Source organism: Diabrotica virgifera, chromosome 3 (assembly GCF_917563875.1).
Source record: "Diabrotica virgifera virgifera chromosome 3, PGI_DIABVI_V3a".
Taxonomy (NCBI): domain Eukaryota; kingdom Metazoa; phylum Arthropoda; class Insecta; order Coleoptera; family Chrysomelidae; genus Diabrotica; species Diabrotica virgifera.
The window spans coordinates 214,481,424-214,625,602 of record NC_065445.1 but is presented as its reverse complement, the minus strand read 5'-3'; the positions used below and the strand labels follow the sequence as shown (position 1 = coordinate 214,625,602).

The window sequence follows — 144,179 nt, the reverse complement described above, 5'->3', positions numbered from 1 at the left end:
CATTAAGTATTTCACATCGATATGAAGGAAAAATTTAAGGTTGCTATCTAAAAAAATATCAAGAAAATTTACAGAATCAACGATACTAATCTGGCTGTTATTAAAAGGTAAGGGCTGAAGAGCTCCTTTATAGGACAATGTTACTGTTTTGTCTACGTTAAAAGAGAGTAAATTAGAATCGGACCAGGTTTTTATTATGAGTAGATCAGAAGTTATATTATAGTCAAGACAGAGCTAGTGAATCCTCAGAGTACCGTTCTTCCTATGAGGCTAGAAATTTGTTTAGTGATAATTCATATCACACCAAGTCTAAAAACCGTGACCTGGCAGGCATCAGCCCTGCACGTGTATCTACCAGGTGAATCGAAAAGTGCATAATTAGGGTCTCAAATTAACTTTCTCCTGTAAAGTTTAAATGTATGTATGTATGTGTTTGAGTAAGTTATTTAGAAGAAATGTATACAATGACAGGCGATTCTGTCTGAACAGCATAAGACCTTGCCAGGCGAGAGGAAAGATTAGGGTTTTTTCTTAAAATTATTTGATTTGCTTCGAACAAAGGTTTTTTAGGTTTTCTGAATCATTCCAAACAGAAAAGGTCTTTGTTAACATTTTTCTTAGGTTAATAGTTTTTGACATATAAGCGATTAAAATTTTAAAAATTGCGAAATCGGTCATTTTTACCCTGAATCTGACATTTAACTGAAAATTTCAATATTGCCAAGGTAGGTCGATATAAATATCGAAAACCCCTTTGTTTGTTAATTGCTAATCAAGCGGGCGTTAATCAAGTGAGGACGATTGAGTTTGCATAAACTCATTATTTCGAGAATGGACAAATTTGAAGAGAAATCCTCAGACAGGTCGATTTTTGTTTTTAAATAAGACCTTTTGGCATATTATATTGTTATATATAATTCTAGTGACGTCATCCATCTGGGCGTAATGACGTAATCGGTGATTTTTTAATAGGAGTAGAAGTGGTGTGATAGCTCATTTAAAACGTTAATTAATTTTCTATTTAGTAATCTAAACGTTAACATAATTATTTATACAGGGTGAGCAAAAAATTTTTCGTCTTTTTGTGTAAATTAATTTAATAAAGAAAAAAGTTTTATACACCCCGTATAAATATTCCGGTAGGTGTGATTTGACGGAATTAATTAAAAAATACTAAATATAAGTTAACGACGAACAGTAAAATATTTATTTATTTTGGTAACAAAAAGGTGTTTTGCTTAGGTCTCGGAAGAGGGTCGATTGTTAGCGAGAGTCGGGTGTCCACGTGGTTCGCATGCTGTGAAGAGACTGTTAAGAAAGCCACAGATGCTAATCTGCTTGTGTTTCTACCCTCTGACCAGATGGCCAATAAATTATTTAGATCTGGCGTATAAAAACAGAAACACTTCTGCAGTTTTAAAACGATTGCATGTCCAAAGTGAGTTGTTGATATAATGGTCTGATATGATAACTAATTTATGGGGAATTCAGTTTGTTACACTGAACACACCAAAAACATATGGTTAGGGATGCATTTCGTTTCGTAAAACCATGTCTTTCTTAGCATCTGGTTTGTATATTAACTGTGACTTTTATATGGCCCATTAGTCCAGAAAGCCACTGCGCATCCGCTAGGAAAAATATTCTAATTCGGATTTTTTGCAAAATATTACTCAAAAGGGACTGCTTTTAACAAATTTGCATGTTGCCAGGACCAAAAGGTGGTCAAAAATGTTTTAAACGTTTTTTTTGTTTTTTTCCTAAAATTATTTTTTTTGCATGGAAAAAAGTTTTTTAGGTTTTTTGGATCATTCCAAATAGAAAAGGTCTTTAGTGACTTTTCTCTAAAAATGATAGTTTTGACAAATAAGCGATTAAAAATTGAAAAATTGCGAAATCAGCCATTTTTACCCTCAAAAACTATGTAAAAAACTGAAAATTTGAATGTTGCCAAGGTAGGTGGATATTCTTTTAACATTGATTGATGAAATCCCGAAGGGTTCTTTGCAATATAATATTCAAAACTCCTTTGTTTTTTAATTGCTAATCAAGAGTGCGCGACACTATTTTCCACCGACATGCGACAGTATGGTGCAAATGAAAGGAATAAATTCGTTATTTCGTAAACCGGCAACTTTAAGGAAAAATCCCGAAACAGGTCGATTTTTATTTTTAAGTTATGATATTGTGGCATATATGGTATACTAGTGACGTCATCCATCTGGACGCGATGACGTAATCTATGATTTTTTTAAATAAGAATAGGGGTCGTGTGCCAGCTCATTTGAAAGGTTCTTTAATTATCTATTCAGTAATATAAACATTTACATAATTATTTATACAGGGTGTCCAAAAATTTTTTATTAAATTAAATTATTTGACAAAAAAAGAAGTAGAAGGACACCCTGTATAAATAATTATGTAAATGTTTACATTACTGAATAGAGAATTGAAGAACCTTTCAAATGAGCTACCACACGACCCCTATTCTCATTTAAAAAAATCATCGATTACGTCATCACCCCTTGACGGATGACGTCACTATTATACCATATATGCCACAATATCATAACTTAAAAATAAAAATCGACCTGTTTCGAGATTTATCCTTAAAGTCGCCGGTTTATGAAATAACGAATTTATTCCTTTCATTTGCACCATACTGTCGCGTGGAAAATAGTGTCGCGCACGCTTGATTAGCAATTAAAAAACAAAGGAGTTTTGAATGTTGTATTGCAAAAAACTCTTCGGGATTTCATCAATCAATGTTTAAAGAATATCAACCTGCCTTGGTAACATTCAAATTTTCAGTGTTTCACATAGTTTTTGAGGGTTAAATATGGCTGATTTCGCAATTTTTCAATTTTTAATCGCTTATTTGTCAAAAACTATCATTTTTAGAGAAAAGTCACTAAAGACCTTTTCTATTTGGAATGATCCAAAAAACCTAAAAAAACTTTTTTCCGTGCAAAAAAAATAATTTTAGGAAAAAAACAAAAAAAAACGTTTAAAAAATTTTTGACCACCTTTTGGTTCTGGCAACATGCAAATTTGTTAAAAGGAGTCCTTTTTGAGTAAGATTGTGCAAAAAATCCGAATTAAAATATTTTTCCTAGCGGATGCGCAGTGGCTTTCTGGACTACATATTATTTCGTTTTGAGAAAAATTATTTAAATTAAAATTAGCAAAAATAGTAATTAAAGCGTATCGCTATATAAATAATTATTTTAATGTTTATATTACTGAATAGAGAATTAAATAAACTTTCAAATGAGCTATCACACAACCCCTACTCTCATTTTAAAAAATCATCGATTACGTCATCACGCCCAGATGGATGACGTCACTAGTAATATATATGCCAAAAAGTCCTAGTTTAAAAATAAAGATCGACCTGTCTGAGGATTTTTCTTCAAATTTGCGCATTCTCGAGATAATGAATTTATGCAAACTCAAACGTCGTCACTTATACTACAGTGTCGCGCCCGCTTGATTAGCAATTAAAGAACAAAGCAGTTGTCGATATTGTATTGCAAAAAACTCTTCGGGATTTTATCAATCCCTGTTTAAAGAATATCTACTTACTAATCTTTCTCTTCTCCTGTTAAGGCCTTATGCTGTTCAAAATCGCCTGTCATTGTACACATTCCTTCTAAAAGACTTACTCAAACACATAACGTAAGAGCACCGAATTCCGACCGGTTATAAGTGGTATATATAAAATTGTTTGAAAGATCAATTCCGAATCATTGAAATTTAAAGTAATTCTGTCTATAAGCTATTATGCATTATTAATTCTTACTAGAGCCAAATTTATAATAATAACAGTAGTCATTTCAACAAAATTGCTTATTTAAGAAACCAAATGCAAAAATTTCGCAAATAGCCGTTTTCCGTCCACATTAATGATTTTTTCCCAATTCCGTCCACAAGAGTACCGTTATCCGTCCTATTTATGTAGTTATGACAAAAAAAACCCATTATGAATAATTTTTAAATAAATTTGCAAAAAAATGGCCAAAAAACAAAACAAATAATTTAAAAATAAGTTTTATTTAAGTACAAAGTTTTGAAACGAACTTAATGACTGCAAATGAATTAAATAATAAAAAAAAAAGACTTCATTTTTTTAGGTTTTCAATTTCTGGAACTTCATAGGCGCCGCGTTTATTTATGAGTGAAGGTCTCGCAATCTTACAAACTACATCATCAAAGTCATAATTTAAAATGTCATCTCTATCTGGCCATTTCCAGTACTTTCCATTCATAGTCATACTTTTAACTCTCAAAGTATCATTGCTTCGTTCCAGAACTACACCAGGGAAATATTCACTGTCGTACTGAACCAACACAAAATCGTCCTTTGAATATATTTCTATATTCTTTTTATTTATGTTTTCCGTATTATTATTACCAGTATCTATGCCTGGTGTGTGTTTTGGAGGACACTTTTTCTTTTTTGCTTGTTGAATCTCTGTTTTTGCTTTCCTCTTTCGGATTCGTTCACATTTCTCATTTTCTTTTTCCTCTTTTTCTTTTTTGAGTCTTCGTTGATGTTCCATAAATTCATCACTTATAGCTACTGTAGGATAAATCTTTGGTTTTTTCCTTTCCTTGGTGTCTTCTGTGCTATTATTTTTTTTCTTTGCAGAACTTTCCGGCCAAAATAGTGCTTTTTTGAAAGGTGTTGGATATTTACTATTATTCTCTGATGTTGTTGTAATTTGCTTAAGTGGGGTTTTTTCTTGATTTTGTACTTGTCTTTTTTGATCAGAATAAACTATACCTATTGAATCATCTTTTAATGGGCTATTACAAGGAGTTGTGTTTACTATTTTGTTCTTAGGTGGTGTTTTTTCTTGGGGTGAACTTACTGCTAAATAATAGTCTATATTCTCACAATCATTGTTCTTGGATGCTGATGGACCAGGTTTTGGCGAACTAGAATTGCTATTCTGTGAAGGAATTAAGACCAATGCTCCATCTGCTTTGACTGTAGCTTCAATTGTATCATTATTGCAAAACCAAAAGTTTTCATCGAAGTGTATGTCAACAATGGTCTCGTTAGCAGCATTAATTGGCAAATTGTTTTCCAAAGTTTTATCATGATCGACATTTTGTGGATGAAGACTCTTCCAGAAATCATACAATGCTACATATTTTTCTTCTAGTTGGGCCGCTGATTCAGCAATCCTAAAACGGTTAACAACCTCTGGCTTTAAACGTATCTCTACCTCTCGAAGTAGTTTAGAATCATAAACATTAACAGTTGTAGTGGATGTTGATTCAGTTATTTTATCATCAGAATCTTTTTGTTCTATTGGTTTTATTAATTTTGAATAATCAATGCGATTTTCGTTAAACGGAAAGAGTCCACATGATTCAAATGCACTTTTTATTATCGATGTACAGACTGTAGCCTTCAAAGTTTTGTCTAAGAGTTTTGCAAACTCAGCCCGTTGAAGTTTTCTTCCGTTATTCTCCATACGCCAAGATCGAACATCTTTTCGCCAGTTATTTTTAATGGGATAAAAAACACCAACATCTAACGGCTGTAATCGGTGAGTTGCGTTGGGGTAAAATGCTGTTAAAATAATACCTTTTTCTTTGCAGAATTCAGTAATAGGCAGATTGATGTGGGAAGAGTGTCCATCCAGAAACAATATCACTGGGAGTGGAACACTGTTCTTTTCCAACCAGGGAAAAAATACATTTGTAACGTATTCATAAAATGTCTCACTTGTCATCCAACCAGATTCAGAGTGCCCAACTCCCCACTGGTTTGGCATGTTCGTTATTATTGCAGCTGACACATACCGTTTGTAGGGATACAAAACTAATGGCGGAGGTACAGAACCATCAGCTCCAACAGTTAGCAAAACTGTAAGACATTCTTTTTCGTCATTAGCTATGCGACTGTATACCTTTTTTGCACCTTTTCTAACCAACACTTGTTTTTCTTGAGGGGATAAATAGAAACCACTTTCATCACAATTGAATATTCTCTTGGGGTTTTCAAGAATGTGTAAAAAATTCATTTTTGTCATATAATCCCGAACTTGGGTAAACCAATTTCTTATATTTTGTTCCGTAACTGCGGCTCTACAAGAAGATAGTGATTGTGGAACACGTTTTGAAATTTCTGGATGACGAGCGAGAAAACCATTGTACCATTTTTTACCAGGTATGTAATTTTTAAATGGGGTTTTTCGTTTCAAATTTTGAATTAGTTTTGAAACAGAATCAACAAGTTGAGATCTTGTTACCGGGAATCCCACGTTACCCATTTCGATTATCCATTTTATAATCAAGTCTTCTTCGGAACTGGACAAAACTGTTGGCCCTCCAATATTGCCCGGAGTTTTGTACTTTTCTTTCATAGTATCTAACAAAGTACTTTTAGGCACATTGTATATTTTGGAGGCTTGTCGAATACTTAAACGTTTCAAATTAATATCTTCTATAGCTTTTTGGATATTCTCTCGGGGATACTTCATCCGCTTTTTGTATACCATAGTTGCAGATAATAAAAAACTGAAAAAAAAATATTTTATTAGTTTTTATTTTATGGGGTCGGTAACAGGAGTTTGAGGTAGCTCTGTCCGTCCACCATGGACGGATATAGGACAGAAGGTTCCTGTGTCCGTCCAATTCCTTTAAATGAGTTTTACTAATTAGATAGTCATTTTTATCATACTTGATAATACAAACTGAGAGGAAGAACTACCATAAACATTTTTTACAAATAAAAACTAAACCAAACTTACACATTAAATCTAGAATAGGTAATAAATGCATCATTCTTGGGTTAAATTTTAAATTGAATTTTCGAATTCACTTAATAGTTGACACTAATTTTCTTAAAATGAGTTGTACCTATAATAGGTCGTATTTAGGTTTTTAAACGGAGCAAAATATATATTATGGTTAAAATATGTCGGATTATATTATTTAACTAAGACTTATATTTACAAAGCGTTTGAAACTGAAGGAGTTAATCCCTAATACCGTCCGCTAGGACGGTATCAAGAACCCCTTGATATTCTGCATTACCCTATTCCGTCCACTTTAATTTCGGTAATAAAATCTATTGTTCGAAAAAAATTACAAAAATATATGTATATTTACAATAAATAAATATGAAAGATTCTAATAAATAAGTAAAAACATAACTGTTAAACGTAGTATCTATAAAATATGGAAAATAAGTATTCCTTACCTTTATGTTTTTTTGGAATCAGTATAGCTTAAAACAAGACATGCACTTGCAATGAACTGAATCGCACTGACAACAGTAAACGTAAAATGTCTGCGTGCTAAAAGTAGAATGAGTGGGGATATAACCTATCAAAAATTCTACTCGGCCGTCTGATTGCGACGAAACTCTGAGGTATAGAGCGCAATTTCTTTGTCGGACGGAATTGGGAGACCGGACGGTATACGGTGCTTTTACGTTAGTTGAATTTAAACTTTACAGGAGAAAGTTTATTTTACCCCCTATCTATGCACCTTTCGATTCACCTGGTAGATACACGTGCAGGGCTGACACCTGTCCGGTCATGGTGTTTGGCCTTGGTATGCTATGAGTTATCACTGTACAAATTTCTAGTCTTAAAGGTAGAACGTTACTCGGAGGGTACACTAGGATGGAGAGTTGCGATATTTGAGTTGCTCCAAGTGATACTGATATTATCAGCAAAAATAAAAATTTTTCCATCGATTTTTAAACTAATGCTGTCATTAATAAAGATAACGAAAAGTAGAGGACCAATACTGAACCTTGTGGTAGTCCACATGCAATATTTTTGAGACTAGAGTCTGTATCATTCGCTATAACCAGCTGTTTCCGATTATCCTGGTAAGATTGAAACCGATTCAAAGAAATACCTTGAGTTCCGTATAAATTTAGTTTTTTTATCATAATGTCCTGATTTACGCAATCAAAAGCTTTGGCAGGATTCGAAACTGGTTTTTTAACGAGTAAACTATGTTTCAATCAGCTCGTAGTTTTTATCAAAATTTATTTGTTTCTACTTGAAAATTATCAAATTTGGTGTAATAGTGAATTACATAGTGTTCAATCTAATTTTGGAATCAAACTGGAAACTAGACCTTTTATTAATACCTAACTAACAAAATACCAAAGAGCGGCCATTAATACCAGTACAAAGTTAATTAATTTGTCATCAAAAATGAATAACCATTTTCAATTTCGTTGCAAAACGAAAATACAGCCGCATCATATTCAAGTCCAATCAGAGAGTTCAGCAAGCACCTCCACCGGTTTCGAAACTTATTAGTCTCTCATCAGGAGGCACATGCTGCTGTATCTGATTGCAACGAACGAAATGGCATAGATGCCCTAGCGGCAACTGCTAGCAAAAGACTAAGTTTTCACTCTAATGGCATATAAAACAACGTAATGTTACTATATATCCCACCAGACTGAAAACAATGGGAACCTTCTCTGGTTACAGCTCCGAGGATTCTACAATTTGCAAGCCATACGGATGCTGAGACTAAGGAAGATGAGGGAATTTTACAATTTATAATTCACGTCCCATCTGCTCAGCTCGGTAAAGTTCCAACGAGAGTTTACTCTGATTGGAGTACTAAGGGAACCATTCTCGTTGGAACTTTACCGCGCTGAGCAGATGGGACGTGAATTATAAATTGTAAAATTCAGTTATCTTCCTTAGCCTCATCCGTATGGCTTGCAAACTGTAGAAGCCTCGGAGGTGTAACCAGAGAAGGTTCCCATTGTTTTCAGTCTGGTGGGATATAGAGTAACATTGTATGTTGTTTTATATGCCATTAGAGTGAAAACTTAGTCTTTTAATTAATTTGCTTAATTATACTAATGAGTCTTTTTAAGTATCAGTGCCGTAATCAGGTAACATAGACCCAATATGCAGCAAAATCCATATTCCGTCGTTATACTTACATTGCCCGAATATTCCGGTTTACCTGCTTATTGAAATACCGGTTATAGGAATATCCCGGTTTAAAGAATAGAAATTTGAGGTTCCGAAACGTTTCTAATAGCCACAGATAATTGGTTATTAGAATATTCTGATTATAGGAATACTTTTGCTTGGCACGAAGGCTATTCCAATACGCGGGTTCGACTGTATTATATTAAAAAAAAAATTATCAGACTTGAACTATCATACACCAAAATCATCATCGCATCGTACAAAACATAAATTGGCTGCCTGTCATAGCATAAGGCATCTTCCAATTTTTTAGATAACAGGAATTCCCATTTCAATAAATACCTTCGAGATATAATTAAACAAATAGTTGTAAATAATAAATAAAACGAACAAATATTAAACAAAATTTTAAACCAAAAACTACATAAGAAAGCCCTGAAATTGGTTCAATGCTTTTGAAATGCGTTAATTTTTTCAAATCCTGAAAAACAAATAAATATTTTTGAAAAATTTAAAAGCAGTATAAAAGATTGCATTCTTACCGAGGGAAGAAAGTCCCTTAGAATAAACAAAAAGTTTCTTTTGAATAATATATTTGAACTTAAAAAGCGCACTTAAATTTCTCTTCTTTCTCGCTCCCCTAACTTATTAAAATACTTTAAAATACATTATTAAAATAACTTATACTACATTGAGGGGGTAAAAAACTTTACATACTTGGGATCCCTAGTCACTTCTGATAATAACGTAGCAGAGGAAGTGAGGAGGCGAATATTTATTGCGAATATAAAAGTTACCATGGCTCAATTCGGTAACTAAGATCAGATAACGTCGCAAGGAAAACAAAATGCCAAATATACAAAACTTTAGTAACACCGTAGACCAGGGCGCATCTCTAAAAATATTAGTACATTTGGACGTTGAGAGGTGACTCAAATTTTTTTGCAGAAATTGCTTGAAAATAACTAAAATAATAATATTTGAGTTATCTTCCCTCTCAAAAAGGTCCGGAACATTGTTTAAATAATCAAAATGTCAAAAAATGAAGGAAAAATTCGATTTTTTTCTTCGTTTTTTGATTATAACTTAAAAATTATTCATTTCCGAAGAAAAGTTGTACTGACATAAAAGTTGCATAATTAAATTTCCAACAATATAGAATTGGCTAAAAATTTATAAAATAGTCACCTTTGTTGCAAAATAGCAATAATTGCGAAAAGACCATAAAAAACAATTATTCGCATTTTACGTTTTTAAACCATTTGTGCTACACTTAGGACGTTCATATTTCAAGTTCAAGTTTGTTTTCCTATAGAAGTTTACTGTATCTTTCATTTGCAATTTTCAAAATTAAAATGGATTAACTACCACGGCGTCAGAAATTTTTTTAAATAAACATTAATTATTGGTGCTACGCGCAGGACAGCAGATAGTTTGCTCTGATTGGGCATTCGAATGACCTTTAATAAAGATTGATACATTTTAATTTTTATTACTTTCGATATAAATAAATAAATTTGTTTATTGCAAAATAAAAACACATACTCTATCTTTTGAAATAACACTTTTTTTAGCAAAAACTTTCTTTGTTCATATATTTTAACTTAGAGAATAAAAGTTTATTATTTTTAAACATATGCAATTGTTTAAACAATATTTCACAAACAATAATAAAATTAGTTTGATTTTTGTGGAATTAAAATATTAAAATACAACAAAATATAGAGTAAGAAAATAATACATTAGATAAACATTGGAAAAAATTTTGGTGGAAATCAACTTGTGTGAATCGAACACCGCTGTCCTACTCGTAGCACCAAAAATTAACGTTTATTTAAAAAATTTCCTGACGCCGCGTGGTAATTATTCGATTTTAGTTTTGCAAATTGCAAATGAAAGGTGCAGTACACTTCTATAAGCAAAAAAAATTCAACTTGCTATCTACTTTATTTTCAGTCCTGCAACATTAAAAAAAAATGATTTTTTTTTTGGGGAAAGCTGGATTGCAAAATTTATTTTGCAAAATCTATTAAACCGATCTTAACTAAATTTACAGTGTTATTTTACTATATCATCCAGTTTTCCTGTGCAAAATATGAAGGTCCTAAGTGTAGCATAAATGGTTGAAAAATGTAAAATGCGAATACTTGTTTTCGTATGTTTTTTTCGCAATTATTGCTATTTTGCAACAAGGGTGACTATTTTTTAAATTTTTAACCAATTTTGTATTGTAGTAAATTAATTACGCAACTATTATGTCAGTACAATTTTTCTCGGAAATTGAATAGTTTTAAAGTTATAATCAAAAAACCAATAAAAAAATCGAATTTTTCCTTTATATTTTGACATTTTGATTATTTAAACAATGTTCCGGACAATTTTGGGTGGGAGGATAACTCAAATATTATTATTTGAGTTATTTTCAAGCAATTTCTGCAAAAAAATTTGACTCACCTCTCAACGTCCATCTCAAAACAGATGCGCCCTGGACTACCGGTACTCACATACGGCTCAGAAATCTGGACACTCACTAAAAGAGAGGAAACATTGCTAGCCACCTTTGATAAAAAATCTTGCGACACATTAAGAGCACAAAAGAAAACGGAATTTGGCGAAGAAGGTACAACTTTGAACTATACGAAATATACCAGGATCCGGATATCATAACATTCATTAAAATAGGACGGCTGCGTTGGATGGGACATGTAGAAAGAATGGACGAAGGCGAAATACCAAACAAAATATTCAAACAGATGCCAGTAGGAAAAAGAACAAGAGGAAGACCGAAGCTGAGATATTTAGAACAAATAGAAAATGATATAATAACCTTAAAAATAAAAAACTGGAGAAAAAAAGCACGAAACAGATCAGAGTGGAGAAGAATCCTGGAACAGGCCAAGACTCAGAAAGGGCTGTCGAGACAGTGATGATGATGATGATGAACTTATTAAAATAAACATTATAAAATTATTCAGAGACTTTCTACTATCGGTAATGATGTAGTCTTTCATTCTGCTTTTAACTTTTTCAAAAATACTATCGGATTCTAAGGATTCGAAAAACGTTAAAGTATTTACAAAGCTTTACAACGAAATTTTGCGCATAGGCTCTTCTAATTATTCAGAATTTTTGCTCAAACTACTTGTTTTGTTGTTATTTTTTAAACGTTTTTAAATAGAACAGTTTTATTAATATAAACTATTGCTATTTATAGATGCAATTTAATTCGGATGGTGTTTTAGGTAATGCTTTTTGTACTATAAAAAATCGATTGCAAAACACGTTGTTAATTCATGATATCAGTTTAAAATTCAGTAATCGATGGAACTATTAATTATAATACACCCATGTTAAAAATTTATATTAGAGCGTAGGCGCAAAAATATCTAAGGGTCTTCGGCACTCGGTAATAATAGAGTCTTGCATTCTGCGTTTAATTTTTTTATTAATATTTATTAGTTTTTGTTTTCCTCGAAAAAAATGAATGCATTTAAAAAGCATTGGCGCGAAATTTCGCGCCTACTCTCTTAAATACCGAGCGGAGCGAAAATCTACCCCAGCAGTTTTGGATTATTTTTTTATTATAATAAAGGAAATCAAAAAGAAAACGTTCCGTTTTAACATTTTTGATTTTTCTTCGCATTGCTTCCATGCTTTTGTTCTCTTCAATTGTTTTTAGAGTTTTCTCGTTCTTCTATTTTGATATATGGCAGAATAGTGTAGGAAACAAAGGTTGAACCTTGCAAAATGGACACAAGTCCGGTTTTATTTTTTTCTGAAATCTCAAGGGGTGCTTATTATAAGAGAAACTTTTTCTGAAAAAATTTCGCCCCGGAACCCCCCTTTTCACCCCTTTAAAGGGGGTAATTTGTGGTTTTTGCGGAACGTAGCCCTTCCTGTACCTTTTACAAAAAATTTCTTTTATAGGAATTTGAAGAGGACTGTATTTTCTACGATTTATTTTCCGACAGCATATGTCTATCATCCACCGTTTAGCGGGGGTGGCGCTCCAAAGTTGACAAGTTTTTAAAAAAGATGTTTTTAAAAAAAATATATTTTTCCACCTTCCTCAAATAACAAGTCATTTTTTTCATTTTTAAATAATCTATTTATGTACCTAACTAACAAAATTAATTAGAAAACTAAAACTAACAAGTGGAGACAGTAGAACTGTTAACTATCAAATATACGTCAAATTAATAATGTAAACATTGTTAAACCAAAATAGTAATTTACTGTTTTTACCATTCTGCAAAATACAGGGTGTTCTACAAATAAACGTTAAAATGTATAGATACTTACGTATAGGGCGTAATAGGACGTAATAGATATTAGAATATTGTATAGGGCGTCAATAAGTTATTTCATCACTGACATACCATGACGTCACGTTTACTTTTCCTCCCTAGGTACGACTTTGCTCCCTACAATCAGGTCAGGACATGTACACTTTCGATAGAAGTACATAGGTGAAAATAGTATATTGTACAACAAGTGAGAAAAAAGACATATTTCTCACGAGCGCAGAAGTTTGTTGGCATGAGCCGAGGCACGAGGCGAGATCCGCAAATCAAGCGAGGGAGAAATAGGTCATTTTCTCATGTGTTGTACACTATACTTTTTCTATGGATGCGGATTTGTCAAGAGTTCAAACTTCAAAATTAAATAATTTAGGTGCTTTTAGGTATATTATATGAATACATTGAAATAAAATACATAATACACATACATGTAGGTATTTAATATTTCTAAAAATTAATACACTTTATTTATTTAAAATTATTTACTAAATTTACATTCAAGATGCAGTAGAAATAAACAAAACAAAACACGTTAAATGCTACTAGGAGCACTCCCCAATCATAATTTACAATGTATAAATTTTGGAAATCATTATTTGGGATTTACAATGTATATGCATTGTAAATTATGATTCGGGAGTGCTCCTAGTAGCATAACGTGTCTTGGTTTTTTTATTTCTACTGCATCTTGATTGTAAATTTAGTTTAATTAACAGTTATTTTTGAACAGTTTTGAAAGGTAATTCCTGGTAAGTTTTGCTTCAACACATTTTGTTTGGCAACATCAATTGTGTTTGTATTGTGCATATTACCATGGAAACGGCGATCATTGTATGGAAAATCATTTATTTATTTATTTATTTATTTATTTATTTATTGTTAATAAACGGGGCAAGCCCATTGACAAAAAATATACAATTAACCAACATTTATAATAAATTTAAACAAATACTAAATAAAATGCAAAATCATAAAATAAATATGTATATAGAATTACAATTAAATTTAACGATTCAGAGATTGTTTAAAGGCACTTAAGGACATGTTAAAAAAATCTGTCTCATGAGGCAACCGATTAGCATGAGCAAGAAATCTGACCAGACCTATATTCACAGAATAATTAGTCCGACGAAAAGGAATGTGAAATAGTGTATTCTCACGAAGGACACGGGAAGGAATGTGGAAACAAACCAATTGAAGCAGTTCAGGTGAATGTATAATTCCGTTAACCAATTTAAAAATGAAGATGGGATCGAAATTAACTCGTCTAGTAGACAGAGGATCAAGTTCTAAGTATCTCATCATAGCAGAATATGAAGAAGGTCTGTGTAATTTAAAGGCACAGTGCATAAAGAACCGTCTTTGCCCTCTCTCCAACTTTTGAACAGAGGATTGGACAAAGGGAGACCAGATTATAGTGGAATTTTCAAGTTGAGATCGGACCAGCGAACAGTATAAAATTCTCAGCGAAAAATGTTGAAAATCTCTTGTATGCCTCTTAATAAACCCTAGCTGCCTAGGACCCTTATTACAAATAAAATCAATATTCAAATTAAAGGATAAGTCTCTCTGAAAAGTGACACCAAGATCCTTGACGCTAGTGACTCTTTCAATCAAAAAACCATCCAAATTGTAATCAAAATCTACCATTTCCACTGATCGATGAAACTGGATAACCTGACACTTGTCACGATTAATGACTAATCTGTTATTATCACACCAATTCGCAAATAAGTCGAGAGATTTCTGTAGCCTAGCACAATCAGAGTAATCCCGAACAGAACAAAACAACTTTATGTCATCGGCATATTCCAACACTTCGCAGTCAGTCAATGATTTAATAACATCGTCAGTAAAAACTGCAAACAATAAAGGTCCCAAGTGGGACCCCTGAGGCACTCCTGAGAGTGGAAAATGCTTATTAGAAGTAAAACCATTCAGTTTGACATATAAAGACCTGTCCCGCAAGTAAGTTTTCAACCAGCAAAGAAGTTTACCACTCACACCAAAACATTCCAATTTATGCAATAAAAGGCAATGATCTACCTTATCGAATGCTTTGGACAGATCAGTATAAATGGAATCAACCTGTAAACCGTCCACGAAAGCATTTATAATATAATCCGTGTAAAGAAGAAGGTTGGTCGAAATAGAACGGCCAGGCAGAAAACCATGTTAAGCAGTATGTAGTTGATTTTTCAAATTATCCGTCAAGACATCAGTTACCAGGGCTTCAAAAATTTTAGGAATGGCAGAAAGAATTGTTATTGAACGATAATTACAAACAAATGACTTATCGCCAGATTTGTGAATGGGTTTCACATAGGCTTTCTTAAACTGTCATGGAAAATGGCCCTCTGCCAGGGATCTGTTAGAAATAAGCCATAATGGACTACACAAAGAAAATGAACAATTCCTTAAAAACAAGTTCGATATCATATCAGGGCCAGGGCCTTTACTAGTAACAGGATTACCCAAGCAGTCCAAAACTTTAGTTATTTTAACAGTAAAAGAGTGAATAAGGCAGCGATTGCTATCAGATGGATCAACCCAGTCATCAGTGTAGGATGTGAAAGTATTATTTGCAGTGCTGAAGAAGGTGGCAAAAGCATCAGCAATTGACTGAGGCTCACCATAGACAGAATCATTCAACTTCATACAACCAGGAATATCAAAATTACTCCGCATAGAATTAACCAACATCCAAAACGGTTTTATATTTTTATTAAGTAATTTGTCAGTACTTTCAACAAACTCCGCATAACAATCTCTACTTCTCTGCTTACAAAATGCTCTCAGAGTACAGAAATCGTCATAACCATCACAACAACCTGTCTTTTTAAATCTGGCGTGATAGGATTTTTTCTTTGAGACAAGACGCTTCAATTTGCCATCAAACCATATAGGGAATGTGCTATCCTTGATAGTGATTAAAGGAACATACTGGTTTATACAACCATACATAACATGATAAAAGGCATCCACACATTCTTCCGCATTCAAGTTCGAAAATAAGTAATCGAAGTTCATTGATAGAAACGCGCTGTAAACTCTCGTACTCCGCATGTAAGAAATCGTATCTCCCCTCACTCCCACTCATGCAATCAGGTGCATCCAGAGACATTTCTATAGTAAGTGCAGGATGATAGCGATCACATGGAACCAGAACATCATCCGCAACTTTAACATTATAAATAGAGCTATTACTGAAATCTAAGTCTAACATCTATATAAATAAAAATGAATGTTTGTATGTATGTATGTATGTATGTTCCGTATAGACTCGCAAACTATGCATTTGATCGTATGATGACCTTAATCAAAGTTGTTGTGCATGAAGCCGGGATGGTTGCTGAAGTGGTACGGTCTACCTAAGTGAAAAGGGGGCTTGCCCCCCCGAATTTTTTTTAAATTTATTTGGCCAAATTTTTTTTTCTTAATTTTATACGATGTAGAACCAAAATGTACATACAATCCTAAATTTTCACTTTTTTATCTTCAACCGTTATTTTTTAATAGCCATTTAAATATTTATACATCTATATATACAAAATTCTCTTTCGCAGTGTTTGTTGTCATACTGCTCCAAAACTACTTTGCCGATTTTTATGAAATTTGGCAATTAGACTCGACTGGACAGGGAGTAGGTTGTTATCTATATTTCATGTCCGTACGTGATAAAGGGGCTTTGGCCCCCCTAACATATTTTTTTTATTTTTCGACAAACCGATTTTTCTTAATTTTATATGATGAAGAAGCTAAAGATACACACAATCCTAAATTTTCACTTTTTTATCTCCAACCGTTAATTTTTAATAGCCGTCTAAATATTAGCTCTTCTATATAAATAAAAATGAATGTTTGTATGTATGTATGTATGTATGTTCCGTATAGACTCGCAAACTATGCATTTGATCGTATGATGACCTTAATCAAAGTTGTTGTGCATGAAGCCGGGATGGTTTCTGAAGTGGTACGGTCTACCTAAGTGAAAAGGGGGCATGCCCCCCGAATTTTTTTTAAATTTATTTGGCCAAATTTTTTTTTCTTAATTTTATACGATGTAGAACCAAAATGTACATACAATCCTAAATTTTCACTTTTTTATCTTCAACCGTTATTTTTTAATAGCCATTTAAAAATTTATACATCTATATATACAAAATTCTCTTTCGCAGTTTTTGTTGTCATACTGCTCCAAAACTACTTTGCCGATTTTTATGAAATTTGGCAATTAGACTCCTTGCTGAATTCGCTATCCAACGGTATATAAATCGTCTCTCTAGCTCAATTAGTTTCCTAGATAACAAAACGAGCCCATAGAACAACACGAGAGCACGAGAGACGACATTAAGCACACGAGAAGAATGAGCGAAAATTGTACTAACACCCGTGAAATTATGAAGTTTTAATTTTTCGATTACTATTTTTAATGTACAAAAAATATTTCAAAATTTTGCCGAAGTACCATGTCTCTGGTATAATAATCAAAATTTTGTCGGAGGCGCATATCTGGTATAATCAAAATTTTGGCGGATGCTTTTGGTGGAGGCGTATCTCTGGTATAGTAATCAAAATTCATTCGCAAAAAACTGGCGCAAGAACACTTCTCTCTCTGTCTCAATAGGTCCGTCCGTCAGTTTACTCTTCTTAATGCTTTTAAAATTTTACCAAAATACAGAAGCATAAAATCAAAGGCTATTTATTGTTGATCAAAAAATTTTTCTATAAAATATTTTGTAGAACACCTACGTTTTTTAGAGTTTATACAATTATTAAAGAGAAAAGCAACTGCCGAAAGGCCACATTTACTCGAAGTCAATTGCTCGAATAAAAAAGAATATCTAAAATATTTATTCACAATAGTAGAAAATATAGACATAAGAAAGATAGTATAATAGAACAAATTATATGATATTCCACGTGTATAATCGTATATTAATTTATGCTGAAAACATCTTTATTATAAATCTTAAATATGTTTGAGCTTTGGAAATATAAGAAAAATAAGGGCAGAAATTTATTTCCGCTCTAGAACAAGAACAAAAATTAAATGAACTAAAAATTGAACAGTGTGGTCCTTCTCAGAGGCATTTTTCAGTATGTCACAAGTGACCGCAAAAAAGGTCCGTGATAATACACATTTATAACATTTATTATAATCTGACATTTAAGTTAATTGTGACAGTTGTCAGAATCGTAATCAGCCAAATATGAAAAAGGTATTGCAGTTTAACCCTTTAATTTGCAATTTGGTATAAAAACAAATCAATTGTGTTTATTGCATTTATAAAATGGAATTTTCTTTTTCTATTCGTAAATCATTTTTTGTTCGATTATAGCGCCATCTATCAACAATTAGAATAATTGTTATAACAAACTGTGATCACGAACGTACCCTTTTTTCTGTCACTTCCAACTTAATGCGTTAGAAAGAAATCGAAAAACTGTGATGCATTGAAAGATGCCTCTGAGAACGAGTATCCATAAAGTGGCAAACAACCTCAAAATGGTCATAGAAGATATAGAGATAGTGTTGATAGGTTATTGCGTTTAATAAACAATTACATATTATGAACCACAAATTAATATCTGCGATTATATACGTGGAATATCACATAATTTGTCCTATTAAATGTACCTCTCTTATATACCTACAAATTTTGCATTATTGTGAATATTTGAACATATAATTTTCTTTTTTATTCGAGCAATTCATTTTCGAGCAGTGGATTTTGAGTTATTGATCTCTAGCAATTGCGTTCGACCAATTGATCTAGAATTAAAATTATGACACATTATCTAATTATGACACATTATCTAAGGTGCAACGAAGTTCACCGGGTCAGCTAGTTTCATTATAAAAATTCGGTATTGTAATGTTGAATGGGTTGCATGTGAGAGTTCATTTTAAATGAAGTAAAAGACAGACGTACTCTCAATCATTTATTGTAACTTCCGACGACCGGCTTCGCTCTCTAAACTAAGCAGAGCATCTTCAGGTCAACGGTTACAAGTCACTAAATGCTACAAATAAAAACCAGAGTTAGAACAGTGTCTGGTTGTAAAAGATGCTAAAGATCCATAAGATCAAGCCAATGTTGAACAACATACATAATAGTAGTGAAAATGGAAGACAAATACATATGCATGTAAAAGCGGGGGCGGCAACAAACGTCCCCAAGCTTACAAACACATGCAGATGTATATTGTCTATAATCATGCAATCTTAACGTGTCGTACTTACATTCTGATACAAAGAGCTACTACATCAGTATTTCATCATGTTAATCACTATCATGTTAATAAATACTGAGGTAGTAGCTCCTTGTATCCGAATGTAAGTACGACATGTTATGATTGCATGATTATAGACGATATACATCTGCATGTATTTGTAAGCTTGGGGACGTTTGTTACCGCCCCCGTTTTTACATGCATATATGTATTTGTCTGCTATTTTCACTACTATTATGTATGTTGTTCAACATTGGCTTGATCTTATGGATCTTTAGCATCTTTTGCAACCAGACATTGTTCTAACTCTGGTTTTTATTTGTAGCATTTAGTGACTTGTAACCGTTGACCTGAAGATGCTCTGTATAGTTTAGAGAGCGAAACCGGTCGTCGGAAGTTACAATAAATTATTGAGAGTACGTCTGTCTTTTACTTCATTCGGTATTGTGTTTAATTGGTAAAAATTAAATAGTCAAAAATACTCAACAATAACATTGACTGATGAACCATCACCAACAATGGTCACTCCATTAATCTCATTAGTCCAGGAAATGCCAGGCAAGTTGTAGTCACACACACAGTATATAATATTATCAGGAAACGTGTCACATACATATTCCAGTGACAAACAATGAGCTTCATATACCTCCGTCTCAGAGCCAGGAGGAATGTAAACGCTGCCAATGCAAAATTGATTGTGTACAGTCACCCATAGTTGTTCACAGTTATCAGCGGTATCAGGAATGTCAATCAGTGATGAGTGAAAGCAGCTCATCACCGCAATTACAATGCCCCCACCACGTGTTTTGCCAGTAGCAGCAAAGTCTCTATCCTTTCTAAATAAGGAAAAACCATTAAGGCCAAGTTCAGCGTCAACAATTTTCTGGCACAGCCACGTTTCTACCAAAATTATAATATCGTTTGCGTTAGAAGCAGCATTATTACACAATAGATTTAGTTTAGTCCTAAGCCCTCGCACATTCTGGTAATATACAGAGAGTTGTTTCTTGGATTTTATAAAAAATTGTCTCCACTTTTATTTTCTAGGTGGTTCTTAGTGTTTCTGGATCGACGTGGGGGATTGCTGGTAAATTCCCTAACCCTGACCATGCTAGGCCAAGATGACGAATTCAACATAGCATCAAACACGAACATCTTTCACGAACACCAACTCTAAAGGAGCTATAGTAATCACTGGCAGTTAGCTGCGTTACCAATACATCCAGCTCTTTGAGACTATTTTTCTTAAGTATATAGGCTTTAACATCTTTGGGAGTTACACCGGGAGAAACGTTATTAACATGCAAAAATCTCATCCTTTCTACTCCACTAAATTCAGCATTGGCATCAGAACCAACCATGTCAGTCTTTCCCTTAGTAAATCTGGGCGATTTCCTAGTGTGACGAGTATCAGCGTTATTGGTGCTCACATGTGTTCCATTGGGCAGTATAAAAGAAGCAGGAGCGGTTGTCGTGATGTTGCCCCCCGCAGTAGCTGCAGAAGTTGCTGTAAGATTAGAAATAGGCAGCCTATCCTTATGAATGTTCACAGTTGGTAAAATCCTGTTAGCAGTTTTGGCCCTACTATCACAATTGGTTGGCAAACTACCAAAGACATCAGAAGTCCCGCTCACATTATGAGGAAAATTAGCAAGCATATGAACCAGTTGAATATCGCTTTCTCTCAACAAAATCAACTCATCACCCAGCGAGTTACACTTACTCTCTAGATTATCCAGATTCTTTGCATGATCAGCAAGAAATGAAGTATTCAGAGAGGATATTTCAGCTTTAAGAGAAGAATCAATCTTATCTTCTAGTTTTCCAAAATATTTTTAGACAAATTATCAATAACATGTTTAACATTAACACCTCAATCTGCACCAGAGAGACAGCCATGACATTTATAGGTAACTAAGGGGCTCCTCTTCATTAAAGCTACAGCGCGAGCCTCGGTTGAAGTCAACTCAGCACACTCTTTACATAATTTGTGCGAGCAATAATCACACAAAACCAACGGATCATCCTTATTATCAGTTTTACCATATTTAAGGAAACTCATTTTAAATTGATCTTGATACAATTAAAAATGTTTCTGTACCTATATTGACTGGACTATTTATTTTCAGGAGTCACAAAAAAGGCACAATTAGCGACTAGATGTCAGTGGTTTTTTGCTCAATTTTTTGTTGTCAAACTTTTAAACGCACAAAAGTGGATTATTGATGAAACAAGAGTCCACTTTAGATTAAACAGCTAATTAATAAAAGTCTAAGTTTTTCAACCTAATAAAAATATTTTTAGAATAAAATATTTTAAAAGATTTTTAATTGAAAAACTTATTGGACCATTTTCCTGGTGACACCTCCAAGGCTTCTACAATATGCAAGCCAAATGGATACTGCAGTAAAGACAAAAGGGAAGGAATTCTACACATTCTACAGTACGCATTCTCTGAAGAGCCTCTAACAAGAGGTGAAATCGTCGATAAGAGTGCTGGCCGCGCTCCCTAACCTAAGTAAAAATTAAGACAGTTTTGTTTTCTCATTGCAACTGAATAAAAATGGTATACATTTTTATTTTATATTAGTATTACTCCTATAGAGTAACTAGGTCTATTTTCCGTTGGAACTTTACCAAGCTGCAGACGGGGGTTGTGAATTGCATAGTGTAGAATTCCTTCCCTTTTGTCTTCACTGCAGCATCCATTTGGCTTGCATATTGTAGAAGCCTTGGAGGTGTCACTAGGAAAATTGTCCAATAAGTTTTTCAATTAAATATCTTTTAAAAATATTGTATTTTAAAAATATTTTTATTACGTTGAAAAACTTAGACTTTCATTTAGCAGATGCCGCTGCGCACCTACTACCTTCACGTCAGTTGAAATGTTGAAATTTTTTTACCTGGAGTGGAGATAGCAGCCTATGCATTCTCTGAAGAGCCTCTAACAAGAGGTGAAATCGTCGATAAGAGTGCTGGCCGCGCTCTCTAACCTAAGTAAAAATTAAGACAGTTTTATTTTCGCATTGCAACTAAATAAAAATGGTATACATTTTTATTTTAGCTAATTAATACATTCAACAGATGGTAAATTTAGTAGGCTACACGCTGACATCAAACACAATTTTTAATTATATCGTTGGAGAACCAGTAAGGCAATAAATCGTAGGAGAACCAGTAAGAAAAAATATTTCTCACTGCAGTGGCCAAATTTTCTCACTGCGTGAGGAATTGTTCGTTTTGAATGTATGTAAATAGTGAGAGAAGTTGCACATTGTATAGCATCCACAGAAAAATAATATTTTATTGCTAGTTTCTGTAATTTTGAGAAAAAGTTATAAATACCCCAACCCATATTTACGAATGAAGACAATTCATTTGAAACTTGTTTTGTATTTTAGTTTAAATATGAAACTACAGTCCGTAGTAGCTTCCCTTGTAAAAAAAGTGGTGGACTGGTGGTAGACTAGCGCGAAGCTTCATATGTTTTCTGTATTTTTAACCGGTTTCAGAGCAGTAAATAAATCGTCTGTTTGTAAGAAAGGCTTCAACACTTCATATCTAGGAAAACGAAGCATTTGCGGATATACGTTTACAAACAAACAAATTTTTATTATTTTTTTATGCAGAGTTCTTTGTTTGTTATTGAGATTTTAGCTTGAAAAGTGAACACGTGGATTATGTGGTAATATTCATTATGTGGTAATAATTTCATAAACTAATTGTATTTAGCCATATAAAAATTAAAATAATAAAACGCTTATTACGTTAGCAATTAAGTTAGAAATCAATTATTTTTTGAAGAAAATTTTATAAAGACGATGTTTTGAAGTATACTAAATAATGTACACGGTGGCACAAATTTATTGGTAACCCATTTTAGCCTAAAATAACTTTTTAGTTTTGTTCAGATTTTGATGATATTTGATGCCTATATTAATAGCGCATTATTTAAACTAACATTTTCAAGATTAATGGAAAAACTTAAGGGAAGTCTAAGTAAGGGTCATTTTTATAAAGGCTTACTTTCAAGGTCGTTGCAAAAGTCGCCCTGTTATTATTTAAATTCCATAATAAGTAAAAACTAAATAAGTATCCGAAAAGACGGCCCTTAAATTTTATTAAAAATGTTTAAGCGTTTGGTTAAAAGATAATTTCCGTTTTCCACATTATCGATGTTGCTGGTGAAACCATCGTAGGCCTGGATCCCGCGTACCAAAAAAAGTTGATTAATAGCAAGCTGAAAATTTGTAAATAACTTAATGGTGTCTATTCGGATAAATTTTGATGTATGGGAACACTGGAACGGGGAAAGTTGTAATTGTGGAACATGATTTTAATTGTGGAACGTGTCATCCTGACAAGTTTGTGATTGTGAAAACTAGCAGGTTGTTTTTAACTTATTCAATAGCAAACTTTATATAATATTATATGAAACAAATTTTGTCCGACAGATATATTCGGTGTTTTAATAAGTCCGACAAGTAGAATAGTTCAAATGACAGGAATTATGTTGGTGATAAATAGCAGTCTCATTTTTGCATGAGAGTTTAATGAAAGTGTAACAAATCAATTGGAAGTTCTGTCCGACAAAATACATGGGACCTTTTCGTAGTCTGACGTTCGAAACCTGTAACCTATTCCACAATTAAAACTTCCCCTGTTCCAATGTTCCCCAAAGTTTTTCCGACTAGACACCGTTAAATTATTATCAATTTTTCAGCTGGCTATTAATCAACTTTTTTGGTACGCGGGATACAGGCCTATCACTGAAGCGGAAAAATGACTTACTTTTTTGAATTGTAACTTCTTCTTCTTCTTAAGGTGCCGAGACCGCTTGTCGATCGTTGGCTCTCAGTTTGCCCAGCATATTAACAATCATTGTTTTATTTACAGCCGCACGAAGTTCAGCGCTAGTTTTACCAAACCATTGGCGTAGGTTTTTAGGCCAAGGGGTTGTACGGCGGCCCACTTTTCTTTTTCCCATTTTCCCACTTCTTTTTCCCAATTGTAACTTATTCAAGCCCAAAAACTCCCAAAACAAAAGGGTTTAGTCTGATTCTCGAAAGAAACCTTACATACAATAGATTTATCTACTTTTAGTTCAAAGGTGTATTTTTCCGCGTTAATGATGGTTTCGCTAGTAGTATCAATTATGGGGAAAGCAGAAAAGGACCCAGCAACACTAATTATAGAAAAGTGTCCCTGGTCAAATTTAATGAAAATTCGATCAATGATAGCTCTTAGTGCGTCGATTAAAAAATTCCATGGGACCTGCGTCTGAAAACTATTATTCTAAAGCTACAGCCTTCTGAAGTTACTGGTTTGAGATGCTCGATTTACGTTAAGTGTACTAATTCACGGTCAAGTAAACGAAACTATTTATTTTTGAAAGAAGATAAACTCATTTTCTCATGCAATTTGCTTATTGCATATGAATTCGTGGTCAAGAATTGATGCACTGTATTATAGTCTTCAGAAAACCATCGAAGAGTCCTCAGAAAACTGAAGAAGTACGATATAAAATGTGTTGCTAGAGCGACATAAGAATTATCATGTTTTCATGAATGCTTCACACATATCCAATACCAGCATTGGTGCAGTTTCTCCTTATCTTTCGAAAACTACTGAACTGTGGCAGGGCTACGGGGGAATAGGGGAATTCCCCCCGTTACCGTAGGTAAAGTAAAATTCTGCTTTCAGTACAATAAAGTGTTACTTTACTGCCGCAAATGAGAGTAAATGAGTACAATAATGAATGAATTTAGTGACGGTTGGCGATAAACTTTTTTATCCCATGCCTAGATTTTGTGTCACATTGGATCTACTAAAAATCGATTTTCTATAACAAGAAATCGAACGTGACTAACTCGGCAACATTTAGGCTTATGAGTATAAAAATTATTGTTTTTAATAGTACATTGTCACTGTCAGTGTCGAATTACCTACGCACTGTTGCCTCACTGTTGAAAGTTCGCAGAACTATCAAAAAACAAAAATATTGATAACGCGCTCTTGTTTACTCTTAATATTTTGACTCAAATATTCGTGATGCCATCAAATACAGGTTTTGTAACTACAGAAACAAAAATAATGAATTGTCAAATTTGACGCACTTGCTTATTTTCGGCAGTATCTGAATCTGCTGTAAGGAAATAGTATATTACATACCTAGCGGGAAAGTACTCTATTTCAGCCGAGCGGCAAGGTAGTTTACCGAGGTGCGAAGCACCGAGGTAAACTACAGACGCGAAGCTAGAATGAGTTCCCGCGAGGTTTGTATACTATTTTGCTAACAATCGGTTAGTAGTTTATGGATTTCTAATACTCACAATCTACCAATAATAATTTCGTTTCAAATATCTGTATCCATTTTCATTATGTGATAAGATGAATTATTTTAAGTAACCTGTGAGATCGTTGGTAGGTAACAAAACAAGTTTGTTGAATCTGACATTTAGGCGATACACGACGCCATTAATTGAACATATAATCAAATTTTGTTTATTTTACAAAAATATTAATAGTAATCATAAGTCCGATGTAACTATTAATATTTATAATTCCAAATAGTTTTCTTTTTGTTACTGTTGTTGTTGTTTCTTAATTAAATAAATGTTGAGTGGATTCTATTCTTTTAGTCTAAGAGCTAGTGAACCCTTCGACTAACGGTCGTCCTGTAAGGCTAGAAATTTTTCTAGTGATAATTCATAGCACACCAAGGCTAAAAACCATGACCTGGCAGGCCTCAGTGGTGTACGTGTATCTACCAGGTGAATCGAAAAGTGCAAATTTAGGGGGTAAAATAAACTTTCTCCTGTAAGGTTTAAATTTAAGTATGTCTTTGAGTAAGTCATTTAAAAGAAATGTGTACAATGACAGGCGATTCTGAAGAGCATAAGACCTTGCCAGGCGAGGGGAAAGATTAGGGGTTTTTCCTAAATTTATTTTTTTTGCATCGAACAAATTTTTTTTAAGTTTTTTGAATCATTCCAAACAGAAAAGGCCTTTAGTGATTTTTCTCTTAAGTTAATAGTTTTTGTTATATAAGCGATTGAAAATTATGAAAATTGCGAAATCGACCATTTTTAACCCTAAATCGGATATTTATCTAAAAATTTCAAAGTTGCCAAGGTAGGTGGATATTCGTTAAACATTGATTGACGAAATCCAAAAGAGTTTTTTGCAATACAATATCGGAAACCCCTTTGTTTTTTAATTGCTAATCAAGCGGACGCGACACTGTAGTATAAGTGAGGACGTTTGAGTTGGCATAAATTCATTATCTCGAGAATAGGCAAATTTCAAGAGCAATCCTCAGACAGGTAGATTTTTATTTTTAAATTAGGACTTTTTGGCATATATATAATACTAGTGACGTCATCCATCTGAGCGTGATGACGTAATCGATGATTTTTTTAAATGAGAGTAGGGGTTGTGTGATAGCTTATTTGAAAGGTTATTTAATTCTCTATTCACTAATATAAACATTAGCATAACTATTTATACAGGGTGTACAAAAAAATTTTTTTTATTAAATTAACTTTGACTAAATTTGACAAATAGAAGAAAAAAAATTTTTTGTACACCCTGTATAAATAATTATGTTAATGTTTATATTACTGAATAGAGAATTAAATAACCTTTCAAATGAGCTGTCACACAACCTATACTCTTATTTAAAAAAAGCATCGATTACGTCATCACGCCCAGATGGATGACGTCACTAGTATTATATATATACCAAAAAGTCCTAATTCAAAAATAAAAGTCGACCTGTCTGAGGATTTCTCTTGAAATTTGTCCATTCTCGAGATAATGAATTTATGCAAGCTCAAACGTCCTCACTTATACTACAGTGTAGCGCCCGCTTGATTAGCAATTAAAAAAACAAAGGGGTTTTCGATATTTTATTGCAAAAAACTCTTCGGAATTTTATCAATCAATGTTTAAAGAATATCTACGTACTTTGGCAACATTGAAATTTTTAGATAAAAGTCCGATTTAGGGTTAAAAATGGCCGATTTCGCAATTTTCAAAATTTTCAATCGCTTATATAACAAAAACTATTAACTTAAGAGAAAAATCACTAAAGACCTTTTCTGTTTGGAATGATTGAAAAAACCCAAAAAAAATTTGTTCGATGCAAAAAGAATAATTTTAGGAAAAACCCCTAATCTTTCCCCTCGCCTGGCAAGGTCTTATGCTCTTCAGAATCGCCTGTCATTGTACACATTTCTTCTAAATGACTTACTCAAACACATACTTAAATTTAAACCTTACAGGAGAAAGTTTATTTTACCCCCTAAATTTGCACTTTTCGATTCACCTGGTAGATACACGTGCACCGCTGAGGCCTGCCAGGTCATGGTTTTTAGCCTTGGTGTGCTATGAATTATCACTAGACAAATTTCTAGCCTTACAGGACGACCGTTAGTCGGAGGGTTCACTAGCTCTTAGACTATTTCTAAACCATTTTTTAATCAAAAATGACATTGACATTTGCAGGTAGAAAAGTGACAGATGCTAGCCGGGAAATTGCTTTCCCGGCTAGCTGGGAAAGTAAAGTAAGTAATAAGTCGCTTCCTGATTACTTCAAAAGTTAGAAATCCATAAATTACTAACCGATTGTGAGTAAAAACATTTCCTTACAGTATCTGGGCTGGTTGCAATAATGTACTAACCCACAAAAAGTTGTTTCGGAGATAAATTGACTTAAAACTTAAACTCAAATAAGAAATAGACTATTGATATCTATAATTTTATTTATTTTTTGAATTATAAGATCGACAACGAAAAAATACTACATTCTAAGATTATACAGATAAAGTGTCAAATTTGACAGAAATCAGTGTCAAAAGCGGGTTAGGACATTTTTGAAAAACTACAACTATACCTTAATAAAAACAAGCAAAACTGATCTAAACACTAAACTTTGTTAATAATCATTTAATTTTAATATGTTTTTTGATCTACTCCTCAAGAAAACTTTCGTCAATGTCAAAATCTAACTCGCTTCCTAGCCCTTCTATATCCTGTAGAACTTGGGGTTAATCTTAAAAAGTTGTAAAATGCTCTGGCATCTTAAGGAATTACTTTTAAAATATCTTTTAAGTCTTTTATTTTTTCTGTAGATAAAGGTTTACCGCTTGGCCACAACAATGGTAGGTGTAATTCCCGTTTGCGGCCTTTTCCATGTTTTCAATATTAACTTCAATATACTCTTCCGCTTTAACATTATATTTCATGAACAAGGTCTTTGGTTGATCTTTTCTTAGTAAAACTTCATGGGTTTTTAACCAACTAATATTTTGTTTATTAATATCAACCTTTCTGTTTGTAATTGCGTTTATAAAGTTTACCGCTGATACCATATCCTCTTTTGTCATTCTATTAACAATAAATTTATTTCTGTTTTTACAGCCTTTCATAACGTTGATATAGTCTTGATCTGTGTATATTCTTTCGTTGGTTTTTAATGCACATTCAACGTCTCCGAAATGGGAATCATTGGGTAAAAAGGAATGACCCGACAATAAAAATTTTAATTGAATAACTTCCAATGAGGGATGATTTTGCAAAACGTGCATTAACATTAGTACCAATTGTATACTTCTGTTCTGGCCGCCGCACGAATCTGACCACAAATTTAATGTAGTAATTGGAGGTTTAACATTTTCAATTATATACTTACGGTGACAAGACCCGACTTCCTGGGTTCCTCGGCCAGCTTCATGCTCTAACCATACATTAAACATCCCTTTTCCTGTTTCCTATAGCAATTCCCAAATTATAGAAGTTCAATTGCCTCTTGTAGTAAACGATACCAGTGGGTAGTTTGGGAAGAGGATGGGTTTTTTGCAAGTCAAATAATTCATAATAATTCATTTTCAATAATGATCTCTATCCCTACTGATGGGTTAGAACACTTTTGCTTATTTATACATTCGCCACATATAGCATTTGTGGGTTACTATGTTTCCCCTAGATGTCTATGAGAGCGCCAATCAGCTTAAAACATTTTTGCTTACTGCAGTACACCTCATATGGAACCTGTTTTACTAAAAATCTCAATTTTGTACGAGGTGTGGGTTAGGACATTATTGCATAACACCGTCCCTATCGATTTATTTATATTTGTAAACGTTATCTTCATTTTTCGTTTTTAATGAAACTATTACAATTTTATCATATAATTCTTGAAATTAAATCATTCTATACTTTTTTTTCGATTTTTTGTACTAAATGAGAAAAAAAACATGAAAAACTAAGATTTCAGAAATATAACCTAAAAAGGAGGCTATATATTTTTCTAATGTCCCTTCATGCATCTGCATTGAAAATGCAGGAAATCTCAGCTTTTTAGACCTACATAAGTTTTTATAAAAATTTTTTAGAGTTATATCGTGGTACTAAGTCTGTTCTTAGAGACATTCAAATTGAAATTTTTTGGAGCTTCCGTGTCTCATTATCTACACACAACTAAACTTATATGGAATCACCATGTATTTCAAAGCAATATTTCTTTCTTTTGAAAAAACTTGTTATTCTTGCGAAGAATAAAGTTTTTTTTTAAATAAACGAATTGATAAGACAATCAGATACTACAGCTCGGTATGGTATAGGTTACTTGGTTAAGTTGCAAATTGAACGATAATAAATAAACTAACTTTTGCGTCCAAAAACGAAAATATGCCTCTTGTCGGGTTATAGAGCTTACAACGGGGAAATATTATTGGTCTTGTGGACTAGGACAGGACTAGGAAAGCTCAAAAATAAAGCAAGGGAAAGTGGTCAAAAAGTAATAACGGCTCGCCACGATCGTTTAATTGTCCAATCAGCTGAAAGACACCCAACCATTTCTCACCTGCAGCTCCAAAGGCAGCTTTTGGAACCTACAGGTGTAACTGTTTCAGTTGAAATGATAAGAAGAATAGTTCGTGCCAAGAAGTATACTGCAAGAGACAGTTATGGATTCCCGAGTTATCCAGACAGCACAAGATTGATCTCCTAAATTGGAGTCTTCACCACCAAAACTGGAACATTGGGAATTGACAAAATGTGCTATTTTCAGAAAATGACAGGATGTGTGTAAAATCAGATGACCCATGAAATTGTGCACTTAGAGGTCGATAAAGACAAGCAAGAACGAAAACTGTCAGATAGTAATTGTGGTCCGTAAAAAAAACTCCTTTAATTGTCATCCAATTAACTTTAACTGCTCACAGGTATGTTTGTAACCTGTAGTTAGCCTCTGGAGACATGCAACAGGAGAAAATTTAATTTTCATGCATGATAATGGACCTTCACATAACATTAGAGTGACTAGAGGCATCATTGAAGCAGAAGGTATTCCTTGTTTGGAGTGGCCTACTTGCTCACGCGACCTTAACCCTATAGAGTATTTGTCGGATATGCTTAAAAGAAAAATTAGATCTAGCCGGGATAATCCACAAAACACCGCACGGCTAATAGAAACTGATCTTGAAGAATGAAAATTTTATATTGAAAATTTTTATGCTATTGAATTTAAAACAACTAGTTTCAATATAGGTATCGTTTAAATACTTTTGTACAGGGGCGGCCCGTCGGGGTAGGCAAGGTAGGCGCCGCCTACCCTCTCCAAATGTAGTACAATAATATAAATTACTTATTTCAAAATTGTAATTTATAAATTTTGACACAATACCTACAATAAAATAGTAAAAATTATCCAAATTATTTTTAAAAATATCCAAAAAATTTTCTCCGTAGTTATAATTATTTTACGCTCCTTGTAGTATCAGTAGTACTGTACAAGATTATATATTCTTCCTTGGTCAGGCACTTGAAAACGTAGCCTGAAATAGAACGACGCCAACACCAAATTGACGTGCGATCTCTCTCTGTTTACGCGAGCAGGCCTGCTGCAGGTCTGCTGGTAGCGACCGTATTCTACGATTTTGAACGGGCGGATAGGCACAGAGTCTTATAGCCGGACCTACAAAATTTTATCAGTTGCTTCTCTTGTGTCTTGTGAAACTGTTTTAAATAATTGTTTTTTGATTTTGGCTGTTATTAGTAGGTTAAGTATTGAATAAAACTAGGTAGGACAATTTAAATTTGTTTATGAAAACTGAATAATAAACAGGTCAATTTGAGATCGGTCTATTGAAGGGCATTTTAATTTTATATTAATTTAGTAATAATTCACTAACGACAAATAAATCTGTGAATAGTTATTTGTCAGTCGTCCATTATATTTTTATTGTGTTTGAAACTGATGAATTGTGTTATTAGATTATAAAGATAATTAAAAATTTAAAGCGAGGTTAATTGTTAACTTATCAATTTATTCGAAGAGTAAATTATTATTTGATACATAAATAAAATAAGTAATATTTGACGTTGTTGAAACGTAGGTGTGTTAGTTTTATTGGTGGAAAAACTTTAGTTATCGAATATGAATATTTTAAACGATGTAATATGCAGTTTGATCGAGACGCCTTTTTCAAGGCGCCAAAATCAAGAAAGATCAGAAATTATTTCAATGGGCCGGCCTTTACCAAATTTAACAATTTTATCCACAGATAAGACAAAAGACAATCGACCATTTTCGAGATCGTTTAAAACAATATGGTATGAAAATCATAAATGGCTAAGCGGAAGTTATTTTAAAAATTCACTTTTCTGTTGGCCTTGTCTGTTGCTCTCAAATTTGAAGCAAAATGTTTGGGTGAGTCAGGGATATTCAGATTTGAAAAATTTATCAGCTAGTGTAAAAAAACATGAATCTTCGAAAGAACATTTAAACAACTGCTTAGGTATAAAACGGTTAGAAAAAAATAAACAAACTATTGACAGTGCTTTAGCTGGACAAATTTCTCTATCTAATAAGATATATAATGAAGAAGTTGAAAAAGATTGAAGAAGTTGAAGTAATTGATATTACAATTCTGTTAGTAAAACAAGAACTTGCAGTTCGCGGTCGTGATGAGAGCCATAATTCTTCAAACATGGGTAATTTTAAAGAAATTTTTAATTTAGTAGTTAAACGCGATCAGGAAATCCAGGATCATGTTAAAAAATAGAAGGGGTGTTCACGGGTTTGTCAAAAACAATACAAAATGATTTAATAGATTGCCTTGCCGATTACGTAAAAAATGAAATTTCAACAGAAATTAATGAAAGTCAATTTTTTTCTATACTAGCGGACGATACTACTGATATAACCGAAAAATCACAGTGTACTTTAACAATCCGTTTTGTTAACAAAGTTGGTCAGGTAACAGAAAGATTTTTAGGGTTTTTTGATGTTAGCGAGAATAGGTAGATCTGCAGACGCTCTATATAGTTTAATTTCAAACGTGCTTGAGCCATATGATTACAAAAATAAATTAATTGCTCAATTTTACGATGGTGCAAGTGTAATGGCTGGCTCTTTAAACGGATTACAATCAAAAATTAAAGTAGATGCTCCAAAAGCAATTTTTACACATTGTTGCGCTCATAGATTACATTTAGTATTGCAAGACGGCTCAAAATGTATTACAAATTGTAGGATATTTTTTGTCGCCTACCCGAAGTATATGTGAAGCCTACCCGCATACTGAGGTCACGAGCCGCCACTGCTTTTGTATTTGTTGTTTTATTTAATTGTTATATACTTGTTATTAAATTGCTTTAAAATAAATACTGTTTGACTTCGTGTGTTCGTTTTTTTAATTCGCACGAAATATTAAGAAATGTCAGATGATTCCATAATATAAGTTTGGTTGTATGTATATATTATCCATATAAAAGTTGATCGAGTTCTTTTGCAGCATCATCATTGCATACAAAACCGTATTTTATGTGGCGTCGTACATAAAATTGCCGTGCCTTGATGATGCTGCAAAAGAACTAGATCCGCATTTATATGGATATCGTAATAAAGATAATGAGACTCTGAAGCCCCACAAAGGTTTAATTTTAATGCCTCCAAGAACAATATTAGTACCACCATGTAACTGTAAAAATTGCTCTAAAAACTTATGTAGATATAAAAAAAAGCTGAGATTTCCTGTATATCTCGATGCAGATGTATTAAAGAAAATGTTTGTAAGAATAACAATGATAAATAAGAATAACTTCCTTTTTATTTACGTCTTATTTTTTTCATGCTGTTTTTCTCATTATGTACAAAAAATCGAAGACAAAGTAAATAGAATTAAAAGTGATACGAGGTACTTTATGATGATTTAATGAGAAATATATGATAAAATAATTGTATAAGGATCTTACAAAATAGAATATGAAGATGACGAATAATGTAAATTATAATTTGTATCGAGAGGTCAGAGCGCGAACCTTTTCGCTGTGAACCGATCTTGCGCCTCAAAGAACGCTATTAAAATATCGATATCTTGGCCCAAAATAAAAAAGCAAATGTTTTCCTAAGATCAAAATGTTCCTTTGGAGTTCTTCTATCATTCATGTTAATTAATGTATAAATGTTTATTGCTCAAAGTACCCCGCACAAACCTTATGGAAATTAGTTCATGCTTTGGGAAAATACTCTTTGAAGCACTGTGATGAAAAGCTCTTATGGGCACAACTCGATCGTATGGAGGATTTCCAAGATATAGAGGCACAAACTCGGAATATTATAAGATTTACTGGGTATTCCATTTCCCTGAGTTACTGGTTATCTGGAAACATGTAGAACTTTAAATCAAAGAAAAGTACTAGTAGTAGTATATTTTTTCCTGGCTATCCAGTGGCCACCTTTACTTTGACCTTGACCTTCAACGGACGTCATCTTCTAGAGTTTCGAGGGTTTTCGGCATTAAATTCATATAAACAGATTACTCATGCGTTTTTGGGATCGCTAAACACGAATATGCCAACAGAATTGACCTCAGGAGCACGTGGTGCTGCAAGGGACGTCATCTTCTAGAGTCTCGATGGTTTTCGGCATTTAATTATGTAAATGAATTACTGCCGGAGCACCTGGTTTCCAAGGTCAATGAAAGGGGCTCCTGGAGTTTCGAGGGGCTTCGGTACAATATTAATGCAAACGTATTAGTTATAGGTTTTTGTGGATACTGAACACGAATACGTGATCAGCACATACACAGGAGTACCTGGTGCCTAAGACAGGTTATTTTCTGGAGTTTCGGAGGAATCAAATGGAGGATTCAAATGGATTACTCTTAGGTTTTTGGGGTTGCTGAACATGCATACACTATCAGATGCGACCCACGAATTACATTGTGCCTACGGCACGTCATCTTCTGGAGTTTCAAGGGTTTTCGGCATTAAATTGATAAAAACGGAATACTCATGGCTTTTGGGGTCGCTGAACGATAATACGCCTTCAGATCCGACCCGCGGAGCACCTGGTGCCTAAGGTTATTCATCTTCTTGAGTTTCGAGAGTTTTCGGCATTAAATTGATACGAATATAGCATCAGAACAGACACCGGAGCACCTAAGGCACGTCATATTCTGGAGTTTCGAGAGTTTTCGGTACTAAATTGATGCAAACGGATTGGTACATACCGAGTACTGGTAGGATTTCTGAGTTGCTGTTCAAAGAAAGCGTATAAATTGGTGAAAAGTTTTTTGCTAAAATGTTTTTAAATATTTTTGCTTTTTTTATTAAAATAACTGTTGTGCTATTCATTTGTTTGAATTATTTATAAATATAAACTCGATTTATATCTGGCAATGTTTTTCCTTCATTTATTTTAAGATCGATTTACTATATTCTATTTTGATAGTGTTATTCATCGTGGTCACTAGATACTCCAGAGTCTTTTATTAAGTCATATTCATGTTCAGCAACCAAAAAAACACAAGAGTAATCCACATGCATCAATTTAGTACCGAAAACTCTCGAAATCCCAGAAAATGACGTACCTTAGGCACCAAGTACCCTGGTGTCTGTTCTGATGGGTATTTGTGTTCAGCAGCCCCAAAACTCCATGAGTAATACCCATCTGCATCAATTTAATGCCGAAACCTGTCGAAGCTCCAGAAGAAGACCTGCCTTAGGCACCAGCTGCTCCGTGGGTCGGATCTGATGGCGTTTTCACGTTCAGCAGTCCCAAAAACCTGTGAGTAATCAGTTTACATTAATTTAGTACAGAAAGCTCTCGAATCTCCAAAATATGACGTGCCTTAAGTACCAGGTATTCCGATGTCTGTTCTGATGAGGTATTCGTATTCAGTAACTCCAAAAACCATGAGTAATCCATTTACATCAATGTAATACCGAAGACCCTCGAAACTCCAGGAGCTCCATTCATTTACCTTTTAAACCAGGTGCTCCGATAGTCGGTTCTGGGTTTACCGACCTCAAAAAACCCTCCAGTAATTCATTTGCATCAATTAAATGCCAAAAACCATCGAAACTCTAGAAGAGTTTGCCACTCCCTTGCAGTGGCCCTGGCCACCACGTCCACCGGAGGTCAATTCTGATGGCATATTCGTGTTTAGCGATCGCAAAAACCCATGAGTAATAATCTGTTTACATCAAGTTAATGCTGAAAACCCTAAAAATTCTAGAAGATGACGTCCGTTGAAGATCAAGGTAAAAGTAAAGATCGCTATTGGATAGCCAGGAAAAAATCCTAGACTACTATACTTTTATTTAATCCAAACTTCTACATGTTGCCCGATAACCAGTAACTCACGGAATTTAGTCCTGTCACCAGGGGGGGTACAACGGCCTCCTTTATTCAGATGGACTTACCCAAGTTTTTTTTATGTATTTTTACCCGTAGAACACGAATTTTTTGGGTAACAGTTGATCCGGATGTCGATACGGTTGTTATAAACAAAGAACTTGAGGAATTACATAACAACGATTTCTCGCAAAACAAAACATTTTTTTGTATTTTTTGGGTCATTCTAAGCAAAAAATGTTCCTACAAGTTTTTTCGTAGGATGCATAGTTTTCGAGATAACCGCTGTTAAAATTTAAAAAAATCGAAAAGTTGCAATTTTTAAACCCGAATAACTTTTGATTTAAAAATAAAATAGCAATTCTGCTTACAGTATTTAAAAGTTCAAGTCAAATTATATCAGTTTTGATTATTTGCATTGCTAAAAATTTATTTTTTTATTGGTAAACAAAGCTGTAAACACATAGTGTTTCCCTACCTAATACATGCGTTTTAATACATCCTACGTAGATATTGCCTCGCTTGCACTTGTACCTACTCTACCTACTTGTTCGATTTTAAATGAGAAATCATTGAAAACATCACTCACGCACTAGGTGTTTATTACTGTTTGTAGCTTTGTTTAAGAATAAACAAATTAATTTTTAGCAATGCAAATAATCAAAACCGATATAATTTGACTTGAACTTTTAAATGCTGTAAGCAGAATTGCTATTTTATTTTTTAATCAAAAGTTATTCCGGTTCAAAAATTGCAATTTTTCGATTTTTTGGAAGTTCAACCGCGCTTATCTCGAAAACTATGCATCCTACGAAAAAACTTTCCAGAACATTTTTTGCTTAGAATGACCCAAAAAATACAAAAAAATGTTTTGTTTTGCGAGAAATCGCTGTTATGTAATTCCTCAAGTTCTTTGTCTATAACAATCTTATCGACATCCGGATCAACTGTTACCCAAAAAATTCGTATTCTACGGGTCAAAATACATGAAAAAAACTTGGGTAAGTCCATCTGAATAAAGGAGGCCGTTGTACCCCCCTGGCGACAGGACTAATTGGAATACCCGGAAAATCTTATTATTTTATGAGTTTGTGCCTCTATTTCTTGAAAATCCTCCATACGATCGAGATGTGCCCATGAGAACTTTTTGTCAGGATGATTCAAAGAGTATTTTCTCAAAGTATGAACTATATCCACTGGGACCTAATTTCCATAAGTTTTGTGCGGGATACTTTGCTTAAAATCCTTATAAACAAACTAATGTACCTACAATTTTTTTAGGAAAATTTTAGCTTTAAGCGGATATCACTTTAAATTAAGGCAAAATAATTTAACAAACTTCATTTTAAAGTCTATGAATTAAGCTTTAAAATGAGACTGTAGCTTCGACGAATAATAGCTATTTCTATAACAAGGGAGGAAAGTGCTACTTTTCCTTCCCAGAATGAAGTTTACTGCCCGACGCGTAGCGGAGGGCAGTAATTATACAAGGTAGGAAAAGGCACTTTACTCCCGTGTTATACGTTTGATTTTTTCACCTTCCTCAAATAACAAGTCATTTTTTCATTTTAAATAATTTATTTATGTAACTAACACAATTTATTAGAAAACTAAAACTAACAAGTAGCTACAGCAGAACTGTCACCTGTTAAATATAAGTCAAATTATTAATGTAAACATTGTTAAATCAAAATAACAATTTACTGTTTTTTCCATTCTGCAAAATAGAGGGTGTTCTATAAATAAACTTTAAAATGTATAGATACTTACGTAGTAGATAATAGAATATTGTATAGGGCGTAAATAAGTTATTTCATCAATGGCATACCATGACGTCACTTTTGCTTTTACTCCCTAGGGAGGAAAGTACTTTTACTCCCTAGGGAGGAAAAGTATGACTTTGCTCCCTACAATCAGGTCCGGAAAAGTATACTTTCGGTAGAGGTAGGTGGAAAAATTAACACAGTTTTTTATTAAAAGCATAGGCGAAAAATGTAACCTGTCAGAATGTTCAATGTGTTTTAAATGGAGGTATTCGTTGTTTTCAAATCTTGAGAAAACTAATAAGTATATTTGAAAAATTTAAACGCAGAATGAAAGAATACTTTATTTCCGAGGGTAGAAGCCCCTGAAAACCTCTATAAAGGCGGGTTGACATTACTAGTGAATAACGAACGTGGCTCACGCTTACTTAGTTCACCCTTGCTACACGACTAATGTAAACAGATGTTCGTGCAGCACGATTGTCTCACGAATGTTCTACGCCACGCCACGATAGACATTAAACATGTTAAGTATTTCACGCTCTGAAACTCTGAAGACAGTCGTAGAGAGTTTGTATTTGAATAAGTACGTGCTTTTAACCTCAAAAATGAAGGTCTTATTAAGAATGAATGAACGGGAGACCTACACGACCTACATTCACGAACCGCAGTCCTAGAAAGAATTGTTGCTCAGCTAGAAAAATGGAAAACTGTACAGTAAAACTAATACTAGAGAAATTTAAAAACTTACGTAGTTCGCATTTGCAGGAATTGAAGATTAAGAATAGCACCAAGTCCGGCTGTTCCGCTGACGATGTTTATGTGCCAAAAGTGGTTTGGTTTCCTATAATGCACAGATTTCTAATGCCACATGTAAAATCAAGGAAAACTCATTCTAATTTGGTAACTAGTTTTTATTATAATCATATTGTATTTATCCATTGAGGACGTTTAGGTTAAAATAAATGGATTTTCTCTAGAATGGGCAATTTTAGAGAAACATCCCAAAACAGGTCCATTTTTATTTTTAAATTATGATTTTTTGGCGTATATATTATACTAGTCCCGTCTTCTTCTTCTTCAGGTGCCATCTCCGCTACGGAGGTTGGCAATCATCATAGCTATTTTAATTTTTGAGGCAGTAGCTCTAAATAGTTGTTTTGAGTTGCATCCAAACCATTCTCTGAGGTTCTTCAGCCATGAAATTCGTCTTCTGCCGATGCTTCTTCTGCCATCTATCTTTCCCTGCATTATGAGTCGCAGGATGCCATACTTCTCGCCCCGCGTCACATGTCCGAGATACTGTAGTTTTCTTTCTTTAATTGTAATTGTAAGTTCAACTTCCTTCTCTTTACCTATTCTTCTCAGTACTTTATTGTTCGTAACTCTATCTACCCAGGAAACCCTCATAATTTTTCTATAGGTCCACATTTCAAAGGCGTTAAGTCGTCTCATCGTCTCTACATTTAACGTCCATGATTCCAGTCCATAGTATAGTACACTATATACGTAACATTTTGTTAGGCGTACTCTAAGAACAAATGTTAAATCTTTGCTACATAGGACCTTTTTCATTTTCATAAAATTAGAACGTGCTTTCTCGATTCTGACTTTGATTTCTGCAGAGTAGTCATTATTTTCGGTTATAAGTGTTCCTAGGTAAGTGTACTTTTTTACTCTTTCGATCTGCTGGCCCTCTACTATCAAGATTTCGTTAGTATTATGGTTGTTTTTACTAATTTTCATAAACTTCGTCTTTTTTATATTGAGAGAGAGTCCGTACTCCCTACTACACCTCACTATTTTACTCATGAGTATTTGCAGGTCTTGTAAACTATCGGCTATTATTACTGTATCATCTGCATATCTGGTCTTATTAACTAAGACTCCATTTACTCTTATGCCGACTGTTTCATTTTCCAGTGTTTCTGGCATTACCTCTTCAGAATAGGCATTAAATAATAGAGGTGATTGTATGCAGCCTTGCCTGACTCCTCTCTTTATTTCCATTTCTTCACATGTTTCTTTTTCTATTCTTACTATTGCTCGCTGATTGTGATAGAGATGTGTTATTAGTCTTAAATCTCTTTCATCTAGGTTTTTAGTTTTTAGGATTTCCATGAGTCGGTCATGTTTTACTTTATCAAATGCTTTATTGTAGTCTATAAAACAGACGTAAAGAGAACGGTTAACATCCAAACATCTCTGTGTCAGCACGTTGAAGGAGAATAATGCCTCTCTGGTGCCCATACCATTGCGGAAGCCATATTGAGTGTCACTAATATCCAGCTCCAGTGTATTCTGGCGTGGATAATTTTCAGCAGAATTTTCAAGGTATGTGACATTAAGCTTATGGTTCGGTAGTCACTGCATTCTTTGGCATTCACTTTTTTTGGCAAACACACAAATGCTGATGTCAACATTTCTCTAGGGATGATTCCCGTAGTATAGATAGCGTTGAACAGTTCTACTATTATGTCCAGGTTTTTCTCGTTGACCAACTTTATCAGCTCGCTAGGTAATTCATCTGGACCAGCAGATTTATTAGTTTTCATAGAGTTTATTGCCTGACTAACCTCTGATTTGGTTATCTCTGGGCCTACGTCTCCGGCTTGGCTATCTACGGATGTACTAGCTTCTCTCTGGTCATGAAATAGTTCCTCGATGTACTCTTTCCATCGTCGTAGTTTTCGTTCTGTTTCCATTATAATATTTCCGTTTTTGTCGAGCAATATATTTGAGGTTCTTCTATTTCCTATTCCGGCTAGTTCTTTGACTTTTTTATGTAGGTTGAAGTTGTCATATCTGTTTTGAAGTTCTTCTATTGCTTTACATTTTTCAGAGAAGTAGGTTTCTTTAGTCTCCCTAATTTTTCTTCTTATTTGGTTTTGAAGCTGTTTATAGCGGGTCTTATTTGTTTTGTTTTTCCTTCTTTCATTCATCAACTCTAGAATTTCCTCCGTCATCCATTCTTCTTTCTTACATTTGGTTGTTATAAGTACTTTCTTACTTGGCTCTAATATAGAGGTTTTGAAGAATTGCCACTGCTGTTCTACGTTGCAATTATTTCCTGGGTTTCTATCTAGATTTGTGTTGATTTCATGTTTCAAATTTTCTTTTGTTTCTTCTGACTTAAGTTTCTGTACGTTAAGTTTATTGTTGTTGTGGTTTTTTTGCGTCGTTTTTGGTTGAAGTTGAAACCTAGCAATAAGAAGACTGTGATGAGAAGATACGTCTGCTTCTGGATATGCCTCTACTGCCTGAATTGAGTTTCAATATTTGTGCTTTATTAGGATGTAGTCAATTTGATTTCTGACGATTTTGTTGTCTTTGTCAGCTGGCGATTTCCATGTATAAAGGCGTCGTTTAGGTAACTTAAAGAATGTATTTGCGACTATAACATTATTCTCCTGGCAAAATTCTGTTAGGCGATCCTCTCTGTCATTTCGTTCGCCAAGTCCCTATGGCCCTACATTAGGGTAGCATTTTCCTTCGCCAATTTTTGTATTGAAATCACCCATGATCACTGTTATGTGTCTAGATGCTGTGGACTGTAATGTTTTTTGAAGTTCGCTATAAAAGTTTTCTATATCTTCCTCATTTTTGTCAGCAGTTGGCGCATAAATCTAGTCCCGTCATCGATCTCAAATGAGCTAGCTCATTTGAAAGGTTATTCAATTCCCTATTCAGTAACATAAAGGTTCTTCTTCTTCTTCTTGTAGTGCCTATCCGTTTCGGATGTTGGCGACCAGCATGGCAATCTGTAGTTTGCACACTGCTGCTCTAAAAAGATTTGAGATTGTTGTGTTGAACCAGGTACGTAGAATCTTCAGCCAGGAAATTCTTCGCCTTCCTGGTCCGCGTTTTCCGTCCACTTTTCCTTGTCCGATTAGTTGCAGCAGTCCATATCTTTCGCTGTTTCTCATGATCTGACCAAGGTATTCGATTTTGGCTGCTTTTATTGTGGTTAACAGATTTTTTTCTTTTTGCATTCTTAGCAAGACATCCTGATTAGTAACGTGGTCGGTATAAGATACCTTCAAGGTTCGACGATAAAGCCACATTTCAAAAGCCTCTATTTTCTTGCAGGTTGCGTCTGTGAGAGTCCACGACTCAACTCCGTACAACAGTATAAGAAAGATATAACAGCGTAGTAACCTGACTTTTATGGGTATTGATAAATCATGACATTTGAATAGCCTAGCCATTTTTTGAAATGTAGATCTCGCTTTCTCTATCCTACATTTAGTTTCTATGGAATGGTCCCAATTTTCATTGACGTTCGTACCAAGGTAGGTGTATGTTTTTAATCTTTCTATTTGTTGACCGTTCACACTGATTCGTCCAAATTGCTGCTTGTCCTTAGAGATAATCATACATTTTGTTTTCTTAGTGTTTAGTGAAAGTCCGCATCTCTGCCTGACTTCTGTCATTCTGTTTATTAACTCCTGGAAGACTTCAGAACTGTCAGCGAATACCACTGTGTCGTCTGCATATCTTATGTTGTTGATACATTCTCCGTTATTTCTAATTCCGGCTTCAACATGATCCACTGCCAATGAGAGGCTATGGATACAGCGTGGCAATGACAAGACTAACCTCTTTGTACTTAAGAGGCCGGAGTTTTAAAGTTCACATAGGAAAAGTCCTGTCCGGACTCGGGACTCTGGAAGCTGGAGTACCACAGGGAGCGGTCCTGTCGCCACTACTGTACTCAATATACACCGTCGACGTTCCAAGAACTCCCGGAACACTATTAAGCCTTTATGCCGATGACACAGCAATAGCGGCCAAACATCGAGACATAGATGTAGCAGTGAACAACCTACAAACAGCGCTAGACGATATTGAAGAATGGTGTATTAAATGGAAAATAGCCATAAACTCGGAAAAAACACAAGTGGTGCTATTCAAAAAGAGAAGACAAAGCCCAGAAGAACAACTGACGGTACAAAACAACCCAGAGGCGTAGCTACCGCCGTATCAGCCGTATCAATTATACGGGGCCCCCAACATTCAGGGGCCCAGTGTGGCATGTTAAAACAAAATTCCATTAAAATTTTGAACAAAATATTCTAACAAATTATCTCACTATTAAAACGCTTTGAAATAGTGTATGTTGTTTGGATATCGACATTTTCGTGTAATGGATTCTTTATTCATATATACTATATTTTATGTACAGGTAGATACCTGTCTATTTTCTGCCTCTCGTCATTTTATAGCAACAGAGCTTTTTTGTTTTTAAGCTACTTTTTGTTGTCTATTCACAATTGGCTGTGTCTGAGATATTGTATAATGTATTGCCAAATTGCAATATTTGTAATCGCTTTACCTTTGAATATTTGAAACATTGAAACACTATGTATTGTTTGCGTATCTTTTCGTGTAATATGTTCTTTAACTATAAATTGTATTTATTAGGTATATACCGGTCGCTCGCCGTTAAAGAACAGAGCTCCTTTATTTACGCTCATTTTCAATGTCCATTCACCCTTGGCTTGAAACAACTGAATCTGTTTTAAAACAATGAGTCTCAACAATTTAAATCTATTTTTCGACTTTGATTTATTAGAGTTTATTAGGTTAATTATTATTATTATCTATTTTTGGGTGTTACACGCAGAACTTATTAGTTCTAAGGTTGTATATGCAATTTGCAATTTATTTAAATTTTACAATATACAGGGTGTTTCATTAGTAATTGGAAATAATTTATCTGTAGATTCCTGGGCTTAAAATATTAAAATTTAAGCCAAATAATCTAGTCCGAAAATGCTTCCTAAAGGAGCTATAGCTCTTAGAAGAAGGTGTCTCTTAATTAGTTTTTTAAATTCCTCCAGAACGCTTCAATTTAGGGAAAGGAACACTGATACGCTTATTTATCTTCCAGAGGTAAATCGACTCAATGGCAAACGGTTATTTTATATCATAACTTTTTTCTTTAACTTTTAAGTCTTCTTGATAGTGGACTAGTAAATTTTGAGGTATTCTAGTAACAAAAAGGTACTCTCGCTTTAAGCCGGTAGAATACACCGTTTTCTAGAAACGTCAATTTGAAAATGTTGTGTTTTTTTAATTTGAAAAAAAAACTTAAAAAAAACTTCAAAAACAAAAAACGAAAACTGGTACGTTTATGCCAGAGAGGAATCGTTTTCATCAATTATTGAGAATTTCCAGTACCGGTCATATGCGTCCCTTTTGGGTAGGTCAACGGTTATTTAATCTCATCATTTTTTTATATCTTTAATTTTGAAGCATTTTTGACAGAAGCTATGAAGTATTTTAGTACTTAAAGTCACTCTTACTTTAGGTCGGTAAAATACACCGTTTTTTTTTTGAAAATTTTGTTCAAATTCCAGAAACGAAAAATTTTCAAATCGATTTTTTTAGAAAATAGTGTATCCTACCGACTTAAAGTAAGAGTAACTTTTGGTACTATAATACCTCACAATTTAATAATTCAGTGTCAAAAATGCTTAAAAGTTAAAGAGCAAAAAGTTATGCGATAAAATAACCGTTGCCCTACCCAAAGAGGACGCATATGAGCGGTACTAGAAATTCGCAATTTATAAAATCGATTTATCTATGGAAGATAAATACACGTACCAGTTTTCGTTTTTCTAAATAGAAGTGTTCTAGAGGTATTTAAAAAAACGAATTAAAAGGCACCATCTTCAACGAACTCCAGCTCCCTTAGGAAGCATTTTTGGAGTAGGTGATTTGGGTTAAACCTTAATATTTTTAGCCCAGGAATTTACAGTTAAAATATTTTCAATTATTAATGAAACACCTGTATTGTTTTGTTTTATTTCATTATCTTTTATTTTGTAATAATATTGACGATTTATGTAATTTCAGTAAATTGTATTTGTAATTGTTTTTTTCTACTCTTTGTAAGCTTTGTCCAAAAAATTGTAAAATTTTCAGTGACGATAAAGCATATTTCTATTCTATTCTATACAAGCGTTTTTGCTTCTTTTGTTGAACATTTTTTTAGAACTATGCCATAGCAGTGGTGAAAAAGGGCCCCGCGATAAACTTTGATGTGGGGGCCCTGTAGGGCAAGCTATGCCACTGAAACAACCCCATCGAGTGGAAAGATGACGGGAAATACCTAGGAGTCATAATGTACAAAGGCTTAATATTTCAAAAACACGTAGAAGCCACACTTAGAAAACCAATATGGCCAAAGCATCACCAAGAGGACTCGCAGGTAGAAAAAGTAAATTAAGAACTAAAACGAAGATAAGATTAATAAATAGCATAATAATACCAATTTTGACATATGCATCTCTGGCGTGGGGACACGTATGCAAAACAACAAAAAAGAAGATCCAAGCTGCACACAACAGCAGCCTAAGGGAAGCAGCGGACGTCCCAAGATACGTGGCGGAAAGACACCTATTCAGAGAACTCCAGCAAATCAGAGTGACCGATATAATGACGGAAAGAGCCAGGACAAAATTCCCAGAACTAGAAAATCATCCAAGTCCCATACTGCGAGAGATAATGCGATACGACGCTTTTCACCGATGGAAGCACAAACGTCCAAAACAACAAATAGTGGATTAAAGAAAATAAACATCAGAGATAAAAAAAAGAAATAAAATAGAAGTGGACCATACGTAGCTCTATCAATAATGACAAGTCAATTAGTGTGGGCTCCATACTCGTTAATTTTTAGTAATTAATATTTTATTTTCAGACATCCTACAAAAAAAAATAAAAAAAAAACCAAAAAACTCGGCCTCGGCAAAAAAAATAATAACACCGGCGCGAGCCAAAAAAAATTCTAACAAAACAAAAATACAAAAACTCGGGCAAGTAGGGCCCAATCCTTGAGCACCAGGTCTCTGAACCGAGCTTAGCTCGGTTCAGAGGCCTGGGGCCCAAGCAAGCAATTTTAGTACCGCGGACAAGTCACAAGAAGATAACAGGCATATAGCGCTTCACGCTGGCCTGATTTGCAAATCGATTAGGGCACAACGTTGGAACTCTATTACCCAGGATTCCCACGTGAAGAGCATTTGGCTGATAGTTGTGCCCCTATCGCGCATCAGCGTGATATAGGGGGGAACATGATGGCCTGGAGCATTGGAGCGCGGTGGAATGACTCCTGTCTTAGAGTCGGGTCAATAAACCTCGCTCCAATGAATTGTTACACCCGAACGTACTTCCTTAGGGGTGAACAAGTCTCACGGGTCGGGTTGGATCAAATTGCTTGCTTGCTTGATCCACTGCCTCTCCTCTCGTACCCACTGCATTCCGAAAAGCAAACTGTGTACGGCTGATTTTTTCTTCGCACAGTCTATATCCTTTGATGTATAATTTTTAGAAATAATTTTAAAATATGGCTCATTAAGCTGATGGTTCGGACATAACTTCACGAAACGGATTTTGTTTTCTTTGATAAAGCAATAAAGGTCGACTTCAGCCATGTCCTTGGTATTACAACAAACTTCTGCGCTTGTGAGAAATATATATTTTTTCTCTCTTGTTGTACAATATACTATTCTTCACAATTTTATTAATGTAATAAATTATAATAATAACATAAATTGTAATAAGATCTAGCGAATAACTGTATAATTTGCTACCTAAATTGTAATTTTGAAGCGTCATTCTCAAAATAACATATTTACAGGGCATAACGCGTTTGCTACATAACGTTTTGCTCATTTCTCGAGAATATTGTGTTTTGCACTTGTGGCACTATTGAACTAGGTGTGCGATATGAATTGCCAGGTCCAGGATCGTTGTCATCTTTTAGTTGTGATATTATTTGTTCAACTTCATCTGATGTGATTGGTAGTGTAGATTGGTGGTCATCACATTACATATATAGGACGGAGCTTGTTCGGATCTAGTATCATCAAAAATTCTTAAATGTAGTTAGTCCATATGCAGATTTTTTGGTTTTTGTCTGTGATGATATTACCCTGTTGGTCTTGAATTTTGCTAGCTTTGTTGAATTTATGAAGACCAGCTGCTTGTTTCACCTTTTTATGCATGTTAAACATATCTTGTTTTTGTTCTAACAACTCTATCTCTTCACACTCTGACTTTAACCAATTCTTTTTGACCTTTCGTATTTCAGTTCTTATTTTCCTCTGAATCGTGTTATACATTATTTTGTTGTTCTTTGATTTTCTATTTTGTTCCATGAGTTGTAGTATATTGTCATTCATCCAACTTTTTCTTTTCTCTTTCTTTTCTATTATATGTTCTTCTCTGATGTTGTTTTTAATTGATTCTTAGATGTTATGCTCAACATAAACATTAACATAATATATTTATTTATACAGGGTTTTCAAATATTTTTGAATAAATTAACTGACAGGAACAGAAGAGTTTAAGCAATTTATTTTATTCAAACTACATTTTGTTACTGTTGTAGCGCAAACATTGTATTTCGCTTAAATCCAATGTTCAAACTGTATTAAGGGACAAGTGGGTGAGTTTTAACATTGAATTTAAGCGAAAAACAATATTTATTTGTCAAACAAACATTTATTTCTATTTTCTGGCAGCATTAAAATGTATTTTGAATTAAATACATTCTTCTTTTTTTCTTTCAATTCCACCGTTTTGTTCCACCGTTTTTCAAATTTTCGAAAATAAAGACGTAAACAATTGTATACCATAAGTGCTTCCACCCTATATCTTGCAAAAATTTTATTATATTCATAAACTGGATTTATTGATTTTTAGAAAATTAAAATAATAAAACTTATTTTATTATTAGCTGAAAACAATTAATTTTTTGTATAAAAAGCATAGGTAAACTAAATTCTGTCAAATACAAATTTTATCTGTAGTGTAGTATAGTATAGGAAGTGAATTTCAAAGATGCAATGTTTATTGCTTTTTGTTGTTATATTATATGTTACCGATGTTAACACTCAGCTGTTGCAGTTAAAAAATTTCAAAGTTGGTGAATGTACATATCAGGGAGAACGTAAACAATCTCCAGAACCAAGTCCATGTTCAAGCAGCAAGACGACGAAGCTAAGAAATGCTTCACCAAATGCTGCTCTGTGGGATGATGGACGAGTACCATATATCTTAAAAGGATCTTTTACAGACCGTCAGAAGAGCATTTTGGAAAAGGTTATGGGCCTCTACAAATATTACACATGCATTAAATTTGTACCCAAAACAAGAAATGACAAATCTTATGCGAAAATTATCAATGAGGTTAATACATGTTGCTCTGAAATTGGTAAGGTTCCTGGGGGTGGTTTTACCGTAGTAGATCTAGGTCCACGTTGTTTTGAAGAAGAAGAAGCTGGAACTGTAATACATGAATTAATGCACCTTATTGGATTTTATCATGAACATAACAGATCAGATAGAAATGATTATATTGAGCTTACTCTGGCAAACGTAAATCCAAATTATACAAGTGAATTTGACATAGAGAGTGGCAATACGTTCAATATTCCCTACGACTACGATTCAACCATGCACTATGGTCCTTTTCATGGCGCTAGGTCATATTCCCACAAGATCTTTGTTCCAAAAGATAAGAGTGTGTCGGAGTCCCGTTTGGGACAGATATGTGGATTTAGTAAACGTGACATTACAAAAATAAATATCTTGTATAATTGCCCGCAGAAGACTGCCGAACTAAACCTCAAAGATGATCTTCTTTACGGGGTGGATATATCAACTGCAGAACAAGTAAAGTATGAAAAAAATGTAAATCAATGTACTACATGCTAAATATGTACTAATTTTTAGATACTGGTTAAAGGTAAAATTTACATTAGTATTCATATTACATATAGGTATAGGTATTATACTTTTAAAAATGTAATATTTTAATAATATATTTTATGGTGTAGGAGTCCATTATTGTGTTTTAATTGCTTAATTACCAACTACATAATAGTATAGGTACTTTATAAGCCCGATCAAAGAACTGTTACGCGATTGACTCTACTATTTTATTTATTTATATTTTTAGGCACTAATTTAAATAAAGGAAGACTTACTTATATTATTTTATTTACATCACTTATTTATCTTAATAATTACAAATAACACCAACTAACACATCTAATTTATTTACAACTCAAATTTATGATTTATTTAACTAAACATAATAACTTCGATAACTAATATATACATTTCATTAAATCCGATTTCGAATACAATTATATCACGCGTCGCGGCTCGTTCATTGACTGACTGGCCTGTGCTCGAATTCCTGTTCTTAAATACTCTGACAGCGGTCGCCTCGAATCGCCGTGGAAGGTCTGGCCTTTACTCGTAAGCCCGGGAAGCATCGAGAATAATTAGGCCGGGTCATGAGGCGTCACATTGCCCCCTCCTTAAAAGATGGTTCCTCCTGGAACCTTGTCGGGACTGGAACTGGATGCTGGTATCGGCAACTGGACCCTCTTTTACAACTCCCAGTTGTATAAAAGTGGCAGGGGACGGTCTTCTCTCCGCACCAGTAACTATGCGGATTGCAACAGACTAACACCTGGACCTCGGTGTCTTGGAAAATTTCTTCTACCATATTTCGGATAACTCTCCAGTCTAATTGGCTGTATTCTAACTTTGGCATGGCTAACTTTTGCACGTCGGACTCCAACACGTGCTCTCTCAATTGAATTAATGCATCCCATACATCTTGGTAGGTAGGTTGGTCACGGAAAGTGTCTTTTGTTACCAGATAGAATAGGTAACGTGATGCATCTTGGAGTTTCAATGCTTTGCCAGGAGCTGGCAGTTGGCATTGAAGTTCTGCAACTCGACAAAACTTCCTTCGGAAGGCGGATGCCAACCCTCGTGCGTCTTTGATACTGGCCGGGATGGTATGGGCCAGCGAATAGTCATCGGGAAGTGCGAGAAGATCTAGCTTTTCTTCAGTGGTAACACCATGTCTTGCTTTACCGGTACCTCCGTAGGCACCCATGAACTCTTCAAAGGTAAGGTCAGGTATTCCTCGAATTTGGTTGACTTCCACTTCTTCATCTACGTCGTGGTCTCCCTCGTACGGCGCCAACCGGTTATGGTGGACTATCATCGGCTTTCCCCTAGGAATCTTGCTTATTCGGTAGATAACGTCATTGATTTTCTTGACAATGAGGTACGGACCTTCCCAGAACTGCTGCAACTTGGGAGAACAACCTGTTCGCTTCTTTGGATTATAAAGCCAGATTTTGTCGTTCTCCTTGAAACATCCCCTCTCGGCTTGGGTATCGTATCGTTTCTTCATTCGGTCGCTAGCGATCTGAAGATTAGAACGGACCAACTCATGTATATCGTCCATTCTTCTTCGTAATTCATTCACGTAATCCTCACCAGCAACATCTTCTCCAGGTCGACATCCAAACTCTAGATCACAGGGTAGACGCATCTCACGTCCAAATAGGACTTTTGCTGGTGTTTGGCCAGTTGATTCATTAACAGCAGATCTATAGGCCATTGCGAAGAACGGAAGGTACTGGTCCCAGTCTCGTTGATGATTGGACACCATCTTTGTCAAATACTTGCCGACTGTCCTATTCATATGCTCCACCATTCCATCCGATTGCGGGTGATAGGCCGTGGTTCTTGTCTTCTTCATGCCTAGTTTATCACAGATTCCTTGAAATAGATCGCTCTCAAAGTTCCTTCCTTGGTCACTATGGATCTCCAGAGGTACTCCAAATCGGCTGATGAAGTCTTTGATTAACACATCTGCAATAGTGGCGGCCTTCTGGTCTGGAATTGCGTAGATCTCCACCCACTTCGTGAAGTAATCCATTACCACCAACATGTATTTGCATCCATTGTCACTTTCTGGAAATGGCCCGGCAATATCCAAAGCTATTCTTTCAAACGGACTTCCAACATTGTACTGTCTCATAGGAGCCTTTCTTTTCCGGTAGGGCCCGTTACTTGTAGCACAGGTAGTACATTTCTTACACCAGTCCTTCACATCGTCGGAACTATTCATCCAATAAAATCGTTCCCGAATTCTCTGAAGGGTCTTCTTTACACCAAAATGCCCTCCTGATGGACTGTCGTGTAACTGACGAAGTACTTCGGCTACTCTGCTCTTTGGAATCACCAACTGTGTTCTCCTCACCGAACCATCATTATTTTCTATTACTCGTTTAAGCAAGCTGTCTTCCAAGATAAATGAGTCCCACTGGGCCCAATACGTCTTAACTACTAAGCCTAGGCTTGATATTTCTTGCCAAGATGGTCGACGATTTTCTTCTTTCCATTTTCGAATCTTCTGTAAAACTGGATCTTTTTCTTGTTCTTCCTTGATCTTGGTAGGCGTCCACTCATCGTTGACCACTGTTGTTCTTAGTACTGCTGCTTCCTTTGACTCTGTTTTGTTGCAATGGGAACATTCTGCTGGACACGGTCTTCTAGATAGAGAATCAGCGTTCCTGTGGCTAACTCCGGCCCGATGCTCGATCTTGAAATCATATTCTTGAAGTCGTTCAATCCATCTGGCTATCTGACCCTCTGGATTCTTAAACTGCATTAACCATTTAAGGGCGGCATGGTCGGTTTGGATTAGAAACTTCCTTCCGTAGAGGTATTGATAGAAGTGTTCCACTGATTTTACTACTGCTAGAAGTTCTCTTCTCGTGACGCAATAATTTCGTTCAGGTTTTGAAAGCACTTTACTAAAATATCCAAGGACTCGTTCCTGTCCTCCTTGGATCTGCGACAGCACTCCTCCAATTCCCACATTGCTTGCATCCGTATCTAAGATGAACTCTCCTTCTGGCAGTGGATACCCTAATATTGGCGCTGTAATTAAATGCCTCTTCAAAGTTTCAAAGGCCGTTTGGCAGTCTCCATCCCAGCAATAATCCTTTGCTACCTCTGTAAGTCGCGTTAATGGCTTAGCAATATCTGCAAACTTCTTAATGAATCTCCGGTAGTATGTACATAGTCCCAGAAAACTTCTCACTTGATGTTTATCAGTTGGTTCAGGCCATTCCTTAATGGAATCGATTTTTCCTTTATCCACGGCCACTCCTTCTTTGCTGACTATATGGCCTAAATAATTGACTTTACTTTGAAATAGCTGGCATTTCTTGGGATTTAACATTAACTGGGCAGCTTTAAGTCGTTTAAAAACGTCTTCTAAATTCTTCAGGTGGTCTTCAAACGTCTCCCCCAAAACGATTATGTCGTCTAAATACACCAGGCATGTTTTCCAAGATAACCCTCTCAACACATTTTCCATAAGCCTCTCAAATGTCGCAGGAGCATTACAGAGTCCAAACGGCATAACCTTGAATTCCCATAATCCAGATCCTGTCGTGAAGGCCGTCTTCTCCTTGTCCACTGGATCCATTTCTACCTGCCAATATCCAGACTCCAAGTCCAACGTAGAAAACAATTTACTTCCAGCCAATGTGTCCAACGTGTCGTCGATCCGAGGCAGAGGATAACTATCTTTCTTGGTAACATTATTCAACAAACGGTAGTCCACACAGAACCTCGTAGTTCCATCTTTCTTCTTGACCAGGACCACCGGAGAGACCCATGGGCTCGTAGAACTTTCTATCACCCCGTATTTCTTCATTTCTTGAACAATCCTTTCAGCTTCCTCTCTCTTCGCCTGTGGTAATCGTCGAGCTGATTGACGAATTGGCCTAGCGGTACCAGTGTCAATTTTATGTTTGACAACTGTCGTTCTTCCTGTCTTTCCTCCTTTCGGTACGAATATGTCACGATATTGCCTAAGAAATTCCCTTAATTTTCTTTTTTCCATTTGATTTAGAGATTGGCCTGCAACTGCAACCATTTGGTCGAACTTGTCGTTGGAATTATCTGATGTTGTCGTCTGACGGATTATGGACGTCACGGGTACACAAGTTCCTACTTTTGTCTCCTTCTTGATGGTCACTGGGTAGTCATTGACATTAATCAATCTCACGGGAATTTCTTTAGCAGAAGTAACCAATTCCTTTCCAATTATGATTCCTCGGCCAACCTCCTCGTCGTGGTTCCATGGCTCCATCATAACAGGCGTTCCTTCTTCTACAGTTCCCTGTAGCCGCGCTACGATGATCGTTTCACTCCTCGCGGGCACAACTGTATCTTCTTTAATGGCTGCTAGCACAGTTCTGTCATCATGTGGATGAAGAAATACCTCCTCGTTGCCAACTTTGATTACCCTATTCTTAAAATCCAATTGAAATCCATGCAAATTCATTACGTCCATTCCTAATATAATATCTTCTTCGATGTCTGCAACTATGACAGTATGGACGAACTTTTCTGCTCTAATCCCTAATTGTATCTGGATTTCTCCATGGGTGTTGGCGTTTTCACCTGTGGCAGTCCGCAGTCGCAACCTCGTTGGTAAGAGTTTCTTACGGCTGTTTAAAACTGACGGTCGTATAATGGTCCTGGTCGCTCCGGTATCCACCAACAATGTATACTTTTTACCATTTATTTCTCCATCCACATATACGCTATCTTCACGACACTTCAAAGAAGCTATTAGTATGAGAGGGTCTTTGGAAAAGTTGCGGGTCGAAGCTGCCCCCCTAAGGCCGACCCGTTCTAGTTTTCCTGCTGGTGAGTCTCTTGATTGTTATTGTACCTAGGGTACTTACATGAACTCCGTACGTGTCCCATTTCCCCACAGTTCCAGCACCTTATGGTCTTCGTTTTCTTGGATGCAATGTCTTTCATCATATTAACAAGCTGGTCAAATTTGTCCTCATCCTGTTCCTCTTTCACAGTCCTCACTTTACTGTACCCACCAGAGGCCTGGGTAGCTGATTCGTATTCGAGGGCGGCAGACAAGACATCGACCAGCGTCTTGTGACGAGCTAATCGCAGTGTTCTTTGCATTTCATGATCACGCAGGCCATCAATAAATGTTTGAACAGCCAACTTTTCCATCATGTCTTCGGGAGCTGTTGGATATGCATATCGTACCAACCTGGCAATATCGACCTCGTATTCTTGAAGAGCTTCATCTTTCTTTTGTCTTCGATTTTTAAACTGCGACTGATAGACATGCTCTAAATGTTCGTGCCCGTATCGCATATTCAGTCTCTTCTTCAGCTGCTCGAAGTCATCTGTCTCCTCTACGGCTATGGTCTGGAGGACATCCAAAGCGTCGCCTCGAAGAGCAATAGTGAGGTTTACAGCTTTTTCTTTTTCGGACCATCCGTTCGCTCTGGCCGCAGATTCGAACTGTTTCATGTAGTTGTTCCATGATGACTTTCCGTCGAAATTTGGCACCTTAACACGAGCATGACCTACACTCCCTTCAACTATCGACCGTGGCTCCAATTTGTATTTAGTTTCATCATCTTTAATATCTGTTAAGATGGGTTCCACCACTTTGTCCACTTTTTCAGTTTCCTCCAGTTTCTTTTCTATTTCCTTGATCTTTTCTTCAAAAGTAGATTTTATGGACGATATCTTGTCGTCGAAATCCGAAGTGACCTTAGAGATGTTAGCAGAGATCTCGTTAGTCATTTTGCTTTCAAGGGATGAAATATCACCCGAAACTTTCTTCTCTAACGATGCAATATCTGTCGAAACTTTCAAAACATCCGAGGAAACTTGGGAGATTTCACTAGAAACTTTGTTCTCTAACGATGTAATGTCTGTCGAAACTTGGGAGATTTCACTAGAAACTTTGCTCTCTAACGATGTAATGTCTGTCGAAACTTGGGAGATTTCACTAGAAACTTTGCTCTCTAACGATGTTATTGACGAAATTAAAGCAGCATGCTTGTCTTCAAACACGTAAGTTTCTGGATCATGACCCTCTTCTTTTAGTGCGTTCTTCAGACGTTCAACTAGATCAGCCTTTTTGCCAGTAGAACTCAGGTCCCTTTCTTCCAATTCAAGTCTCAGGTCTGCAATTGTTAGCTTACACAAGGAAGGCATGATCACACACTTTATTTATTACGATTTATATTTTATTTATTTTTAAAGGTTCCACACTCTATTTAAACCGAAAATTTACGCTGAATTGATTTATTTCAAGTATCTTCACTTCTGCACCATTTTGTTACGCGATTGACTCTACTATTTTATTTATTTATATTTTTGGGCACTAATTTAAATAAAGGAAGACTTACTTATATTATTTTATTTACATCACTTATTTATCTTAATAATTACAAATAACACCAACTAACACATCTAATTTATTTACAACTCAAATTTATGATTTATTTAACTAAACATAATAACTTCGATAGCTAATATATACATTTCATTAAATCCGATTTCGAATACAATTATATCACGCGTCGCGGCTCGTTCATTGACTGACTGGCCTGTGCTCGAATTCCTGTTCTTAAATACTCTGACAGCGGTCGCCTCGAATCGCCGTGGAAGGTCTGACCTTTACTCGTAAGCCCGGGAAGCATCGAGAATAATTAGGCCGGGTCGTGAGGCGTCACAGAACACATAACACATAACCATATACAAATATGTAGTGGATTTGAAAATGATTCAAAATATCTCGATAAAAACTGACTTTTCGAAAAAGTACTAGGAGCCAAAAAAGTTTTAAAAATAATGTGTGTAAATAATGGTACTACAATAATAATTTAATTGGAACGTACACAAAAGTTTGGGGGGTTTAAAGGAGTTAAACCCCCATAAAATTTTTATAGGGTGTCCAAATTTCACTCTATTTTTTTTTAAGATTCTACCATCATAAGAATGCCAGATGTCCATTTTCAATAAAAAATCTTTAATAGTTTTCGATATATTGGAAAAAATCGATTTTCATTTTGTAACTTCAAAGGGTTGTAACTTTTTTTGTATGCACATTTGTACCAAGGTAAGTTAGGTTCAATCAAACTATTTTTGGTCCCAGAATATGTGATTAAATTTATGACCTGTATTTTCGTTACAACCTGTATATCTAGCAGCGGATTTTTGAATGTTTGCCTCGTTTAAGTGCACTTTTTACGTTTAAATACCATTAGAATAGAATAGAAATATATATTATTGTCAATAAAAGTTATACAATTTTTAAAGAAGCTTAAAGCATAAAATAGAGTCAGAAAAAAAAATAATAACAATAACAAATGCAATTTTCTGAAATTTGATAAATCATCAATATACATAAAAAAATTACAAGTTAATAAAGTAATGAAAAAAAAACCGATATATTGCAAACTTAATATAAATTGCAAATTAAACATACAACAAAATAAAATGCAGACATAGGAACTATTCAATATTTACTCTGAATGTGTATTTAAGGAAGCTACCCAGGCAACCAAACGACGTTTTTATAACGTAGATAACACGTCATAAAAATGACCAATTGACGTGTTTCTATGACGTAGTAGTGACGTTGAAAATCACGTGTATTTGTCTCATCGATTTGACGTCATAATTGTGACGATTTTAAAACGTAATCGTATCTACGTTTTTTTCACGTCAAGATCGTGACGATTTTCAAACGTCAAAAAGATGACGACTCTTATACGTCGGTAAAATCACGTCTTTAATATTTTCAAAAAGTGACCTCTTTCAGATGTTTCAAAATAGTATAAAAGAATAGGTAACATGAAACCTATAGGCCTACTTCCCATGTGTCGAAGATATACTACCACTTGTTTAAGATCGATTGTGCGCTAGAAGCAGCATTCATTCTGCATGATTGTACCAGCCCTCACGTTATATAATTTTCACTAAAATACCAACTATATATACCTACTTACTGTGTCAAAACTGAAACAACATATATATGAAACTAATAAATAATTTATTAACAAATTATCCAGCATACTTAATATCTTACTTTAACGCTTAATTAAAAACAAATAAACATAACCTCAAATAGTTGTCAAGAAGAATTACTGCATTAAACTAACTCACTGAGCAAAAACGCATAAAAATCTCTTAATTAACACGTTTCTTCAACTAATTATCTAAATGAAAAGTCTTATTTTACCACACAAGACACAAACCGCGTAAACAATAAATGATAAATTTCTTATGAACATTTACCTAAACGAAATTGTTTGGAGTCAATACAAACAAGCAAGCTCCTCCCAATTTTGTGACGTCAGACTTAGGCTGTCTGAAATTAAAACGTTTTTTAAACGTAATTTTAACGTCATTAATCTTACGTATTTAAAATCACCTACAAAAGACGTATATATGACGTAATGTTCAAACACGTGTTATATTCAACCAAAAACTGACGTTTCCTCAACGTTATATGACGTCACTTGGTTGCCTGGGTAGACGGTTGTGCGAAAAGAGTATTAATAAATGGTGAATGGTTGAATAACAATAGATGTGCAGATGACACCATAGTTTTTGCAGATAATCTGAATGATTTACAGATATAAACAAATCGTATAACAGAAGTCAGCAACAGGTACGGACTAGCTCTTAACATAAAAAAAAATTTATGACAATTAGTAAAAACCAACAATTACTAAACGTTCAACTTACAATAAACCAACAGGATATCGAAAGAGTTCAGAATACATACCTGGGCACGAATTTAAATAGCCAATGGGACCACTAAACAGAAATTAAACAGCGAATAATAAAAGCGACAGCAGCATACGCTAGAATGAGACCCATTTTCAACAGTTGAGGTAATATCACTAAAAACAAAATACCGTCTGTTGAAATGCTACATATTCACAGTTCTGCTCTACGGAATGGAAGCGTGGACACTAACTGTTGCATCTATGAATCGGCTCGAAGCTTTCGAAATGTGGTGTTATATGCGCATCTTACGTATATCCTGGGTTAACCGAATTACTAATGTGGAAGTCCTGCGTAGAATGGGGAACGAGTGTGAAATTCTCATAACCACCAAAAGAAAAAAATAGGATATCTAGGACATGTAATGAGCAAACAAGAACGTTACGGCCTTCTCCGACTGATTCTCCAAGGGAAGGTAAATGTTACAAGAGGACCGGGAAGAAGACGCATTTCCTGGCTTCAAAATTTACGAAAGTGGTAGAACACGACTTTGACTGAACTGTTTCACGCTGAGGTAAACAAAGTCAAGATAGCCATGATGATCGCCAACATCCGGAACGAATAGGCACTTTAAAAAGAAGATAGGAACTAATAAGTTTAAGCTGCTGCATGTGACACCCTAATATAGATAAATATACTACTTTAGTTACTTGTACATTACTGTAATTTCTTAGTTAGTCATTAAGAAACTCTTCTAATGAATAATATGGTATTTTAGATAGATGAGCTTTTGTCGTTTTACGGAACTTGGGGAAAGATGTTGCAGATTTTAGTTGTAAAGGGAGATGGTTGTATAGTGTTTTTTTGCGGAATATAATATAGATTTCTTTACTAACTCAGAGGACGGGATCTGTAAATCGACATCAAAAGTTGAATTTCTGGTGGAGTAGTCATGATGAGGCCTTGCTGAAAAGACATGCATGTGTTTACGAATTGAGCAACCAGTTTCTAAAATATACAAAGATGGAAGGGATAAAATTCCGTGATCTTATTTGAAGTAATTTCTGGAACGTGCTGTTCTATAGAGCATTTCACCATTTCACCCGATTTACCATATATGATAAAATTGTATAAGGATCTAAAAAAAGAGAATATAAAGATAACGAATAATGTAAATTATAATTTGTATCGAGAGGTTAGAGCGCGAACCTTTTCGGTGTGAACCGATCTTGCGCCTCAAAGAGCGCTATTAAAATATTGATATCTCGGCAGAAAATAAACATTTTTCTAAGCTCAGAATGTTCCTTTGAAGTTCTCCTATCATTATTATTAATTAAAGTATAAATGTTTATTGCTCAAATTTGCTTAAAATCCTTATAAACAAACTAATGTCCCTATAATTTTTTTTAAGAAAATTCTAACTTTAAGCGGATATAATTTTAAATTAAGACAATTAACAAACTTTATTTTAAAGTCTATGCATTATATTTTAAAGTCTATGCTTTAAAATGAGACTGTAGCTTCGATAAATAAAATACCTATTTTGCAAATTGCAATTTTTTTTTAAATAATTTGACAATAACTTAAGTTCTAATTATTCGGTTTAAGTTTGGCGCCATTTTCTTTGTTTTTTATTAAGGGAATAGGCGATAAATGTCGCCTGCCAAAGTGTTCAATATGTTTTAAATTAAGGTAGGTATTTGTTGTTTTCTAATCTTGAGAAAACTGATAAGTATTTTTGAAAAATTTAAACGCAGAATGAAAGAATGCATTATTGCCGAGGGTAGAAGTCCCTGAAAACTTCTATAAAGGCTGGTTGACATTACTAGTGAATAACGAACGTGGCTCACGCTTACTTAGTTCCCCTTGCTAGACGACTAATGTAAACAGGGGCCTGATTCTAATTCATTTCGACAGTCGCAATTTCATTTCGACACCGCCATAACAGCCGCAGAGTATAGCGATTCTTATTCATTTCGATATTAGTTACAACTGGGGATATTAACCCTATCGTGTTGAGACTGCTCAGAATTTGGGTTGGCGCTCCGGTTTATTGGAATTTGTTGATAGTCTGGGAAAGTTATCGAAAAAATACCATTTTTGGAAAAAAATTTTACCAGCTATTTTATTGCTAAAATCGGATCTTAAGATTGCATATATTAGTTATATGGGGTATGACCAGTCCGCAGAAAGTGTGTTATTTTATTTATAAACAAATTAGCACTCCTAAATATTCTTTTTTTTTTTTTCAATTAGTGGTCTCCTAAAACTCCTAAAATTTTTCCTTTGAGCCAAAAACACTCAAATAGAAATTCACGGTAATTTAGTTCTGCACAAAGCTATTTTTTTTTTCGATTTCCTTCAACAAAAATTTTACTCAGAAAATCCGAGTTTTCCCAAAAAATCTGCAATTTTCAATTGAAATTTTAGGGAAGTACCTAATTATTTATCAATAATTAAATAATTGATGACATGAAAGATTTATTATAGTAGATTATACAGAGGGGCTAAATTATGGAATAAATTCATTTCTTTAAAACGGACGATTTTGGAGCAAAATCCCGAAAGAGGTCGATTTTTATTTTTAAATTACAATTTTTTGGCATATATTTCATACTAGTGACGTCATCCATCTGAGCGTGATGACGTAATCGATAATTTTGTTAATGGGAATAGGGGTCGTGTGGTAGGCAATTTGAAAGGGCGTTCAATTCTCTATTCAGTAATATAAACATTAATATCATTAGGTATTTATAAAATCCTTTATAAAAGGTATATTTGTTAAAATCCCTATACAGGGCTTCATCAAAGCCAGAACTAGTTTTCAATCGGTTGACCGATCATCATCAGTGCAATCCTAAAATGTGTACAACCAGATAAAATGATGCAAAGTATTTGAAATGTTGACTAAGGTTAAAAAAATTTTATAGGTTATACTCACTTAGAATCTACATGCAAGCCACCAAAGTAAAAATAACAGGGTAAAAACCCTTTACAATTGATCCGTCATCGGAACATATGACTAAGATGTGAATTATAACATGGATGATTAAGATATCCAATGTTTTTCGCCCGAGGTACCAATGAGCTCTATCTGACAAGTTCACATCATGACTGTATGGAAACAAGTGATTTTGATAACGGAAATTCTGAATGGTGACGTTATCAAAATCACTTGTTTCCATACAGTCATGATGTGAACTTGTCAGATAGAGCTCATTGGTACCTCGGGCGAAAAACATTGGATATCTTAATCATCCATGTTATAATTCACATCTTAGTCATATGTTCCGATGACGGATCAATTGTAAAGGGTTTTTACCCTGTTATTTTTACTTTGGTGGCTTGCATGTAGATTCTAAGTGAGTATAACCTATAAATTTTTTTTAACCTTGGTCAACATTTCAAATACTTTGCATCATTTTATCTGGTTGTACACATTTTAGGATTGCACTGATGATGATCGGTCAACCGATTGAAAACTAGTTCTGTCTTTGATGTAGCCCTGTATAGGGATTTTAACAAATATACCTTTTATAAAGGATTTTATGTTTTTGTAATGGTATACAGCCAACTACAGGAAATTTTTCCTCGTGGATTTGGATCATTAGGTATTTATACAGGGTTGCCAAAAAATAATTTTGAATTAAATTAATTGGCGCAAAAAGAAGAATGTATGTAATTTATTTAACTCAAAATACATTGTACTGCTGTCAGAAAATAGAAAAAAAGGTTTATTTCACAAATAAACATTTCTTTTCCCTTAAATTAAATCACAAACAGCCTCCCTCCTACCTATTGGAAGTTTGAAAATTTAATTTAAGCTAAAAGCAATGTTTATTTGCAAAATAAACATTTTTTTCTATTTTCTGACAGCATTAGAATGTATTTTGAGTTAAATAAATGACATGCATTCTTCTTCTTGCGTCAATTAATTTAATTCAAAAATTTTTTTGGCCTCCCTGTATAATAATGATATTAATGTTTATAATACTGAATAGAGAATTGAACGCCTTTGTAAATGAGCTACAACACGAACGCCTATTCCTATTTAAAAAAATAATCGATTACGTCATCACGCTAGGATGGATGACGTCACTAGTTTGAAATATATGCCAAAAAATTTAATTGAAAAATAAAAATCGACCTGTTTCGGGATTTTTCTCTAAAATCGTCCATTTTAGAAAAAAAGAAATCATTCCATAATTTAGCCCCTTTCTGTATATCAGGAGACGGGCGACAATCTAACCAATAGTTTAGCAAAAATTAAAATGTTAATTAAAAAATTTCGGTCGAAATAATAACCAGAAAGATTATGATACACCAGAATAACTATAATTTTCGTATAAAAAAGCACTATACCTATTCAACGTACCTTACAGGATTGAAATTGGACCATTTGAGCGGTCTGAGGAATGTTATAAAGAAACAATTTTTTGGCTTATAAACAAACAGAACCCCTCAGAAAATATTAGATTAAATTAAAAAGTTAACGCTGTTGAAAAGGGCACGGCTTCTGTATCCTTTTCGAATAAAAAAAAAAAATTGAATTGCGATGGTGATTCCAGGCATAACCGGTCAAATTTGACCGGCATTTGCGACAGAGTTATAAACAACAGGATTTTAATCTTTGAACCATTAGATACCTTTTAATTCCGGTCCTCTTTGTACATACAAATTTTCATATATTTAAGACACTCATAATAAAAAACATTTATGTCACTGTCACCAAATTATTTAATTATTGATAAATAATTACTTCCCTCAAATTTTAGTTGAAAATTAAAGATTTTGTTTGGAAAACCCGAATTTTCCGAGGAAAATTTCCGTCGAAGGAAATTGGAATAAATTATCAATGTGCAGAATTAAATTACTGTCAATTTTTATGTGAGTGTTTTGGTTTAAAGTTAAAATTTTCGGAGTTATTGAGCAATAATAAAAAAAAAAGATTTCGGGGCGCTAATTTGTTTATAAACAAAATAGCACACTTTCTGTGGATTTTGCACAGCTATATTACTAATATAGGAAATCTTAAGATTTGATTTCAGCATGTCCAGCAATAAAATAGCTGGTAATTAATTTTCCTTGTTTTTTACTAATTTTCCCAGATTATTACCTTACATCTTTCATTGAGTTGATGAATCATGTTGTGGACATTCTCAGTTATTATATTTCTAATTTAATACTATTCTATCTAATTCCTCAAAACAAGCAAATTTTAATTAAACCCAGCTATATTATAATAATACCTTTTGCTTTAGTTTTCCTTGCAAGAAATAAACAAAACACAGATTTAGCCATACGGATTACACTCCCTCAGATACCTACGGTATCAAAAGGATTGAGCTCTGGTGGGACTCTTTCCATGTTATCGAGCCGTAGGTGACTTGGTATGCAGGTGTATCTCCCAAAAATTTTCGTACACTTCTGGTCGTCGCGAGTAGTACAGCTTTCTGCATGGTCTTATAAAAATGTTCATTCAGACCCAGCTTTTTGATGCTTTCGAGGAGGGTCTTCGGAATGACTCTAGTAGTAGACATAATAATCGGTATTGTCTGGGTACTTTGCATTCTCCATTGTCTCCGTATTTGAATTTCCAGATCTCTGTACTTGGCGATCTTTTCAGTAAATTTACTACGTAGATTATTGTTGTTAGGTATCGCCATATCAATTAGTGTTGTTTGTCTTGTTAATTTATTAACTAGTACGAGATCTGGTCTATTATGTGCCACTGTTTGGTCTGTGAGCACAGCGCGGCCCCAGTATAGCTTATAGTTGCCATCCTCAGGCATACTCTCAGGAATGTATTGATAATATGGGAGATGGTCTGTTTGGAGAAATCCCAGTTTGATAGCTATCTCTTGAAGAAGGATCTTTCCAACTGAGTCATGCCGTTCCTTGTATTCAGTTGCAGCAAATGCCTGACAGCCCCCGGTAATATGTTGGATGGTTTCTTGGGCTTGACATCCATATCGGCATCTGTCATTTTGAACCTGAGGGTCTTTGACGATATATTTCAGGTAATTTCTGGTTGGTATAACCTGATCTTGAATGGCCAGTATTGATCCCTCCGTTTCAGGGAACATCCTTCCTGATGTCAACTAATTGTTCGACGCTGTATTGTCGACCTAGTCTTGGCTGACCTCATTGGGATGTCGCCCGTGTAAAGGTTTACCCATCCAGGTGCGCATTTTTTCGTCTTTAGTTAGGTGGTTTATGCACATTTCTGGTTCCCTCAGTTTGATCGGTGTTGTGTCATCTACTGCGCAGATAGCGCGATGTAGAGTAGATGTCTCAGCCTACATCTGAAAATAAGTTCTTAAGTTAGCAATTTGTTTGTCTAATTGCTCACATATATCCATAAGTCCTCTTCCTCCTAAATTCCGTGGTAATGTCGTTCTTTCCACTGCACTTTTGCTAATGCAGCTCTCCTCGGAGCTTTTCATATTTTATTATTTCTTTAATTTCTGGTATTTCTTTAACAAATTTTTGGGGTTCTGGTTCGCTTCAGTATTCACTCCATTTAGATGCCAAGAATTATTCTTACCTACAATGCCTTAAAATCCTTGTAGAATTATTTGTCAGAAATAATCACAAGCTGCGTTATTAAACCGGGTGTCCACTTATATTTTCCCCCATTTTAACTGCATATAACTTCTAAACTGCTCAAGATAGAAATATGCGGTTTTCGCTGAAATGTTTTATTTTAGTTAAAGTTTTGTCTGAATGGATTGAATTTTTTATATCGCTTTCAAATACGAAAAAAAAATGGCGGATTTTTGAAAAAAACGTTGAATTTTTTTAATGGAACACCCAGTATATTTTTTTGTAAATTGAAAGAAAAGTCATTCACGTATCCAGCGATATAAAGTTTTTCAAAACCGGTTGTCAAATCACTGAGTTATTAATTTTTAAAATGAGAGGTGCAACGTGGATATCACATACCTAAATAACATAACTAAGCAAATTGATATTATGTGATGTGATTTCCACATTGTATCTCTCATTTTAAAAATTAATTGCTCAGTCATTTGACAACCGATTTTAATAAATTTTATATCGCTGGATAGGTAAATGGCCGTTTTTGCAAGCTTTTAGGTAAATGACCATTTTTTATATCGCTTTTAAATAAAAAATGGCGGATTTTTGACAAAAAAAGTTGTTGACTTTTTTTATTAAAACACCCAGTATATTTTTTTGTAACTTGAAAAAACGGTCATTTACCTATCCAGCGATATAAAAAATTTTAAAATCGGTTGTCAAATGACTGAGGAATTAACTTTTAAAATGAGAGATGTAATGTGGAAATCACATAACATAAATCATTTTGCATAGTTATGTTATTTAGGTATGTAATATCCACGTTGCACCTCTCATTTCAAAAATTAATTACTCAGTGATTTGACAACCGATTTTGAAAAACTTTATATCGCTGGATAGGTGAATGACCTTTCTTTCAATTTACAAAAAATATACTGGGTGTTCCAATAAAAAAAGTCAACAACGTTTTTTTCAAAAATCCGCCATTTTTTTTTCGTATTTGAAAGCGATACAAAAAATTCAATCCATTCAGACAAAACTTTTACTAAAATAAAACATTTCAGCGAAAACCGCATATTTCTATCTTGAGCCGTTTAGAACTTATAGGCAGTTAAAATGGGGGAAAATATAAGTGGACACCCGGTAGTTATTATTAGTTTATGTGACTTTGAACAAAAAAGTTATACGCATATATATACGCCTAATATTGACAATTATAGACAATCCATTTGAAACTATGAAACATATTAATGTGATCTCAAGAATTTTAGGTTTAAACTTTACAAAAAAAATTATATAAAAATCATTTAAATTTTTTTTTATGATTGATATCACACCTTTCAATTTCGTTATCTCAGGTTTTACTCGTGCTTCAATATCTATACTTTACAGTTGATGGTTTGGGTCCAAAGAACAACGGAATAAAACAACATACTAGGTATGATATGAAAATCATGTAAAAAAGTAAACTGATTAAAATACCTCAAAAGATTATTAGCATACAATGTTTATCAAACAAAATCGTTCTACGTACGTGAACCTTCAATAATGCATGTATAATACAATACAATTACAATCTAAAATCGAGCTTATTATCCTATATAAACAAATCAAGTAACATTCAGTGTTCTTTCTAATGCTATTCTGGTATATCGATTGTACCAAAAACAAATTGTATGAATTATCCACTTCTCTCCACAGCTCCGTCCCCTCTGAAAACAAATTTGATCTCCTTCGACTATCGATAACGTATTCACACGTTACTAATATGATATAATAGTATTTGACCCAAAAATTCTCAAATTTAAATTAATTATGAATGTTTCTCCCGTTGACACGATTCCTCTGCCTTGAGTTGTTCCATTCCTCGTTCTATGCAAAATAAACTATCAGTTCTCAGCCGCCTCCCATGTAATTGGCATTTTCCAATGATGCCAGCCTCCTTTCCTCTCGCCAAAAACTTAATCTCTCATTCCGAAATAAACAGCGATCCGGATAATACAACTAGGAAAAGTTTACTTACAAATTGGTACCAGATCAGCTACCGTCGGACACACTTAGCTCACCAACTCACAACTTTTTCTTTATCATTTACTACCATGGGAGACCACCTCGAAAATCGACCATTCACTTTAAGAAACTCGAACTAACTAACTATCTATCTACTCTATCCATCCATCCAACCTCTGAGGACCCACACCCATCTCATCACTTTTCAAAATCTCGGCCAATCAAAAATTTGCATACCACTCCCCACATAAAATCAGAAATACCTACAAACTTTCCTAATTCCTATTATTTCTACAATGACACTTAATTTCTATCGGGTATCTATAGATTCCGAAAAAACCATTTACTTATTAACTATTTTTATTGTTCGATTAATGGCGCAAACCCGGATTACGGAACACTTTGTGGCTTATAGGAAAAAACCATCGTTAAGTTCTATTCACTGTACCAGCACTATTCACTTGTTATACAAATACAAAAGATTATTTGAGGCGCATAGTGCAAAAGTGGCCTAACTAAAAAAAAAATGATATTTGAGTTAATAACACCGAGCGTTAGTATTTTTATTAATCTATCGTGTGCAATAGTGGCCCACATCGAACCCATATTAAGCTGCACCCCCCACCATCGCGAATAAAGTTCGGACTAGGCAAAAAATTTAGTGCTATTTATGTGCTAATTAGTTGCTCTATTCCGAATTTTGTTGCTTAAACCGTTTACCAGGAAATCGCGTTGAAAGTGGGGGGGTGCAGGTTAATGTAAAGCTGCACCCACCCACACCGAAAAAAGCTCAAACTTCTTGATTTTTTTTGGTGATAAATTTAGTGCTATTTATGTGCTAATTAGTTGCTCTATTCTGAATTTTGTTGCTCAATCCGTTGACTAGGAAATCGCGTCGAAAATGGGGGGTGCAGATTAATGGCAAGCCTGCATCCACCCACACCGAAACAAGCTCAAACTTCTTGATTTTTTTGGTGAAAAATTTAGTGCTATTTTTGTGCTAATTAGTTGCTCTATTCCGAAATTTGTTGCTCAAACCGTTTACCAGGAAATCGCGTTGAAAGTGGGGGGGTGCAGGTTAATGGAAAGCTGCACCCACCCACACCGAAAAAAGCTCAAACTTCTTGATTTTTTTTGGTGATAAATTTAGTGCTATTTATGTGCTAATTAGTTGCTCTATTCCGAATTTTGTTGCTCAAACCGTTTACCAGGAAATCGCGTTGAAAGTGGGGGGGTGCAGGTTAATGGAAAGCTGCACCCACCCACACCGAAAAAAGCTCAAACTTCTTGATTTTTTTTGGTGATAAATTTAGTGCTATTTATGTGCTAATTAGTTGCTCTATTCCGAATTTTGTTGCTCAAACCGTTTACCAGGAAATCGCGTTGAAAGTGGGGGGGTGCAGGTTAATGGCAAGCTGCACCCACCCAAACCGAAAAAAGCTCAAACTGCTTGATTTTTTTGGTGAAGAATTTAGTGCCATTTATGTGCTAATTAGTTGCTCTATTCTGAACTTTGTTGCTCAAACCGTTGACTAGGAAATCGCGTTGAAAGTGGGGGGTGCAGGTTAATGGCAAGACTGCATCCACCCACCCCGAAACAAGCTCAAACTTCTTGATTTTTTTGGTGAAAAATTTAGTGCTATTTATGTGCTAATTAATTGCTCTATTCCTAATTTTGTTGCTCAAACAGTTGACCAGGAAATCGCGTTCAAATTGGGGGGGTCCAACTTAATGGCAAATTGCACCCACCCACACCGAAAAAAGTCCAAACTTATTGATTTTTTTTTGAGATACATTTAGTACTATTTATGTGCTAATTAGTTGCTCTAATCCGAATTTTGTTGCTCAAACCGTTGACCAGGAAATCGCGTTCAAATTGGGGGGTCCAGCTTAATGGCAAGCTGCACCCACCCACACCGAAAAAAGTTCATACTTATTGATTTTTTTTTGTGATAAATTTAGTGCTGTTTATGTGCTAATTAGTTGCTCTAATCCGAATTTTGTTGCTCAAACCGTTGACCAGGAAATCGCGTTGAAATTGGGGGGTGCAGTTTAATGGCAATTCTGACCCACCCACACCGAAACAAACTCAAACTTCTTGATTTTTTTGGTGAAAAATTTAGTACTATTTATGTGCTAATTAGTTGCTCTATTCCGAATTTTGTTGCTCAAACCGTTGACCAGGAAATCGCGTTGAAATTGGGGGTGCAGGTAAATGGCAAGCCTGCACCCACCCACACCGAAAAAAGCTCAAACTTCTTGATTTTTTTATTAAAAAATTTAGTACTATTTATGTGCTAATTAATTGCTCTATTCCGAATTTTGTTGCTCAAACCGTTGACTAGGAAATCGCGTCGAAATTGGGGGGGGGGGGTGCAAGTTAATGGCAAGCCTGCATCCACCCGCACCGAAACAAGCTCAAACTTCTTGATTTTTTTGGTGAAAAATTTAGTGCTATTTATGTGCTAATTAGTTGCTCTAATCTAAATTTTGTTGCTCAAACCGTTGACCAGGAAATCGCGTTCAAAGTGGGGCGGTGCCAGCTTCTCATTAGACGCACAACGAAACACTTGTATGTTCACTAAAACAATGAGAAATAAAATCAGATAGAAGTATAATTTGATGGTACGTGTTCCCTAAATTATTTTAGTACCAAATAATATGTACGAGTAACTTATTTATTTAACATAGAACAGAGACACATATGTATAGCGCGGAGCCAGGTCGGGTGGGATTAACTAATACATTTGCAAGTTCTACGGTTAGCAACAAAATCGGACACCGATATATTTCGATAGTACGTATCATTATCATCATCATACAGCCCTTTTCGTTCACCGCTGAACATAGGCCTCCCTCATTTTTGTCCATTGTGCTCTATTTTGAGCACTTTGCATCCAATTTCTTGACATTTTCTTGAGCTCATCAGTCCAACGAGTAGATGGTCTTCCTCTACTTCTTTTGTCTAATCTCGGCCTGCACTCTTCGTCCACTCCCCATCACTGATTCGGGCGACGTGTCCGGCCAAATTCCATTTCAGGGTGGCAATTCGGGAAATTACATCGGTAACTCCTGTTCTTCGCCTTAAGTCTTCATTTCTAACTCGGTCACAAAGCGACATACTCAGCATTGACCTTTCCATTTTCCTCTGGGCTATTTGCAGCATTTTAGAAGCTGTGGCTTTCAATGTCAAAGTTTCGGCACCATAAGTCATCATAGGCAACACAAATTGGTCAAATGTTTTACGTTTTAGAGAAATTGGTATGTCGCTTTTAAATAGGTCTTTGAGTTTTCCATAGGCTACCTATGGTAGGTTTATTCTTCTTCGTAGTTTGCATATTTGTTTGTCTCTTGTGATCTTTATTTCGTGTCCAAGGTATATGTATTTTTCCACTAGCTCTACTTCGTTTTCTCCAATATTGATATTTCCGCTAGGTACTAGGTTTGTCATGGATTTTGTTCTGGAGATGTTTATTTTGAGACACCTACACTGGCGTACACTAACTAAAGTTCATGTAGCATGGTACATATCTTCTTGAGGTTGTCAGAGAACAAAACTATGTCGTCTGCGAATTTCAAATTTGTTAATCTTCTACCGTCAATATTCAGGCCTCGCTCTTCCCAGTTAAGTTATTTACAAGCATATTCTAGTACTGCGGTAAAGAGTTTAGGCGATAAGTTATCGTCCTGTCGGACTCCTCTGCCGATTGGGATATGGCCCGTGTTTTTATGTAGTTTCACCGACATAGTTGCGTTCTTTTATGTATTGTAAATTAACCTTGTGTATCGGTAGTCAATGCGGCATGCTTGTAGTACTTCCAGAATTTTGTCACATTCTACCGTGTCAAAGGCTTTATGGAAATCTACAAAAGCCAAAACGAGTGGTCGATTGTATTCAATAGTCTTTTCTATTAACGTTTTAATGCTCTGTGGGTGATCATTTGTTCCAAATTGGCTGTTAGAAATCAAGTTTTTTCTCAAGACGATTCGTTACTATTCTTGTAAGGAGTTTGTATAAGTGACTAAGAAGACTTATAGGTCTGTAATTTTCTAATTCATGGGGATCTCCTTTTTTGTACAATAGAATTACTTGAGCATTATGCCATTTGTCGGGTATATTGCTATCTAAAAGGCACATGTTAAAAAGGTCTTTTATTTTCTTAAGAAGACAAGTGCCTCCGATGTTTATTGCATCAGTAATTACACAATCTTCGCCTGGAGATTTTTTATTTTTATCTTTTCTTAGGGCTAGTTTACAATCTAGAAATATATGTTCCAGGGCAAAAAAGGTGGTCTTTTGTATTTGTTTAAAAAAATTGTTTTAAAAATTTCTGCCCAAGAATTCCGCTTCTTCTTCTTCTTAAAGTGCCTATCCGTTTCGGATGTTGGCGATCATCATGGCTATCTTGACTTTGTTTACCGCAACGCGGAACAGTTCAGTGGTAGTGGTGTTATACCACTTTCGTAAATTTTGAAGCCAGGAAATGCGTCTTCTTCCCGGCCCTCTTTTACCATTTACCTTCCCTTGGAGAATCAGTTGGAGAAGGCCGTAACGTTCTTGATTTCTCATTACATGTCCTAGATATTCTAATTTTTTTGTTTTGATGGTTATGAGAATTTCACAGTCTTTCCCCATTCTACGCAGCACTTTTACATTATTAATTCGTTCAACCCAGGATATACGTAAGATGCGCCTATAACACCACATTTCGAAAGCTTCGATCCGATTCATAGATGCAACAGTTAGTGTCCACGCTTCCATTCCGTAGAGCAGAACTGTGAATATGTAGCTTTTCAACAGACGATATTTTGTTTTTAATGATATGTCTCGACTGTTGAAAATTGGTCTCATTCTAACGTATGCTGCTTTCGCTTTTATTATTCGCTGTTTAATTTCTGTCGAGTGGTCCCATTGGCTATTTAAATTCGTACCCAGATATGTATATTGCTCAACTCTTTCGATATTCTGTTGGTTGACTGTAAGTTGAGCGTTTAATATTGGTTTTTTACTAATTGTCATAAATTTGGTCTTCTTCTGTTGCTGACTTCTGTTATACGATTTGTTAATATCTGTAAATCATTCAGATTATCGTCAAAAACTATGGTGTCATCTGCATATCTAATGTTATTCAACCATTCACCATTTATTAATACTTCCTTCGCACAACCGTCTAAAGCTTCTTTAAATATCCATTCAGAGTAAATATTGAATAGTAGTGGAGATAAAATACAGCCCTGTCGTACTCCTCGTTCTATTGCAATTTTATCATTTAACTGGTCTTCTATTTTGATTTCTGCCGTTTGATTGTAATATTTGTTTCTGATAATCGGTACCCTTCAGATTTGTTTAAAGGGGACATTTTTTAATAGGAATCCACAAAGAAACCGAATCAGAAATGTTTTCAGACTCACCATATGGACTATATGGAGCGGTCTCACCATATGGACTATATACATACTTCCACATTTTGTAATAAACATACAAACTTTCACCAAGTAACCATCATGTTGATGTAAGATACGAATGCGAGTGTGAATTATAAATTTCTAAAAAAAATACAAAATCTTTGTGGCTTGTGAATGTTTTAAAAACAAAACAATTGAATATTTGTCTTAAAGGTGGTGTTAAAGCGGCTGAAGTTTCATTCTTCGGTTAGGTATCTTACAGTCCGACCAGATTCACTTTGTATTTGAGATTTGGATGCGCATTATTGTTGACTTTCGGATTTTCCAAATTTTGTGATTTTTATTTTGATAACATCTCGTCAAGTAAAATACCTGCACGGTACCAAAATAAAATTCAGAAAATGTGGAAAACCCGAACGCCAAACATTAGTGCACATCCAAAATCTCAAATACAAACTGAATCTGGTCCGACTGTACACTGGTGAGTGTTTTATAGAAATCACTAATATAGTTTTAAAATTTTTTATTACAAAATCTAATACAATATCTTACATTTATTAATTATTATATTAACAGAAATAAAATACATTTTGATATAGCACAAATTATTTGCGGTAAAACTCAAGCAAATCTATTAAATTTTTTCTACAATCACTTGATAAAGAAGACTTTTTCACTTGTCAGTGGCAACGAAAAGTTAACGTTTACTGAGTACCGTCACTTTATCGCGCTAGCGCGTTAAAGTTTGATTACCGCGCGTCGTCCGTAGCAACCGTACAACCATACAATACTCGTACAATTTGAAAATTCAAATTGAATAGTTATTTATGTATTAAGAACGAAAAGTGATACATTATTGCTTGAGAGTAAGAGTTACCACTCGACCGTAGCGGAGAGCGGTAATTACTCGAAAGAAATAATGTCACTTTGCGCTTGTAATACGTACAACATTTTTTCTACAATCACTTAATAAAATGAAACTATTTTTAAATCACTAACTTTATTGTAACTATTTTATATCTGTCGTTATAATGTCATAACATTAACTTTTATATCTTTCAGTTTGAATGTTCAATGTGATTGTATTGTATGGTTGTACGGTTGCTACGGACGATGAGCGTAAAATCAAACTACGCGCCAGAGCAGCGTTTCCCAAATGGTGGGTCGCGACCCGGTACCGGGCCACGAAAGCAAAATGCCGGGTCGCCTCGCCTCGCCGTTTCACATGAACATCTTCTTTTAGACTGCGAAGTGCGTTGACTATCAAAAGGGAATGTTTAAAGAAAACTTTTTTTGAATTAATTGAATAATTCAAGGAAGAAATTTCAATATTCTTAGAACAACATCCACCAACGGCTAGGGATGCAATATTTCAATTTAAAGACAGTTTTCATGATGCCAATCGGTTAATCAAGGTAGCGTATATTTGTTATATTTTTGACTTCTTCAAGAATTTAAATATGACATTACAAGGTAGCAATGTAGTACAAGAGAAGCTGGAAGCTGCAATAAAGTTTGCAAGTTTGCCATACTTATTTAAAAACACCCTGTATCGATGAAAAATATGGCGAGTTGTTAAATTATTACCTAACCTTTTTACTATCCAACATAAGCGAATGAATCGAAAAACAGAATGTTAAGAACACATGAGGCTATAGTTGGGTTTTAATTTCAGTATTTTATAAATGCAAGAATATTCCACAGGGTGTGGTGACTTTGAGAAAAAATTACTTTTTGATTGGTACACCCGGTATACAATAACAATGGACAGCCGGAGTGATGACGTAGAAGTGTCAATTTTTATTGACATATGTCATGTCAGAGTTTTCCAAACAAACGTTGTTTAGTGTGGCAAATTTGTATTTTTTATTGTTTTTTTTTCAGTTTTTACAGAGAATATTTCCGTTTTTTGCAATATTTAAGTATTATTATAGTTACTACAACAATTTTAGAAGGTTGTGTAAATAATAAAGCATGACGTTTTATATAAATAACAATAAAATGTATGTCTCGGTGAAGTAAGGTTACAATTTATTTGTTTTTTAGAAATTTTAGATTTTATATTTTATTTTATTTTTTTAGATTGAATACTAATTAAAAAGTCTTGAGATTCGGTAAAACTTTACTTTTCAACGTGTTTACAATCTTTGTTTGCAAGTGATCATCATAACACTGAATATAGCCGCAGTTGGCTGTGACGTCACACTCCGGTCTTCTATTTACCTGTCTAGCAAAAATATTATTAAACGATAATGTTCAAAAATATGACTATAACATTTAAAAAATCACTTAAATCGGAAAACAGGTTTAGGAAATATGAGACATAAAAAATGACCAATTTTTAAGGTGATACGTTAATTTCTTGGAAAAATGTAGATATACATAAATACAATAAAGATAAAGAACAGATTATACGAACATACATAATATACCCGAACAATACATACTGTTTCAAATATTCAAAGATAAAGCGATTACAAAAATTGCAATTCGGCATTCTTCAATATACATTATACAATAACTCACACACAGCCAACGGAATTGACAATGAGAGATACCTTGAAAACAATAAAGCTCTGTTGTTATGGGGCAGAGAATAGATAATAGGTAAATATGATTTATATAGGTATATATAAAGAATCCACTTCACCAAAATGTTGATATCCAAACAACATACACTGTTTGAAAGCGTTTTAATAGTGAAATACCTGTAGAATATTTAGTTCAATCTTTGCAAATGCAATTTTGTTTCGACATGCCGCGATGGGGCCCTTGAATGTCGGGGGCCCCTTGAATGTCGGGGGCCCCGTATAATTGATACGGCTGATACGGCGGTAGCTACGCCCCTGGCGTTAAGTAACAATGTATTTTAAATGGGATTTACTTTTTCGCACTGTTTGTAACTTTCGAGTTGTCATGGTGACAATCCTTAATTTTCGCGTTGTCATGGTGATGACAATATGAGCAATGAATTATAACAAGAGTTTTGACAGTTTTGTGGTTTGAAAGTAGTTGTAATTTTTAAATTTCAAAGTTCTAAAAATTGTAGAATAGAAGAGTTACAGCTTTTTTTATTTGTTTATCGTAGATAAAATATTGTATGAAACTGTGCGTGAAGTACTTTTTGCGAACTCGCTCCGTTGTCGCTCGTGCTCTAAAAATCGCGTGCGATCGCAAAAAGCATACTTCACGAACTCTTTCATTAATAACTATTTTAGCACTCCATTGGAGCGTTAAAAATGCTACTTTATAGCACTAGTGCTTTAAAAATTTTAAGGCACTGCAGTTAAAAGTGAATTGTCAAATTGTGAAAAGTCAAAATATTTATATTTCATTTACTAACATTAATATTAATAGCAAAACTTGCACAATTTGAAAACGGTGGTTTAAAAGGTTTTTTAAAATTTAATTTAAACTAGTCCTGTCGCCAGGGGGGGTACAACGGCCTCGTTAATTCAGATGGACTTACCCAAGTTTTTTTTATGTATTTTGACCCGTAGAACACGAATTTTTTGGGTAACAGTTGATCCGGATGTCGATAAGATTGTTATAGACCAAGAACTTGAGGAATCAAATAACAGCGATTTTTGGCAAAACAAAACAATATTTTGTATTTTTTGGGTCATTTTAAGCAAAAAATATTTCTACAAGTTTTTTAGTAGGATGCACAGTTTTCGAGATAAACGCGGTTGAACTTTCAAAAAATCGAAAAACTGCAATTTTTAAACCCGAATAACTTTTGATTAAAAAATAAAATAGCAATTCTGCTTAGCGCCTTTGAAAGTTCAAGTCAAATTATGTCGGTTTTGATTATTTGCATTGCTAAAAATTTATTGTGTTATTGTTAAACAAAGCTACAAACAACTAGTGCGTGAGTGATGTTTCTATGATTTCTCATTTAAAATCGAACGAGTAGGTAGAATAGGTACTAGTGCAATCAAGACTATTTCTACGTTACATGCGTTAAAACGCATGTAAAAGCACGGGAAACCCTACGTGTTTATAGCTTTGTTAAACAATAAAAAAATAAATTTTTACCAATGCAAATAATCAAAACCGATATAATTGGACTTAAACTTTCAAATGCGGTAAGCAGACTTGCTATTTTATTTTTTAATCAAAAGTTATTCGGGTTCAAAAATTGCAATTTTTCGATTTTTTTAAAGTTCAACCGCGTTTATCTCGAAAACTGTGCATCCTACGAAAAAACTTGTAGAAATATTTTTTACTTAAAATGTCCCAAAAAATACAAAATACTGTTTTGTTTTGCCAAAAATCGCTGTTATTTGATTCCTCAAGTTCTTGGTCTATAACAATCTTATCGACATCCGGATCAACTGTTACCCAAAAAATTCGTGTTCTACGGGTCAAAATACATAAAAAAAACTTGAGTAAGTCCATCTGAATTAACGAGGCCGTTGTACCCCCCCTGGCGACAGGACTAAACTCTATTATTGCATTTTTAACACGTTTGTAGAAAAAACAAATTTATATAACGGTATAATATTTTCGCTAAGAATTTTTAGATATTCCCCTCGAGTGTAGACAACCAGTTCTATCTTTTACGGGTGATTGGTTTCATGGTTTCAGCAATTAACAAAAATATTGTATTTTATATATTTATAACGTTTGTAGAAAAAATATTGTTTGATATACGTGTTAAAAAGTACATTTTTAAGGCACTCATGTGAATTTCAGAATTCGCTTCGCTCATTCCGACTAAACATATTCTTTATATGCAAAAAATTTGAATGAATTTTGAATTAATTCGTTTTCAAGTAAGTACATCTACCAGCAATAGTCGTAACGTAATTGTTGTAAACCATAGTTTTATTAATAATTAGCTAATTAGCACATAAATGGCACTAAATTCTTCACCAAAAAAATCAAGCAGTTTGAGCTTTATTCGGTTTGGGTGGGTGCAGCTTACCATTAACCTGCACCCCCCACTTTCAACGCGATTTAGAGCAACTAATTAGCACATAAATAGCTCTAAATTTATCACCAAAAAAATCAAGAAATTTGAGCTTTTTTCGGTGTGGGTGGGTGCAACTTGCCATTAACCTGCACCCCCCAATTTCAACGCGATTTCCTGGTAAACGGTTTGAGCAACCAAATTCGGAATAGAGCAACTAATTAGCACATAAATAGCACTAAATTTTTCACCAAAAAAGTCAAGAAGTTTGAGCTTTTTTCGGTGTGGGTGGGGGCAACTTGCCATTAACTTGAACCCCCCACTTTCAACGCGATTTCTTGGTCAACGGTTTGAGCAACAAAATTCGGATTAGAGCAACTAATTAGCACATAAATAGCACTAAATTTATCACCAAAAAAAATCAATAAGTTTGAACTTTTTTCGGTGTGAGCGGGTGCAGCTTGCTATTAAGCTGGACCCCCCCCACTTTGAACGCGATTTCCTGGTCAACTGTTTGAGCAACAAAATTCGAAATAGAGCAACTAATTAGCACATAAATAGCACTAAATTTATCACCAAAAAAAATCAAGAAGATTGAGCTTTTTTCGGTGTGGGCGGGTGCAGCTTGCCATTAACCTGCACCCCCCACTTTCAACGCGATTTCCTGGTAAAAGGTTTGAGCAACAAATTTTGGAATAGCGCAACTAATTAGCACATAAATAGCACTAAATTTATCACCAAAAAAATCAAGAAGTTTGAGCTTTTTTCGGTGTGAGTGGGTGCAGCTTGCCATTAACTTGCACCCCCCCCCCTCCACTTTCAACGCGATCTCTTGGTCAACGGTTTGAGCAACAAAATTCGAATTAGAGCAACTAATTAGCACATAAATAGCACTAAATTTTTCACCAAAAAAGTCAAGAAGTTTGAGCTTTTTTCGGTGTGGGTGGGGGCAACTTGCCATTAACTTGAACCCCCCACTTTCAACGCGATTTCTTGGTCAACGGTTTGAGCAACAAAATTCGGATTAGAGCAACTAATTAGCACATAAATAGCACTAAATTTATCACCAAAAAAAATCAATAAGTTTGAACTTTTTTCGGTGTGAGCGGGTGCAGCTTGCTATTAAGCTGGACCCCCCCCACTTTGAACGCGATTTCCTGGTCAACTGTTTGAGCAACAAAATTCGAAATAGAGCAACTAATTAGCACATAAATAGCACTAAATTTTTCACCAAAAAAATCAAGAAGTTTGAGCTTTTTTCGGTGTGTGTGGGTGCAACTTACCATTAACTTGAACCCCCACTTTCAACGCGATTTCTTGGTCAACGGTTTGAGCAACAAAATTCGGAATAGAGCAACTAATTAGCACATAAATAGCACTAAATTTATCACCAAAAAAAATCAAGAAGTTTGAGCTTTTTTCGGTGTGGGTGGGTGCAGCTTGCCATTAACCTGCACCGTCCACTTTCAACGCGATTTCCTGGTTAACGGTTTGAGCAACAAAATTCGGAATAGAGCAACTAATTAGCACATAAATAGCACTAAATTTATCACAAAAAAAATCAAGAAGTTTGAGCTTTTTTCGTTGTGGGTGGGTGCAGCTTGCCATTAACCTGCACCCCCCCACTTTCAACGCGATTTCCTGGTAAACGGTTTGAGCAACAAAATTCGGAATAGAGCAACTAATTAGCACATAAATAGCACTAAATTTATCACCAAAAAAAATCAAGAAGTTTGAGCTTTTTTCGGTGTGGGTGGGTGCAGCTTTCCATTAACCTGCACCCCCCCATTTTCAACGCGATTTCCTGGTAAACGGTTTGAGCAACAAATTTCGGAATAGAGCAACTAATTAGCACATAAATAGCACTAAATTTATCACCAAAAAAATCAAGAAGTTTGAGCTTTTTTCGGTGTGGGTGGGTGCAGCTTTACATTAACCTGCACCCCCCCACTTTCAACGCGATTTCCTGGTAAACGGTTTGAGCAACAAAATTCGGAATAGAGCAACTAATTAGCACATAAATAGCACTAAATTTATCACCAAAAAAAATCAAGAAATTTGAGCTTTTTTCGGTGTGGGTGGGTGCAGCTTAACATTAACCTGCACCCCCCCACTTTCAACGCGATTTCCTGGTAAACGGTTTGAGCAACAAAATTCGGAATAGAGCAACTAATTAGCACATAAATAGCACTAAATTTTTTGCCTAGTCCGAACTTTATTCGCGGTGGTGGGGGGTGCAGCTTAATATGGGTCCACATCGATTTGATTAAAATGACGGTAGAGGAATGGTCAAGGTCACTTTGGCGTATTACGATTTGTTGACAAACGGTTGTGCAGTAATAGCCCAACGTTCGTGCTTATCTATGTGTTTCCATTTCTCGTGTGCACTAGTGGCCTATCTTTTAACCTTAAAATTATTATTTGTTTTTTAACAGCTCGTGTATACTTTAATTGTTTAACTTTAGTTATTTGGAAGTTTCATTATGGATATTCCATCCACATCAGGTAAATGTATTATCCAGATCATTTTCTTAAGTAGTAATATTATTAAAAGTAAAAGCAGACATTTTGGAATAAGGCGTTAAAAAGTATATTTTAATACACGGCTGAATTACTGTAACTTATCTCTTTCAGGCAAAAGCAATAATATCTTTGATGACAGTGATATCTCTAGTATTGATGATCCATTTGCAGATTCAGGTTCCAGCTACAATCCTTCTGATATAGAAGAATCGTCAAGTGAAAAAAGTACAGGTATTTTATTATTATTATAATCGTTTGCGAGAAACTAATAAACTTTGTTTTAGCTGAAAATGAAAAGGTGTTGGGGGCTGATGAGAATTTACAAAGCAATTTTCAGTCTAACGATATTGCAAATCCTGGAGAAATTCCAAGAAGTAAGAAACGTGGTCCTCAGCGCAAATTTGCAGATAAAAGTCAATGGCAACGTAATATAAGAAAAAGATTACGAAACAGTGGACGTGAGTATACAACCATTAAGGGTAAGGTAGTTGCTGCCAAACAATTTGATCCATCCGACTGCCGCTGCTTTAAAGAATGCCATAAACTTATTACTCTTCAACAGCGTGAAACTTTTTTTAAAGATTTCTATAAACTCACCAATTATGATTTACAAACGTCTTACTTATGTGGCCAAATCAAACTTACTTCAAAATTAGCCAATACTGTTCAAAGTGACTCCACAAAATACACAAGACGATATTATTTGACAAGAGAAAGAGGCATAGAGATTCCAGTTTGCAAGGAGTTTTTTAAAAAAGTCCTGAGTGTTTCAGATGGTCGGCTTACACGTGCTTTGAATAATAAGGAGCAAGGTGGTACACCTTCTAAGGATAAACGAGGAAAAAAGGAACCTCATAATAAAACAAGTCAGGAGAAACTTGACAATATTTTTAATTTTATTTCGAGATTCCCAAAATATCAGTCACACTATTCTAGAACAAAAAATCCCAATCTTTGTTATTTGGCTCCCACTTTAAATCTGTCAACTATGTATTCCTTATACAAACAAGAAACAAATGATCCTGCGTCACAGTTTGTTTTTAGAGATGTTTTCAGAAAAAAATTTAATTTAACTTTTCATGCACCTATATCTAACAGTTGTAGATGTGACGAATTTGAACAAAAAATAAAAACAGAAACTTCTGAAGTTACTTTAGCAAGTTTAAAGTTAGAGAAAGAATTGCATCTTCGAAAGGCAGAAAGCGCACGTGCTGGGATGGCATTGGATTCGGAGTTGGGTAAAATAGCTGAAAACGATGTCACTATAATAGCGTTTGATCTCATGTCTACATTACCTACTCCTCATCTTTCAACTGGGGTATGTTACTATAAAAGACAGTTGTGGACATACTGTTTAGGTATCCACAACTTGTCAAGAAATCAGGCCCACATGTACGTTTGGCATGAAGCCATAGCATCTAGAGGACCTCAAGAGATTGGATCTTGCATACAGCATTATATTAAAAACTATGTTAACACGTCAAAATTAATTATGTATAGTGACCAATGCGGAGGGCAGAATAGGAATATCAAAATGTCTCTATTCTGTAATTATATCATACAAAACAAGATATCAAAAGTCCAGCAAATTGATCATAAATTTTTGATGTCGGGGCATTCATATCTAGCCTGTGACCGTGACTTTGGGATCATAGAGAAGAACAAAAAAACTTTCAATGATATCTATGTACCTGGAGATTGGACCAGAGTGATTAGGACAGCCAAAAAACAAAATCCATTCACAGTTGTAGAAATGACCAGCAACGATTTCGTGAGTAGTGTTCCATTAGAGAAAACCATTACTAATCGTAAAAAGACTGTCGAGGGTGAATCGGTCAACTGGTTAAAAATGCAATGGTTGCGATACTCTTTAACTGAACCATTACAATTACATTATAAAGAATCTAACAATCCGGATATTATTTTTAAACATATAGATATTACGAAGCGCAATATATCTACGTTTATTGGAAAACTTCCACTTTTATACCCAAAGGGCAGAGACATTGAAGCAGCTAAATTTAGCAATCTACAAGATTTGTTGGTGTATGTACCACCCTATTTACATAACTTTTATAACAACCTAAACATTAAAAACTCAGGTCAACGTATACAAAATAATGATGAAGATAATGTGTTTTACGCTATAGAAGATTCCGAACAAATAGTGGAATAAATGTTTATAAAAAAAATTAGTTGAGGGCATTGTTTTGACTTTTGTTCATTTTTTGTATACAAGTATTGTAGAAATATATTTTATGCAAAAATGCACTTTATTTTATGCAAAAGTGGCCTACATTTTTTTTTTCCAAAAATGTTTTGAAAATTTTTCTTTTTTGTGATATTAATGTAAAATGAAATTTATTAACTTAATTTAAGGTGTTGAAATTTAAAACTAAGGATAATAATCCTTACAGAAAAAAAAGTGGTCATATTTAATAAAAACTAAATCGTCTTTTTCTCAATATCAGTTTTTACGAGTTAGGCCACTCTTGCACTAAGCGCCTCATTTATGACTAAGATTACCTTAGGTTAATTCCAGGCAGTTCGGAGTATTTTTGCTTTCTATAATCTTTGAAATATTGGTTTCATCGTACATTTAATATCTCTACTCCTCAATTTTCAATCCCATAATAATATATTTTAACTATGAAACGACGGTCTGTAGTAGCTTTCCTGGTGGATAAAAAAGTAGTACCTACAGTTAGCCCAGTAAATGACCCTTTTGGAGTGTAATTTTCAGGTTTAACTCCGAATTGCATGAAAATTTGGATTTAGAATCTACATATTTACCCTCTACTTTAAAGTTCAACTTGTGCGGTTGGTTGCTTTTACTTGGGGGTGACAGTCACTCCTTCTCGTGGGTAGAAAAACTCGCGTTTAAAATAAGTCCGGTAATAGATAAATTGACTAATTCTAAGCAAGTTTTGTTTTATAGGAGTTTGTATGTAAGTCAATCGTTTCGAGTTATTTTTGATTGAAAATATTTATTTTTTGACAAAAAAGCAAGTGCTCAGGCGGTTTGTCGCAAATAACTCAAAAAGTAAATATTTTACCAAAAAAAAAATATTATTAGCAACAATGTAGCTTATAAAAAAGGAAAACAAATCGTGTATTAGTAAAGTCTATAAATAGTATGGTATAGTTAGACCCAAACCCAGACATCCAAAGTGAAAGTTATCCTTCAACACCAAATTGTTCTATATGGTCCACATAATGTTCAGAAAAAAGTCACACCATTTTGAGTGTCGCGTTTGGGGGGGAGAGGGGGGAGAAATCTGCAAATTCGTAGTTTTTTACGTTTTTCGTCAATATTTCTAAAACTAAGCGGTTTAGCATGAACAACCTTCTACACAAATTTGTTCTACATTAAATTTGAAATACAAAAAGGCCCTATGCATAACCCTTCTAAAATGAACGATTCCAAAGTTACGGAGGTAGTATAGTATAATTGGTCCAAAAAAAGGCCTAACCCAGACATCCAAAGTAAAAGTTTTCCTTCAACACCAAATTGTTCTATATGGTCCACATATTGTTCAGTACAAAGTTACACCATTTTGAGCGTCCGGTTTGGGGGGGGAGATGGGGGAGAAGTCGGTAAATTAGTAGTTTTTTTTTAGGTTTTTCGTCAATATTTCTAAAACTATGCTTTAGCGTAAGGAATGTTCTATAGAAAAATGTTCTACATAAAATTGTTATAAAATCAACGGTTCCAGAGTTACGGAGGGTGAAAAGTGGAGGTTTTCGATACTTTTTATATTTACCGATTTCTCCTCCCTTTCCCCCCCAAACCCGACGCTCAAAATGGTGTGACTTTTTTCTAAACATTATGTGGACCATGTAGAACAATTTGGTGTTGGAGGATAACTTTCACTTTGGATGTTTGGGTTTTTGGTATAGTTATATCATAAATATTGCCCAAAAAATATAAAAAGCATCGATAACCTCGACTTTTCACCCTCCGTAACTCTGGAACCGTTGATTTTGTAACAATTATGTATAGAACATTTTTTGTTTTAAATTTCTTGTAGAACATTTTATATATAACATTGTTTACGCTAAAGCACAGTTTTAGAAATATTCACCAAAAACGTAAAAAAACGTACTAGTTTACCAACTTCTCTCCCATCTCCCTCCCAAACCGGACGCTCAAAATGGTGTAACTTTTTACTGAACAATATGTGGACCATATAGAACATTTTAGTGTAGGAGGAAAACTTTTACTTTGGATGTTTGGGTTAGGCCTTTTTTTTTGGACCAGTTATACTACACTACCTCCGTAACTTTGGAACCATTCATTTTAGAAAGATTATGCATAGGGCCTTTTTTATTTCAAAAATGAAGAACAATTTTGTATAGAGGGTTGTTCATGCTAAACCGCATAGTTTTGGAAATATTGGCGAAAAAACTACGAATTTACCGATTTCTCCCCCCTCTCCTCCCCCAAACCCGACGCTCAAAATGGTGTGAGTTTTTTCTGGACATTGTGTGGACCATATAGAACAATTTGGTGTTGAAGGATAACTTTCACTTTGGATGTCTGGGTTATGCCATCTTTTGGATCAACTATACTATACTAAAACCCAGCAAAAGCGAAGTTGTAGCTCATGAAAATATGTTCTTATTCGTCAAATTCCAAATGGAATATTTCAACGTGAAATAACCAAAATTTTAAGCAATTTTCGGGAATTGCTTATTAAATTTTTTTAAAGTATTTAAAAACAGCTTTATTGTTAGTTTTTATAAAAGGTTCTAGACATAAAACTAAACGAGTTACGTCAAAATAAAGTTGGACACTTTTTTTGGTAAAAAAATCGTAAAAAGCTTCCCCCCCCCCCCTTAGCACCATAAATAAAAGTATTCGTTACCGCTTTACTATTTACTTTATACCTGCGAGGCATAAGTTACGGATATAGAGAATGTATGCTCATTTTCATAGTTTATTTTTTCGGGAACGGATTAACGTTTTCGCTATTTTTTTCTTAATATATTAGATATTTCTTTAGTATTTACACAGTTGTGCAAAGATTTACTCAAACTTCTTTTTGTACTTATACCTGGTGGAAGAAAAGACATTTTTTTCTTATGTTAAGTTTGAAACACCCTGTAGGGAGATCGAGGTACAAATCTGAGTATAGATCGGAATCGTCTTATAGTCTGATGTTTTGTGAACATTTTTTTGGTTCTCCCTGATATCTTTAGAAACAAAGAAAATATCAAAGAAAATAGGTGGCTTTACTCCATTAACATGTGTTAACTGAAACAAAAAATTTAAAAAAAAATTAGAAATTAAATATAAGAGTTAACAGAACTTTAAAAACAGAAAGGCACATAACGTCAACAGTTTTTATCGACATCTATATATAATTATTTGTCGACCAGGTAAGCGGTATGCACAGCGCAACATAAGAGAGATGAGATTGTTTAATAGAGGCTCTGTGATGTTTTGGGGTGGAATTTCCCTGAAAGTAATACCGATTTGGTGTCTACTTGGAGGCTCTTTAAATAGCGGGAGGTAGATTACACATATTTTTTTCTTTTCTTTTCGCACTGTATATAGGGAATAATTTCATCTTAATGGCATGATAAGGCGTGGCCTCCTCACGTATCGTAGTCGTCAGTTAAAATACATTTAAAGAGTTAAACCGTTTCTTTGTTATTAAACATATCAGAGAAATTAAAAAAATAAAATATTCAGAAAATATGAGACTACAACACAGTATCGACGCATAACCACCTTTTTACCTTTTCCTCCCTACAGGGTGTCTTAAACTTTTTTACGGTTAAAACACATGTTAAACTACAAAGCCGCCTATTTTTTTCTTTCTAGAGATATCAGGCACATTCAAAAAACATGTTCAATGTTCACAAAAATTAAGACTACAATATTATTCCGATGTATAGTCATTATTATATCTCGTCCTATCTACAAGGTTTTTCAAACTTAACATAAGAAAAACAATTCTCTTCTCCCAGCAGGTATAAGCATAAAGAGAAGTTTCAGTAAATATTCGCACAACTGTGTAAATACTAAAAAAATATCTAAAATAATACAAAAATAGCGGAATCCGTTAATCTGTTCACGAAAAAAGCAACTATGAAAATGAGCATAAATTTTCTATATGCCTAACTTATGCCTCGCAGTATATAAATACCGATTAAAGGTAAATTACACGTCCTATTAGAGGTAGAACTAACTAACACTTTTCAGAAAGTGGAAAAAAATCGAGTTAAAGGTACAAATTTTTTTTTCAATTGCATCTGACTGTAAAATTGGATTTCTTTATAATGCAATTCTAAAAAATAAATAAAAACAGATATTTTAAGCCATTTTTAGTCACAGGAACTATAATATAATGGTAGGGGAGCCCAAGCGGGGATTTTTGCAGTTATTCAAGCGCGTTAGATTATGACATGGGGAGAAACCTTGTACCCTGTTAATGTACCCCTACCATATATTGGATCTTAACAAAGGGGAGTTCGTTAAAGGGGTCCGAAAAAAAATCTAACCTTAGAAAAACTCGAAATCGTCAGATTAAGATAAGGTAAGTTAAGTACATGCTGAACAGTGTATATTTCAAAAATCTAACGGTTTGTTCGGGGCGTAAGGAAATGGGCGAGTCACAAAATTTCACAAGACAAAATCGAATATTTCGAGAAATAAACATCAGATCGAAAAACTATAAAGTACGTTTAAACATTTTTTTCAAAATCTCGAATGATACCAAACACGACACCCCGGGGGAGTGGTGGGGAGTAAATTTACAATTTAAAATAGGAATCCCACCATATTTCGCGAAATAAATATCAGATCGAAAAATTGTAAAATACACGTATTAAATATTTTTGAAAAATCTATGGAATGACACTAAACACGACCCCCCACGGAGGAGTGGTGGGGGGCTACTTTAAAATAATAAATAGGACCTCACATGTTCTATTGAACATTTGGATTCCTTACGTAAAAATAACTAACCTTTATTCGAGACATTCTTTCGAATTATGGATAGATGGTGCTATAATCGAAAAAAAAAACTATTATTGGAAATAGACAATTAAATTAAAAAATGGAAAGTCCCCCTTAAATGGAAAACTTTACCTAATTTTTTTTGATGTGTTTTTCCATGAACACAATTATTGGATATTGATATCCTATTAGAAGTAAAACTCACTGACTACACATTGTACTTGATGAGCTTTTACATGAACACAATTGTTGGATATTGAGAAGGTAATGAATTTTTCTCCATAAAGGACCATGACTTTTGGATTCAAAATGAAAAAAATAGGTAATGAATAAAATGTTAATAAACAACTAAATAATTTTACATAAAAGATTTGCCTCTATACAAAATCACATGTGATAAAAACAGAAGTAATATTATTGTTGAAGTGCAATAATAAGTTTTAATGAGTTTAACCCTGCAACCGAAATTGACAATAATGCACTCCAGATTGTAAGGAAAAATTCACTAAGTGCAATAATAAGTTTTAGTGAGTTTTACCCTGAAACCAAAATTAAAAATAATGCACTTCGTGAATTATATTATAAACTATCTCAGCAATTAGAAGGGTTAGAGCCCCAGGTGACTTCTCCAGAGCTGGGCAGTACCGTATTGAGTTCAAATTGATGAAAATGTCAAAATCTGAAAAAAGTGTACCTAGGGAGTTTTACCTCTAATAGGAAGTGTTTATACGATCTATAAGTATGACCGATTCTAAGTGCTTATTTTTGAAAAAAAAAATTATTTTATAGTAAAAAATATTTTTTCAAAGAATTTTGGAAAATGGCCTTTTTTCAAAATAATTTAAAAAGTAGGTGATACAAAAAATCTCAAAGAGTAAAAAAATGTAGGCTTTGCTTTTATGATATGCAAGTTTAATTTTCTTCTTCTAGACAAAAATTGGTTAAGATGTGGCTGTTCAAAGTTTGCATACACTTGTGATTAATGCCTCGTTTAAGCCCTTTCAACTGTAACCCTTTCAAAAAATAAGCACTTTAAACCGGAGGAATTTACAGATCATATTAAAAAATACATATATATTTTCAAAAAACCTTTTTACCACATAGTGGTGTAAGGCTTTAAAAAAATACATAAGTAAAGTAAATTGCTTGTAGAGCGGTAACGATTAATTTTACTTAAAATGCTAAACAGTGGGTGATTTTCGTGCTTTTTTTTTACCACAAAAAAGAGAGCCAACTTTATTTTGAGAGTCACTCTCTTAGTTTTAATGCTAGAAATATTTGTAAAAAACAAAAATAAAGATTTTTTAAATACTTTGACAAATATTAAATGCGTTTTTCCCGAAAAGTACTTCATTTTTTGTTATTTCACGTTTAAATATCGATTTGGATTTTGACTAGTCAAAACGCATTTTTCACGAGCTACAACTTTTCTTTTGCTGGGTCTATAGACTTCACAAATACACAATTTTTTTTGTTTGTTTTTCTTTGGTACATTTTTGCTAAGAATATTCTTTTGGATAAAATACTTAGTTTTTGAGTTATTTGCGAGAAACCGCCTGAAAACGTGGGGCTTTTTCGAAAAATAAAAATTTTCAATCGCAAATAACTCGAAAAGTATCGACTTATTTAAAATACTTTTAATTCAAAATTTGCTTAGAATTAGTCATTTTATCGATTTCCGGACTTATTTTAAGCGCGCGTTTTTTCACCCCCGAGAAGGGATGACGGTCACCCCTCAAGTAAAAGCAACCAACGGCACAAGTTCAACATTGAAGTGGAGGGTAAGTAGAACCTAAAGCCAAATTTTCATGCAATTCGGAGTTAACCGGCCGTATTTCCCGTTCATTTGCCGGGCTAAGGCCCAGTTTTTCAGTGACCGGTTAAAATTTTGGTTAGCTAACCTAGTTTAAATGTTAACCAATATTTTAACCCTTATAGCGTTTTTCAGTGCTTTAAACCAAGTTAAGAAAATCTCGCTTAGCTAACCACTTTTTTCTTCTGTTGGCAGCAGTGACTGTACTTGCGCATGTGCAATTAGAGAAATAATGATCAATTTGACAGAAAAATAAATAAAAAAACAATTTCATAACCAAATTAAAAAAAAATTATTAATGCAATACCAAGTTCGGAATCTTTATTTAGTTCATAACGTCTACCTCGGTTTCATAACAGAAGAACATTATAATTACTGGGACGATTTAGACTTTTTTTGCCGATTTCGTTTGTCAAAGACCACGGTGTTATCACTATTTGAACCTTAGACAAGGAAAGAGAGAGGACGGTAACACTCATTTAATACACATGTTCCAAAAGTGAAGCCAGTTTTTGGTTTGTTTGTCACCAAAAACATGGCGGTCACGTCAAATATAACAATGGGTTGCCAGTGGTGGGTGTTCGTTGAAGGTTAAAAGTTCATACAAAATAAAGTAAATCCTCATCTAAAATTCGTAATAAAAACATATGTATGTATTGAAACATATGTACGTAATATATGAGCAACTTAATAAAACATTTACCGTATTTTAAATACATTTCATGTTTTCATTTTAAATACTCAGTGCATAACAATACCCCAAAGATACGTCGATGATCAAAATCTCTGGTGACGGTTTGGCTTCACTTTTGGTCATAGGATTACTGGTCCTCTCTCTTTCCTTGTCTAAGATTTGAACAGATTGACCAGGAAATAAGGAGTGATACTGTTTGGTAAATAAGTATTTTGCTGTATAGACAAATATAAAATTATCTTTTTAAAATACTACCAAGAATCATGCATTATTGCAATAAATCCTGTTACAGATGTGTAAACATAGGTACCTGTTATAGTTATTATATATTTCCTTATAATTCCTTCCTATATAATAACGATAATAATTTATAATTTAGATAAAAATATATTATAATTTCCTTATAATAATAAGGAGGTAGAATACTTTCCGCCATAAAAACAAAATAATATAACCCAACTAATCTCATCTGTCCGAGAGGTACATACTCAAAATAAACATCTGATGCAGTCACTGCAGCCATGCGCAAGCGTGACCGCAAAATTCGGAGTTAAACCATCTAACGAGGATCGGTTAAAATCTTGGTTAAATTAAACGAGTTTAAACTCTAACCTAGTACTGAAAAACTGGTTAACCATGAATATTTCGGTGACCGAAAAATAAACAGGTTAACCCAGCACTGAAAAACCGGCCCTAAGTAGGCAGTACTGTAAACTAGAGCGTAGCTTCATACCATATTTTCTGTATTTTTAAAACAAGAACAAAAAACTGCTATACGCCGTAAAAATGAGTGGCGCATACAATATTCCAGCTACAAAAGAGCTGATATTATGATTATTACGTGGCGCGAAAATGTATTTTCCTTTTGATAGAAAATAATATTCTAGTTTTATTTTGAAAGATTTTTCCATCATATTTGCTAAATTTGAAGTAAAACGCGCCGCAAAAAAAATGCTTTCAAAAGAAGTTTTATAGAGACATGTGCTCTTTTATATAAATAATAAATGGCAAGCATTTGTCTTACCTACGCCCTTTATTTAAAACGAGATTAATATGTGAATGACAATTAAAAACTTAAAAATGCTTCTAGAATTATTTGAGGAAAATAATCAGTAATCCCGAGAATGAAGTTTACTGCCCGACGCGTAGCGGAGGGCAGTAATTATACAAGGTAGGAAAAGGCACTTTACTGCCATGTTTCACATATTATTTTTCCTCCTTCCTCAAATAACAAGTCATTTTTTTCATTTTTAAATCATTTATTTATGTAACTAACTAACAAAATTAATTAGAAAACTAAAACTAACAAGTAGGGACAGTAGAACTGTTAACTATCAAATATACGTCAAATTAATAATGTAAACATTGTTAAACCAAAATAGTAATTTACTGTTTTTACCATTCTGCAAAATACAGGGTGTTCTACAAATAAACGTTAAAATGTATAGATACTTACGTATAGTGCGGCAGATTCGTGCAAATATTATAAGAATTGCACATTAATGATACAAGCATATAATTTGGTCCACATATACTGCACATACAAAGGTTCAAATTTAGATATGAGGCCATTTCAAATTTTGCCTTTTACAAAAATGGCGGTCATTCAAAATGGGCGGCTATACATATGTGACTAATAGCACGATATCTTTTGAATGAAAAGTCCGATTTCAACCAAATTTGGTACATAGGTTCTTTTTGTGATTTACAAGATCGATGTCGTGAACTGGAAGAATCGGTTTACCAGAAGATGTGTTTACCTGGTTTTATATGCAAAACTCTTTTATATTATGTAAATAATTTATTTTCAATTTTTCACCCTGTATATATTAATTTTTCAAAATGGTAATACCACCATTGAAAAGAGCGTAAGAATATGTTTTAGGAAATATTTTAAACTTTTTAGTTATGTTAATTACGTTTTAATAAATGCATAACGTATCTTCACATGTACCTATGAGTGGCAGATTCGTGCACATATTATAAGAATTATTGTGCATTTTATATGGTAGAAGCATATAATTTGGACCACATATACTACACATCCAAAAATGGCGAGCATTCAAAATGGCGGCTATACATATGTGACTAATAGCACGATAACTTTTGAACGAAAAGTCCGATTTCAGCCAAATTTGGCATCAAGGTTCTTTTTTTGATGAATAAAATGGAAGTCTTGAACCGGAAAAATCGGTTTACCAAAAGTTGTGTTTTTACGGTTTTTTTTTTTATGTAAAAATATGTTGTTTTTTTTTCAATTCTTTCACCATGTATATATTAATTTTTCAAAAAGGTAATACTACCAATGAAAAGAGTGTAAAAATATTTTTTAGAAAAGATTTTGAACTTTTTAGTTATGTTAATTACCATTTAATAAATGCATAACGTATCTTCACATGTACCTATGTGCGGCAGATTCATTTTGAATGCCCGCCATTTTTGTAAAAGACAAAATCTGAGATGGCCTCATATCTAAATTTGAATCTTTGTATGTGTAGTATGTGTGGTCCAAATTATATGCTTTTACAATTAAATGCACAATAATTCTTATATTATTTGCACGAATCTGCCGCACATAGGTTCATAGGTACATGTGAAGATACGAAAAGAGTTCAAAATATTTCCTAAAAAATATCTTTACGCTCTTTTCAACCCGGTATTAACTTTTTGAAAAATTAATATATACAGGGTGAAAGAATTGGTAAAAAAAATAACATGTCTTTGCATAAAAGTCAGGAAAAACACAACTTCTGGTAAATCGATTCTTCCGGTTTAGACCTTGGTCTTACACATCAAAAAAGGAACCTAAATACCAAATTTGGTTGAAATCGGATTTTTCATTCAAAAGTTATCGTGCTATTAGTCACATATGTATAGTCGCCAATTTGAATGCCCGCCATTTTTGTAAAAGGTAAAATCTGAGATGGCCTTATATCTAAATTTAAACCTTGATGTGTGTAGTATATGCAGTCCAAATTATATGCTGCTACCATTAAATTCACAATAATTCTTATAATATTTGCACGAATCTGCCACACATAGGTAGGTACATGTGAAGATATGTTATGCATTTATTAAATGGTAATTAACATAACTAAAAAGTTCAAAATATTATCTACAAAATATTTTTACGCTCTTTTCTATTGCGGTATTACCTTTTTGAAAAATTAATATATACCTACAGAGGGAAAAAATTGAAAAAAAAAACATATTTTTACATAAACAACCAGTAAAAACACAACTTTTGGTAAACCCATTCTTCTGGTTCACCACATACAACTTGTAAATCAAAAAAGGATCTATATAACAAATTTGGTTGAAATCGGACTTTTCGTTTAGAAGTTATGGTACTATTAAACACATATGTATAGCCGCCATTTTGAATGCCCGCCATTTTTGTAAAAGGCAAAATCTGAGATGGTCTCATATCTAAATTTGAACCTTTATATGTGTAGTATATGTGGTCCAAATTATATGCTTGTATCATTAAATGTGCAATTGTTTCACATATCGGCCGCACTACATAATAGATATTAGAATATTGTATAGGGCGTCAATAAGTTATTTCATCACTGGCATACCATGACGTCACGTTTACTTTTCCTCCCTAGGTACGACTTTGCTCCCTACAATCAGGTCAGGACATGTACACTTTCGATAGAGGTACATAGGTGAAAATAGTATATTGTACAACAAGTGAGAAAATAGACATATTTCTCACGAGCGCAGAAGTTTGTTGGCATGAGCCGAGGCACGACGCGAGAGCCGCAAATCAAGCGAGGGAGAAATATGTCATTTTCTCATGTGTTGTACACTATACTTTTTCTATGGATGCGGATTTGTCAAGAGTTCAAACTTCAAAATTAAATAATTTAGGTGCTTTTAGGTATATTATATGAATACATTGAAATAAAATACATAATACACATACATGTAGGTATTTAATATTTCTAAAAATTAATACACTTTATTTATTTAAAATTATTTACTAAATTTACATTCAAGATGCAGTAGAAATAAACAAAACAAAACACGTTAAATGCTACTAGGAGCACTCCTCAATCATAATTTACAATGTATAAACTTTGGAAATCATGATTTGGGATTTACAATGTATATGCATTGTAAATTATGATTCGGGAGTGCTCCTAGTAGCATAACGTGTCTTGGTTTTTTTATTTCTACTGCATCTTGATTGTAAATTTAGTTTAATTAACAGTTATTTTTGAACAGTTTTGAAAGGTAATTCCTGGTAAGTTTTGCTTCAACACATTTTGTTTGGCAACATCAGTTGTGTTTGTATTGTGCATATTACCATGGAAACGGCGATCATTGTAGGGAAAATCATTTATTTATTTATTTATTTATTTATTTATTTATTTATTGCTAATAAACGGGGCAAGCCCATTGACAAAAAATATACAATTAAGCAACATTTATAATAATTTTAAACAAATACTAAATAAAAAACTAAATCATAAAATAAATATGTATATAGAATTACAATTAAATTTAACGCTTCAGAGATTGTTTAAAGGCACTTAAGGACAAGTTAAAAAAATCTGTCTCATGAGGCAACCGATTAGCATGAGCAAGAAATCTGACCAGACCTATATTCACAGAATAATTAGTCCGACGAAAAGGAATGTGAAATAGTGTATTCTCACGAAGGACACGGGAAGGAATGTGGAAACAAACCAATTGAAGCAGTTCAGGTGAATGTATAATTCCGTTAACCAATTTAAAAATGAAGATGAGATCGAAATTAACTCTTCTAGTAGACAGAGGATCAAGTTCTAAGTATCTCATCATAGCAGAGTATGAAGAAGGTCTGTGTAATTTAAAGGCACAGTGCATAAAGAACCGTATTTGCCCTCTCTCCAACTTTTGAACAGAGGATTGGACAAAGGGAGACCAGATTATAGTGGAATTTTCAAGTTGAGATCGGACTAGCGAACGGTATAAAATTCTCAGCGAAAAATGTTACGAAAATCTCTTCTATGCCTCTTAATAAACCCTAGCTGCCTAGGACCCTTATTACAAATAAAATCAATATTCAAATTAAAGGAAAAGTCTCTCTGAAAAATAACACCAAGATCCTTGACGCTAGTGACTCTTTCAATCAAAAAACCATCCAAATTGTAATCAAAATCTACCATTTCCACTGATCGATGAAACTGGATAACCTGACACTTGTCACGATTAATGACTAATCTGTTATTATCACACCAATTCGCAAATAAGTCGAGAGATTTCTGTAGCCTAGCACAATCAGAGTTATCCCGAACAGAACAAAACAACTTTATGTCATCGGCATATGCCAACACTTCGCAGTCAGTCAATGATTTAATAACATCGTCAGTAAAAACTGCAAACAATAAAGGTCCCAAGTGGGACCCCTGAGGCACTCCTGAGAGTGGAAAATGCTTATTAGAAGTGAAACCATTCAGTTTGACATATAAAGACCTGTCCCGCAAGTAAGTTTTCAACCAGCAAAGAAGTTTACCACTCACACCAAAACATTCCAATTTATGCAATAAAAGGCAATGATCTACCTTATCGAACGCTTTGGACAGATCAGTATAAATGGAATCAACCTGTAAACCGTCCACGAAAGCATTTATAATATAATCCGTGTAAAGAAGAAGGTTGGTCGAAATAGAACGGCCAGGCAGAAAACCATGTTAAGCAGTATGTAGTTGATTTTTCAAATTATCCGTCAAGACATCAGTTACCAGGGCTTCAAAAATTTTAGGAATGGCAGAAAGAATTGTTATTGAACGATAATTACAAACAAATGACTTATCGCCAGATTTGTGAATGGGTTTCACATAGGCTTTCTTAAACTCTCATGGAAAATGGCCCTCTGCCAGGGATCTGTTAGAAATAAGCCATAATGGTCTACACAAAGAAAATGAACAATTCCTTAAAAACAAGCTCGATATCATATCAGGGCCAGGGCCTATACTAGTATCAAGATTATCCAAGCAGTCCAAAACTTTAGTTATTTTAACAGTAAAAGAGTGAATAAGGCAGCGATTGCTATCAGATGGATCAACCCAGTCATCAGTGTAAGATGTGAAAGTATTATATGCAGTGCTGAAGAAGGTGGCAAAAGCATCAACAATTGACTGAGGCTCCACATAGACATAATCATTCAACTTCATACAACCAGGAATATCAAAATTACTCCGCATAGAATTAACCAACATCCAAAACGGTTTTATACTTTCATTAAGTAATTTGCCAGTACTTTCAACAAACTCCGCATAACAATCTCTACTTCTCTGCTTACAAAATGCTCTCAGAGTACAGAAATCGTCATAATCATCACAACAACCTGTCTTTTTAAATCTGGCGTGATAGTGATTAAAGGAACATACTGGTTTATACAACCATACATAACATGATAAAAGGCATCCACACATTCTTCCGCATTCAAGTTCGAAAATAAGTAATCGAAGTTCATTGATAGAAAAGCGCTGTTAAACTCTCGTACTCCGCATGTAAGAAATCGTATCTCACCTCACTCCCACTCATGCAATCAGGTGCACCCAGAGACATTTGTATAGTAAGTGCAGGATGATAGCGATCACATGGAACCAGAACATCATCCGCAACTTTAACATTATAAATAAAGCTATTACTGAAAACTAAGTCTAACATTTCATTATAAAAATTCGGTATTTTAATGTTGAATCGGTTGCGTGTGAGAGTTCATTTTATATGAAGTAAAAGACAGACGTACTCTCAATCATTTATTGTAACTTACGACGACCGGCTTCGCTCTCTAAACTAAGCAGAGCATCTTCAGGTCAACGGTTACAAGTCACTAAATGCTGCAAATAAAAACCAGAGTTAGAACAGTGTCTGGTTGTAAAAGATGCTAAAGATCCATGAGATCAAGCCAATGTTGAACAACATACATAATAGTAGTGAAAATAGAAGACAAATACATATGCATGTAAAAACGGGGGCGGTAACAAACGTCCCCAAGCTTACAAACACATGCAGATATATATTGTCTATAATCATGCAATCATAACGTGTTGTACTTACATTCGGATACAAGGAGCTACTACCTCAGTATTTCATCATGTTAATCACTATCATGTTAATAAATACTGAGGTAGTAGCTCCTTGTATCCGAATGTAAGTACGACATGTTATGATTGCATGATTATAGACGATATACATCTGCATGTATTTGTAAGCTTGGGGACGTTTGTTACCGCCCCCGTTTTTACATGCATATGTATTTGTCTGCTATTTTCACTACTATTATGTATGTTGTTCAACATTGGCTTGATCTTATGGATCTTTAGCATCTTTTGCAACCAGACATTGTTCTAACTCTGGTTTTTATTTGTAGCATTAGTGACTTGTAACCGTTGACCTGAAGATGCTCTGTATAGTTTAGAGAGCGAAACCGGTCGTCGGAAGTTACAATAAATGATTGAGAGTACGTCTGTCTTTTACATCATTCGGTATTGTGTTTAATTGGTAAAAATTAAATAGTCAAAAATACTCAACAATAACATTGACTGATGAACCACCACCAACAATGGTCACTCCATTAATCTCATTGGTCCAGGAAATGCCAGGTAAGTTGTAGTCACACACACAGTATATAATATTATCAGGAAACGCGTCACATACATATTCCAGTGACAAACAATGAGCTTCATATACCTCCGTCTCAGAGCCAGGAGGAATGTAAACGCTGCCAATGCAAAATTGATTCTGTACAGTCACCCATAGTTGTTCACAGTAAACAGCGGTAGCAGGAATGTCAATCAGTGATGAGTGAAAGCAGCTCATCACCGCAATTACAATGCCCCCACAACGTGTTTTGCCAGTAGCAGCAGTCTCTATCCTTTCTAAATAAGGAAAAACCATTAAGGCCAAGTTCAGCGTCAACAATTTTCTGGCACAGCCACGTTTCCACCAAAATGATAATATCATATGCGTTAGAAGCAGCATTATTACACAATAGATTTAGTTTAGTCCTAAGCCCTCGCACATTCTGGTAATATACAGAGAGTTGTTTCTTGGATTTTTTAAAAAATTGTCTCCACTTTTATTTTCTAGGTGGTTCTTAGTGTTTCTGGATCGACGTGGGGGATTGCTGGTAAATTCCCTAACCCTGACCATGCTAAGCCAAGATGACGAATTCAACATAGCATCAAACACGAACATCTTTCACGAACACCAACTCTAAAGGAGCTATAGTAATCACTGGCAGTCAGCTGCTTTACCAATACATCCAGCTCTTTGAGACTATTTTTCTTAAGTATATAGGCTTTAACATCTTTGGGAGTTACACCGGGAGAAACGTTATTAACATGCAAAAATCTCATCCTTTCTACTCCACTAAATTCAGCATTGGCATCAGAACCAACCATGTCAGTCTCTCCCTTAGTAAATCTGGGCGATTTCCTAGTGTGACGAGTATCAGCGTTATTGGTGCTCACATGTGTTCCATTGGGCAGTCTAAAAGAAGCAGGAGCGGTTGTCGTGATGTTTCCCCCCGCAGTAGCTGCAGAAGTTGCTGTAAGATTAGAAATAGGCAGCCTATCCTTATGAATGTTCACAGTTGGTAAAATCCTGTTAGCAGTTTTGGCCCTACTATCACAATTGGTTGGCAAACTACCAAAGACATCAGAAGTCCCGCTCACATTATGAGGAAAATTAGCAAGTATATGAACCAGTTGAATATCGCTTTCTCTCAAAAAAATCAACTCATCACCCAGCGAGTTACACTTACTCTCTAGATTATCCAGATTCTTTGCATGATCAGAAAGAAATGAAGTATGAGGATATTTCAGCTTTAAGAGAAGAATCAATCTTATCTTCTAGTTTTCCAAAATATTTTTTAGACAAATTATCAATAACATGTTTAACATTAACACCTCAATCTGCACCAGAGAGACAGCCATGACATTTATAGGTAACTAAGGGGCTCCTCTTCATTAAAGCTACAGCGCGAGCCTCGGTTGAAGTCAACTCAGCACACTCTTTACATAATTTGTGCGAGCAATAATCACACAAAACCAACGGATCATCCGTATTATCAGTTTTACCATATTTAAGGAAACTCATTTTAAATTGATCTTGATCAAATTAAAAATGTTTCTGTACCTATATTGACTGGACTATTTATTTTCAGGAGTCACAAAAAAGGCACAATTAGCGACTAGATGTCAGTGGTTTTTTGCTCAATTTTTTGTTGTCAAACTTTTAAACGCACAAAAGTGGATTATTGATGAAACAAGAGTGCACTTTAGATTAAACAGCTAATTAATAAAAGTTTAAGTTTTTCAGGTCCATGTCAGCAGCCCCCCCTTTTTCGATTTGAGGGTCAAAAAAAAGCTCATTCGTTTGTATTGCGTTAGTACTGGATTGTATCACCCTTCATTCGTTTGTACTGCCCCCACCCTTTTAAATATGCCTGGAGGGGCTGGTGACATGCCATCCCCCCCTTTTTCGATTTGAGGGTCAAAAAAAAGCTCATTGGTTTGTATTGCGTTAGTACTGGATTGTATCACCCTTCATTCGTTTGTACTGCCTCCACCCTTTTAAATCTGCCTGGAGGGGCTGGTGACATGCCATCCCCCCCTTTTTCGATCTGGGGGTCCGGGATGGGTATGTTCGTTTGTACTGCGTTAGTATCGGATTGTATCGCCCTTATTTTGTTTGTACTGCCCCCACCCGTCTAGATTGGCCTGGGGGGGCCAGTGACATGCTACCCTGTACTCTGCACTTTTTGCCTTCTAAATGTCGAAAATAGGCTATTTCGTTTGTACTGCGTTAGTACTGGATTGTACCGCCCTTATTTTGTTTGTACTACCCCTACCCTTCTACATTTAAAACAGAGAAGGATTAGTGCTAGGAGTAAGGACACAAAATCAGCCAAACATTGCACATAGTAACACCGTGGGTGTAAAATTTGGTAAATTCGTCAAAAATGAAACGAATTAAATTTTGAAACTGAAAAACAGGCTTACAAGCCACTCTCCACTCTCCATGGGGAATGGAAATTTACCCCCTCAGATGGATCTCGGAGTAGTAGTGATTTGAAAAATGGTACATGTATTTGTTGGAGATATTTTGAACACCATTTTCAATCAGAAATCAGAGCAGCGACCTTGTCTTTTCCTACTAGGAAGAAATTTATCCATCCCCTCAATAAATTTTACAGTTTCAGACGCTATCGATATGATTATCAAAGATCTTATGCGGCGTATTCCGAATTGCACTCTTCGTTGTACAATTTCAACCTCTCTGGATAACTGATTAACTGAAACATACATACGGCAGAATTCATTGGAATCGAAAATTATTAAAAGTATGTATTTGGAACATTAAATGAAAAGTTCCCACAATCAATATCTTTCTTACCATCTAATGTCAGAGACCAGATAACAATAATTGCAGCTGCTATGTTCTGGCAATTTGTTTTCTAGAAAGGTTTGTATTGTTCATTTATGACTGCAATAAGATTCAGAATTTCCATAGGTATTTCATTATTTGTAAAATAAATATAGTGTCAAAAACTTGCTTATACATTTGACGCACTGTCCGTCAACGTGTTAATTGACTCTACAGATTCAGTGCCAAAACGAGACATTTTTATAGAAAAATATTTGCAAGTATATTAAATGCCAAACTGACCTATTAAATAAACAATGACATTGCAATTTTCGATTTCTACTATGGAATTATCGCTGTATAGACCAGGGCGGATCTGTTTTGAGGTGGATGTGAGAGGTGGCATTCCGATTTTTGCAGATAAAATTAGGTGACAACTTCAGTAATTATAATTGACTCACGCTCCTTCTCAAATATGTTTGGAACATTATTAAAAAATTTAAATATTTAAAAATTTCGAAAAACATCGATTTTTTTCAACTTTCATTGCTTGTAACTTAAAAACGATTCATTTTGGAACAAAGTCATAGGGAAATAAAATAAAGATAATTGAATTTTGTATGATATACGACAAGACTGCTATAAAATATCTTAAATGATTATCCTTTCTGCAAAATAGCAATAAATACAAAATAAGAGGGCAAAATAAGCCTCTTTCTATTCAATGTTTTTCAACCACTTTGGTTGCACTTAGAACCTTCGTATTTTACTTAGAAAGTTCTTACAACATACTCAATCCGTCCACCAAATTTTATTAAAATCGACATAATAGATTTTGCATAATAATTTTGCAATCTAAATTTTTTTAGAAAAGTTCAAATTTTTTAAAAACTTTCTGAACAAAAAGTAGACCTGTTAGAAGTTTGCTAATTTTTTTACATATCGAGAGGTACTTTACCAATCCAATACACTTTACAAAATTAAAATCGGATTATTTAAGCGGCCTCAGCACTGTTTTAAGGATATAAACAATTTTTTTGCTTATAAACAAATATAGTGAGGACGTTTGAGTTGGAATAAATTCATTTTCTCGAGAATGGGCAACTCTGGAGATAAATCCCTAAACAGGTCGATTTTTATATTTAAATTATAATTTTTGGGATATCTATCATACTACTAACGTCATCCATCTGGGTGTGATGACGTAATCTATGATTTTTTAAACGAAAATGTGGGTCGTGTGCTAGCTTATTTGAAACATTATTCAATTCTCTATTTATTACATAATTATTTATACAGGGTGCCCAAATTTTTTTTTAATTAATTGAGACAAACAGAAGAAAGTATTTAATTTAGTTAATTCGAGATACATTTTACTGTTGTCCTAAAACAGAAAAAAATGTTTATTTGATAAATAACAGAAAAATGAATTTATTCGTATTTATTAACTCAAACGTCCTCACTGTATTTGTTTATAAGCCAAAAAATTGTGTATAACTTTAAAACATTGCTGAGGCCGATTAAATAAACCAACTTAAGTTCTGTAAAGTGTATTAGATAGGTAGGGCGTATCTTTATATGCAAAAAAATGAGCAAACTTCTAAATAATGGTCTACTTTTTGTTTAGAAAGTTTATAAAAAATTTTAACTTTTTTAAAAAAATTTAGATTGCAAAATTATTATGCAAAACCTATTAAGTGTATTTTATAGTCGTATATCATAAAAAATTCAATTATCTTTATTTTATTTCCCTACGACTTTGTTCCAAAATGTATGGTTTTAAAAACGATTGAAAAGTTTTCAACAGAGAGGTTGAAATTGTACAACGAAGAGTGCATTTCGGAATGCGCCGCATGAGATCTTTGATTTTCATATCGATAGCGTGTAAAACTGTAAAATTTATTGAGGGGATGGATAAATTTCTTCCTGGGAGGAAAAGGCAAGGTCGCTCCTCTGATTTCTGATAGAAAATGGTGTTCAAAATATCTCCAACAAATACATGTACCATTTTTCAAATCGGTAGCGTAGAACTACTCCGAGATCCATCTGAGGGTGTAACTTTCCATTCCCCAGGGAGAGTGGCTTGCAAGCCTGTTTTTCAGTTTCAAAATGTAATTCGTTACATTTTTGACGAATTTACTAAATTTTACACCCGCGGTGTTACTATAATAGTTTTGGCTAATTTTGTGTCCTTACTCCTAGCATTAATCCTCCCCTGTTTTAAATGTAGAAGGGTAGCATGTCACTGGCCCCCCAGGCCAATCTAGACGGGTGGGGGCGGTACAAACAAAATAAGGGCGATACAATCCGATACTAACGCAGTACAAACGAACATACCCATCCCGGACCTTCAGATCGAAAAAGGGGGGGATGGCATATCACCAGCCCCTCCAGGCAGATTTAAAAGGGTGGGGGCAGTACAAACGAATGAAGGGTGATACAATCCAGTACTAACGCAGTACAAACGAAATAGCCTATTTTCGACTTTCAGAAGGCAAAAAGTGCAGAGTAGAGGGTAGCATGTCACTGGCCCCCCAGGCCAATCTAGTCGGGTGGGGGCAGTACAAACAAAATAAGGACGATACAATCCGATACTAACGCAGTACAAACGAACATACCCATCCCGGACCTTCAGATCGAAAAAGGGGGGGATGGCATGTCACCAGCCCCTCCAGGCAGATTTAAAAGGGTGGGGGCAGTACAAACGAATGAAGGGTGATACAATCCAGTACTAACGCAATACAAACGAATGAACCTTTTTTTGACCCTAAAATCGAAAAAGGGGGGATGGCATGTCACCAGCCCCTCCAGGCAGATTTAAAAGGGTGGGGGCAGTACAAACGAATGAAGGGTGATACAATCCAGTACTAACGCAGTACAAACGAAATAGCCTATTTTCGACTTTCAGAAGGCAAAAAGTGCAGAGTAGAGGGTAGCATGTCACTGGCCCCCCCCAGGCCAATCTAGACGGGTGGGGGCAGTACAAACAAAATAAGGACGATACAATCCGATAATAACGCAGTACAAACGAACATACCCATCCCGGACCTTCAGATCGAAAAAGGGGGGGATGACATGTCACCAGCCCCTCCAGGCAGATTTAAAAGGGTGGGGGCAGTACAAACGAATGAAGGGTGATACAATCCAGTACTAACGCAATACAAACGAATGAACCTTTTTTTGACCCTCAAATCGAAAAAGGGGGAGATGGCATGTCACCAGCCCCTCCAGGCAGATTTAAAAGGGTGGGGGCAGTACAAACGAATGAAGGGTGATACAATCCAGTACTAACCCAATACAAACGAATGAGCTTTTTTTTGACCCTCAAATTGAAAAAGGGGGGGCTGGTGACATGGACCTAAGTTTTTCAACCTAATAAAAATATTTTTAAAATAAAATATTTTAAAAGATTTTTAATTGAAAAACTTATTGGACCGTTTTCCCGGTGACACCTCCAAGGCTTCTACAATATGCAAGCCAAATGGATGCTGCAGTAAAGACAAAAGGGAAGGAATTCTACACTATGCAATAAACAACCCCCGTCTGCAGCTTGGTAAAGTTCCAACGGAAAATAGTTACTCTATAGGAGTAACACTAATATAAAACAAAAATGTATACCATTTTTATTCAGTTGCAATGCGAAAACAAAACTGTCTTAATTTTTACTTAGGTTAGAGAGCGCGGCCAGCACTCTTATCGACGATTTCACCTCTTGTTAGAGGCTCTTCAGAGAATGCATAGGCTGCTATCTCCACTCCAGGTAAAAATTTTCAACATTCATTAGTCCCCCATTGCAACTGACGTGAAAATAGTAGGTGCCTAGCGGCATATGCTAAATGAAAGTCTAAGTTTTTCAACCTAATAAAAATAATTTTAAAATAAAATATTTTTAAAAGATTTTTAATTGAAAAAGTTATTGGACCATTTTCCTGGTCCTATGCATTCTCTGAAAAGCCTCTAACAAGAGGTGAAATCGTCGATAAGAGTGCTGGTCGCGCCCTCTAACCTAAGTAAAAATTAAGACAGTTTTGTTTTCGCAATGCAACTGAATAAAAATGGTATACATTTTTATTTTATATTAGTATTACTCCTATAGAGTATCTAGGTCCATTTTCCGTTGGAACTTTACCAAGCTGCAGACGGGGGTTGTGAATTGCATAATGGAGAATTCCTTCCCTTTTGTCTTCACTGCAGCATCCATTTGGCTTGCATATTGTAGGACCCTTGGAGGTGTCACCAGGAAAATGGTCCAATAAGTTTTTCAATTAAAAATCTTTAAAAATATTTTATTTTAAAAATATTTTTATTAGGTTGAAAAACTTTCATTTAGCACATGCCGCTGCGCACCCACTACCTTCACGTCAGTTGCAATGGGGGTCTAATGAATGTTGAAATTTTTTACCTGGAGCGGAGATAGCAGCCTATGCATTCTCTGAAGAGCCTCTAACAAGAAGTGAAATCGTCGATAAGAGTGCTGGCCGCGCTCTCTAACCTAAGTAAAAATTAAGACAGTTTTGTTTTCGCATTGCAACTGAATAAAAATGGTATACATTTTTATTTTAGCTAATTAATACATTCAACAGATGGTAAATTTAGTAGGCTACACGCTGACATCAAACACAATTTTTAATTATATCGTTGGAGAACCAGTAAGGCCATAAATCGTAGGAGAACCAGTAAGAAAAAATATTTCTCACTGCAGTGGCCAAATTTTCTCAATGCGTGAGGAATTGTTAATTTTGAATATATGTAAATAGTGAGAGAAGTTGCACATTGTATAGCATCCACAGAAAAATAATATTTTATTGCTAGTTTCTGTAACTTTGAAAGAAGGTTATAAATACCCCAACCCATATTTACGAATGAAGACAATTCATTTGAAACTTGTTTTGTATTTTAGTTTAAATATGAAACTACAGTCCGTAGTAGCTTCCCTTGTAAAAAAAGTGGTGGACTGGTGGTAGACTAGTGCGAAGCTTCATATGTTTTCTGTATTTTTAACCGGTTTCAGAGCAGTAAATAAATCGTCTGTTTGTAAGAAAGACTTCAACACTTCATATCTAGGAAAACGAAGCATTTGCGGATATACGTTTATAAACAAACAAATTTTTAATATTTTTTTATGCAGAGTTCTTTGTTCGTTATTGAGATTTTAGCTTGAAAAGTGAACACGTGGATTATGTGGTAATATTCATTATGTGGTAATAATTTCATAAACTAATTTTATTTAGCCATATAAAAATTAAAATAATAATACGCTTATTGCGTTAGCAATTAAGTTAGAAATCAATTATTTTTTGAAGAAAATCCTATAAAGACGATATTTTGAAGTATATTAAATAATGTACACGGTGGCACAAATTTATTGGTAACCCATTTTAGCCTAAAATAACTTTTTAGTTTTGTTCAGATTTTGATTATATTTAATGCCTATATTAATAGCGCATTATTTAAACTACCATTTTCAAGATTAACGGAAAAATTTAAGGTGATACAGTAGCGATCAACAGGTAGCCAAAACGCTTTTTAAGATTGCGGCTGAATTTTGAATATTTTTTCGAGATATTTGGCACACGTATTCGTAATATAATAAAGAATGGCGATACAGAGCCCAATTTGAAAAATATATTAATACGTGGAAATTACTTTGTAATTAAATACAATATTAAAAAAACGAGCCTGTACCGCCATTAGGAAGAACAAAAAAATACACTTTCTTCAAATAAACTTCTTTATCCGATGCCTAGATTTTGTGTCATTTTGGAACTACTAAAATGTTTTATTTCATTAGTAGTTCCAAAATGACACAAAATCTAGGCATCGGATAAAAAATTTTATTTGAAGAAAGTGTATTTTTTTGTTCTTCTTAATGACGGTACAGGCTCGCTTTTTTAATATTGTATTTAATTACAGAGTAATTTCCACATATTAATATATTTTTCAAATTGGGCTCTGTACCGCCATTCTTTATTATGTTACAAATATGTGTGCCAAATATCTCGAAAAAATATTCAAAATTACAGCCGCAATCTTGGAACGCGTTTTCGCTACCTGTTGATCGCTACTGTTTTCTCTTGAGGGAAGTCTAAGTAAGGGTCATTTTTATAAAGGCTTACTTTCAAGGTCGTTGCAAAAGTCGCCCTGTTATTATTTAAATTCCATAATTAGTAAAAACTAAATAAGTATCCGAAAAGATGGCCCTTAAATTGTATTAAAAATGTTTAAGCGTTTGGTTAAAAGATAATTTCCGTTTTCTCCATTATCGATGTTGCTGGTGAAACCATCGTAGGCCTGGATCCCGCGTACCAAAAAAAGTTGATTAATAGCAAGCTGAAAATTTGTAAATAACTTAATGGTGGCTATTCGGACCAACTTTGATGTATGGGAACACTGGAACGGGGAAAGTTTTAATTGTGGAACATGATTTTAATTGTGGACCGTGTCATCCTGACAAGTTTGTGATTGTGAAAACTAACAGGTTGTTTTTAACTTATTCAATAGCAACCTTTATATAATATTATATGAAAAAAATTTTGTCCGACAGATATATTCGGTGTTTTAATAAGTCCGACAAGTAGAATAGTTCAAATGACAGGAATTATGTTGGTGATAAATAGCAGTCTGATTTTTGCATGAGAGTTTAATGAAAGTGTAACAAATCAATTGGAAGTTCTGTCCGACAAAATACATGGGACCTTTTCGTAGTCTGACGTTCGAAACCTGTAACCAATTCCACAATTAAAACTTCCCCTGTTCCAGTGTTCCACAAAGTTTGGCCGACTAGACACCGTTAAATTATTAACAATTTTTCAGCTTGCTATTAATTAACTTTTTTGGTACGCGGGATACAGGCCTATCACTGAAGCGGAAAAATGACTTACTTTTTTGAATTGTAACTTCTTCTTCTTCTTAAGGTGCCGAGACCGCTTGTCGATCGTTGGCTCTCAGGTTGCCCAGCATATTAACAATCATTGTCTTATTTACAGCCGCACGAAGTTCAGCGCTAGTTTTACCAAACCATTGGCGTAGGTTTTTAGGCCAAGGGGTTGTACGGCGGCCCACTTTTCTTTTTCCCATTTTCCCACTTCTTTTTCCCAATTGTAACTTATTCAAGCCCAAAAACTCCCAAAACAAAAGGGTTTAGTCTGATTCTCGAAAGAAACCTTACATACAATAGATTTATCTACTTTTAGTTCAAAGGTGTATTTTTCCGCCTTAATGATGGTTTCGCTAGTAGTATCAATTATGGAGAAAGCAGAAAAGGACCCAGCAACACTAATTATAGAAAAGTGTCCCTGGTCAAATTTAATGAAAATTCGATCAATGATAGCTCTTAGTGCGTCGATTAAAAAATTCCATGGGACCTGCGTCTGAAAACTATTATTCTAAAGCTACAGCCTTCTGAAGTTACTGGTTTGAGATGCTCGATTTACGTTAAGTGTACTAATTCACGGTCAAGTAAACGAAAATATTTATTTTTGAAAGAAGATAAACTCATTTTCTCATGCAATTTGCTTATTGCATATGAATTCGTGGTCAAGAATTGATGCACTGTATTATAGTCTTCAGAAAACCATCGAAGAGTCCTCAGAAAACTGAAGAAGTACGATATAAAATGTGTTGCTAGAGCGACATAAGAATTATCATGTTTTCATGAATGCTTCACACATATCCAATACCAGCATTGGTGCAGTTTCTCCTTATCTTTCGAAAACTACTGAACTGTGGCAGGGCTACGGGGGAATAGGGGAATTCCCCCCGTTACCGTAGGTAAAGTAAAATTCTGCTTTCAGTACAATAAAGTGTTACTTTACTGCCGCAAATGAGAGTAAATGAGTACAATAATGAATGAATTTAGTGACGGTTGGCGATAAACTTTTTTATCCCATGCCTAGATTTTGTGTCACATTGGATCTACTAAAAATCGATTTTCTATAACAAGAAATCGAACGTGACTAACTCGGCAACATTTAGGCTTATGAGTATAAAAATTATTGTTTTTAATAGTACATTGTCACTGTCAGTGTCGAATTACCTACGCACTGTTGCCTCACTGTTGAAAGTTCGCAGAACTATCAAAAAACAAAAATATTGATAACGCGCTCTTGTTTACTCTTAATATTTTGACTCAAATATTCGTGATGCCATCAAATACAGGTTTTGTAACTACAGAAACAAAAATAATGAATTGTCAAATTTGACGCACTTGCTTATTTTCGGCAGTATCTGAATCTGCTGTAAGGAAATAGTATATTACATACCTAGCGGGAAAGTACTCTATTTCAGCCGAGCGGCAAGGTAGTTTACCGAGGTGCGAAGCACCGAGGTAAACTACAGACGCGAAGCTAGAATGAGTTCCCGCGAGGTTTGTATACTATTTTGCTAACAATCGGTTAGTAGTTTATGGATTTCTAATACTCACAATCTACCAATAATAATTTCGTTTCAAATATCTGTATCCATTTTCATTATGTGATAAGATGAATTATTTTAAGTAACCTGTGAGATCGTTGCTAGGTAACAAAACAAGTTTGTTGAATCTGACATTTAGGCGATACACGACGCCATTAATTGAACATATAATCAAATTTTGTTTATTTTACAAAAATATTAATAGTAATCATAATTCCGATGTAACTATTAATATTTATAATTCCAAATAGTTTTCTTTTTGTTATTGTTGTTGTTGTTTCTTAATTAAATAAATGTTGAGTGGATTCTATTCTTTCTAAACCATCTTTTAATCAAAAATGACATTGATATTTGCAGGTAGAAAAGTGACAGATGCTAGCCGGGAAAGTAAAGTAAGTAATAACCCAGGCAACCAAATAACGTTTACAAAACGTTGAAAAAACGTCATAATTATCACCAAACGACGTCACTTTATGACGTTTTTTCGACGTCGAAAATCACGTGAATATGTCCCACCATAAATCACGTCATTTTTATCACGTTTTAAATACGTGATATGAAAAACGTAGTTTTTACGTCGATTTTGCGTCGGTTTTTAGATTTATTTTCATTTTATGGTTTTAGAAACACACAATAATTGAATGGGTCCGCCACATGGTTTGTTTTTGAGAAGTCAAAGAAAAAGTTTTATATTGTGATAATGGTGAGTTTATACATTATAAAGGTGAGTAATACAGTTTGTATTTTGTATTTAAAAACCGTATTACTAACCCTTAAAATGTATAAACTCACCATTATCACAATAAAACTTTTTCTTTGACTTCTCAAAAACAAACCATGTGGCGCTTACAACATTATTCGGCAGACCCATTCAATTATTCATATGGGCATTGTTAGTATTGCAATTTTTCTATTTAAGTCAAACCAGATGGAATGCTCGTTAAAATGCATAGAATTACAATATCCTCAATGCAACATATTATATAACATACATAGAATTTTCACTTTTTATATTATAAGTATTTACTGTGTCAAAAGTGAAACAACATATAAACTAATAAATCATTTATTAACAAATTAAACATTTAAGTCACAATTTAATAACAAACTTAAGTTTAAACCAATTAAGTTATATAATATATATATATATATATATATATATATATATATATATATATATATATATAATTATTATAATTATACCACACACTTTAAAGGTACGATTCCAACAACGACTGCAGACGGCAGTTACAGTTGTTACCATGACAGACGTCATTATTTTGCACTATTAATTTGCATAATTATTAGCAACTGACGTTCTGCCGGATAGTAGTTGCAGTCAGATGTCGGAATCAGTCTCATAATGCAAAGTAGTAACGTCCATAACGCCGAGAACTGCAACTGATGTGTGCAGTTGCTGTCTGCAGTCGTTGTCAGAATCGTACCTTTAGTCAGAATTGAATACATACAAATAAGACCCAATATATTGAATTTCAATGAAAACTATCTGCTTTATATTTATAAATTTTAAGGAAGACGATTGAATGATAAAAAATAGGACAAAACTATAATAGTCTGTGTTCTCACATATATTTCCATACTCTCATAATCCTCAAATTGATTTCAAATAAATATTACAAATTTTTGCATACAAAAAGATCTACAGACACCTGAAAAATATATTTTTTGATTAAGGGACTGTAATGACCAAATTAAAATGATAAAATCAATTTACAGGTGATATCTGATAATACACACTTAAAAGACTAATAGGGCTTTTCATCGACTGTCATTTGTTTCGAGCTTCTGTCATGTATCACATAGTATTAAAATATCTACGCCATACATCTTTGGTTTGTATCATTGGTATATACCAATAACGTATGACGTAGGTATACTAATATGTGACACATGACAGATGTTCGAAACAAATTACTGTGAACGAAAAGCCCTATACATAAATACTCATGATGAAGAAGTACATTATAATTAAAAATGACTAACCATTTTCATATCACTGCAACATGACGCCAAAGCCGTCTTATATTTCAGTTCGTTTAGAGAGTGCAACAAGCACTCTGACCGAACAATTTCAAAACTCATTAGTTTTTCATCAGAGAATGTACATAGCTGTAACATCTGTACATGCATTGGGTTCTTTTTCTTCTGTCTTGCTGTGCGCATACTCAGCTGCAAATAAGATTGCTGCAATATGGCTGCAAACTTCACTATTAACGGCCAGACACATGCAATGTGCATTTGCTATGCCATTGGAACTGGCTATCACCCAAGCACCTAGTGGTTTAGCATTAGCTTTTTGGGAATGCTTCACCTAAAAAAAATATTTTATCTTTGTGGGAATGTTTCAACTACCAAAATTTATTTTTATTAGAGTATTTGCGTTCTTTACAATGATTGAGAATATTTTAAAATCAGACATTCATATAATATAATTTTAGAACAAACAATCATGACTGTTTATTATTCTCTTTTCTATCATAGCAACTACATGTCGTTGACCTAATCTGTAAACTGCGCAACTCCATTTATCCAAATTTTACAGGAGACACAAAAAACTATTTCTCTAAATATGACTAATGTGAATACTACGTATCTCCTATTTTAAAAGATAGGATGCTAAAATGGAATATTTTATAGATAGGTACACATATCACTAACATTTGTACCTATATTATTTAATATACGAATAGTATACGAAGAGGTCACTATTTACTCTTCTGGTAAAATATGCATGTGCATCCTTTTTTAAACGAGTAGGGATTTTTTCAAATAAATGGCAGTAATAACTCATTTTCAAAGAAATATAGAGTTACACAGTTTACAAATTAGGACACTATGTCTGGTTTCATAAAGATATATAAACGTAAATAAATCTAATATTTAAAACCAATTTATCCAAAAGACACTAATACTGTTATCCATATATTTCTTAATGGTGAATAAATAAAATAAAGACATACCTTTCCAACAATAATATAGAAATCATTAACAATTTTTACTCCTTTCAAAACAAATCCAGTTGTGAAGACTTTTATGTGCCTGAAGGCTTTTGTATGCTTTCATCTGCTGCTTAAAGTAGTAACTGTGAGACTCTACTAGATAATATGTATAAATATGTATCTATAATAGCATTATAATAGTAAATGGTGGAATATGCATTTTACTGTAAAATCCAATTCGGATTGACTGAATTGTATATGGATCTGAATCTCCAATTTTTTTCAGCTTCAATATGAATATCTAAAACAATAAAAAAAATAATGTTATTGCTTGAAAAATTCATCATTATTGATAAATATCAGGGAAAAATGAACAGTAAATAAAAATTGTTTGGCCTACCTTTTTCTCCAACATTTTGAGTTTCCAATAATAATTTCCTTAAATAATCACTTTGCATTGTGGTAAATTTATAAAATTCACAAATGACAAACAAAACTTTTAAAAAACAGCCAACAAAATCCAAAATAGGCAAAATACGATGTCAAACAATGAAATGAAACGACGATACAAACATAACCTATAACCTTCTTCTTCTTCTTCTTCCTTTATTGGGTTATATCCCTCGGGATAATTCGCCCAGCTTACACCAGGGAAATACTCTTGTCTTGCTCTGGGCAGTCGAATATTTCCAAATATATATGTTAAAGCCTCAATTTTTTTAAATATATATTAGCAGGAACATATTCGTATAGGGCCAGACAGTCCCTACAGGAAAGGCAATATTATACCATAAGGGTTAAGGCTTTTATCATTTGGAGGTCCAATATCTTTTTATATCTTTATCTTCTTAATTTTTTTAATTCAAATTTGGGAATTGATTAATTTATAAATTAAGTTTGGCTAAGTTAAGGAATTTAAGGATCAGGTTAATCCTACGTGGATTAAGGTTGGACATAAGTAGGCAAATTTCAATGGGAGTAGGGATATTTGTCTTGGCTAATTCTTTATATAGGTCAAAATTGGGTGACATATTTATAGGGCACTCAAAAATCAGATGATTTAAAGACCCAACTCGGCCACAGTCACAATATGGGTCATCTTTTACTCCTATCCTGAATAGGTGAACTGGAGTAGCACAATGACCTGTCCTCATTCTAATAATGGTGGTTATATGTCTTCTGTCTTGGTATGCAAAATTGTGGTACCAGGGGAGTTTATCTATCTGACCTACAATTTTAGAGTAAAATGAATTATTTCGATTTTTCCCCTGCCATTCTTGCTTCCACCGATTCCAGATGGAATGCTTGATGTCTGGTAGAAAGTTGGAATAGTGAAGAGTGATACCAGCAGCTACATTTAAGGTTCTACCTATATTAGCTAGTTTATCAGCCACCATGTTCCCTTTAATATTCGAGTGTCCTGGAATCCATGCCAGACTAATATTAACGTTATTTTCTTTCGCTTCAATGATGCCTCTCTTGGTCATGAACGATGAATGTTCTGTTTCCATAGAATAGGTTGATCTGCCTATTTTCTGTAAGGCACTTTTAGAGTCCGAGCAGATGATTGCTTGTTTAATCCCATTTTTCAAAATAATTTGGAGGGCATGATTAATTGCGACAATCTCAGCCGTACATATTTGGGTATACTTAGGTAGTTTACTGGTATAAGAATAGTTGATCTCTCGGCTAAAGACACCAAAGCCTGCTGATCCTTCATCATCAACCGAGCCGTCCGTGAAGAATTTGGTGTGACTAGGTTTATTTAGAATAATTTTTTGGAGTTGAACTGAGGCAAGTTCATCTGAACGATTAGATTGGATATTTATGATTGGAATTGTTGATAATTGATGGTCTAGTTCAAAGTTATGGCATGGGTATAAGTCACTTAAATATAAGTTGGGATAAGTACTTTTAAATTTGTTTTTTAAAAGCACTAGAAATGGAATACTTCTGTTTTTCCAATGATTTTGGTTCCTTTGAATTGCCAAGTCTAACAGGTCGAGAGCGGAAATAATTGGGTTGCCAATTAACATTAAATTTCTTAATATAAATTTAGAGCTAAGCCATTCCCATCTAGATTTAAGCGAGATCTGACCACTTTCACTTAAGAGAGCATGAATTGGGGTAGATTTCATGCATCCAGTTATAATTCGGATACTTTTGTATTTTAGTTTCTCCAATCTTTTAATTAAGGAAGTTGGACAATCGAAAATTACCTGGCAGCCATAGTCCAGATGGCTCTGAATCAGACCATTGTGTACAATTTGTAAGGTTTTTGGATCACTTCCCCAATAAGTCCCACAAAGAGCTCTCATCACATTCAGGCCACGATTTACTTTTAGTTCTATTGAGTTTACATATGAATTCCACTTTAAGTTTTTTTGAATATTTACCCCCAGGTATTTGACTGAATCCACCCAACCAATATTCTGGTTACAAAATATTACGTTAGGGGGAGAGATTTTCGTGTTTCCTTTTGTAAATAATATTGCAGAAGATTTGTTCTTAGACAGATTTAAATTGTGGTCTAGCAACCATGATTCCATCTGAATCAATAATTTATTTACATTAATTACCAATTCATTAATATCACTCCCTCTAATCAGAAGAACCAAATCGTCTGCATACTGAATTAGTTTGCATGAAGAGGGGATCAAATTATACAGGGAAAGACAATATAGGTTGAAGAGGATAGGGCTTAATGGGGAACCTTGGGGTAGTCCCAGACTTGATTTTCTTGGGCCATGGGTTTGTCCCAGTTTGTCTTTAACAAATAGCTCTCTATCATTTAGAAGGCAGAAAATCAAATTAGCCAGTTGGGTTGGAATGTTATACTTTAATAATTTGGAATACAAGAGTGATATATTGACATTATCATAAGCAGACGAGATATCTAGAAATATGCCAACAGTGTATTGATTTTGAGCGAAGCCTATTTGAATTGTTGAGGTGAGGTATGTAAGGCATTCCGTACAACCTCTACCCCTTCTAAATCCTAGTTGTAGTGGATTAAAAATCTTATTATGTTCCACAATCCACTCTATTCTATTCTTTATAAGAGTTTCGAGCATTTTGCCTACACATGAAGAAAGAGCTATTGGTCTAAAGTTTAACGGATTATTACAATCTTTATCTTTTTTGATTATAGGTAAAATTACTGATTGTTTCCACTGAACAGGAACTATACCCGTTCTAAGACTTTCATTGAAAAGTTGAATTAATAACAAAGATCCAACAACGGGAAGATTTTTTAACATTGAGTAGGAAATCTGATCCAAACCAGGAGCCGAGTCAGATTTAATTGAGAGGGAGTTCTGATACTCGTCGAGAGCAAATGGCGGTTCTAGGGCTTGAGGAGATCTAACCAATACTTTATTGACAGCGGAAAGGGGGGTTAAGCAACATAGAATTTCGTGGGATACAGGAGTAGAGGGCAATTGTGTATATATTGAAGGTTTCGAAGCCGATACCTTATTAATTTTCTCCCACACAACTTTTAGAGGAGTGTTTCTATTTAATTTACTGCAAAATAGTCTGAAACTATTTTTACGTTTTGATTTTAGGAATTTTCTTGATTTGGCTATATTCTTTTTAGCCTCGATATAGTTTTCCATTGAGGGGATATTTTTAAATTTTTTTAAGGCAGACACTCTCGCAGAGACGACTTCAGCACATGAGTCATCCCACCATGGAATGTGGTATTTGGAATTATTAGGAGGGTGAAGCCAAGGTATTGTTTCATCAGCTACCGATGATATGGAGTTAGTAAAAAATTCGTAATCTTCCCTGGGAGAAGCTAAGAAAATGCTGTTTAAATTGTTATGATAAGTAGACCAATCAGCTTTCTTTAGATTTCTTCTTTTACATGAATGCGGGGGAGATTGAGGACATACACCTATCTGACATATTATGGGGAAGTGGTCACTAGTTCCAGTATCTGAAATAGTGGACCACTTGCCCACACTGGCTGCCACATCGACTGATGCCATTGTTAGATCTACTACCGACTTACTGCCTCCTGGGGCCACCAGTCTAGTTGGGGACCCATCATTGAGAAATACTAGCTCAAGTTCCTCCAAAGAATCAAAAATAATCCTACCATTGTGACTGTCTCTAGAACTACCCCATGCCTTATGATTACAATTTAGATCACCCATGATTAAAAATGGCTTATTAAGTAATTTAACAAGGGAAAACCAGTTGGATTTGGAGATAGAGTTGTCTTGTGGACAGTATATATTAAGAATATTCAAATTAAAGTTAGGGAGAAATGTGAGTTGGAATTGGACATCATGATTGAAGCCTGGATTGGCAATTTGAATTTCCCTATAATCAATATTATTTTTGATAAGAGTAATTAATCCGCCATAGCCATCCTCTCGATCTTTTCTGATTATTTGATACCCTCTACATCTTATAACATGTTGGTTTGAGAGCCAAGATTCGCTAATAAGGATTATATCTGGGTTAAGGTTTTTTATAAGGATTTTTAGATTGTCAGAATTAGTGTTATACGAACGTATATTCCACTGAATAATAGTTATCGGAATGTTAGGATTCATTATAAAGAGTAGGTTTGCTAGACCAAGGAGTCAAAAGATCTCGAATCCTCAGGCTCGAGATCCTCTATTCCCCTCCGACCCTGGTTTACATTTGTATTGAAAGGTGATACACTTTTGTTTATGCTAGTCTTTAGATCTGCCATATTGTAAGGAATGGAGTATGATTTTGAGTTTATTAAGTCCCCAATGAAGGTCATGACGAGCTCCCTGTGAGATTGGTTCAGCATAGACATGGCCTGATTGAAATCCAAATGAAGTTGGGATAAAGATTGTGAGTTAGTGATTTGAGAATCAGAGTGAGCAGGATTGAATTTTGAAGTCGAAGGCTCATTTATTCTTCTACCTGATGGATTAATAAGTAGTCTTTGGTGGGAGATTTTATCATAACCTGTATTTTCTTGTATTGAAGGTCTTCTTCTTTTTGGTGGAGATTGAGTGACTTGACTAAAAGGTTTTGAATATTGAGCTGAGGCTGCAGACCTCCTCTCCTGTGGTAAGATGCCATTAGAATTATTATAATCGCTATGTAAGGGAGGGAAATCGTTTATGTTTAAAGATGAAATATTATGGATCCTAGGAACCTGCTGACTTGCCTCATAGAAAGATAGATTAGAAAAGGACATTAGATCCTTAATATCTTTTTGTCTGACTCTCTCTCTACAATTACGACTATTTGATTCATGGTCAGAAGATTTGCAGAAAATGCAATATTTTGTACACGTATTAGATGAAGAATCCTCATGAGAAGTTCCGCATCTTGCACATTTCTTTTTTCCTCTACATTGGTTCGTAGAATGGCCATAAAGTAAGCAATTTCCGCATTGAAGAACAGGGCTGATGAATGGTGTGACCCTCATTGGTAGTTGATATATGGAAATTTCTTTAGGAATAGTTTTTCCTGAAAAAGTTATGCTAATAGTTCCCGTGGAGACAAATTCAACCTTTGAATCCACTTGTACTCTCCGGTTCATTCGCTTTACACTTAATATCTTACATAAAGCCAAGTTGGTTTCTGATGCCTCCTTTATTTCTTCCTCTGTGAATCTTTTATTAACTCCCCTTACTATACCCCTACAAGAAATCTGATGAAATGGAATGAACACGTCATACCCTAGGGCTTCCCAATCTTTCCTCACAACGAAATCGTTGGCTGCTTTTCTAGTGGCAAATAATACCCCTATCCTGTTTTTACCTTTTCTACTGATTTTCGTGATGTCTTTAATTTTTAAAACAGAAATAGATTTAGCTATACTTAACACGTGGTAATCTCCAATATTTTTATCCTGACCCTGGACAAATACTTCATAAGGACCTATGTCGGTCTCCGAAAATAGTATTTGTTTTTTTCCTTTAAGACTTTTCTGAATAATTGGAGGTTGAGATTGACATTCATGTTGGTTGATTTTATTAGGAGGGTCAGGTGGTGGAGGAGGATCGGGAGGAACTTCTTCCTCCATCTTATGCGGCAGATTGACGAATTTAAAATCTATGCCAGTCGATGCAAATTAGAAATTAACAGGGAAATATAGATAGTTTTGGCCCTTACCCTTTGGATGAGTCGTCCGTTCACCTCGAACGATAATCACAGATTTGTCTATTTTAAGTTTTCTTCCAAAAAATCAAATGTCAAACACAACAAAATTCACAACAGATATTCACTGCGAAAAGAAGCCGAGGCTGTTCATCCCAGCGGACCTCGACTTATAAATAAACCAGATCTACTCACTGTTGAACCTATAACCTTTGTTTTGTAACTTTTAAGCTTCTCCCAATTTCGTGACGTCAGCCGTCAGACTTCGGCTGTCTGGGCCTGGATTCCGTGCACTGTAGATATCTACAGTCGCCTTCTATCGATGTCACGTGTCATGAAAATATTTGAATTTTTAGCTGTAATTGAATTATTTTCTAGTTTTGCTAGGTTATACTCTAATTGATGCTGAAGTGACACTTAGTAAAATAAGAAAATATTTGAATTAAAACTAAAAATTCAAATATTTTCATGACAATTGCCATCGACAGAAAGCGACTGCAGATATCTACAGTGCACGGAATCTAGGCCCTGAAATGAAAACGTCTTTTAAACGTATTTTAAACGTCATTAATTTTACGCATTTAAAATCATCTACAAAAGACGTCGATATGACGTAATGTTCAACCACGTGTGTATATTCAACCAAAAACTGACGTTTCCTCGACGTTATTGACGTCTCTTGGTTGCCTGGGAAGTCGCTTCCTGATTACTTCAAAAGTTAGAAATCCATAAATTACTAACCGATTGTGAGTAAAAACATTTCCTTACAGTATCTGGGCTGGTTGCAATAATGTACTAACCCACAAAAAGTTGTTTCGGAGATAAATTGACTTAAAACTTAAACTCAAATAAGAAATAGACTATTGATATTTATAATTTTATTTATTTTTTGAATTATAAGATCGACAACGAAAAAATACTACATTCTAAGATTATACAGATAAAGTGTCAAATTTGACAGAAATCAGTGTCAAAAGCGGGTTAGGACATTTTTGAAAAACTACAACTATACCTTAATAAAAACAAGCAAAACTGATCTAAACACTAAACTTTGTTAATAATCAACCATACTGAAGTAAAATAAGTTGGTCTGTGTCCATTGAACTGGCAAGAACCACGAGTTCTTAACGAGCAGGGAACCATGTTGCCCTTTGAGCACTCCTAGCACATTTCATCTTGTAACATCGACTTGGAGTCGCTACAAATATCACTTAATTGTTATGTAAACCATTTATATCGATGTAACCTTTCTAAATAAGTTGCTAGTTTCTTTTGTGAAGCAGAACGCACTGAGGATGATCTGATTCAGATTGAAAACGTTTTGCAAATCCTTTTGGAGGACTTTTATGTTTTTTAATAAAACTTTTTATACCAATATACAAAAGAAGTTTTTACTTCAGTATGGTTTTTTAACTATGGTATACAGCCAGCTACGGGGACTTTCCCATTGATTTTGTTAATAATCATTTAATTTTAATATGTTTTCAATATGTTTTATTATGTCCTCAAGAAAACTTTCGTCAATGTCAAAATCTAACTCGCTTCCGATCCCTTCTATATCCTGTTCAAAGTTGGAACTTGGGGTTAATCTTAAAAAGTTGTAAAATGCTCTGGCATCTTGAGGAATTACTTTTAAAATATCTTTTAAATCTTTTATTTTTTCTTTAGATAAAGGTTTACCGCTTGGCCACAACAATGGTAGGTGTAATTCCCGTTTGCGGCCTTTTCCATGTTTTCAATATTAACTTCAATATACTCTTCCGCTTTAACATTATATTTCATGAACAAAGTCTTTGGTTGATCTTTTCTTAGTAAAATTTCATGGGTTTTTAACCAACTAATATTTTGTTTATTAATATCAACCTTTCTGTTTGTAAGTGCGTTTATTAAGTTTACCGCTGATACCATATCCTCTTTTGTCATTCTATTAACAATAAATTTATTTCTGTTTTTACAGCCTTTCATAACGTTGATATAGTCTTGATCTGTGTATATTCTTTCGTTGGTTTTTAATGCACATTCAACGTCTCCGAAATGGGAATCATTGGGTAAAAAGGAATGACCCGACAATAAAAATTTTAATTGAATAACTTCCAATGAGGGATGATTTTGCAAAACGTGCATTAACATTAGTACCAATTGTATACTTCTGTTCTGGCCGCCGCACGAATCTGACCACAAATTTAATGTAGTAATTGGAGGTTTAACATTTTCAATTATATACTTACGGTGACAAGACCCGACTTCCTGGGTTCCTCGGCCAGCTTCATGCTCTAACCATACATTAAACATCCCTTTTCCTGTTTCCTATAGCAATTCCCAAATTATAGAAGTTCAATTGCCTCTTGTAGTAAACGATACCAGTGGGTAGTTTGGGAAGAGGATGGGTTTTTTGCAAGTCAAATAATTCATAATAATTCATTTTCAATAATGATCTCTATCCCTACTGATGGGTTAGAACACTTTTGCTTATTTATACATTCGCCACATATAGCATTTGTGGGTTACTATGTTTTCCCCTAGATGTCTATGAGAGCGCCAATCAGCTTAAAACATTTTTGCTTACTGCAGTACACCTCATATGGAACCTGTTTTACTAAAAATCTCAATTTTGTACGAGATGTGGGTTAGGACATTATTGCATAACACCGTCCCTATCCATTTATTTATATTTGTAAACGTTATCTTCATTTTTCATTTTTAATGAAACTATTACAATTTTATCATATAATTCTTAAAATTAAATCATTCTATACTTTTTCTTCGATTTTTTGTACTAAATGAGAAAAAAAACATGAAAAACTAAGATTTCAGAAATATAACCTAAAAAGGAGGCTATATATTTTTCTAATGTTCCTTCATGCATCTGCATTGAAAATGCAGGAAATCTCAGCTTTTTAGACCTACATAAGTTTTTATAAAAATTTTTTAGAGTTATATCGTGGTACTAAGTCTGTTCTTAGAGACATTCAAATTGAAATTTTTTGGAGCTTCCGTGTCTCATTATCTACACACAACTAAACTTATATGGAATCACCATGTATTTCAAAGCAATATTTATTTCTTTTGAAAAAACTTGTTATTGTTGCGAAGAATAAAGGTTTTTTTTTAAATAAACGAATTGATAAGACAATCAGATACTACAGCTCGGTATGGTATAGGTTAGTTGGTTAAGTTGCAAATTGAACGAGAATAAATAAACTAACTTTTGCGTCCAAAATCGAAAATATGCCTTTTGTCGGGTTATAGAGCTTACAACGGGGAAATATTATTGGTCTTGTGGACTAGGACAGGACTAGAAAAGCTCAAAAATAAAGCAAGGGAAAGTGGTCAAAAAGTAATAACGGCTCGCCACGATCGTTTAATTGTCCAATCAGCTGAAAGACACCCAACCATTTCTCACCTGCAGCTCCAAAGGCAGCTTTTGGAAGCTACAGGTGTAACTGTTTCAGTTGAAATGATAAGAAGAGTAGTTCGTGCCAAGAAGTATACTGCAAGAGACAGTTATGGATTCCCGAGTTATCCAGGCAGCACAAGATTGATCTCCTAAATTGGAGTCTTCACGACCAAAACTGGAACATTGGGAATTGACAAAATGTCCTATTTTCAGAAAATGACAGGATGTGTGTAAAATCAGATGACCCATGAAATTGTGCACTTAGAGGTCGATAAAGACAAGCAAGAACGAAAACTGTCAGATAGTAATTGTGGTCCGTAAAAAAAACTCCTTTAATTGTCATCCAATCAACTCTAACTGCTCACAGGTATGTTTGTAACCTGTAGTTAGGCTCTGGAGACATGCAACAGGAGAAAATTTAATTTTCATGCATGACAATGGACCTTCACATACCATTAGAGTGACTAGAGGCATCATTGAAGCAGAAGGTATTCCTTGTTTGGAGTGGCCTACTTGCTCACTCGACCTTAACCCTATAGAGTATTTGTCGGATATGCTTAAAAGAAAAATTAGATCTAGCCGGGATAATCCACAAAACACCGCACGGCTAATAGAAACTGATCTTGAAGAATGGAGCAACCTACCACAACAAAATGTTGATACTTTGATTAAGAGCGATTAAGAACAAGAGGTGATAAGGCTGACTACCAAAAAAAAACAAAGAAAATAAATAAAATCAATTTACACATTATTCGTTTTACATTGAAAATTTTTATGCTATTGAATTTAAAACAACTATTTTTAATATAGGTATCTTTTAAATACTTTTGTATAGGGGCGGCCCGTCGGGGTAGGCAAGGTAGGCGCCGCCTACCCTCTCCAAATGTAGTACAATCATATAAATTATTAATATAAATTACTTATTTCAAAATTGTAATTTATAAATTTTGACACAATACCTACAATAAAATAGTAAAATTTATCCAAATTATTTTTAAAAATATCCAAAAAATTTTCTCCGTAGTTATAATTATTGTACGCTCCTTGTAGTATCAGTAGTACTGTATAAGATTCTATATTCTTCCTTGGTCAGGCACTTGAAAACGTAGCCTGAAATAGAACGACGCCAACACCGAATTGACGTGCGATCTCTCTCTGTTTACGCGAGCAGGCCTGCTGCAGGTCTGCTGGTAGCGACCGTATTCTACGATTTTGAACGGGCGGATAGGCACAGAGTCTTATAGCCGGACCTACAAAATTTTATCAGTTGCTTCTCTTGTGTCTTGTGAAACTGTTTTAAATAATTGTTTTTTGATTTTGGCTGTTATTAGTAGGTTAAGTGTTGAATAAAACTAGGTCGGACAACTTCAATTTGTTTATGAAAACTGAATAATAAACAGGTCAATTTGAGATCGGTCTATTGAAGGGCATTTTAATTTTATATTAATTTAGTAATAATTCACTAACGACAAATAAATCTGTGAATAGTTATTTGTCAGTCGTCCATTATATTTTTATTGTGTTTGAAACTGATGAATTGTGTTATTAGATTATATAGATAATTAAAAATTTAAAGCGAGGTTAATTGTTAACTTATCAATTTATTCGAAGAGTAAATTATTATTTGATACATAAATAAAATATGTAATATTTGACGTTGTTGAAACGTAGGTGTGTTAGTTTTATTGGTGGAAAAACTTTAGTCATCGAATATGAATATTTTAAACGATGTAATATGCAGTTTGATCGAGACGCCTTTTTCAAGGCGCCAAAATCAAGAAAGACCAGAAATTATTTCAATGGGTCGGCCTTTACCAAATTTAACAATTTTATCCACAGATAAGACAAAAGACAATCGACCATTTTCGAGATCGTTTAAAACAATATGATATGAAAATCATAAATGGCTAAGCGGAAGTTATTTTAAAAATTCACTTTTCTGTTGGCCTTGTCTGTTGCTCTCAAATTTGAAGCAAAATGTTTGGGTGAGTCAGGGATATTCAGATTTGAAAAATTTATCAGCTAGTGTAAAAAAACATGAATCTTCGGAAGAACATTTAAACAACTGCTTAGGTTTAAAACGGTTAGAAAAAAATAAACAAACTATTGACAGTGCTTTAGCTGGACAAACTTCTCTATCTAATAAGATATATAATGAAGAAGTTGAAAAAGATTGAAGAAGTTGAAGAAATTGATGTTACAATTCTGTTAGTAAAACAAGAACTTGCAGTTCGCGGTCGTGATGAGAGCCATAATTCTTCAAACATGGGTAATTTTAAAGAAATTTTTAATTTAGTAGTTAAACGCGATCAGGAAATCCAGGATCATGTTAAAAAATAGAAGGGGTGTTCACGGGTTTGTCAAAAACAATACAAAATGATTTAATAGATTGCCTTGCCGATTACGTAAAAAATGAAATTTCAACAGAAATTAATGAAAGTCAATTTTTTTCTATACTAGCGGACGATACTACTGATATAACCGAAAAATCACAGTGTACTTTAACAATCCGTTTTGTTAACAAAGTTGGTCAGGTAACAGAAAGATTTTTAGGGTTTTTTGATGTTAGCGAGAATAGGTAGATCTGCAGACGCTCTATATAGTTTAATTTCAAACGTGCTTGAGCCATATGATTACAAAAATAAATTAATTGCTCAATTTTACGATGGTGCAAGTGTAATGGCTGGCTCTTTAAACGGATTACAATCAAAAATTAAAGTAGATGCTCCAAAAGCAATTTTTACACATTGTTGCGCTCATAGATTACATTTAGTATTGCAAGATGGCTCAAAATGTATTACAAATTGTAGGATATTTTTTGTCGCCTACCCGAAGTATATGTGAAGCCTACCCGCATACTGAGGTCACGAGCCGCCACTGCTTTTGTATTTGTTGTTTTATTTAATTGTTATATACTTGTTATTAAATTGCTTTAAAATAAATACTGTTTGACTTCGTGTGTTCGTTTTTTTAATTCGCACGAAATATTAAGAAATGTCAGATGATTCCATAATATAAGTTTGGTTGTATGTATATATTATCCATATAAAAGTTGATCGAGTTCTTTTGCAGCATCATCATTGCATACAAAACCGTATTTTATGTGGCGTCGTACATAAAATTGCCGTGCCTTGATGATGCTGCAAAAGAACTAGATCCGCATTTATATGGATATCGTAATAAAGATAATGAGACTCTGAAGCCCCACAAAGGTTTAATTTTAATGCCTCCAAGAACAATATTAGTACCACCATGTAACTGTAAAAATTGCTCTAAAAACTTATGTAGATATAAAAAAAAGCTGAGATTTCCTGTATATCTCGATGCAGATGTATTAAAGAAAATGTTTGTAAGAATAACAATGATAAATAAGAATAACTTCCTTTTTATTTACGTCTTATTTTTTTCATGCTGTTTTTCTCATTATGTACAAAAAATCGAAGACAAAGTAAATAGAATTAAAAGTGATACGAGGTACTTTATGATGATTTAATGAGAAATATATGATAAAATAATTGTATAAGGATCTTATAAAATAGAATATGAAGATGACGAATAATGTAAATTATAATTTGTATCGAGAGGTCAGAGCGCGAACCTTTTCGCTGTGAACCGATCTTGCGCCTCAAAGAACGCTATTAAAATATCGATATCTTGGCCCAAAATAAAAAAGCAAATGTTTTCCTAAGATCAAAATGTTCCTTTGGAGTTCTTCTATCATTCATGTTAATTAATGTATAAATGTTTATTGCTCAAAGTACCCCGCACAAACCTTATGGAAATTAGTTCATGCTTTGGGAAAATACTCTTTGAAGCACTGTGATGAAAAGCTCTTATGGGCACAACTCGATCGTATGGAGGATTTCCAAGATATAGAGGCACAAACTCGGAATATTATAAGATTTACTGGGTATTCCATTTCCCTGAGTTACTGGTTATCTGGAAACATGTAGAACTTTAAATCAAAGAAAAGTACTAGTAGTAGTATATTTTTTCCTGGCTATCCAGTGGCCACCTTTACTTTGACCTTGACCTTCAACGGACGTCATCTTCTAGAGTTTCGAGGGTTTTCGGCATTAAATTCATATAAACAGATTACTCATGGGTTTTTGGGATCGCTAAACACGAATATGCCAACAGAATTGACCTCAGGAGCACGTGGTGCTGCAAGGGACGTCATCTTCTAGAGTCTCGATGGTTTTCGGCATTTAATTATGTAAATGAATTACTGCCGGAGCACCTGGTTTCCAAGGTCAATGAAAGGGGCTCCTGGAGTTTCGAGGGGCTTCGGTACAATATTAATGCAAACGTATTAGTTATAGGTTTTTGTGGATACTGAAAACGAATACGTGATCAGCACATACACAGGAGTACCTGGTGCCTAAGACAGGTTATTTTCTGGAGTTTCGGAGGAATCAAATGGAGGATTCAAATGGATTACTCTTAGGTTTTTGGGGTTGCTGAACATGCATACACTATCAGATGCGACCCACGAATTACATTGTGCCTACGGCACGTCATCTTCTGGAGTTTCAAGGGTTTTCGGCATTAAATTGATAAAAACGGAATACTCATGGCTTTTGGGGTCGCTGAACGATAATACGCCTTCAGATCCGACCCGCGGAACACCTGGTGCCTAAGGTTATTCATCTTCTTGAGTTTCGAGAGTTTTCGGCATTAAATTGATACGAATATAGCATCAGAACAGACACCGGAGCACCTAAGGCACGTCATATTCTGGAGTTTCGAGAGTTTTCGGTACTAAATTGATGCAAACGGATTGGTACATACCGAGTACTGGTAGGATTTCTGAGTTGCTGTTCAAAGAAAGCGTATAAATTGGTGAAAAGTTTTTTGCTAAAATGTTTTTAAATATTTTTGCTTTTTTTATTAAAATAACTGTTGTGCTATTCATTTGTTTGAATTATTTATAAATATAAACTCGATTTATATCTGGCAATGTTTTTCCTTCATTTATTTTAAGATCGATTTACTATATTCTATTTTGATAGTGTTATTCATCGTGGTCACTAGATACTCCAGAGTCTTTTATTAAGTCATATTCATGTTCAGCAACCAAAAAAACACAAGAGTAATCCACATGCATCAATTTAGTACCGAAAACTCTCGAAATCCCAGAAAATGACGTACCTTAGGCACCAAGTACCCTGGTGTCTGTTCTGATGGGTATTTGTGTTCAGCAGCCCCAAAACTCCATGAGTAATACCCATCTGCATCAATTTAATGCCGAAACCTGTCGAAGCTCCAGAAGAAGACCTGCCTTAGGCACCAGCTGCTCCGTGGGTCGGATCTGATGGCGTTTTCACGTTCAGCAGTCCCAAAAACCTGTGAGTAATCAGTTTACATTAATTTAGTACAGAAAGCTCTCGAATCTCCAAAATATGACGTGCCTTAAGTACCAGGTATTCCGATGTCTGTTCTGATGAGGTATTCGTATTCAGTAACTCCAAAAACCATGAGTAATCCATTTACATCAATGTAATACCGAAGACCCTCGAAACTCCAGGAGCTCCATTCATTTACCTTTTAAACCAGGTGCTCCGATAGTCGGTTCTGGGTTTACCGACCTCAAAAAACCCTCCAGTAATTCATTTGCATCAAATAAATGCCAAAAACCATCGAAACTCTAGAAGAGTTTGCCACTCCCTTGCAGTGGCCCTGGCCACCACGTCCACCGGAGGTCAATTCTGATGGCATATTCGTGTTTAGCGATCGCAAAAACCCATGAGTAATAATCTGTTTACATCAAGTTAATGCTGAAAACCCTAAAAATTCTAGAAGATGACGTCCGTTGAAGATCAAGGTAAAAGTAAAGATCGCTATTGGATAGCCAGGAAAAAATCCTAGACTACTATACTTTTATTTAATCCAAACTTCTACATGTTGCCCGATAACCAGTAACTCAGGGAATTGGAATACCCGGAAAATCTTATTATTTTATGAGTTTGTGCCTCTATTTCTTGAAAATCCTCCATACAATCGAGATGTGCCCATGAGAACTTTTTATCAGGATGATTCAAGAGTATTTTCCCAAAGTATGAACTATATCCACTGGGACCTAATTTCCATAAGTTTTGTGCGGGATACTTTGCTTAAAATCCTTATAACCAAACTAATGTACCTACAATTTTTTTAGGAAAATTTTAGCTTTAAGCGGATATCACTTTAAATTAAGGCAAAATAATTTAACAAACTTCATTTTAAAGTCTATGAATTAAGCTTTAAAATGAGACTGTAGCTTCGACAAATAATAGCTATTTCTATAACAAGGGAGGAAAGTGCTACTTTTCCTCCCCAGAATGAAGTTTACTGCCCGACGCGTAGCGGAGGGCAGTAATTATACAAGGTAGGAAATGGCACTTTACTCCCGTGTTATACGTTTGATTTTTTCACCTTCCTCAAATAACAAGTCATTTTTTCATTTTAAATAATTTATTTATGTAACTAACACAATTTATTAGAAAACTAAAACTAACAAGTAGCTACAGCAGAACTGTCACCTGTTAAATATAAGTCAAATTATTAATGTAAACATTGTTAAATCAAAATAACAATTTACTGTTTTTTCCATTCTGCAAAATACAGGGTGTTCTATAAATAAACTTTAAAATGTATAGATACTTACGTAGTAGATAATAGAATATTGTATAGGGCGTAAATAAGTTATTTCATCAATGGCATACCATGACGTCACTTTTGCTTTTACTCCCTATGGAGGAAAGTACTTTTACTCCCTAGGGAGGAAAAGTATGACTTTGCTCCCTACAATCAGGTCCGGAAAAGTATACTTTCGGTAGAGGTAGGTGGAAAAATTAACACAGTTTTTTATTAAGAGCATAGGCGAAAAATGTAACCTGTCAGAATGTTCAATGTGTTTTAAATGGAGGTATTCGTTGTTTTCAAATCTTGAGAAAACTAATAAGTATTTTTGAAAAATTTAAACGCAGAATGAAAGAATACTTTATTTCCGAGGGTAGAAGTCCCTGAAAACTTCTATAAAGGCGGGTTGACATTACTAGTGAAGAACGAACGTGGCTCACGCTTACTTAGTTCACCCTTGCTACACGACTAATGTAAACAGATGTTCGTGCAGCACGATTGTCTCACGAATGTTCTACGCCACGCCACGATAGACATTAAACATGTTAAGTATTTCACGCTCTGAAACTCTGAAGACAGTCTTAGAGAGTTTGTATTTGAATAAGTACGTGCTTTTAACCTCAAAAATGAAGGTCTTATTAAGAATGAATGAACGGGAGACCTACACGACCTACATTCACGAACCGCAGTCCTAGAAAGAATTGTTGCTCAGCTAAAAAAATGGAAAACTGTACAGTAAAACTAATACTAGAAAAATTTAAAAACTTACGTAGTTCGCATTTGCAGGAATTGAAGATTAAGAATAGCACCAAGTCCGGCTGTTCCGCTGACGATGTTTATGTGCCAAAAGTGGTTTGGTTTCCTATAATGCACAGATTTCTAATGCCACATGTAAAATCAAGGAAAACTCATTCTAATTTGGTAACTAGTTTTTATTATAATCATATTGTATTTATCCATTGAGGACGTTTAGGTTAAAATAAATGGATTTTCTCTAGAATGGGCAATTTTAGAGAAACATCCCAAAACAGGTCCATTTTTATTTTTAAATTATGATTTTTTGGCGTATATATTATACTAGTCCCGTCTTCTTCTTCTTCAGGTGCCATCTCCGCTACGGAGGTTGGCAATCATCATAGCTATTTTAATTTTTGAGGCAGTAGCTCTAAATAGTTGTTTTGAGCTGCATCCAAACCATTCTCTGAGGTTCTTCAGCCATGAAATTCGTCTTCTGCCGATGCTTCTTCTGCCATCTATCTTTCCCTGCATTATGAGTCGCAGGATGCCATACTTCTCGCCCCGCGTCACATGTCCGAGATACTGTAGTTTTCTTTCTTTAATTGTAATTGTAAGTTCAACTTCCTTCTCTTTACCTATTCTTCTCAGTACTTTATTGTTCGTAACTCTATCTACCCAGGAAACCCTCATAATTTTTCTATAGGTCCACATTTCAAAGGCGTTAAGTCGTCTCATCGTCTCTATATTTAACGTCCATGATTCCAGTCCATAGTATAGTACACTATATACGTAACATTTTGTTAGGCGTACTCTAAGAACAAATGTTAAATCTTTGCTACATAGGACCTTTATCATTTTCATAAAATTAGAACGTGCTTTCTCGATTCTGACTTTGATTTCTGCAGAGTAGTCATTATTTTCGGTTATAAGTGTTCCTAGGTAAGTGTACTTTTTTACTCTTTCGATCTGCTGGCCCTCTACTATCAAGATTTCGTTAGTATTATGGTTGTTTTTACTAATTTTCATAAACTTCGTCTTTTTTATATTGAGAGAGAGTCCGTACTCCCTACTACACCTCACTATTTTACTCATGAGTATTTGCAGGTCTTGTAAACTATCGGCTATTATTACTGTATCATCTGCATATCTGGTGTTATTAACTAAGACTCCATTTACTCTTATGCCGACTGTTTCATTTTCCAGAGTTTCTGGCATTACCTCTTCAGAATAGGCGTTAAATAATAGAGGTGATTGTATGCAGCCTTGCCTGACTCCTCTCTTTATTTCCATTTCTTCAGATGTTTCTTTTTCTATTCTTACTATTGCTCGCTGATTGTGATAGAGATGTGTTATTAGTCTTAAACCTCTTTCATCTAGGTTTTTAGTTTTTAGGATTTCCATTAGTCGGTCATGTTTTACTTTATCAAACTCTTTATTGTAGTCTATAAAACAGACGTAAAGAGAACGGTTAACATCCAAACATCTCTGTGTCAGCACGTTGAAGGAGAATAATGCCTCTCTGGTGCCCATACCATTGCGGAAGCCATATTGAGTGTCACTAATATCCAGCTCCAGTGTATTCTGGCGTGGATAATTTTCAGCAGAATTTTCAAGGTATGTGACATTAAGCTTATGGTTCGGTAGTCACTGCATTCTTTGGCATTCACGTTTTTTGGCAAACACACAAATGCTGATGTCAACATTTCTCTAGGGATGATTCCCGTAGTATAGATAGCGTTGAACAGTTCTACTATTATATCCAGGTTTTTCTCGTTGACCAACTTTATCAGCTCGCTAGGTAATTCATCTGGACCAGCAGATTTATTAGTTTTCATAGAGTTTATTGCCTGACTAACCTCTGATTCGGTTATCTCTGGGCCTACGTCTCCGGCTTGGCTATCTACGGATGTACTAGCTTCTCTCTGGTCATGAAATAGTTCCTCGATGTACTCTTTCCATCGTCGTAGTTTTCGTTTTGTTTCCATTATAATATTTCCGTTTTTGTCGAGCAATATATTTGAGGTTCTTGTATTTCCTATTCCGGCTAGTTCTTTGACTTTTTTATGTAGGTTGAAGTTGTCATATCTGTTTTGAAGTTCTTCTATTGCTTTACATTTTTCAGAGAAGTAGGTTTCTTTAGTCTCCCTAATTTTTCTTCTTATTAGGTTTTGAAGCTGTTTATAGCGGGTCTTATTTGTTTTCTTTTTCCTTCTTTCATTCATCAACTCTAGAATTTCCTCCGTCATCCATTCTTCTTTCTTACATTTGGTTGTTGTAAGTACTTTCTTACTTGGCTCTAATATAGAGGTTTTGAAGAATTGCCACTGCTGTTCTACGTTGCAATTATTTCCTGGGTTTCTATCTAGATTTGTGTTGATTTCATGTTTCAAATTTTCTTTTGTTTCTTCTGACTTAAGTTTCTGTACGTTAAGTTTATTGTTGTTGTGGTTTTTTTGCGTCGTTTTTAGTTGAAGTTGAAACCTAGCAATAAGAAGACTGTGATCAGAAGATACGTCCGCTCCTGGATATGCCTTTACTGCCTGAATTGAGTTTCGATATTTGTGCTTTATTAGAATGTAGTCAATTTGATTTCTGGCGATTTTGTTGTCTTTGTCAGCTGGCGATTTCCATGTATAAAGGCGTCGTTTAGGTAATTTAAAGAATGTATTTGCGACTATAACATTATTCTCCTGGCAAAATTCTATTAGGCGATCCCCTCTGTCATTTCGTTCGCCAAGTCCCTATGGCCCTACATTAGGGTAGCATTTTCCTTCGCCAATTTTTGCATTGAAATCACCCATGATCACTATTTGTCTAGATGCTGTGGACTGTAATGTTTTTTGAAGTTCGCTATAAAAGTTTTCTATTTCTTCCTCATTTTTGTCAGCAGTTGGCGCATAAATCCAGTCCCGTCATCAATCTCAAATGAGCTAGCTCATTTGAAAGGTTATTTAATTCCCTATTCAGTAACATAAACGTTCTTCTTCTTCTTCTTGTAGTGCCTATCCGTTTCGGATGGTGGCGACCAGCATGTCAATCTGTAGTTTGCACACTGCTGCTCTTAAAAGATTTGAGATTGTTGTGTTGAACCAGGTACGTAGAATCTTCAGCCAGGAAATTCTTCGCCTTCCTGGTCCGCGTTTTCCTTCCACTTTTCCTTGTCCGATTAGTTGCAGCAGTCCATATCTTTCGCTGTTTCTCATGATGTGACCAAGGTATTCGATTTTGGCTGCTTTTATTGTGGTTAACAGATTTTTTTCTTTTTGCATTCTTAGCAAGACATCCTGATTAGTAACGTGGTCGGTATAAGATACCTTCAAGGCTTCAAGCCACATTTCAAAAGCCTCTATTTTCTTGCAGGTTGCGTCTGTGAGAGTCCACGACTCAACTCCGTACAACAGTATAAGAAAGATATAACAGCGTAGTAACCTGACTTTTATGGGTATTGATAAATCATGACATTTGAATAGCTTAGCCATTTTTTGAAATGTAGATCTCGCTTTCTCTATCCTACATTTAGTTTCTATGGAATGGTCCCAATTTTCATTGACGTTCGTACCAAGGTAGGTGTATGTTTTTAATCTTTCTATTTGTTGACCGTTCACACTGATTCGTCCAAATTGCTGCTTGTTCTTAGAGATAATCATACATTTTGTTTTCTTAGTGTTTAGTGAAAGTCCGTATCTCTGCCTGACTTCTGTGATTCTGTTTATTAACTCCTGGAAGGCTTCAGAACTGTCAGCGAATACCACTGTGTCGTCTGCATATCTTATGTTGTTGATACATTCTCCGTTATTTCTAATTCCGGCTTCAACATGATCCACTGCCAATGAGAGGCTATGGATACAGCGTGGCAATGACAAGACTAATCTCTTCGTACTTAAGAGGCCGGAGTTTTAAAGTTCACATAGAAAAAGTCCTGTCCGGACTCGGGACTCCGGAAGCTGGAGTACCACAGGGAGCGGTCCTGTCGCCACTACTGTACTCAATATACACCGCCGACGTTCCAAGAACAGCCGCAACACTATTAAGCCTTTATGCCGATGACACAGCAATAGCGGCCAAACATCGAGACATAGATGTAGCAGTGAACAACCTACAAACAGCGCTAGACGACATTGAAGAATGGTGTATTAAATGGAAAATAGCCATAAACTCAGAAAAAATACAAGCGGTGCTATTCAAAAAGAGAAGACAAAGCCCAGAAGAACAACTGACGGTACAAAACAACCCAGAGGCGTAGCTACCGCCGTATCAGCCGTATCAATTATACGGGGCCCCCAACATTCAGGGGCCCAGCGTGGCATGTTAAAACAAAATTCCATTAAAAATTTGAACAAAATATTCTAACAAATTATCTCACTATTAAAACGCTTTGAAATAGTGTATATTGTTTGGATATCGACATTTTCGTGTAATGGATTCTTTATTCATATAAAGTATATTTTATGTACAGGTAGGTACCTGTCTATTTTCTGCCTCTCGTCATTCTATAACAACAGAGCTTTTTTGTTTTTAAGCTACTTTTTATTGTCTATTCACAATTGGCTGTGTCTGAGATATTGTATAATGTATTGCCAAATTGCAATATTTGTAATCGCTTTACCTTTGAATATTTGAAACATTGAAACACTATGTATTGTTTGCGTATCTTTTTGTGTAATATGTTCTTTAACTATAAATTGTATTTATTAGGTATATACCGGTCGCTCGCCGTTAAAGAACAGAGCTCCTTTATTTACGCTCATTTTCAATGTCCATTCACCCTTAGCTTGAAACAACTGAATCTGTTTTAAAACAATGAGTCTCAACAATTTAAATCTATTTTTCGACTTTGATTTATTAGAGTTTATTAGGTTAATTATTATTATTATCTATTTTTGGGTGTTACACGCAGAACTTATTAGTTTTAAGGTTGTATATGCAATTTGCAATTTATTTAAATTTTACAATATACAGGGTGTTTCATTAGTAATTGGAAATAATTTAACTGTAGATTCCTGGGCTTAAAATATTAAAATTTAAGCCAAATAGTCTAGTCCGAAAATGCTTCCTAAAGGAGCTATAGCTCTTAGAAGAAGGTGTCTTTTAATTAGTTTTTTAAATTCCTCCAGAACGCTTCAATTTAGGGAAAGGAACACTGATACGCTTATTTATCTTCCAGGGGTAAATCGACTCAATGGCAAACGGTTATTTTATATCATAACTTTTTTCTTTAACTTTTAAGTCTTCTTGATAGTGGACTAGTAAATTTTGAGGTATTCTAGTAATAAAGGGTACTCTCGCTTTAAGCCGGTAGAATACACCGTTTTCTAGAAACGTCAATTTGAAAATTTTGTGTTTTTTTAATTTGAGAAAAAAAAACTTAAAAAAAAACTTCAAAAACAAAAAACGAAAACTGGTACGTTTATGCCAGAGAGGAATCGTTTTCATCAATTATTGAGAATTTCCAGTACCGGTCATATGCGTCCCTTTTGGGTAGGTCAACGGTTATTTAATCTCATCATTTTTTTGTGTCTTTAATTTTGAAGCATTTTTGACAGAAGGTATGAAGTATTTTAGTACTTAAAGTCACCCTTACTTTAGGTCGGTAAAATACACCGTTTTTTTTTTGAAAATTTTGTTCAAATTCCAGAAACGAAAAATTTTCAAATCGATTTTTTTAGAAAATAGTGTATCCTACTGACTTAAAGTAGGAGTAACTTTTGGTACTATAATACCTCACAATTTAATAATTAGTTAAATTTAATAAGTTAAAGAGCAAAAAGTTATACGATAAAATAACCGTTGCCCTACCCAAAGAGGACGCATATGAGCGGTACTAGAAATTCACAATTTATAAAATCGATTTATCTATGGAAGATAAATAGACGTACCAGTTTTCGTTTTTCTAAATAGAAGTGTTCTAGAGGTATTTAAAAAAAACGAATTAAAAGACACGATCTTCAACGAACTCCAGCTCCCTTAGGAAGCATTTTTGGAGTAGGTGATTTGGGTTAAACCTTAATATTTTTAGCCCAGGAATTTACAGTTAAAATATTTTCAATTATTAATGAAACACCCTGTATTGTTTTGTTTTATTTCATTATCTTTTATTTTGTATTTTGTTTTTTTCTACTCTTTGTAAGCTTTGTCCAAAAATCTTGAATGGGTTGCATGTGAGAGTTCATTTTAAATGAAGTAAAAATCAGACTTACTCTCAATCTTTAGACTTACTCTCAAAAGATTGAGAGTAAGTCTGACTTTTACTTCATTTATCCAAAAAATTGTAAAATTTTCAGTTACGATAAAGCATATTTCTATTCTATTCTATACAAACGTTTTTGCTTCTTTTGTTGAACATTTTTTTAGAACTATGCCATATCAGTGGTGAAAAAGGGGCCCCTCGATAAACTTTGATGTGGGGCCCCTGTGGGGCTAGCTATGCCACTGAAACAACCCCATCGAGTGAAAAGATGACGGGAAATACCTAGGAGTCATAATGGACAAAGGCTTAACATTTCAAAAACACGTAGAAGCCACACTTAGAAAAGCCAATATGGCCAAAGCATCACCAAGAGGACTCGCAGGTAGAAAAAGTAAATTAAGAACTAAAACGAAGATAAGATTAATAAATAGCATAATAATACCAATTTTGACATATGCATCTCTGGTGTGGGGACACGTATGCAAAATAACAAAAAAGAAGATCCAAGCGGCACACAACAGCAGCCTAAGGGAAGCAGCGAACGTCCCAAGATACGTGGCGGAAATACACCTATTCAGAGAACTCCAGCAAATCAGAGTGACCGATATAATGACGGAAAGAGCCAGGACAAAATTCCCAGAACCAGAAAATCATCCAAGTCCCATACTGCGAGAGATAATGCGATACGACGCTTTTCACCGATGGAGGCACAAACGTCCAAAACAACAAATAGTGGATTAAAGAAAATAAACATCAGAGATAAAAAAAGAAATAAAATAGAAGTGGACAATACGTAGCTCTATCAATAATGACAAGTCAATTAGTGTGGGCTCCATACTCGTTAATTTTTACTAATTAATATTTTATTTTCAGACATCCTACAAAAAAAAAAATAAAAAAAAAACCAAAAAAATCGGCCTCGGCAAAAAAAATAATAACACCGGCGCGAGCCAAAAAAAATTCTAACAAAACAAAAATACAAAAACTCGGGCAAGTAGGGCCCAATCCTTGAGCACCAGGTCTCTGAACCAAGCTTAGCTCGGTTCAGAGGCCTGGGGCCCAAGCAAGCAATTTTAGTACCGCGGACAAGTCACAAGAAGATAACAGGCATATAGCGCTTCACGCTGGCCTGATTTGCAAATCGATTAGGGCACAACGTTGGAACTCTATTACCCAGGATTCCCACGTGAAGAGCATTTGGCTGATAGTTGTGCCCCTATCGCGCATCAACGTGATATAGGGGGGAAAATGATGGCCTGGAGCATTGGAGCGCGGTGGAATGACTCCTGTCTTAGAGTCGGGTCAATAAACCTCGCTCCAATGAATTGTTACACGCGAACGTACTTCCTTAGGGGTGAACAAGTCTCACGGGTCGGGTTGGATCAAATTGCTTGCTTGCTTGATCCACTGCCTCTCCTCTCGTACCCACTGCATTCCGAAAAGCAAACTGTGTACGGCTGATTTTTTCTTCGCACAGTCTATATCCTTTGATGGATAATTTTTAGAAATTATTTTAAAATATGGCTCATTAAGCTGATGGTTCGGACATAACTTCACGAAACGGATTTTGTTTTCTTTGATAAAGCAATAAAGGTCGACTTCAGCCATGTCCTTGGTATTACAACAAACTTCTGCGCTTGTGAGAAATATATATTTTTTCTCTCTTGTTGTACAATATACTATTCTTCACAATTTTATTAATGTAATAAATTATAATAATAACATAAATTGTAATAAGATCTAGCGAATAACTGTATAATTTGCTACCTAAATTGTAATTTTGAAGCGTCATTCTCAAAATAACATATTTACAGGGCATAACGCGTTTGCTACATAACGTTTTGCTCATTTCTCGAGAATATTGTGTTTTGCACTTGTGGCACTATTGAACTAGGTGTGCGATATGAATTGCCAGGTCCAGGATCGTTGTCATCTTTTAGTTGTGATATTATTTGTTCAACTTCATCTGATGTGATTGGTAGTGTAGATTGGTGGTCATCACATTACATATATAGGACGGAGCTTGTTCGGATCTAGTATCATCAAAAATTCTTATATGTAGTTAGTCCATATGCAGATTTTTTGGTTTTTGTCTGTGATGATATTACCCCGTTGGTCTCGAATTTTGCTAGCTGTGTTGAATTTATGAAGACCAGCTGCTTGTTTCACCTTTTTATGCATGTTAAACATATCTTGTTTTTGCTCTAACAACTCTATCTCTTCACACTGTGATTTTAACCAATTTTTTTGACCTTTCGTGTTTCAGTTCTTATTTTTCTCTGAATCGTGTTATACATTATTTTGTTGTTCTTTGATTTTCTATTTTGTTCCATGAGTTGTAGTATATTGTCATTCATCCAACTTTTTCTTTTCTCTTTCTTTTCTATTATATGTTCTTCTCTGATGTTGTTTTTAATTGATTCTTAGATGTTATGCTCAACATAAACATTAACAAAATATATTTATTTATACAGGGTTTTCAAATATTTTTGAATAAATTAACTGACAGGAACAGAAGAATTTAAGCAATTTATTTTATTCAAACTACATTTTGTTACTGTTGTAGCGCAAATATTGTATTTCGCTTAAATCCAATGTTCAAACTGTATTAAGGGACAAGTGGGTGAGTTTTAACATTGAATTTAAGCGAAAAACAATATTTATATGTCAAACAAACATTTATTTCTATTTTATGGCAGCATTAAAATGTATTTTGAATTAAATACATTCTTCTTTTTTTGTTTCAATTCCACCGTTTTGTTCCACCGTTTTTCAAATTTTCGAAAATAAAGACGTAAACAATTGTATACCATAAGTGCTTCCACCTTATATCTTGCAAAAATTTTATTATATTCATAAACTGGATTTATTGATTTTTAGAAAATTAAAATAATAAAACTTATTTTATTATTAGCTGAAAACAATTAATTTTTTGTATAAAAAGCATAGGTAAACTAAATTCTGTCAAATACAAATTTTATCTGTAGTGTAGTATAGTATAGGAAGTGAATTTCAAAGATGCAATGTTTATTGCTTTTTGTTGTTATATTATATGTTACCGATGTTAACACTCAGCTGTTGCAGTTAAAAAATTTCAAAGTTGGTGAATGTACATATGAGGGAGAACGTAAAAAATCTCCAGAACCAAGTCCATGTTCAAGCAGCAAGACGACGAAGCTAAGAAATGCTTCACCAAATGCTGCTCTGTGGGATGATGGACGAGTACCATATATCTTAAAAGGATCTTTTACAGACCGTCAGAAGAGCATTTTGGAAAAGGTTATGGGCCTCTACAAATATTACACATGCATTAAATTTGTACCCAAAACAAGAAATGACAAATCTTATGCGAAAATTATCAATGAGGTTAATACATGTTGCTCTGAAATTGGTAAGGTTCCTGGGGGTGGTTTTACCGTAGTAGATCTAGGTCCACGTTGTTTTGAAGAAGAAGAAGCTGGAACTGTAATACATGAATTAATGCACCTTATTGGATTTTATCATGAACATAACAGGTCAGATAGGGATGATTATATTGAGCTTACTCAGGCAAACATAAATCCAAATTTTACAAGTGAATTTAACATACAGAGTGGCAATACGTTCAATATTCCCTACGACTACGATTCAACCATGCACTATGGTCCTTTTCATGGCGCTAGGTCATATTCCCACAAGATCTTTGTTCCAAAAGATAAGAGTGTGTCGGAGTCCCGTTTGGGACAGATATGTGGATTTAGTAAACGTGACATTACAAAAATAAATATCTTGTATAATTGCCCGCAGAAGACTGCCGAACTAAACCTCAAAGATGATCTTCTTTACGGGGTGGATATATCAACTGCAGAACAAGTCAAATATGAAAAAAATGTAAATCAATGTACTACATGCTAAATATGTACTATTTTTTAGATACTGGTTAAAGGTAAAATTTACATTAGTATTCATATTACATATAGGTATAGGTATTATACTTTTAAAAATGTAATATTTTAATAATACATTTTATGGTGTAGGAGTCCATTATTGTGTTTTAATTGCTTAATTACCAACTACATAATAGTATAGGTACTTTATAAGCCCGATCAAAGAACACATAACCATATACAAATATGTGGTGGATTTGAAAATTATTCAAAATATCTCGATAAAAACTGACTTTTCGAAAAAGTACTAAGAGCCAAAAAAGTTTTAAAAATAATGTGTGTAAATAATGGTACTACAATAATAATTTAATTGGAACGTACACAAAAGTTTGGGGGGTTTAAAGGAATTAAAACCCCATAAAATTTTTATAGGGTGTCCAAATTTCACTCTAATTTTTTTTAAGATTCTACCATCACAAGATTGCCAGATGTCCATTTTCAATAAAAAATCTTTAATAGTTTTCGATATATTGGAAAAAATCGATTTTCATTTTGTAACTTCAAAGGGTTGTAACTTTTTTTGTATGCACATTTGTACCAAGGTAAGTTAGGTTCAATCAAACTATTTTTGGTCCCAAAATATGTGATTAAATTTATGACCTGTATTTTCGTTACAACCTGTATATCTAGCAGCGGATTTTTGAATGTTTGTCTCGTTTAAGCGCACTTTTTACGTCAAAATACCATTAGAATAGAATAGAAATATACAGGGTGTAACAAAAATACAGGTCATAAATTAAATCACATATTCTGGGACCAAAAATAGTTCGAATGAACCTAACTTACCTTAGTACAAATATGCACATAAAAAAAGTTATAGCCCTTTGAAGTCACAAAATGAAAATCGATTTTTTCGAATATATCGAAAACTATTGGAGATTTTTTATTGAAAATTGATATGTGGCATTCTTACGGCAGGAGCATCTTAAAGAAAAATTATAGTGAAATTTGTGCTCCCCATAAAGATTTTATGGGGGTTTTGTTCCCTTAAACCCCCCCAAACTTTTCTGTACGTTCCAATTAAATTAATATTGTGGTACCATTAGTTAAATTCAATATTTTTAAAACTTTTTTGGCTCTTAGTATTTTTTCGATAACGCAGTTTTTATCGAGTTGCGGCTTCTTTTTTAATATGTTTACATAAAAATATTATGGGGGTTTTCTTCCTTTAAACCCCCCAAATGTTTGTGTACGCTCCAATTGAACTATTACTGCGATACCATTAGTTAAACAAAATGTTTTTAAAACTTTTTTGCGTCTTTGTATTTTTTCGAGAAGGCAACTTTTATCGAGATATGGCTTCTTTTTTAATACGGTTCGAAATATACCTAAAAATGTAAATCATACATAAATTTTCATATTTTTACCAAGTCTCCATAATCGTACTTAACCATATACAAATATGTGGTGGATTTGACAAACATTCAAAATATCTCGATAAAAACTGAATTTTCCAAAAAGTACAAAGAGCCAAAAAAGTTTTAAAAATATTGTGTTTAAGTAATGGTACTACAATAACAATTTAATTGGAACGTACACAAAAGTTTGGGGGGGTTTAAAGGAACTAAACCCCCATAAAATTTTTATAGGGTGTCCAAATTTCACTATAATTTTTTCTTAAGATGCTACTGTCATAAAAGTGCTATATGTCCATTTTCAATAAAAAATCTTTAATAGTTTTCGATATATTGGAAAACAATTTTCATTTTGTAACTTCAAAGGGTTGTAACTTTTTTTATATACACATTTGTACTAAGGTAAGTTAGGTTCAATCAAACTATTTTTGGTCCCAGAATATGTGATTAAATTTATGACCTGTATTTTCGTTACAGCCTGTATATTATTGTCAATAAAAGTTATACAATTTTTAAAGAAGCTTAAAGCATAAAATAGAGTCAGAAAAAAAATAATAACAATAACAATAACAAATGCAATTTTCTGAAATTTGATAAATCATCAATATACATAAAAAATTAGAAGTTAATAAAGTAATGAAAAAAAAACCGATATATTGCAAACTTAATATAAATTGCAAATTAAACATACAACAAAATAAAATGCAGACATAGGAACTATTCAATATTTACACTGAATGGGTATTTAAGGAAGCTAGACGGTTGTGCGAAAAGAGTATTAATAAATGGTGAATGGTTGAATAACAATAGATGTGCTGATGACAACATAGTTTTTGCAGATAATCTGAATGATTTACAGATATAAACAAATCGTATAACAGAAGTCAGCAACAGATACGGACTAGCTCTTAACATAAAAAAAAAAATTTATGACAATTAGTAAAAACCAGCAATTACTAAACGTTCAACTTACAATAAACCAACAGGATATCGAAAGAGTTCAGAATACATACCTGGGCACGAATTTAAATAGCCAATGGGACCACTAAACAGAAATTAAACAGCGAATAATAAAAGCGACAGCAGCATACGCTAGAATGAGACCCATTTTCAACAGTTGAGGTAATATCACTAAAAACAAAATACCGTCTGTTGAAATGCTACATATTCACAGTTCTGCTCTACGGAATGGAAGCGTGGACACTAACTGTTGCATCTATGAATCGGCTCGAAGCTTTCGAAATGTGGTGTTATATGCGCATCTTACGTATATCCTGGGTTAACCGAATTACTAATGTGGAAGTCCTGCGTAGAATGGGGAACGAGTGTGAAATTCTCATAACCACCAAAAGAAAAAAATAGGATATCTAGGACATGTAATGAGCAAACAAGAACGTTACGGCCTTCTCCGACTGATTCTCCAAGGGAAGGTAAATGTTACAAGAGGACCGGGAAGAAGACGCATTTCCTGGCTTCAAAATTTACGAAAGTGGTAGAACACGACTTTGACTGAACTGTTTCACGCTGAGGTAAACAAAGTCAAGATAGCCATGATGATCGCCAACATCCGGAACGGATAGGCACATTAAAAAGAAGATAGGAACTAATAAGTTTAAGCTGCTGCATGTGACACCCTAATATAGATAAATATACTACTTTAGTTACTTGTACATTACTGTAATTTCTTAGTTAGTCATTAAGAAACTCTTCTAATGAATAATATGGTATTTTAGATAGATGAGCTTTTGTCATTTTACGGAACTTGGGGAAAGATGTTGCAGATTTTAGTTGTAAAGGGAGATGGTTGTATAGTGTTTTTTTGCGGAATATAATATAGATTTCTCTACTAACTCAGAGGACGGGATCTGTAAATAGACATCAAAAGTTGAATTTCTGGTGGAGTAGTCATGATGAGGCCTTGCTGAAAAGACATGCATGTGTTTACGAATTGAGCAAGCAGTTACTAAAATATATAAGATGGAAGGGATAAAATTCCGTGATCTTATTTGAAGTAACTTCTGGAACGTGCTGTTCTATAAAACATTTCATCATTTCACCCGATTTACCATATATGATAAAATTGTATAAGGATCTAAAGAAATAGAATATGAAGATAACGAATAATGTACAATTATAATTTGTATCGAGAGGTTAGAGTGCGAACCTTTTCGCTGTGAACCGATCTTGCGCCTCAACGAGCGCTATTAAAATATCGATATCTCGGCCCAAAATAAAACAGCGAACATTTTTTAAGCTCAGAATGTTCCTTTGGAGTTGTTCTATCATTATTATGTATTAATTAAGGTATAAATGTTTATTGCTCAAATTTGCTTAAAATCCTTATAAACAAACTAATGTCCCTACATTTTTTTTAAGAAAATTATAACTTTAAGCGGATATAATTTTAAATTAAGACCAAGTAAATTAACAAACTTCGTTTTAAAGCCTTTTAACTTTTAATTTTAAATTAAGCTTTAAAATGAGACTCTGTAGCTTCGACAAATAAAATACCTATTTTGCAACTTGCATTTTTTTAAAATAAGTTTACAATAACTTATATTCTAATTATTCGGTTTAAGTTTGGCAAACGCCATTTTTTTTATTAAGGGCATACGCGATAAATGTCGCCTGTCAAAGTGTTCAATACGTTTTAAATAATTGTGGTAGGTATTCGTTGTTTTCTAATCTTTAGAAAACAAGTATTTTTGAAAAATTTAAACGCAGAATGAAAGAATACATTATTGCCGAGGGTAGAAGTCCCTGAAAACTTCTATAAAGGCTGGTTGATATTACTAGTGAATAACGAACGTGGCTCACGCTTACATAGTGCACCCTTGCTAGACGACTAATTAGTATGATAGAATTGATCTAAAGATGGCATAACCCAGACATCCAAAGTGAAAGTTATCCTCCAACACCAAATTGTTCTATGCGGTCCACATAATGTTCAGAAAAAAGTCACACCATTTTGAGCGTCGGGTTTGGAGGGGGGGGGAGAGGTCAAAAAGTGGGAGAAATCGGTCAATTCGTAGTTTTTTAGGTTTTTCGTCAATATTTCTAAAACTGTGCTGTTTAGCATGAACAATTTTCTATACAAAAATGTTCTACATATAAAAAAGGTTCTATGCATAATCCTTCTAAAATGAATGGTTCCAAAGTTACGGAGGTAGTATAGTATAATTGGTCCAAAAAAGGCCTAACCCAGACATCCAAAATAAAAGTTTTCCTCCTACACCAAATTGTTCTATATGGTCCACATATTTTTTTATATATCTATAAATATGTTTATACTAAAACTAAAGCAGGAAAATTTTAGGGAGACATGGAAGAAAACTGGGTAACATAACTTCTCGTCCAGGGGCCCGTCAGGACATTTTTATAGTAGACGTATCAAAATTAGGCTACGGTTAGGGGGATAAGAAAACATTAGGTAAAAAACAAAGGTAGTTGGGATAATACTAAAGCCTAATATTTGTTGACAGGTTATAATTTAAATTTACATCTCTGGGTATGTTAATATAAAAATTTTAAAATTTCTATATTTTTATGAAATATTAAATTTAGATTTATTGGAAGTAAACATTTATCTTTACATAGATCTACATATAACTGTGATGTACTATTCTCTTTCTGGTTACATTCTAAGATGATGTGATCTAGACTGCCAAGCTCTCCACATATGCAATTTGGCGATTCTATTAAACCCATTCTATGCAGGTAGGAAGGTGTAAGAGCATGGTTGGCTCTTATTCTATTTAAGGTCTTAATGAAGTGCCTATTTGACTGATTACAGACGTTTAGGTTGGAATAAATTAATTTTCTCTAGATGGGCGGTTTTAGAGAGAAATACCAAAACAAGTCTGTTTTTTATTTTTAGATTATCATTTTTTGGCGTATTTATCATACTAATGACGTCAACATTGTTTTTCGCTTAAATTCAATGTTCAAACTGTTAAGGGAAAAGTGGGTGGCAGCTTTAACATTGAATTTAAGCGAAAAACAATATATTTATTTGTCAAATAAACATTTAGTTCTATGTTCTGGTAGCACTAAAATGTATTTTAAATTAACACATTCTTCTTTTTCTCCCAATTCCACCGTTTTGTTCCACAGTTTTTTCTAATGTTCGAAAATAAGACGTAAACAATTTTATAACATAAGCGGTTTCCACCCTATATTTTTTAAGGATGCAGAAATTTTATTATATCCATAAAGTGGATTTATTGATTTTTGGAAAATTAAAATAATAAAATTTATTTTATTACCAGTTCAAAACAATTAATTTTTGGTATAAAAAACATAGATATACTAAATTCTCTTAAGTGCAGATTTCATCTGTAGTGTAGTAAGTAAATTTCAAAAATGCAACGTTTATTGCTTTTTGGTATCATATTATATTATGTTACCGAAGTTAACACTACTTTGGAGTTAAAAAATTACAAAATTGGTGAATGCACTTCCATGGGAGAGCGTAAAGAATCTACAACTGCACGTGTTCCAAGTTTAAGCAACAAGAAGTTAAGAAATAGTATAAAAGATACTAGTGGTCTATGGGATAATGGACAAGTACCATATGTATTCACCGGATCTTTTACAGACTTTCAGAAAGCAAGTATGCAACAAGTTATGGACCTCTTCAACCATTACACGTGCATTAAATTTGTACCCAAAACAAATGAGAAATTTTATGCAGAAATTAACAATAACATGGATGAATGTTATTCTAATGTTGGTAAGGATCTTGATCTTGGTTATAACGTAGTAACCCTAGGTAATAGTTGTTTTCACCAAAAAGTAGCTGGAGCTATAATACATGAATTCATGCATCTTGTTGGATTTTATCATGAACATAGCAGACGCGATAGAAATAAACATATTCAGATTCTTCGACCAAACATACCTAAAGAGAATAGAGTTGACATTAAAAAAGATGTCGGCAATACGTTCGATTTTCCCTACGACTACGATTCAATCATGCATTATGATGTTTATGAAGCCTCATATCCCCTACAGAGCTTTGTTTTAAAAAATAGGAGTGTGTCAGAGTCCCGTTTGGGACAGGTATGTGGATTTACTAAACTTGACATAACAAAAATAAATTTCGTGTATAATTGCTCTCAGAAAACTGCTGAACTAAACCTTCAAGATGGAATTCTTTACGGCGTGGATGTATCAAACGTAGGAAAAACATTATGTACTATATGCTGAGAACTAATTTTTAGATACTGGTAAATTTACATTAGTATTCATGTTATATATTATACTTTTAAAAATATAACATTTTTTCTACGACCGTTTAATAATATGCTCATTATTCGCTATTTTTTCATAGATAATAGCACTCAGTACTGTAGCCGTGAGAAATAGTTCATTACTCACGGGCTGAAGTTACTCACGGGTCATTACTCACGGGCTGAAGTTAGATTCAAGTGGCGCATGCCATTTTTAATATTAATAGTATATAAACTGCAAATAAAATTACTTAAAACTGGTTTATTTAATACAACAATTATTGTAATATATATCAATAATTAACTTCTACCTATTTTTAAATGAATTTTAACAGTAACAATGTCAGTATATTTTTTACGTTTATAGTTTGTTTACTAAAAATTTGGACGTTTGCCTTTTATTTTAGTGACAACGACATTAGCGCATTTTGTTTGTGTTAATTGGAATTTATAACTAATATTGTGTTTACTTTTCAAGTTATATTCTGTTAAATATGTTATAACATATATTATATTATATATAGTTATATTATTATATTAAATGTAGTTAAATGTAAATACACATTATAGTATAGTTAAATGTAGTTAAATGTATATGAAATATATCCACCGATAATTATTAGTCGAGGAAATGAAGCATTTTGGCTCGCAATTTTTTCGTCTAGGATGGATTAACTTGAAATTTTCACAGAAAGTAGGGAATAGTCCAAGGATCATTTTCT

At 34.3% G+C, this 144,179-nt stretch overlaps 2 protein-coding genes across 2 annotated transcripts; one reads left to right on the top strand and one right to left on the bottom strand.

The window, feature by feature from the left end:
- Positions 1-4,034: 4,034 nt before the first annotated feature.
- Positions 4,035-7,463, bottom strand: LOC126882360 (uncharacterized). The gene is made up of 2 exons (XM_050647251.1): positions 7,220-7,463; positions 4,035-6,534 (listed from the first exon to the last, which is right to left on the bottom strand). Exon 2 carries the CDS (start codon positions 6,513-6,515, stop codon positions 4,122-4,124), a length of 2,394 nt encoding a protein of 797 aa, XP_050503208.1. The 5' UTR covers positions 6,516-6,534; positions 7,220-7,463; the 3' UTR covers positions 4,035-4,121.
- A 40,225-nt stretch (positions 7,464-47,688) lies between these two features.
- Positions 47,689-136,968, top strand: LOC126882361 (zinc metalloproteinase nas-1-like). Its single transcript, XM_050647253.1, has 2 exons — positions 47,689-48,684; positions 136,911-136,968. Exon 1 carries the CDS (start codon positions 47,738-47,740, stop codon positions 48,611-48,613), a length of 876 nt encoding a protein of 291 aa, XP_050503210.1. The 5' UTR covers positions 47,689-47,737; the 3' UTR covers positions 48,614-48,684; positions 136,911-136,968.
- The last annotated feature ends 7,211 nt before the right edge of the window (positions 136,969-144,179 follow it).

What these genes read in the sequence shown, in the direction of transcription:
- LOC126882361 (XM_050647253.1), top strand. Translation starts at nt 47,738, where the DNA reads ATGCAATGTTTATTGCTTTTTGTTGTTATATTATATGTTACCGATGTT.
- LOC126882360 (XM_050647251.1), bottom strand. Translation starts at nt 6,515, where the DNA reads ATGGTATACAAAAAGCGGATGAAGTATCCCCGAGAGAATATCCAAAAA.